The following is a 144179-nucleotide window of genomic DNA, read 5'->3' on the forward strand; positions in this document are numbered from 1 at the left end:
GTATGTACAAAAGCTACCTACATCCATATGTTTGTTGCAGCACTATTCACAATAGCAAAGATATTGTGAATATCTTTATGAATATCAACCTACATGCCCATGATCAGAAGACAAGATAAAGATGATGTGGTTTATATACACAATGGAATACTGTTCAGCCATAAAAAGAATAAAATCATGTATTTTCCAACAACATGGATTGAACTGAAGGCCATTACCTTAAGTGAAACAAATCAGACACAGACAAATACTACATGTTCTCACTTATACGTGAGAGCTAAATAATGTGCATGCATGGACATAGAGTGCGGAATAATAGACACTGGAGACTCAAAAGTGGGGGTGGTGGGGGTGGATGATGAGAGATTACTTAATGGGGGTACGTTATGGGTGGATGATGGATACCCTAAAAGCCCTGAAATCTGTGCATGTCACAAAATGATACTTGTACCTCATAAATTTATATAAATAAAAAATAAATAGTGAAACCCCGTCTCTACTAAAAATACAAAAATAGCTGGACATGGTGGCATGTGTCTGTAATCCCAGTTACTCAGGAGGCTGAGGCAGGAAAATTGCTTGAACCAGTGAGTCGGAGATTGCAGAGAGTGAGATGGTGCCACTGTACTCCAGCCTGGCAACACAGTGAGACTCCATCTCAAATACATACATACATACATACATACACACACACATATATACACACAATTTTTTTAAGTTAGTTTACTATCTTAACATGAAAACAAAAAGATTTTGTCCCATTCTGAAGCCTTGCTAAGCCTTACCAGTGAGTCACTGGCTCTGGCTGACCCCACGGGGATGTGAATCCTCAGACACCTCTGGTCTCTACAAGGCCATGCAGCAGGCAGCCCCTAGTCAAAGAACCATCCACATAAGGAGGCCACAGCTGTGGGCTGCTTGCAGTGAGAATGCCAGATAGAATGCAGAATGCCTAGTTAAATTTAAATTTCAGATAAACAATGAATAATGTTTTCATATGTGTGTGTGTGTGTGTGTGTGTGTATTCCAAATATTGGATGGAAAATACTTATACTAAAATGTCTTTATTATCTCTCTGAAATTTAAATTTAAATGGGCCTCCTATGTTTTTATTTGCTAACCCTTTTAGCCCTATTTGCTGCAAACCAAACGCATACAGGGGATGTGCACACAGTCCTGGTGAAGAGAACGGGGCGTCTGGATGGAGCAGCGAGAGCGCCCCACCATCGTGCTGCACTTTAGGACTCCACACTGCCTTGCAACATCAAATTATTTCATCTCTCAATGCTCTCCAGCCTCTATAAACTCTCCAGACTGATCAGCATGGCCTGAATATAAAAAACTAGAGCATGCTCTATTTTTGCTTCTTCCATGGACAAAACTTCCCAACACTCAATTCCTTTCTTCACACATGACCATCTTCCCCATTCTTCCAGCAGAGCTCACTCAGCCCCCATGTTTTCCACACAGCTCCTTCTGTCCATTTCAGCTGACAATGACGTCTGTCTCCACTGAAGCACCCATTCAACTTCTTATCCAACAACCATTTAGTGACTGCCTACTAGACACAGGGGTGTCCCTGGAGAGAAGGAGTCCATGTGGCCAGGCACAGTGGCTCACGCCTGTAATCCCAGCACTTTGGGAGGCCAAGGTGGTTGGATCATCTAAGCTCAGAAGTTTGAGACCAGCCTGGTCAGCATGGTGAAACCCCACCTCTACTAAAAAACACAAAAATTAGCTGGGCATGGTGGTGCACACCTGTAGTCCCAGCTACTAGGGAGGCTGAGGCAGGACAATCGCTTGAACCTGGGAGGTGGAGGTTACAGTTAGCCAAGATCATACCACTGCCCTCTAGCCTGGGTGACAGAGCAAGACTCCATCTCCAAAAAAAAAAAAAAAAAAGAAGTCCATGTGGTGCATCCCAGTCCTCTAGAAAGGTTTTGCAAGATGCAATGGGAAGGTAGACGAGAGATGTCTACATCAGAGCAGGGCGTCAGTTCAGTCTGCAGATCTGCAGAGGATATGACATGCCCTTGAGTTGAGGTTTGAAGGAAGAAAGGAAGTTAGACACAAAAGGAAGCAGGAGGAGATCATTGGGGTAGGAGTGTGAAGATAAACTAATGAAGAAATTAAGGAGCAGCAGATGGAGTCTGTCATATCAAGGCCCTGGGAATGGCTCTGCTTTAAGTACTTTTAGGTGGCAGACTCAGCAGGGTGGACTTTTTTTGGGTTTGAGACACAGAAGGGCAGTAAATAAAAAGGACTCACCTACAACAGTGGTTCTCACACTTGTCTGAGCACTAAAATCCCCCAAGAATACTTTAAAAAGCACACATTTCTGGGATCTTGTGGTCAGCCAGGTTTAGGACTGCTGACATAGGATGACAGACATATTTTTTTGCACGTTGGTAGAAGAGAAAGAGTGTGGGGGAAATGACTATTCTCAGACATGGGTAATTCCATAAGCACCAATCAGCTCTGAGTGTCTTGGGGAGGCCCCTTGCCCTTTGGGCCACCCCTCCACTGCCCCCAGCCCTGCCCCATAATCTTACAGGGCCTGAGTCTGCTCTTTCCCCTCACACCATGCAAGGCACTGCTCACATATCCTACTTCAAGTGATATGCTCCCAGAAAGCTGTATACCAGTTGTATAAACTTTTAAATTTAGGTTAGCTTTTCTTAAAAAACAAACAAAAAAAAAACTGAATTCTGTGAAAAATACTTCTACTAGATCAGAATCATCACTTCATTTTCTTTACATATATAGTGAAGACATACAATGAGTCTTCTATTTGGCAAATAGTTCAATTCTGAAAAACTCTGTTGTTCTGAAGGTAAAATGATCGTCCCAAGTGACCAAGGCATAAAAGTCTACATGAGGATGAGCCGCTGAGTAGTCAGGCCTTGGTCTGGTTTTGGTTTTCAATTCTCCATTAAGTTTTCACCTTGTTTCGGAGGCAGGTGCAATGCCATCGCGCGCCCTTTCAGTCTGGCTTGTCCCAACGTGGCGCTTGGTCCCAGCTGCCCCCTCTCCTGGCTTCCTCTGCCAGCCTAGGCTTTATCAAAACATGCACCAGACTTTGATCTAAAGGAAGAATATTGCACTTGATAACATGCCATTTAATCCTAATTAAATGCCAATCATAAGCTCAGATGCCTTCTTATAAATGCAGTTTATTAATTTTTTATGTGACTACAGAATTCACTGTTTTCAGTTGAAATTGTATCAAAGCTATTAAACCTTCAAAAACTTAAAATCTTCTACATTTCCATTTAAGATAGTATAACAATGTTTTCTGCTACCCTTTCTGTTCTAAAACCCATAACATTCAAGGAGAATATACATGAGAAATGCAAAGTCCATCCTTGGTGAAATTAAGAGTCTCTGCTCCCACTGTCCCACGCGAAGGAGGCCGCCACGCTCAGGGAAAACTAGGCCGGGGTATGAGATGACCCAGGCACCAGTACCTATATTTTCAGACTTCAACGTGGCAGATGATTTTCCAAAATAGGGGGTATACACCTTGAGAGGCAGAAAGAATAACCACTGGTTCAGAGACAAAACACTGTGGTGTTGGACTGGCTCCAAGAGCCTTCCTGGATCCATTTTAACACCAGAGAATCAGAATAATTAAAGATGAATAAGGAAATGCATCAACACCCACTTGCTCCTGCGGTGCAGTGCAGGGGGGGCTGCATGGGCCTGGCAGCTCCTGCGGTGCAGTGCAGGGGACAGTGGTCCACACACATCCACACACTCTCACCCAGTCAGGCAGGAGGGAAACAAGGGCATGGCCGCTGAAGTCACCACTCCTACAGATCGGTCCACAGGACGGGCACCCAACTCAGGTCCAGCGTCCCTTATCACCACCAGTCACCAAATACTTCCACAACCTATAAAATCCTCTCCCCCTCCGCCGCACCCTAAACCCACTGCAGAAAAGACTTCCTGGATACCATAGGTCACCTCCTTTACCCTGTCCACACGCTTTCTCTGGAATCATCAGTCCTCACCAGTTCTCACCATCATACATTATCTGATGGACACCAAGTCTCAGCATCTTTTCTAAGCCTCTCAGCTTCCTTCAGTAACAACCATCACTGCCATGACCTATTACAGAAAGAAGACATTTTGTATAATGGACTCAACCAAAGAAACTCACCTGCATGAAGCCAAATTAATAAATTCAAAGGTATAATAACAGAAGCTCCTGGAGAAGCTCATGCTTAACTGCCAATTATTAACCACAGACCAATAGTTTTCGAAACGTTTCATGGAGCCCTAGATTTGAAGAAAGATGCTTCCGTGGATGGTGGAGATCAGGTCAAAGGGCTCTGGATCAGCCATTCCCAGTACACACATGCATACTTAGGCACACAGGCCTGTGTTCTTGCACATGTGCACATACACACACATATAGAAATGGAAATATGACCTAATATGTGTGAACTTAAAATTTGAAGGCACTGAGCAGATTTGAAGAATCTGATGGCAAAAATAATACTACAAGCAGAACAAAATTTTACAAAATAAGCATTTTGAATGAAAACATTAAAAAAAAGAAAACCAGGGAGACAGCTAGAAAGCACCTCAGTAGCAGCAAAACACAAGGAAAGAAAACATGAATTAAAACTAACTCATTGAAGTTGTAGCAATAGAAGTTGATAAAATCAAAAGCCCAAATAAATCCTCTTTGGTCTGCACCCATCATCCTGCAAGTCTCAGTTAAGCGCTGTCTCCTGGAAGGGGCCGTCAGACCCCAGTCTCCCAATTTTTCCCCCAGGGCGTCTTTCTCTTCTTTAAATCATAGTCACAGTTTATTTTTTCTTTAACTTGCCACAGTGTTCATTGTAAACATCTCCACAGCGTGAGCTCCCCGAGGAAAGGGGCCATGGCTGTTTTGTTCAGCCCTGCATTCCCAGGGAGTATGCAGGCCATGGCAGCCACTACAGAAACGGATGAATGGAGTCGGACCTGAGGCCTTGGGTGGACAGGAAGTGGACACATTGGGTGCAGGTGGACAGCGGTCCACGCACATCCACAACACCTGTCCAGTGAGGCGGGGGGGAAACCAGGGCACAGCCACTGAGGTCACCACTCCCACAGACCATCGGTCCACAGGACTGGCACCCAACTCAGGTCCAGCATCCCTTATCACCACCAGTCACCAAATACCTCCACGATGTATAAAATAGGTTGAAAGCCGGGCGCGGTGGCTCAAGCCTGTAATCCCAGCACTTTGGGAGGCCGAGACGGGAGGATCATGAGGTCAGGAGATCGAGACCATCCTGGCTAACACGGTGAAACCCTGTCTCTACTAAAAAATACAAAAAAAAAAAACTAGCCGGGCGAGGTGGCGGGCGCCTGTAGTCCCAGCTACTCGGGAGGCTGAGGCAGGAGAATGGCGTAAACCTGGTAGGCGGAGCTTGCAATGAGCTGAGATTCGGCCACTGCACTCCAGCCCGGGCGACAGAGCAAGACTCCCTCTCAAAAAAAAAAAAAAATAGGTTGAAAAAATGAATTTAAAACAACTCATTGAATTAATGAATTAAGAACAACACATTGGGCTGGGCATGGTGCCTCCCACCTATAATCCAGCACTTTGGGAGGCCGAGGCAGGTGGATCACCTGAGGTCAGGAGTTCGAGACCAGCCTGACCAACATGGCAAAACCCCATCTCTACTAAAAATACAAAAATTAGCTGGGCGTGATGGCCCATGCCTGTAATCCCAGCTACTCAGGAGGCTGAGGCAGGAGAATCACTTGAACCTGGGAAGCAGAGGTTGCAGTGTGCCAAGATCGTGCCACTGCACTCCAGCCTGGGTGACAGAGTGAGACCCCATCTCAAAACACACACACACACCCATTGGGTAGACAAGAAGTGGAGGTCTGTGCTCTGAGAGGCAAGACCAGCCCCAGAGCTGACTCCACAGAAGTCAATGGGCCTCACAGGGTATTCTGTTTCATCCCCTTTTCTAATGGTCATTCATTCCCTTACCTCGGTTGTTTTCTGTTTGTTTGTTTGTTTGTTTGTTTGTTTTTAACAAAGTAAAAATTTCTATCTCTGTTCCTGAGAAAGCTCCTCACTGTGTCATGGCTGCCCAGCAAATCTTGGAATTTGCCTTCCAAGGCTAACTCTTCAGGAAACAACTCCTTCTTTTTCTACCTCCCCCTGGCTTCTGGCATCGGAGTTTCTTCATCATTCTTCCAAACATCAGAACTTCACTTTCTCTAATTCCACGTAATGGGAAATGTCAATAAGTTTCTTATACTAGGTAATCATAGAGTTGCTCTTGGGCATGAGGCAATGTTGTTTGATTTATCTCCAATATGTATTGATACAACCCCATGTAGGCAGTCAGCAGGCAGATGCCCGAACGCTGTAGCCATTTATAACAGACAGGGCAGCAAATGATTGTGTAAGCACTGTAGGCCCAGCCACAGACTAACCCAGCACCCTCCACTCCCTCCTGCATGCCCTGCATTCTTTTCAATAGTCATTACCCCTGACATTTTATAACTATTTATCTGTTCATTATCTCTACCTCAACTAGAAAATGTAAAATCTATTAGAGTGCGAACATTCTTTTCACTGTTATATGAAGAGCACTATGCATAAACGTGTTAAAGTAGGAATAGAAATTAACCATTGGGAAAAACAAACACCAGAGTCTTCTCTTACGAAGTGATCATCTAGCAGGCAAGGGAGACAAGTAATTAAATAATTATTTGTGTGCTCATAATTGGGATAATTATCTTGATTTCTCCTTTGGAAGCAATGTGTTCAAATGAACAGCTATTTAAATGTCTAGCAGTATGTTTCATTTTATTTAAGAGATAATTGTGTAATGACTGTCAGAAATTGCACTTTGCAGAGAGAGAGCAGAATACCCTGCAGGCCCTGACAGACTATTACCTTGAAATAGTGCATAAAATAGAATTAATATTATAATATTTGTCATCTAAAAGCAAATGATGGAGGGAGAACGCAGAAGAAACATGCAGCAACGGTAGAGACATGTTTTAAAATGTGTAACTCTTAGAAAAGAGACAGAAATACCAAAAGTAGACAGACTTGAAAAAGGTCAGTGATCTGGGGTCATCGAGAACAAGAATAACTAATCTACACGTCTCCATAGCTTCGGAGAGCACCAGGTGTTCAATAAGTCTTAATGCCCTAAGGAACATTCTGAATCTTCAAGACTGGCTGAAGTTCAATATATTTTGTATAATACTCCTTCACTTGTGAGAACTTTTCCGTTCCAAATTACAGGTAGACGTTTAGATGTGTAAAGACTTTGGTCATTGTTTTTACATACCAGGTGCCAATGTATTTATTTCTAATAATCTGCTATAAATGAGGAGGTCAGGAAAACCTAAACAAGACAACGATAGGAGGACATCTAGTCTACAAAGCAGAGCTCTGAACCCATCCAGTCTAAAGAGCAGAACTCTCCTTTAGTAACTGGTAGGAGAGCTGGACGTCGGGAGGGAGGTCAGGGCATCAGCCAAGTCACGCTTCCTTGCCTTCAGATGCCTACAGGAAAAGTGATTCAGGAATAGACAAATTACCACATTTATTTTTCTTCCAGACATATATATTCTGGTTTGTTTCTTTCCAAAGAATCCTCAGGCACAGATTATTAGCTACTATTGATCCTACAATCCCAATTATTAATGTGAAGTCACATCCACTCCCTGGCCAAGCAATCTCAGTGCTTGGACTTTTTTGTCTTTTCCTAATAGTATGTCCTCACCGATCATTCTTTTCTCCCATCATCAATCATTCATCACTATCTCCCACTTTTCTTTCTCTAACTATTCTTATTTCTCCCTGCTTTATTATCTACTGCTTTATTTTCTTGCATAATGATAGTTCTATTCAATTTGCCAAACCACCACATGCTTAGACATTTATGGATTCTCACGCACATACATTGTATAACCTGACTTCCAAAGGAAATTACAGGAGGCCCCCTGCAAGTCTCCTCATTGGTCTTTCTTTCTCCAGTAGAGAGGTTAAGAACAGAAGTTTCCAATCAAAAGGTGGGTTAAATCCCTAACTCCTGCTCACCAGTTGTATCATCTTGGTAAAATATTAAACCTCTCTAGGTCTCAGTTTTCTCATGTATAAGGATAATAATACCTACTTATTAAATTATAGTGAAGATTTTCAAAGATGATGCACTTAGGAACTTAGCACAAGGCTTGGCACAGCTTCCATTCAAGTGCTTACCACTTACAACAACCCCATCGCCTCTGGCTTCATGTTCCCTTCCCAAGGCTTGGGTTAAGCTCGCACTGACGACGCTCAGTGCAGACACTTGACTCTTCACATCCAGGCTCCTTCCTTCTCTGGGTTAAGAAAGGAGTAACCCATCCATGGGTCTCAAACATAGATGAACATAAGAATCACCTGTAGAGTTAAAGATATGCCGATACTGAAACTTCACTCCAGACTTACAGAGTCACAGTCTTTCAGGATGGTGATGTGCAACCAGGACACAGAAAGACAGGTTCACGTTAGCTCCAACTTCCCATGAGTCTGTGATTCTAGATTCCCTCTGTCTCCTTCTGATTATCTGAAATCCAATCATTTCATGCTCAACAAGGTGAAAGCCAAGGCCATGTACAAAAAAAAATGATTAAATTCTGCCTAGCGAGCTTGCATATGATTCTCAAGAATATTTCCTGGACTGGAAATAAAACACTTGGACAGAAAAGTAGGTTTTTAACTCCGTTAAAAGAGGGGAAAAGAAACTTTGTGAAGACTATTACAAATTCCCAAACTCTGCTTCCAAGATCCCACAGAGGAAACTTGGAAAAGCAAGTTCTTCCTTATTAAACAGCTTTCTGTAATAATTGTACACATTTGTCTCATGCAAAAAGACACTGAAAAGATAGCCAAGTTATTTGTGGTTTCTTCTGTGTGGGATGAATATAGATACCTATAAATCTTCTAGACATGACCAGACGGCATCAATAAACTTGAATGATGGCCCAGCACTCACATAATTAAGAAGAATTAATCCTACAGACTCTGCAATGATAGGTGAGTTGTCCATAAGAGCCTTGTCAGCACTTCAAATATTTCTCAACTGACAAAGATTGGACATTTGGGAAAAGCAAATATATGTAGTCAGACACAATCTGACAAGATCTACTAAGATGAATCAACCTCCCAACTGTGGGGGAAAAAAAAAAGAAAAGGTGTGTTAGGAAAGCAGACAGTAAGCAAAGTTTTATCTCTCAGACTCTAGAAGTCAGAGAAAAGTTAACTTCACAAATGTAGCTGATAAGGAAATGACCCAGAGTGATTTTACTACAGAACAGGAACATAGTCTATAGCACAGCCACTCAAAGTGTGACTTGCTGACTGGTGCCAGTCTGCAAACCATCCCAGTCCACAAGCCGTTAGTGCTGGAGCTTAAGTCAATGCCATTAAGCACACATTCAGTTTCGTCTTCTTTTTGTTCATAACAAGACTCAACGAAAATATTGTGTTGCTTTACATTTTGATGCAAGCTCTTAACCTTATCAAAGACTTGTAACAATCTGCAGTCATCTAGAGTAGCACCCATCTAGAGTAGCCTCTTGGCTCTGATCATTTCACTCCTGCAGTGGGTGCCATCCAGATCCCTCTTTGGGAATGAGGTGCTCATTCCTCCAGCTGGACGTGTCACAACTCCAGGAGTTATTCTGGACCAGATGGCCCACCTAAGGTCACTCCTTCTTCTTGGAGAGAGCTTGCACCCAGTGATGGGTTGATGCAGGGGTACAAAGACCTGTCCTCCATGCCTCAATGTGGACAGCTCTTAAGAGTCAACCTGAGGCCTCTGCTGCGATTGCTTCTTCCACCCAATCCTGTTCCCTTCACAACTCACGGGTATTGTTCACAAAAGACCATCACCTCCCCTCAATGAACTTTCTTAATGCAAATCTCAGCATCTATGTTCCAGGGGACTTAACCTGTGACATTCTGCTACTCACAGAAAACATTATGAAGGACTTCCTAGGATGTGAAGATAAAGCAGGAATAGCATGAAGGCCTTTGAGGTACTCTGTGATGTGGCTAAGCGCACCTTTCTAAATTCATCTCCCAGCATGGGCCCCGTCCTGCCCACTGCTCTTCTCATCTCCTGGCATGGGCCCTGCCCCACCCTTTGCTCTTCTCATCTTCCAGCATGAGCTGCCCCCCAACCCAACAGTATTTCAGTTCACCAAAGTATTAACCTAATTTTGTTTTTTTTTTTTTTTTTGTATACAGGAATACACACTCTTTTGTATTCTGCCACTTAAATTATTATACAGATCAACTTGAATAATATTCATTTTTTTCTAAAAATATATGAGATACCCCTGTACATCAGAGGCAAACCCTGTGCTTTGCACAATTTCTCTTTCCCTCACCCCTCCTGTGTGTCTCTCTGTATCTCTCTCAGTCTCTTTCTCTGTTCCCGTCTCTGTGTGTGTCTCTCTGTCTCTCTCTTCACTCTTGAGACAGAGACAGGGAGATTGTGTACCTTTGCTCTATCAGCCTGCTCTTATGTCCTTTGGAGATAAGCACCTTGCCTTCAGATTGTGCCCCACTGAAAGGTAAACACTTCAGAAGGATTACCATGAAGGCATTTCTGTTTGCTTAGAGAATAGATGTATGGATCAAAATCTGTAGGGGAAGAATAAGGCATAGTCATAAACCCAAAACAGAGGATTGAAGGCATAGTCATAGATCCAAAATATAGGCACTCTCTAGCCAGAAGAAACCTGCATAGTGAGCTCTAGGCAGCCAAAAACAGAGAGTGAAGGAGAGAAAAACAGTATACACTGACAAGATTCCAGAAGTGCCTGCTAGATGGATATTTAGCTCCTCCTGGATAGAGGTGAGCACAGTGGGGGAACCAATCAGGAAACTGGTCAGGAAAGACAATGGGGAGACTATAGTCAGGGAGATTAAATTCAAGTTTATCCTACTTGGGCTAGGATATCTGTTGGCTTTTAACTACTTATATGTGTGTGTGTAAAAAAGAGAGTGTGTGTGTGTGCACGTGCATGCGCGTGCATATATGTGTACATATATGAGGTGTATGAATGTATTTAGGCAGGCACATCTGCACGTTAATGTCATCAAACTTGTGACCTTCCAGCTTCCTCTTCTGCAGTAGGGTATGCTTTCCTTGAGGTCTAGGAACTGTTTTGGAGAGAAGAATGTCAGCCAGGGTAACAGTCTTCTGTTACCCATCTTTAAGCCAATAAATAAAGATGAATGCCTAACTAGAGAACTCACCAATTAACCACCCTGCAAATTTTCTCGGTTCCCTGGATATATTTTCCTGGGTCTGCAGATACGCTCATCTAAAGCAGGTTGGACATTTCTTACTGACACTCACTCATCTTATTCTTCAGTTGCTTCTCTCCAGTGTTTGCTTTACTCTTCCCAGCTTGAAGGAGACAGCAGCAAAGACCTCAAAGTCCATTTTGTCCTGTGCCATGTGTCACCATCTGCCCCTTTCTTGTTCCTCATCTTGCTCCAAGCATAGATTTTCTTTAAAAGCCTTTTTGATATCCTAAGCATTTTTCATGGTCACTTTTGCCCTTACTGACACTTTTTTTAAAAAAATTCAAAGCACTCTTTCAGACTCATTCTGCATTTGTGGCCCTTCCTTGACTCTTGAACATGTGCTATTAAAATTAGAATTAAATTCTTATTGCATCAAAAAGGACCCATGTAATTTCATTAAATATGTTCTCCCTTTTCTTTTTTTTTTTTTTTTTTTTTTTTTTTTGGAGACAGAATCTTGCTCTGTTGCCTGGGCTGGAGTGCAGTGGTACAATCTCGGCTCACTCCAACCTCCACCTCCCGGGTTTAAGTACTTCTCCTGCCTCAGCCCCCCGAGTGGATGGGACTACAGGCACATGCCACCACAACTGGTTAATTTTTATATTTTTAGTAAAGACGGGGTTTCACCATGTTGGCCAGGCTGGTCTCGAACTCCTGACTTCAGATGATCCGCCTGCCTCGGCCTCCCAAAGTGCTGGAATTACAGGTGTGAGCCAGTGCACCCAACGCCCTTTTCTTACTTTTTAAGATCAATGATATTACTTTCAATGGCAAAAACTGCAATTACTTTTGTACCAGCCTAATAAGGACTACCATTTCTTCATCATCGACATGTTGTCTGAACATTACATGCACTCTCACTAATTCTTACAAGAAGTGGTATTCCTACATTATTCCTACTACAGAAGAGAAAGCTGGAAGGCCACAGAGCTTGGGTTTAAGATGAAAAGAGACGCCAAAGCCCATGGTCAGCATTATACCATTTTCCCTCTCGCAATTACATTGCCAGGGTTTCAAGTTTCTATCATTTTTCTTTCCTCTTAAGACACACGTTATTGTTCAGTCTCTGACTTATCTCACGTGGATCCCTTCCTTGGGCCTGAAGTCGGCTTTCCTAAGCTTTTCCTAAGGTGGATATCTGGCAATGCCCTGTCTTGGCCTTTATGAATTTCACAAGACACGGGCACCTTCCCCTAGGTTCTCTCTGCTCTCAGTGAGCTCTTATTTGTCCTCAAAATAACATATCTTCTCATCATCCTCTCTGCTTCGTGGGAAATGGAAATTATAGCAAACTAAACCAGGAATCAAGCAATTTAACATCACAACCACGGTGACCAATTTTGTGTTAGGACCATAGACCGAAATTTGCCTGGCAGGGAAAGTCCTGACAGCCCTAGGCAAGGTTTTCAGAGGTCATTTACTCTTTCTCCCTGGAGGACACTTGAAGCAGAGGCTGAGGATTGTCTACCCAAGGGCTTCCTGCCCTCCTTCCCTATGTCTCCACCTTCACACACTCCATGCAGCAGCCCTGACTCCAGTCCCCAGTGACTGTTCCTGGGCTAGAGGTGGAGGCATGACCCAAGGTGCCCGACCAGGTTGAAGTGGAGGCTTTCTATACTGTGATTGCTGGGACGTCTCTCAGACTCACACTCTAACTATCCTCCCTCCTTGCTGCATAGAAATAGGGAGGCAGGTAGCCACACATATCGCCAGCTCCCATCTTGTCATCTGGTGACCATAGGCTATAGAGTGGAACATCTGAAAAGAAACCCAGGCCTTTTCGGCATAATTTGTCTTCAACCCTGGGGACTACCCTCACTCTGACCTCCAGTGTTGAAGAAGTAAATTCCCTATTGTTGAAGCCAATGTGAGTTGGGGATTTTTTGTGACTTACACTTCCGAAGTTCCTAGGCCTCAAGGAAAGCATACCCTACTCTTAGGATGAAATACTTGCACCTCTTCTTGGAGAGTATAACCTACAATTCAGGGAGAAAACATGCTAATTGTGGTGACTAATGCTGGTGCTTCTTAAACTTTTCCACCAGGATACCACCAGTCAGAAGAGAGTGGTTAGAGATGGCGGTATCCTGGAGCCAGAGCCAGAGGCAGCTCACTACAATCACAAATTTTCCTTGAAGTTTCATATTTTAATGTAAAAAAGTCATGAATAAATTATAGTCTACTCCATGGTCATTAATAGAAAAGGACAAATTTTTCCAAACCTTTGTGGAAACTTGGTCCTGCAAGAAGCGGTTTTGCAAACCCTTCTAGCATACTGTCACATACCCAGGGGTCCTGGCACCTCAGCTAGAGAATCACAAACCAGACAGAAGTCAAAACCAGGGTTGAGCCCACCGGGCCAAAACTGTTGGAGCTTTATCCTTCATGCCACAGCTGCAGGAACAGGAAGGCAGCACAACCATGTTTCCAACCATTAGAATTCATAGTGTGCTTTATATTTCGACACAGTGTTTTCAAATATACTACTTTACTTTATTTTCACTATCAAATCTGTGATACATGTAATTATTGTTCCCATTTTACAGGGAAAAAAACCTGAAGACCTGTCCAACTGTCTTATTTAAGATCACAGAACTTAGAGCCAAGTCTCAAATTTGGAATTCCTTACTTTAGAATCTAAGCTTTTTCTACTAGATGACGCTGCCTGTCAATATTTTTGAACTGTGAGTTGGCAATATTTCCAACTGAGGAAACTAGGACCCCAGAAAATGTATCATAATTTGCTCAAGAGTTCAAGGTTGGTAAATAGGGAGCTCAACTTTCAAACCCAGGTCTACTTCATTTAAAACCCTATGCTGAATCCACTGCACTTAGGGTCCAGTCTCATCAAAATAAGGCAAGTGGGCACTGCATGCCAGCCACCATTTTAACTCTTTGTTTATCACTAACTATGTGAATTATTATGATCATCATCCCCATTTTACAAAAGGGAAACAGAGATGCAATGCAACTGAATAATGTGTCCAAAGTGATGTGATTAGTAAGTAGCAGTGACAAGATTTAAACTCAGGTATTCTGGCTCCAACGTCAGTGTTCTCAGCCACTACATTTGTTGCCTCTATGGCAGAGAAGGCAGAACACGTATGTCCTGACAACCAGCTCAAGGCAGCCATTGGATAAAAATACCTGTTCTCCAGCACTTAGAACAGGTGGATGGGTGGATGGGTAGATGGATGGGTAAATAGGTAGATGGGTGGAGGTGGGGATGAGTGGGAGGATTGGTGGATAGGTAAATGGGCAGATGGACAGTTGGGTGGATGGATGAGTGGGTGGAAGGGTGGGTGGGTGGGTAGGTGAGTAGATGGATGGATGGGAAAATGGATGGGTGGATTTGTAGATGGATAGATATATAAATGAATGGATGGGTAGATGAGTAGATAGATGGGTAGATGGGTGGACAGATGTGAAGATGAATGAGTGGATGGATGAGTGAATGGAAAGCTAAAATAGATAATGCACATAGAAAGAGAGACAAGGGAACAAGCTGCATAGAGCCTTGGTGTTTTAAGTGAAATACCATATATAGAATCAACTGGGACTTGTATCTGGTACATAACACACATGTAGTCAGTCAATAAATACTGGCTAAACATATAAACCCACACAACAATAATCCTATAAAATAAGTATTAATAAGCCCACTTTCTAAGGTGCAGAAACTGAGGCTCATTCGAACTAAATAACATGCTCAAAATCACACAGCTAATAAGTTATGAGAACCTGGGTTCAAATATGAATCTGTCTGACAGCAAAGCCCCATGCTGTGCTATCTCCCACTGGTAGACAACATCAGATGATAACCCTGAAGCTGCCTCGGCTCCCTGATGGTCTCATTGTACACCAGCCTCTCAATAGCATTCCATGTGTAAATGTATGAGAGTGGAGGCAATGTGGGCAAGGTGGGAGAGAGTTTGTCTTTTACTGAGATTTCACCTGCCTTACGGTTTAAAAAAATCATCCATTTTAGGATTATTTCCCTTTTGCCCCATCAAATCATTGCAGAAACAAAGATTATTCTTGCAATCATAAATTTTCATTGTTGAAGGTTTTGAATTAATAAGATAAAATTGTCTGATCCATGCTTTTTAGAGAGCTCTTTACAGCTGCATTCTGAACCTCAGCATTAGTCACCAGGAGCATCACTGAAGCTCACCTGTCGTTCTTCTGTGACACGACAAGCTCCCACATGTTGAAAGCGCCATCCCCCAGTGGGAAACAATCTTCTTCCTTCCAGAGATACAGCAAAACTCTTCCCAGAATACTTCCTGCCAACACATGTCTTCTCCATAAGTTGAGAGTCCTGCAATCCTGTGGGGAAAATCAGAGAACCAGGTGTAGGCTGCAAAGGAATCACGGGACTTTAAGTGCCAGAAAAGACCTGAGAGATCATTGAATCCCCTTCACATTATGAGGGGAGACAGAAGCAGATCAGGAGAAAAACATCATCCTCAAGGCCTCAGCCTCAGGTGAGAACTTTGCATGGTCTCCAGGCAATGGCAGGCTGATACCCTTCGGGAGAGGGGGCTGCACTGCTTCTTCCTGCCTGGAGGCTTCAGGGGGACCTGGGAATTCCACATTCTCAGGAGCATCCTTTCAGCACTGCTATCCCAGATCTTAGCAGAGGAAACTTGTCAAAGTAAAGGAGTCAACATCCTTGGCAGTCCTGCCATGTTATGATTAAATTTGGGGACTGATTTTCTCCACAGTTTTCCCTCTAGCTGCAGATGAGGGTCTCCTGAAATGCTGCCATGAAAACCTTCAGGCCAGCACAGCACACCCTGAGTTGATGCTTGGATGACGTGCACCTCTCGTTCTGTTTCTTCAAGGTGTGGATCCCAATTTACCTCCCTGGTAGTTACCATCACCCCATTCCTTTGTGTGTGTGTGTGTGTGTGTGTGTGTGTGAGATACAGAGTCTCACTTTGTCACTGAGGCTGGAGTGCAGTGGCATGCAATCTTGGCTCACTGCAACCTCCACCTCTCAGGTTCAAGTGATACTCCTGCCTCAGCCTCCCAAGTAGCTGGGATTACAGGTGGGCACCACCATGCCCGGCTAATTTTTGTGTTTTTAGTAGAGATGGGGTTTCACCATGTTGGTCAGGCTGATCTCAAACTCCTGACCTCAAGTGATCTGCCTGGCTCGGCCTCCTAAAGTGCTGGGATTACAGGCTGAGCCACCGTGCTTATTCCTTTTAATTACTAGAGTTATTGCATAAATCAGTGCCCTCACTTTCACCTAGACCTCATCCAAATCTGCCCCAGTTGAGAGTCTTGGTTATCGTAGTGCTGCCACAGGTCAGGGCTGAAAACCAGCCCACTGATTTCCAGTGACAGGATTCTCATATTCATATAACCGTGAAGCAATCCAATTTCAGAATCCTATCTTGAAGGCCTGCTTCATAGGGTCACTTCCAAGATAAATTGTGTTAATCTGATTCCCCAGAAAGTAGACTCTGATTCAAAGAATTTTTCACAGAGCAGTTACTTTGGGTGGTGATGCCAAGAAACAAAAACTGATTCATGGAATAAAATTCAAGTTATTAATCTACCATAGACAACTGGAGCTCAAACCCAATGGGAATCATCTAGGAACCATGTAGAATTGCTCTATCACAGGATGGAGAGGTCAGTTATTTATCCACTAACTCCTACCCACCGTTGGCTGAGCATTCCCCGGAGACATTGACTTCATTATACTTTGGGTCATACATGTGCATGGTTGAGCAGCCTTGAGTAGCCTCTGAGAAAGGTGATGAGCAAAGAGTGGCTGTGTCGTTTGCAGTTTGTGTAATGCTGGCAGCGGGGGGGGCAGGGGGGGCGGGGGGGGAGGGGGGGATGTGGAGCTGTCCACGTAGCAGTGCTGAAATCAGGTCCAGGGGCCATGGTACAGAGCATCACAAGCATCAGTTACCACACCTAGGAAGACACGTGAGTACCACAGAGTGTGAGACAAACCCCAGAAAGTTCAGAGGCCTGCCATGTGGTTGCACTTTCTAGCAGCACTGCCCGATAGAACTTTCTGCACTGATAGAAATGTCCTGTGGATGGGCTATCCCACACAGTAGCCTCTGGCCACACACGAGTCTTGAGCGTCTCTAAGATGTGGTTGGTGTGATTAGGGAACTAAATTTTTATTTTATTTGTATTTTAATATTCATATGTGGCGAATGATTACTATACCAAACAATACAGTTCTAGAGTACCAATAACCTGAAGCATGTCAGGATATCCCTCTTAGGATAAGAGAAAAGTAACTACACCTTGCACTGCTCATGTAAAGAGAGAGGCATGGTGCTTGGTGAACTTCTTGGCATTTGGTAGCAACATATTCACCTTGAGAAATTATATTCCTATCTATGTAAGGAGTAACACGTAAGAAGGCTTCCAGTTTTAGGGCCTAGAGCAATAAAAGTCACTACAGTAGATTCCAGCTGCAGTCCAAGCTGCCTCACTGTTGACACTTATGACCTTGCAGAACCAATTATAATGGATGTGTCTGCAGCAGAAAGAGATAATAGAGGGCCCTCTGGCCACCCCTAGTAGCAGAATCCTGAGGTCCTGGAGAAAGGTTGTGTGTCCTTTGGCAACAACTATTCTCCATTGGAAAAGGCACTCATGATCTGTTTTATCTGAGCAACTGATAATGGGAGGCCAGATGACTGAGCATCTCAAACTGCTACTTCTACATGCACCATGGAGAGTCAACGGCAGAACTGCATGAACTAGATATTTTCCCGTCCACCAAACCATAAAGTTGTACATGCACAGCAGCACTTGGATAAGAGAATGCTTCACCCAACACCATAATACCCAACACAGTATGGCCACAGTCCATACTACACGTGATGTGGCAATGAGAGGGCTGCTGAGTCTTGTACTCATGAAATGTACTGATCTTCTGACACCTAGCACCCAGCAGCAGCTAGTGATGTAAGAAGGCCTAAGGAGGGCCTGTTGTGGGTCAGCTAGAAGCTACACCCTGCAAGCCTGGTGCTTCCTGCTGGATTCAGTCTGTGCTTTGCCTGTGACCAATAAGAGATGCCTTCTCCCCCATAATCAGAAGTTTGTGAACAAATGAGTAGAACTGGGAGGACCCTCCCACCATAATACCAAATAACCCATGGGGATCATTTGTGCTTTCAGACACCACTCTCGCCTCTAAGCTTAGGCTGAGAGTACAAGGTGCTCAAGAGAGGAATGCTGCCAGCAGAGAACATCCTCATGGAAGGGATGAGCTGAAATCTGAGATAGTCCCCTGGTCATTTGGGGAGCTTAATGCTATTGAGCCAACAAGAAGAGAAAGAGATCACAGAACTGGTCAGGATGGTTGATCCCAATTATCTAAAGGAACCTGGATTGCTGCTACACAACTGAGCAAGGAAGACCAGATGTGGATCCTTCAGAGCTCACTGGGGTGCTCTCAGTTCTCCCTTTTCCAGCAGCTCTTGTAAATGGCAACATGCATCACCTGATAGAGACAAGACTGCCAATGATTAAATTCTATAGGAATCAAACTTCGGGTCACCCCATTATGTGAAAAACCGTGTCCATCTGAAGTGTTAGAGGAGATTAAGGAGAATGTGAACCAGGTGGTAGGAGAAGTCAGCCACAATTATTAACATCAGTCTTTTTTTTTTTTTTTTTTTTTTTTTTAACAATAGCTCTATCCCCCAGGCTGGAGTGCAGTGGCGCCATCTCAGCTCATTGAAACCTCTGCCTCCCGGGTTCAAGTGATGCTCCTGCCTCAGCCTCCCAAATAGCTGGGATTACAGGTGCCCACCACCACGCCTGGCTAATTTTTGTATTTTTAGTAGGGATGGGGTTTTGCCATGTTAGCCAGGCTGGTCTTAAACTCCTGACCTCAGGTGATCCATCAGCCTCAGCCTCCCAAAGTGCTGGGATTACAGGTTTAAGCCACTGCGCTCGGCCAACATCAACCTTTTAACCAGCTACAGAAAGGAAGCTTTGGAAGCTATATTTTAGATAAATTAATCTTTCTTTCCCCTGGCCTTTTCTAATGCAACATTCCATGAAAACTCTGGTGGCAGCACATGTGGACATTAGGTGGGAATGATGGAATGTGACACTCCGTGAGGGCATGGCAGTTGTTCACATTTGTGTGTCCCCATGTCCATATTAGGGACATGAGGTTTTCACCTGGATAAAAATGAGAGTGAGGCCTGGCGCACACCTGTAATCCCAGCACTTTGGGAGGCTGAAGCGGGTGGATCTTGAGGTCAGGAGAACGAGACCATCCTGGCTGATACAGTGAAACTTCATCTCTACTAAAAACACACACACAAAAAAAATTAGCCAGGCATGATGGCAGGTGCCTGTAGTCCCAGGTACTTGGGAGGCTGAGGCAGGAGAATCACTTGAACCCAAGAGGCAGAGGCTGCAGTCAGCTGAGATCATGACACTGCACTCCAGCCTGGGCGACAGGGCAAGACTCCATCTAAAAAAAAAAAGAGTGGATGCTATACGGCAAAATGGGTGAACAGCTTCTCTTTGCCCCTCCACATTCACTCCCCATTGACTTCCATATGCCTATGCCCCAGGATGCTGACCTTTGTAGAAAGTCCCCTGATTGCAGTTTTGATGTGGCCAGTGGGCATCACTGTCAGATTGGAGGGAACAGGGAGAGTGATTGGGGGTACTTATTTTCTCAGCTTCCCCTCTCCTGGGTCACCATGGACTTGCCATCTCGCTCTATCAAAGACCACAGCCTTTGTCAGCATCCCTCTACACATAGCTATGTTCTCTGGATTCAGCTGCCCAATCTCCTTGAAGGTCCAAGAGTAGTAATGGGCCCATGGCTGCTAACCCCAGGGTCCTACTGCCCCTTCCAGGCTTCCTAAAACCTGCCTGGGCCTCCTACACAGTCTCTTTGCTAAATTCCCCTCCATTTCCCAGTATGAATTTGCCGTCTGTTTCCTGCCAGGATCTGACCAATATGTCTCTATAATTTATGTTTCTATCTAATTCATTTACAAACTTCACAATCTCATAACAAAATATTTGTTCTGTATCTTACAATTGAGAGACTGACTTAGTGGTTGAAAAACATCTCACTGTCTAATGAAGTTGACCACTGTGTCAGGCACTGAGCCAGCCCCTCGGGACATAAAAATGCATGGAGAAATCACTTCTCTAGAGGAGCCCACAGTCTGGTGGCAGAGAGTCACACTGATGTCAGTTACAGCAGCGCACAGGATGTGTTATGGTAGAAATGGCCCAGTGGTCCCCGGCAGCACAGTGAAAGGGGCACCTACCCAGAGGAACACAGGAGGGTTGTAGAGAACAGGTAAAAACTGAATAGCTTTAGAGAACGAGGGTCACAGGGAATAAGCAAGAAATCAGAGAATTGTAGATCACTGAAGGGCCAAAGGAAGGCAGAAGAGGAAGTGGGGGTGACATGGGAGCAGCGTGTCCTTCACAAAACACCCACGTCATCCAGAGCTGGATGGACACTGTTTTGGAGCACAAAATCCATCCAGTTTATCTGCTAAGTGAAACAACTAAAGGGTAGATGCGTTAACTAAGTCACCCACCATAACTCTTTCCTCAAACATCAGGCATGAGTAGGGAATATCCCCAAATGCACCTCTTGAGTTAATACTCAACTTCTTGTGTCTTTCAAGCCTTTGCTGGAAACTTTAATTCTTGTGCATTTCAGTTGAACCCAGAATATGAGAAATCGGTCACTAACAGCAATTAATTACATGGCTGCTCTTACGTGGTAAGAAATTGTCTTAAGAGTATTCCACGACTTTTCCCTGTGGAGTGTAATCTGTTGCTAGGCTGGAAAACGGGCTGGGAACAGATGGATCAGTAAGGCAATAATTCTCAGTGCAGCCCCCCAAAGCCACCTCAGTGGCCAAGGAGAAAGAACGTGCAAGGAATGTGTGATCATCCTCCAGGTGTCACAGGCTCAGGAGTAAAGATCGGGTGATGTATTCCCGGCTGGTGGGAATGCGGGTGCTGATTATGTGCAGCTGTGCCACGCGAGGGTGCCGGCATTTCAGGGACAGTCACTTGTCAGGGGACCTGTTTAATCTCCTGTCAGCCCACTATCATCGCTAAACAGTTTTAATCTGGCTTCACCACTCTGATTAAAACTGTCCACAAAGGAAGTATTGCTTTACAAGATCAAGCATGGTAAACAGTGTGTGTATCAATGGGTTTATTATAGGGCAGACGGAAGTGTCCAGAATCGGAGAGACAAACCACATTTCCTCTCCAGGCGAGGACTCACAGGGCCAGGTCTGTGTCACACCGAGAGTCAAGCACTTTTGCATGCACCATGGAGAGTCAGTGCCAGATCCGGGTCACACTGAGAGTCAATGCCTCCTAAGCACCTCGATGTGCGCCGCTCCTGTGCCGCACATGCCCTTCTTTAAAAATGCTACATGATTTATAGATATATAACATTTTAATTTAATAATCATGCCTCTGGGTGTAGAGCACCTCATGGTTTTTGAGATCCTTCATCATACACCATTTCACTCTATCTTCACAAAAAAAGAGAGGCAATTGCCATAGACACATTTGACCAATCAGGGAACAGAGGCTTAAAAAAGTAGTGACTTTCCCAAGTTCAAATACCACCTTCCTTTCTCATTCCTCGTCCTCCTCATTGTCTTCCTCTTTCATCTTTTTTATGATCATTATCTTCATTATTATTTCCTTCTCTCTTTAATTAAATGGCTACCACATACAGATTGAGCATCCCAAATCTGAAAATCTGAAATCTGCAGTGGTCCAAAATCTGTTTTTTTGTTGTTGTTTGTTTTGTTTTGTTTTGTTTGAGATGGAGTCTCACTCTGTCACCCAGGCACAATCTTGGCTTATAGTAACCTCTGCCTCCCGGGTTCAAGTGATTCTCCTGCCTCAGCCTCCCCAGTAGCTGGGATTACAGGCACCTGCCACTATGCCTGGCTAATTTTTGTATTTTTAGTAGAGACGGGGTTTCACCATATTGACCAGGCTGGTCTCAAATTCCCAACCTCAGGTGATCCACCTGCCTCGGCTTCCCAAAGTGCTGGGATTACAGGCATGAGCCACTACACCCGGTCCAAAATCTGAAACTTTTTGAGTGCTGACTCAAAGGAAATGCTCATGGGAGCATCTCAGATTTTGGACTTTCAGATTGAGGATGTTCAACTTGTAAGCATAATGCAAATATTCCAAAATCTGAAAAAGTCTGAAACACTTCCAATCCCATGCATTTCAAATAAGGGATCCTCAACCTGTACAATGTGTTGTATTGGACACATTATGGACATGGCTATTTCATTTTTCAATATACTCAGGGGTGAATATTTTTATCACTTTTCATATAAATGATGGATGAGGCATAAAAAATTAAGTGTCTGTGGTGGTTAATTTTCTGTGTCAACTTGACTGGGCTAAGGGATGCCCAGATAGCTGGTGAAACATGATTTCTGGCACATCTGTGAGGGTGTTTGGGGAAGAAATTAGCATTTGAATTGATAAACTGAGTAAAGAACATCTGCCCTCCCCAGTGTGGCTGGGGATCATCCAGTCCTCTGAGGCCCTGAATAGGACAAAAAGGCAAGGAAGGGCGAATTCTCTCTCCCTCCCTTCTTGAGCTGGCACGTCCACCTTCTCCTGCCTCAGACCTTGGTGCTCCTGGTTCTGGAGCCTTGGACCCTGGACTTATACCAGCAGCCGCCTCCTCACCTCTAACCCCTGTCTCTCGGAACTTCAGACTCAAACTGAATTACATCATCAGTTCTCCTGGTTCTGCAGCTCGCAGAAGTCCGATCAGCAGGTTGTGTGGTTTCTTGGCCTGTGTAATCACATGAGCTGCTTCTCATAATAAACCTCCTCTTACACATCTGTGTATATCCTGTTAGCTCTGTTTCTCCAGAGAACCTCAACTAATGCCATGTTGGACCTAGCTAGTCACACACATATCTAGAAAAAGGCAGAACCATAGTTAGAATCTAGCTTTTGCTGATACCGAACAGCAAACTAATAGTTTCCCTCACAAGACTGACTAAAAGCTGTTATTTCTGTTTTTTTAAAAAAAGTTTTATCTAAATGCACCACCTTTTCTCTCATACACTCTTATTTTTATAGTCATTATCATCATAAATCTCTCCCTAAAGAGGTGGATTGAGGAGCTGTGTTTTTATCTCCTTGTGAGGGCTGGGGAGACCAGGCACAGGCTTGACCAGCAGCAGCCACATGGGAGTCAGGAGTGGATCTTGGTGTGTTCCCATGGAAAGCCCAGCGCTGGCCTCAACAGCTCCTACTATCTCAACTCTACCACCTCTCCTCAAAGTGCAGATAAACGGAGAAGGGGAAGCAGAAGGAGGAGCTAGGAGAAATACTGCTGGGGATACAACCAGGAACAAAACAGATGTGGTCGCTGCTCTTGGGGACTAAAGCGTTCAGTAGAAGGGACAGAGGATCATAAAAAGTACTTCTAAACAATTATTAAATTAAGAGAATCCAAAATTAACTTCAGAGGCAATGAGATATTTCCAAAGTGAAATATGCACAAAGAGTAGGAGATTTGCAAAGTGAAATGTGTGCAAAGAGTGCTTCATGGTTATATCACTTAAGAGATAAGAAGGTACAAGTGGAGTAGGTGGAACAGATCAGCAGACACATCTCCTCACAGTCTAGCCCAATACTAGTCAATATCCACTGACTGCTATTTGTCCTCCAGAAAAAAGCTAGGGGAGTAAATCAACAACGGCCAAATGAGCTACAGCTGGCCCTAGAAACCCTGGGAAGAAGCAGATGTATCTTCAGCCATCACTCCCCCTGCCAGCTTCTCCTCCCCATGCCTGCAGTGGAGCCCTGTGCTCTCTCACTCCCTTCCTCCTTCACCATATCCAAACTCGTCCTCAGAAAAACACGACCACACAATGAGAAGATCACAGGACAAGAGCCAAAACTCTCAATGTCGCTCCCAGCTCTTCCAGTTACCAGTTGGGTTCAGTCATTCAACCTCTCAGATCCTTAGTGGTTGTTGCTATTTTAATGTACTAATACTTTACATATCTTCCTCACAGTTTATAGTGAGAATCAAACATGACTTTTTTCAAAAGTACATTCATAAAGTGCTGAGATAGTTTGCATGCAAATATTTGTAACAGTATCTGGCACACAGTAGGCATGTCATACATGGTAGAATGCTCTAATCAAGTGGGCCTTAAGTTCCTTTATGTCTCTCAAACACTAGAGTTGTATGACTTTAGGCATTTCCTTCCCTTTGTAACAATTAGATGAGAGAGATGAGCCCTTTGGGTGAGCTCAGCCTTCCTTGGTGGTAACAAGAGAAAGGGAAAGCACTCGAAGGAATGAACTGCCACTGTTTCTGAAAACTTGTCAATTCATACAGGCCAACATCCCAGGAGGATGAATTCTACCATCCTTGAATCCTTAGAATCCTTCTATGCAGGAATGGCCACCACGTAGAACTGGTGATATGATGTTGATTTACAAACATTGAAAGTACTTACACTGACTATAATAATAGCAGAAAAAATGGGATCTGCATGCCCCCAAGAAGCTCCAAAGCTTACAGCAATTGCATCATCATTTTTATTTGCAACACAACACTCTACTTGAGCTGCGTTATTCATTTTCCAGTGTGCATACCCCTCCCAACCTGCTCTGAGTTTCCTCCAAGAAGAAACAAGGAGAGGTTTGTTCATTCCTTGATATATCTCCTAAATGCTCATGTAGGACCCATGAGATCAGCATTCACCCCCTCAATGAGCTTTAGGAGGGTCTCACTCTCTGTTGCTCATCATAAATTAATTTGTGGAGGATGCCTGATGACTGGAGTTGCCAGGTGAAGGCCTGCTCAGTTGAATTACAAATGGAAATTCGGCTCCATATGGTCACATTCTTAGAAAGAACTAGCAGAGCAGGGATTTGAGCCAAGGAAATATGGCCTTAGAATCCTTTCTTGGGTGGGGAGGGTGAGGAACGGGGAGTTGGTCAAAAGGCACAAAGTTCCAGTTAGGACAGGTAAGTTCTGGAGATCCATTGTACAGCTGATGACTATAGTTAATAATATTATATTGCATACACAAGGTTATGTGGGGACTAACCATCATAAGATGAAAATATTCTAGTGAAAAATGCATTTAATACACCTAAACTACCAACATCATAGTTTAGCCTAGCCTACCTTCAATGTACTCAGAACACTTACATTAGCCTACAACTAGGCAAAGTCATCTAACACAAAGCCTTTTTTTTTTTTTTTTTTTTTTTTTTTGAGATGGAGTCTCACTCTGTCTCCCAGGCTGGAGTGCAGTGGCGCGATCTTGGCTCACTGCAAGCTCCACCTCCCGGGTTCACGCCATTCTCCTGCCTCAGCATCCCAAGTAGCTGGGACTACAGGCACCCGCCACCACCACATCTGGCTAATTTTTTGTATTTTTAGTAGAGATGGGGTTTCACCGTGTTAGCCAGGATGGTCTCAATCTCCTGACCTCGTGATCCACCCACCTTGGCCTCCCAAAGTGCTGGGATTACAGGTGTGAGTCACAGCACTGGCCCACAAAGCCTATTTTGTAATAAAGTATTCAATATCTCATGTAATTTATTGACATTCTGGAATGCGTATAGCTTTCACACCATTGCAAAGCCAAAATATTATAACTTCAAGACCATTGAGAGTGCTTCTTAACTCTCCTGACCACACACACAATTAGCATGTGAAGTGATTAATATGTTAATTAGCTTGATTTAATCATTTTATTATATATGTCAAAACATCATATTGTATATGTAAATATATACAATTTTAATGTATTCATTATACCTTATTAAAGCTGAGAGAGGTAAGAGAAATATAAAACAAAATAAAAAGAAAATGTAATAACGGCTTGGATGAATTGCTCTCAGACTTTCCAAACCAGCCATTTCTTCTAACTTGTCATTAGTCAAGAAATGCCCTGTACTACGATTGTTTCTGTCAATATTATGCTAGCTTAAGGTAACAACATAAGAAACAAACAAATAAATCTTTTGGGGACTTAAAATTATTAGACAAATTAGGTACAGGACAAAACTATTTCTAAGGATAAAGCTGTTAATTCATAATGTAATTGTAACTTGAAAATAAAATTCTTTTCATCAGTCATCCTTCCCCTCTCAGTCCCCCAGGAAAAAAGACTCTATCCTATTAACTGCAACACTATAGCCACAGGAGCAGTCTAGTTCCTGGCGGAAGGGAAGAGAAGATTTTTCACAAAGCATGACAGAGGTAAGAAGTGGAGAGAACACCTTCACCATCCATGACACTTGGCTGGGAAACGGCCCTGGATATTTTCGGAGATGACAATGTCTGTTTCATTTTGCTGTATCTTTGAGGATAGAATGAAACATCCAGGAAAGCTGAGCCCTTGTCTGCTTTTGTTACTCCTCTTCTTGGGGGAAGTTTTTTTCCTTTTGAGGAAAGTCACTATAAAGACATCAGATGAAGACAATGGTTTTTCTCTGCAGAGTTTCCACACACACTATAACTCTATCCTTTTATGAGAGGCGGTAGATGAAAAGGAGAAGGCGGGGAAAGCAGGGGCTTTGTGTAGACAGATCTAGCATAGCATCATGGCTCTTGCTTTCTGAGTTATTTGACCTTGAGCCTCCTTTTCTTTGCTTGTAAAGGAAGGCAAATTCCACCCACCTTGCAGTGTTGTCATGAGAATCAGATGAGAAAACGTATGCAAAGCACAATGCCTAGCAAATGGTGGGCGTTCAGGTAATACAATTTTCCCTTTCCATTTTGTCATGTTTTCCTTCTTGTCTGCCTTTCTTCCATGTAACCCTGGTCTCTCTTTCACCTTTGCTCAGCCTTGCCTCTCAGATCCTTCATGCATCAAATGTATTCATGTCTCCTGATAACAGTCCTTCACTCCAGCCAGGTAACCTTCTTATTCTGCTCTGCATACACCTAATAGGGCATCCCCACACTTACTTGATCACTAAACCTCTGGGGCTTCACAAGCCCATCTCTCTTCTTCCTGCAGAATAATCAACATCACTTCATCACTCACTCTTGCTTCAGTGCATTAGCTCATGCCATTTCCCATGCAGACTTCTCGGACTTCTAAGCTTGGTTCCTCAACTTCCTCCAAGGAGCTTTCTATGACAAAGCATCATTAGCTGAATTATCAGGCATATGTCTTTGCTGACGTTGGCAGACCTTGGATAGGAGATAGTTAAGGATGATGGGGTGGGTTGCAGGCCCAGCAGCTGGCAAATCAGGAGGAGGTTTGCTTGGAGCAACTAAGCTAAGAGACTGGACATCTGTCTTTGAGGTTGGGAACATAGCAGAGAAGGATCCTGGCTCTCAAAGGATACAGCCATTGGGCAGGGAAATAAGTTGGGGACTAGACAAGCACCCCATAATATTAATAGAACGACGAGAAGGACAGAGAAGAAAGACCAGCTGGAAACTGGACACTGATGCCGAGCCTTTGACCTGCCACTGGCGTGTGTAGGTTCTGAGCTGTCCTGCAGGCCATGGGGACTGTGATTCATTATCTGTTGCGGCTGTAACTAATTACTACAGGCTCAGCAGTTTAAGACGACACAAATTTATTATCTTGCCATTTCTGTGGGTCAGAAGTTCAACACGAGTCTTGCCAGGTTGAAATCAAGGTGTCTGCAGGCTGCATTTCTTTCTGGAGGCTCTGGGGAAGAACCCATTTCCAAGCTCACTCAGGTTACTGGCTGAATTCAATTTCTTGTGGTTGTAGGACTGAGGTCCCCATTTCCTCGCTGGCCACCAGCTAAGGGCCACCCTCAGCTCCTGGGAACTCCCTTTTAGTCCTTACACATGGGTCCCTGCACCTCAGAGCCAGCAATCCAGGCGGTGATTCCGCTTCAAGCTTGCAGTCTCTCGTGCCCATCCGCTACATCTCTCTGACTCCAGCTGGGCAAAGCTCTCTATTTTCAAGGGCTCATGTGATTACAGTGGCCCGTAGAGACAATCCAGGATAAGTTTCCTCTATTAAGGTCCATAATTTTAATCATATCCACAAAGTTTCTTTTTCATGTATGGTAACACATTCGTAAGTTCCAGGGATTAGAGTGATGACATCTTTGTGGGAGGTACTATTCGGCCACCATAGGTTGATTTCATAGAAATAGAAATAGTGTTTACCAGAAGCTGGGAAGTTGAAGGGCGGAGGATTGGGGAGATGTTGGTTAAAGCATACAACATTTCAGTTAGACAGGAGGAATAAGTTCAATAGACTGATGCAACATGGTGACTATGGTTAATAACATACTATATTCTCGAAAAAATGCTAACAGAGTGCATATTAAGTGTTCTCATCATAAAAGTTGTAACTATGTGAGGTAATGTGTATTTTAGTTAGATTTATGCATTCACAATGTATGTATGTATGTATATGTATGTATATATATATCTCTCATAAAAGACACATGAAGGATGCATAGTGTACCTGTGAGGAATTTATTTTCTTTTGTTTTTCTCCAATTTATATCTGTTTCTTCAGACTTTTTTTTTTTTTTTTGAGATGGAGTTTTGCTCTTGTCGCCTAGGCTGGAGTGCAGTGGCGTGATCTCAGCTCACTGCAAGCTCTGCCTCCCTGGTTCAAGCGATTCTCCTGCCTCAGCCTCCCAAGTAGCTGGGATTACAGGCATGCACCACCACGCCCAGATAATTTTGGCATTTTTAGTAAAGACAGGGTTTCACCATGTGGGCCAGTCTGGTCTCGAACTCCTGACCTCAGGTGATCTGCCCACCTCAGCCTCCCAAAGTGCTGGGATTATAGGTGTGAGCCACCATGCCTAGCCTGTTTCTTCAGACATTAACTCTCTATCAGTCTTCTTGTTAACATGGACTGTTTGATTGAAGTTACATCTTGCTGATGTATTTACATACCACTTTTGAAGAGATGAAGGGCAAATTATTATTAATAATATTAATGATGCATTACAGTGGTGCAGTTTTGTATCTCAGACAGCACTTTTATATGCCCTATTTCAGTTCATGGTTGGTTGTTTTGGTTTTTTGTTTTTTGTTTTTTGTTTTGAGACAGAGTCTCACTCTGTCACCCAGGCTGGAGTGCAATGGCACAATCTTGGCTCACTGCAACCTCCACCTGCTGGGTTCAAGCAATTCTCCTGCCTCAGTCTCCCAAGTAACTGGGATTACAGGTGCACACCACCACGCCCAGCTAATTTTTATATTTGTAATAGAGACACGGTTTCATCATGTTGACCAGGCTGCTCTCAAACTCCTGACCTCAGACGATCCACCCACCTCGGCCTCCCATGAGTCACCACACCTGGCCGCTCAGTTCATGCTGTAAACATTTCTGTACCATAGGGAAGGCTTTCTACAACACACTCTCGACATTTACAAGTGATTTCCAGAAGCCTTCTCAGATCTTCAAAATCAGTGATTTCCCCCATAAAATGGAATAAAATGCACCTGAAAGGCTTAAAGAATAACTTCAGACATGATAAAGAGAGAACAGTGTTTTATGGTAAAGAAGAAGCTAGAGTCCCAGGCACTGAGTTCAGAGCTGCAGTTCCAGGCCCAAGGCCCCAGAGATCTCCCCGCCTGTGACCAGTGGCCCCCACTCAGCCTCTCAGCACTGAGCTCAGAGCTGTGGTTCCAGGCCCAAGGCCCCGGAGATCTTCCCGCCTATGACCAGCGGCCCTCACTCACCCTCTCAGCCCACTTCAGCCACTGCCTCTTCCTGGCCATGTCATGGCCCATCAATCACCTGTGATGGTCGAAGCTGAGGAAGCTGAAGTTCCAAGAGTCTACTGCAGGATGACGAACTGTCATGGTTCATTGTCAGCATTTCCCCACACCACCCCTGTTGGCAGATGCCCCTCACTATTTGTGGAAATACCTCGCAGTCATCTCTGAACTTGGCCTCCAATCCTTCTTTGGCACAGTGTTCTAAGCAGCCAAAACCAATCACTTAGAATTGGTGTGAAGCTTGCTCTCTCATCGCTCTGGTGCTATATTATTATTCTGCCATTCTAATGTAATCAGAAAGATTCTATACGATTTAACCAGGCTCAGAGAACTGTGGGGTATCAGAATGGGAAGTGCCCTTGGGGACTGAGATCAATCCATTTATTTAATAGATGGAAACTAGAGAAGTGATGTGGATTACCAAGGGGAATCTATGGAAAGGACCAGGCCTAGATTTTCCTGCCCAGTCATCTACTAACATTATTAATAGGCTTTCCAAAGAAGAGGGTGGGCACAGTGGCTCACGCCTGTAATCCCAGCACTTTGGGAGGCCAAGGTGGATGGATCACTTGAGGCCAGGAGTTTGAGACCAGCCTGGCCAACATGGAGAAACCTCATCTCTACTAAAAATATAAAAATTAGCCGGGCGTGGTGGCACACACCTATAATCCCAGCTACTTAGGTGGCTGAGGCAGGAGAATCACTTGAACCTGAGAGGCAGAGGTTGCAGTGAGTAGAGATCGAGCCTCTGCACTCCCGCCTGGGTGACACAGTGAGACTCCAGCTCAAAAACATAAACAAACAAAAAAAAAGAGAATCCCCTTGTGCTCCCCATTCTGAATTATAACATTACAGACCACCTGAGTCCAGAGGCACCCTAGTGCCCACCTGACCCCACTTCCCATCTGCTATGGCCACTGTCAGAATGTGCCCAGCATCAGGGAGTTCTTTGTCAAGAACCCTTTCCATTTTGGGTCCTAACTGAATTAAAATCTTCCTCCCTAGAGCTCTCAAAAACTGGCCCTAGTTTTACCCTTTACAAGAGCCCCACAAACTGGTGAATGTATCTTCTTTTCCTGGGAGGATAGAAGTTTAATTTAGTTAAATGTATCCATCTCCAGATGGTTCCTACAACGTAAATCAAACGGTGACCATCCTGAGCACGATTCTGGGTGGGTGGGAAATATTTTTAGGTAAACTGATGTTCTGTGGGGAACTTTAAAACAGCTCCTTCTAGACTGCTGCTTTCTCCTACACGCAGGGCCAGGCCTGGCCTCCTAGGAGCAACAACCCTGAGTGGAGCACCTGCAGCCAGAAAGCCACAGCCAGGCTGCTGTCACTCAGGCTGCCACGGAGGGCCCTGTCCGTCATCCAGATGTCACCTTAAAATAACTTTCTGAGGGTGAAAATGGCTTCCTCTAGGCGTGCGAGCTTCTCGCAATCTGCATTTTGACAGATGGTAATTTTTTTCCACAATGTAAGCCGTTTGACATGAAGAGTGTGCTTTTCCAAGGCACGTTTGAACTGATCGTTCGCCATCAGCTTTTGACAAAGCTACATATTATCGGAAATACCAAAGGCACAGCTCTCCTCTCCACTATAACTCATGAAGCATATTAGGCACTGAAATTCTAATACCTCATTTTCATGACAAACGATGCAACAAGAGCCCAAAATGGCTGCCATGAATCTCCGTTGCTGACTGCGATCGCCCTAGGAGAAGGAAAGTGTGGAACACTTAACCTCTCTGCTTCAGCACGTGGTCGCATGAGGCACAGGGGACAGCTGGCCACGCGTTAAGCCTGTCATTCACATGGCTTTGGCACCCTCGTAACCTGGAGTGGACTGAACTGTGACGCACAGGAACACGTCAGGAAACTGGAAGGATAGCAGGAACACCGACATTGCCCCAAACACGGGGGCCTTGGTGCAGAGTTGATTGACAGCTGCAGGAGTGAAGCCTTCCCACGGAAGCGGCACATTCATCGTGGTCGAAGATGGCTCTCCAGGGGCCCTGTGAGAGCATCGGAGGGTTTCCAAACCATTGGTAAGTCTTCATTTTACTTAATTGGTATGCAAACAGAAACATGAGCCAATGCTTCTATCAACCCTGGAGTCCCCAAGTATACACTCAGCCTTAGTTATGACACTTTTCCCTACAGAGCAGAACTCAGAAGTAGAAAATGGGCTAACTTGACCCTCCTGTAGGAGACCCAAGCAACTAAAATACAAGGAGCTTGCATTAGTCAGGGTTCTCTGGAGAAACAGAACCTATGTACATATACATATACATATACATATACATATACATATACATATACATATACATATACATATACACACACGTATAGATGTATATATATGTGTATATATACATGCATGTATACATACACACACACATATACACATACCCATATATAGAAATAGAACATATATCTATATATATATGAGCCAATTCCCAACAAATATATGAGTCACTCTCTCTGTCACTCTCTCTCCATATACATGTGAAAAAACAGCATATATATATATGCCAATTCCCTATAGCAGTAAATCTCTCTCTCTCTCTCCCTGTCCATATGGAAAGGGAGAGAGAGAGATTTACTGCTATAGGGAATTGGCTCATATGATTATGGAGGACGGAAAGTCCCAGGATCTGCAGGCTGAGTCTGCAGGCTGGAGACCCAGGAGTGCTGATGGTGTAGCTGCAGGGTCGAGACCCAAAAATAGTTGATGTTTTGGCTTGAGTTTGAAGGTAGGATGGAATGGATGTCCCAGCTCAAAGGCAGGCAGGAGGAACTTATGCTTTTTTAGCTTTCTTTGTCCTATTTAGGCCTGTGCCTAAATGAAGCCCACCCACTCTGCCTTACTCGGCCTACCCGTTCAAATGTTAATCTCATCCAGAATCACCCTCGCAGACACACACAAAACAATTTTTGACCAAAGGTCTGGGCCCTCTGTAGCCCCCAGTCAAATAATACATACAATTAACCATCACAGCACTTTCTTGTCAGCACACTGGTGTAAGGCAAGTCAGTGGCCCCAAGATCTCTGTGGTGTAAAACCTTGGAGGAGATGGATAAAATTGTTTCTAGAAAGAAAATACACTACTGAGAGGCAGAGATGAATTTTTAGAGAGAGAAAGAGAGACAGACTACATTTGTATCTATGTTTAAAGACTGTAATTTAGAGCGGATGCGGGATTTTGGGGGTCTTTCTTTCATTTTGTTTTTTGACTGGGGAATTTCTCTGACAAAGCAGTCAACATGTGCTCCCAAATCACTTAGTAAGTAGACTAAAACAAAAAAAGTCTACAAATTTGAGATTTTCTAACACTTTGTCTAAGCAATGTAGAAGTTGGCATCACAGAGGCAGAAAGATTTGTCTTTCTTCATTAAAAATTTCTAAATCGGCTGGGTAGGGTGATTCAATGGGTAGGGTGATTCATATGTGTAATCCCAGCACTTTGGGAGGCTGAGGCAGGTGGATCACGAGGTCAGGAGATTGAGACCATCCTGGCTAACATGGTGAAACCCCATCTTTCCTAATATACAAAAAAAAAAAAAAAAAAATTAGCCGGGCGTGGTGGTGGGCACCTGTAGTCCCGGCTACTCAGGAGGCTGAGGCAGGAGAATGGCGTGAACCTGGTGGGCGGAGCTTGCAGTGAGCCAAGATTGCGCCACTGCACTCCAGCTTGGGTGACAGAGCAAGACTCTGTCCCAAAAATAAAAATAAAAAATAAAAAATAAAATAAAATAAAATAAAAAGTTCTAAATCTGTGACAGCCAGGAAGTGATGCTATCAACCCTGTACATGCACAATACAGTGTGGTTCCGGCTCTGGACAGCCTGAGCTGCTGTTTTAGAAGACAGGCATCATCGTGGAAGAGCCACCGGGGTTACCAACTGGACCAAGATGAGGGGCGCATGCTCCTCTGCTTCCCAAACCTTTTGGGAATCAGTCCAGAGTTCTGGTTGGGGTTTCCCAGAACAGAGGTCCCTCTGAGCTGCATCTGACCATGCTTTGTCTTACAAAAAACACGATGAAATTTTCTTAGCACTTATGATATGCCATGCACCATCTTAAGCTCCATTAAGTGCATTACCTAATTTATTCCTCCTGACAACCTGATGAGGTAGACACTATTGTAAGATCCATTTTAACCCCAGCACTTTGGGAGGCCGAGACGGGCGGATCACAAGGTCAGATCGAGACCATCCTGGCTAACACAGTGAAACCCCGTCTCTACTAAAAAAATACAAAAAAACTAGCCGGGCGAGGTGGCAGGCACCTGTAGTCCCAGCTACTCGGGAGGCTGAGGCAGGAGAATAGTGTGAACCCAGGAGGCGGAGCTTGCAGTGAGCTGAGATCCGGCCACTGCGCTCCAGCCTGGGTGACAGAGCGAGACTCTGTCTCAAAAAAAAAAAAAAAAAAAGATCCATTTTACAGGTGATAAACACAAGTTCCAGAAATAAACAATGACTCCCCTTCAAAAAAAAGTTAATAGTATCACACATCTGATTTGCATTTACCACTGGGTGTTATATTATATGACCGGGGATGCAGGCAGGTGGTGTGAACCAGGGTTGCTGGTATAAAGGCTCGTACAGTTTGCTCAAATAGCTCACTTTTTAGAGAAATATAGCATTAAGAGTACTCCTCCCTTAGTTTTCTCACTATGAATTCCCTTTAAATGGCAAATACCTTGGAAAGGTAACACATTCAGACTGTCACACTTTTACGGTTCATAAGCATTTATCAGATCGGCAAGGCGTTCCCAAGCAGCTGTGTCAGGCTGGACCTCTATTGGAGCTGGAGACTGGGAATCTAAGAAGGGCAGAAATGGTGTCAAAAGGGAGACCGGGGCCACCCTCATGACACCAAAAAGATCCGTGGCCCCAGCATAGTGCAGACTGTTTGGATCATGGCACCCACAAACATTTATTGAACTCTTAATGTGGTTCAGTTACATCTAGATTCTGGGGGATATAATTATGAATCAGGCATAGCTCTTATTCTGAAGGTAGACCAAGTAAATAAGTAATTATAGTACAGTGTAATAACCATCATAAGAAAATAATGCAAAGGTGTCCTATAAGGAAGGCTTCTAAACCAGCTTAGGAGGTCAAGAATGCTTTCCCAGGAGAGGTGACAGCTAATTTAAGTCCTAAAGATGATGAGAGGTCTCATATCTCTCTACTGTGTACTCCATTTGCCAAAGCAATAAGGAATGTGCTGGTGAGAAGGGTACCATCCTCCAATCCAGTCCCATTAATTTATTTGAAGATTCCTGAATACCTACAGTTGGTCACTCTGGGCCACTGAAAGTTTACTTTCTTTGCAATCTGTATTCTACCCGATGTCAGCCCACTCTCCTTAAAACCCTGCCTCCCATGTACACATACATACTCATGCACTCACACACACAGCTCTCTCCAGAACACACACACACACACACACACTCACGTGCATGCTTTAACCTTGGGAGATCTTACTCATCCTTCCTCAGTGGTGGCTGTCCTCTGTAGGCCAGGGCTCATGGTAGGAGAGCTCTCAGATAGCAATGAGATGCCAGAAGCATGAAGTACTAGGGATAATGGTGATGCTACATAGTCAGGGATAAGGTGAGCACAATTATAACAAGCAGTAGGATTGGAGGGATAGCCAGGAAAGCCTCACCGACAAAGAACCACAGAGATTATTAACAAGGCAGGGGGTCTCTGGGGGAAAGAAAGATGAGCAGCCAACAAAGACACTCCACATCCCTACAGCCAAAAGAAGCCAAGGAAGGATGATTTGGAGGATGAACCAATTTGGGGACCTGAAACCACTGACTGAAGGAGAGGCCAAAGCCAGGAAGAAGGGTCCTGCACCACCACAGCAGATGGATGCGGTGTGATTTCCCCATGCTTCTCTAAAGAGAAGGCCATTTACTCAGTGTATCCGTCCATTCTCGCATTGCTATAAAGAACTATCTGAGAGCGGGTAATATATAAAGAAAAGAGGTTTAATTGGCTCATGGTTCTGCAGGCTGTACAAGAAGCATGGCTGGGGGGCGCCTCAGGGAACCTACAAACATGGCAGAAGGTAAAGAGGAAGGAGGCACGTCTTACATTGCCAGAGCAGGAGGAAGAGAGCAGGGGGAGATGCTACACACTTTTAAACAACCAGATCTCATGAGAACTCATTCACTATGACAAGAATAGCGAGGAGGACTATCCTCCCCCATGATCCAGTCACCTCCCACCAGGCCCCTCCACCGACACTGAGAATTACAATTCAACATGAGATTTTTGGCAGGGACACAAATCCCAACCATATTACTCAAGTAACCACAAACTTGGAAGAGGGAAACATCTAAGTGTTTTGAGGATGCTTAGACATCAATGAAGTTGACATTGATCCTGTGAATCCCAAACCTCATCATACCTTCATGTTTCTCCCCCTATCCCCAACCCCTTTAGAGTAGGGCACATGGGGACCAGGTAAGAAATGGAGTCATGACCCAGATTAACTAACAGTGGATCCACTGAGGTTTTTTTTTAATTCATCTGGTGATTATTTTCCCAGTCCTTGAATTTGCAATTGGACTAGTCATATATAGTAATTGGCAGAAGATCCACATTGGTATCTTGTCCTGTAGATAAAAACTATCATGGCCAGGAAAGCCAAGTGAAAGCTCTGATGCTAACTTCCCATGACTACAATAAAAATATAAAAAACAATGCCACACCCCAAGGGGACGTGCAGGACCTTAAAGATCTAAAAGTATGTATGGGTTGTGGTATTCATCATACATATTTTCATTTAATTCATCAGTCTTTCTCTTACAAAAGACAGAAAGAAAGTATGAAAGGAATGACTGCAAAGTTACCCAAGTAGTAGCCCCACATACAACTGCTATTCTAGATATCACATTATTGCTAGAGCAATAATACACTCAGGTATATTTTGGTATGCAGTCATTGATCTGCATTGAGCCTCATCAGAAAGGCATATCAGACACTCCTTGTATTTACTTGGAAGGGACAGCAGTACACATTTACAGTCCTATCACAGGGTTACACTAACTTTCCATCTTTCCAAAGAATCTGAAGGGTCCTGAGCCACCTGGACAACCTCCAGAACATCATACTGGTTCACTCTGTAGGTGACATCATCTTTACTAGACTAGATGAAGATGGCAACATTTATTGGAGGCTTTGTTAGAAACACATGCTCCAGAGAGTGACAGATAAACCATACAAGATTGAGGGGCCTGCTTCACAGCGTGTATTTTGTGGTTCAGTGTTCTGAGCATGTGGGAATTCCCTTAACATACAGGATAATTATTTCATCTTCTATCTCCCATCCTCTATGAAAAATGAATGCTTAATGCCATGTAGGCCTCTTTAGGCTTGGAACACAGCATACTTCATGCTTGGACATATTATTCTGACCCATATACCAGATGATCAAAAGACTACCCCTTTGTTGTGGTCCCAGCACAGAAACATCATGGCAGCAGACACAAGCCATAATGTAGACAGTGCTGCTGCTTGGGGCATGAGACACAGCAGACCCCATGGTATTAGAAGTATTTGTGGTGGGAAAAATGTCATATAGAATGTATGGCAAGCCTCACTAGGAGAATCATGATATAGATTCCTTAGGGTGCTAAAGTGAGACCAGATCACCTGCAGTGGAGAATTACATACCTTCTGAAAAAAATAGCTCCTGAAATGTGAATGGGCCCTGGTAGAGAAGGAGCATCTGATTCTGGGACATCAATGACCACACAGCATTGATGGCCAGAACTGCCCCATCTTGAGTTGATTTAGACCCACCCACCCAAGTCATGAGGTGGGGTGGGCCCAGCAGTGATCCACCATGAGACAGAAGTGGGCTCTGTGATTAGGTGTGAGCAGGGCCACAAGGTGCAGGCCAGCTGCACAACCAGAGGGTGCAAACCCCAACCCCATCCAAGGCTGCTGTACTAGCGCTTCTTCCTCAGATCACAGGGCAGAGGCGGTGGGGGATAGGGAGTCCTCCTAGGACTAGGCTTGGAGAGGAAAAAGACTAAGCTTTGTTCACCATACATGGAAATTATAACCATACTTGAGGTAGCCCTCAAAGATACTGTTGGGGGGATATCCTCCCAACAGACAGAGCTTTGGGTAGGACCCTCGTTGTCTACTTTGTGTGAAAGAAGAGGTAGCCTGAGCGTAGAAATAGGGCTTAGATAGGACCCTAGAAAGGTCCAAATTGGGGAATCGGTAGCAAGAAGCTCTGGGAGGGGCCTACAGATGGGCCTATGGCAGTGGGCATGAAGGTCTTTATCACATGACAATGCTCTCCAGACAGAAGTTACTTCAGAAGACTCACCAAGCAACCGAGTGTACAGAGGGACTTGCCTGGTTGAAGCTGGCCAGCCTTTGTCATTGGCCACCCCAGGGCTGGCACATGGGCACCGAGATAAAGTGGCCACAGTGGCTGAGATAGAGGCCGAGTTGGGGCCCAAGAGCATGGACTCCCACTTTCCAAGGCTCAGCTGGCTGACACCCGGCTGATGGCCATCCTGTCAGCAACAGAGACAGGTGCTAAGCCCTAGTAGGAGCCCACTCCTCGTGGAGACCAAACAGATGATTGGCTGCAAGTCGGCTACACTGGACTACTCTTCAGTGGAGAGCAACTAATCTCACTACAACTGACAGATTCCGGATGCATTTTCTTTCCTTGCCTGCATGAAAATTGCCACCCATCTTATGGCATTTTGTTAGAGCAGCCTGAACGGACTCAGGCAGAATTCACCGTGGCTGAGCTGGATTCCTCTCTTTGAAGATGATCTTTCTGAAGATGATCTGGGACCCCAGACCAGCAGAGCCTCAGCTGAATGCACTTTGGGGGATGCACGAGAGCGGGGGACAGTTTTCCTGTGTGATGATTTGTGGTCTGAGTGTAAAGTTGGACTCTCTCCATTCTGGCTTAGCTATCGCCACCTGCAGAAGAACCCTCACTGGTGGCTTCATGTCCCAGAGGGAACCCAGGGCCAAGGACAGCCTTGAGAAAGGCTTGCATTCAGTTCTGCTCAGCTCTGCACCTTGGCTTGGTAGACTTGGAGTTTCTAGCTGGCGTGTCTTTGTGGTTTCTCGCTGCCGGTACTTACTGCTGAACCACTAGAAGGTGGCCTCAGGGCTGGCATGGAGCTGAGGCAGTGGGCAGGGAGCAAAGTGGACACATGAGAGTGGTGTCACGGAGGCAGAATCCAGGCATTCTGTGATTAACTGGAAGCTGAGGGATGGAGCAAAGTGGTCAAGGAAGACTCCTGGGCTTTTAGCTCCAATACTTGGATGGATGGGAGAGAGTTTTATGTTTGTAGATGTTAAAAGGGGTGAAAGAGGGGGCAAGGGAGGAAGTGAATGATGGTATGAAATTAAGATCCAGTTTGGAGTAATCCTGCCTGGGGCCTCTGCCTCTGGCTGGGCCACGGGTCTGAGTGAACCTCCTGCTGGCATCTGGGTTCCTATTTGTGTCACCACCTCCTGTGTGGTCCCCTCAACCGATCCCCACCTCAGCTGCTTGACCTCTCACCTGGGCCCTGGCAGCCAGCCCTGAGGTCCCACCTGCACACACCTCAACCCCTCCCTCTGAATGCTCAGTAAGATGAGCCCCAGTTCCAGGAGAGATGAGGACATCCCCTTGCCAGTATTGCTCAAGTGGCTGCCACACTCTGTCGTCACAGCCTCAACTCTCTCCTGATTTGCCTTTGCTTCTCTCTGTCGCTGTCATTCCTGGCATCACCTGGGAACACACTTATAACAAAGACCAAGTGAATAACGCTGGATGGACAGAAAACACATTAGTCATTTCCCAGCTCCATTCCAAAGCCTAGCTGAGCTGATTAGATTTGATTAAAGGATTTTGAGGTTAGCTTGTTGGAGAGATAAGGATTAAGCAATAAGGAGCTTTCCCTTCCTATGATCTCCAAAGCCATCACCACAGAATAGCAGTGCCCTAGCTTCTTGGAAGCTTTTCCTAAACTGCCAGCGTCTCTTCCTTCATTTGTATTAATGAAATCAGTCAAAAATGATTAAGCTTTCTGTAGCTTTGAAACTTTTGCAACTCATAAATTATTGAATATAAAAGTTGGAAATGAGTTTAGAAGGCATCCCAGTCTAAAACCTCATTTTACAGATATGAGAACCAGAGAAGTTAACTGACTTGCTCGAGGTCACACAGCAAGTTCCAGGCAGAGCACTGAGGAGAACCCGTGTCTCTTGTCTCCTGAATTAGCCCTGCTTTCTGTCTTCTCTCACCCCTAGAAGCGGAGACTGAACCACACGGAGACTAGAAGACGATGGAGGAGTGCCCACTCGAGCTGATCATTTCTGTTGTGATGTTTCTGCTCTGTGTCTGTCAAACAAGATGCATGGATTTTGAGCAGCAAGCAGCTCTGATATCTCACTAGAGACTGCCGAGGGAGTGGTGTCCTGGGAAAGCTACGGGGCTACAAAACTGGAAGGAAGGGAAAGGGTGACATCCTGGGAAAGCTACAGGGCTATAAAACTGGAAGGAAGGGAAAGGGTGACATGGAAACACCACAGAGAAAGTGCACCTTGGCCATCAGTGCTGCAGACAACGTGGCTCCTGTGTGTTTCCTTTATGGCCACTATAAAACTACAGCCTGGACAGTGAGACTCCCCTAGACAGGAGAGGCCTCCACTGAGCTGGCCGGGCACCATTCCTCCAAGGAGCAGCGAAATGTGGAATGCAGGAGCTTCAGGGCTGGAAAAGATGGAAGGCCCTCTCACATCAGGGTCACAGAGGTCAGGGTCAAAGCCAGGACTAGAATGTAGATCCTATCGCACTCTCATCTGCGACCCCAAAGGCACCCACGCTACGATGACAAGCAGGTCTAGGGTGAGGGAATGGTGGGACTATCATGGAAGGATGATAGTGGCTCCATCCTGGAGGGCCACACCCCAGAGAGGTCAATAGCACCCACATGTAGATGGTGGCTGGAGCCGGGGTGTCTGCCATGAGGACTTGTGATTACCTGGATTCATCCAGCCCAGAGAGGTGATTTCTTGGTTATCTGGCACATGCTGACCGCCTACCTGTGAGCAACTCAGTGCCAGCTATTTTGGGGATTCAGAAGGCACTGAGAACAGACATCATTCCTCTCTGTCTGGAGGCCCTTTCTGCCTGTGGCTGAAAGGATGTTCTGGCTCTAAATCCTTGTTCTCAGCTTGCCACATCCTTTTAGTCTTACCATGCCAGGTTACTGTTGCTGCCTTGAGTTCTTGTTTCAGAATATGTCAACTGAGCTGTGGGGCCTACATTTCCCTGACATCCCTTCCCTTTCGGTCTTGGGTCAGGACTGGCCAGAAGAGAGCTCGAAGAGACGTGGAGGGGCACACAAGTGCAGTCACTGCCATGCTCTGCAAGGAGCTCAGGGCAGGTACTGCTGGGCACATGCCTGTCGTCTGTGACCCTCTGGCTCACCTGCCACTGGGGCAGCTCATGCCGGGGCCCCACCTTCAGCCTGTGGCATCTGGGGCTGGGGGCACATGCAGCCTCTCCTGCAGGCGGCCGCGTCATCACTAGGAGAGGGCAGACGCGGTTCCAGGCTGCTCAGCCTCCCTGTCCATCTTTCCTTCCTGCTGGACAGCCTCAGGCCCAGCAGCAGATGCAGAGGCCACGGCCTCCCCCAGACGACCTAACGAGCTACACGGCGGCACCGGATCCACCTCCTGTCCTCCCCCAGGCGGCCTAACGAGCTCCACAGCAGCATTAGATCCACCTCCTATACTAAGTTCCTTCCTCCAGGACAGTCACATCTCTGATTGAACACTATCCAATACCTGTTATTATTAAGACCTTTTATAGCTTGAGCCACTCATGAAAATTTTATATTGCTACTTATGGTATTATTTTTCCCTACCTTAGAGGTCACTTTTCCAGGCTTATGGCCTGAAGCATGACCCCCCAGTCCCCACCCCATTGCTGACTTTTATTTATATATTTATTTTTTGTGTGTTGAAGGAAGGAGCTGTGATCTGTCTCCTTCTTGGATTTTTTTTTCTCACTCAGAAGCCCCATCATGACTTTCTCAAGGGTATGCCTTTCTATACTCACTACACAGCATAGGTGCCCAAGAAGCACTTGTTGCATTGAATTGGACTCTCCAAGGGGAGCCCCGCCATCTCCCATACTGACCAGCTGTGGGCACAAAGGCAGCCACCCCAAAGGCTCAGCCAACTATAGTTGCTGAGCAAATGCTGTCCACGGCAGGCGGGAGCATAGGACCCCCTTCTCTGCAGCAAGTAGGTGTCTGAATTTTTTTTTTTTTTTTTTTTTGAGACAGAGTCTTACTCTTGTTGCCCAGGCTGGAGTGCAATGGTGCGATCTCGGCTGACTGCAACCTTCACCTCCCAGGCTCAAGCGATTCTCCTGCCTCAGCCTCCTGAGTAGCCCACCACTCCCAGCTAGTTTTTTGTATTTTTAGTAGAGATGGGGAGGGTTCACCATGTTGGCCAGGCTGGTCTCGAACTCCTAACCTCAGGTGATCCACCCACCTCAGCCTCCCAAAGTGCTGGGATTACAGGCGTGAGCCACCATGTCTGGCCAAATTTTCCTTTCTCTCTTGGGTCCAAAATTCAATCTGCCTAGGGTGATTGATTTGTTGGCTGGAATCCAGGCAGACAGTCTGGAATTGCACTATAAGATCATCTATTTAACCTTAAAATATTGCCACGAATCTAAAAATTACCCTGATTCTGTGTCCTTTTTATCAGCTTGGGCCTCCTGGAATAATGCCTGTCTCAACTGGGCCTGAGTCATCCAGGCTCTAAAGAACACTGGACAGTGGTCTTCTCTGAGCAGTGTTTGGGGAGATGATCCATCCTGTGACCACATAATCACCCCATCCCTTCCACAGCTTTCCTTGTATTCAGTTATCCACATGCCCAGCACGGAAAAGGCACTGGGGCAGGACCTTCCAAGGACTCTGGAACACACATAAGAGAACACACAACTCCAACTCACTTAAATGATTTAATTGATTTATTGAGCTGTGTAAAGCCAGAAGCAGATAGGATTTTAGGTATGGTTCAACGAGATTTCTGTCTCTCCTGCTCTGTGATCATCTTGGCTTTGCCCCCTCTGAGTGCCATTCTATCCATGGATGGGCTTGCCTCATGGACACAAAATGGCTGCTAGCAGCAATAAGGGCAGCAGGCTTCTCTGTGCATATTCAGAAGGAGAGAGTGTAGCCTCCTGACTTGTGGAACAAAATTCCTGACCTACGCTCTGACTGGATCACACCTGAACCAGTGCCTGTGGTGAGAAATACCATGTGGTGATTGTCTAGGTCCACGTTAGGTGCCCAGTACTCCAGCAGGGAAGATGCTGTTAACACACGGGGAGACCAGTCCAGGCTCCCATGGGCAGGAGCTGGGTGTGAAGTCAGTGATTTCCAAACGGCAAGACAGAAAAATAAGAGGGGAAGGTGGAATGAAAGTTGGGGAGGAAATCATGACTTCTACTCAATAAGGCTAGGGCCTTGAGTTGCATCTTCAAGAACGGATAGGAGGCTGGGCACGGTGATTCACGCCTGTAATCCCAGCACTTTGGGAGGCCAAGGTGGGCAGGTCACCTGAGGTCGGAAGTTCGAGACCAGCCTGACCATCTCTACTAAAAAATACAAAATTAGCCAGGCATTGTGGATCATGCCTGTAATCCCAACTACTTGGGAGGCTGAGGCAGGAGAATCGCTTGAACCTGGGAGGTGGAGGTTGCTGTGAGCCGAGATCGCATCATTGCATTCCAGCCTGGGCAACAAGAGTGAAACTCCTTCTCAAAAAAAAAAAAAAAAAAGTGATAGGATCGGGATACGGCACAGTACACAATAATCCTAGATCCACCTGTCTTGTCCAGCAAGAACCCAAGGGCCAACAAATGTTCATCAAATTTATTTCGCCGTAATATTGTGTGGGCAATGCATAATTGTGAGCAAGTCAAAACTAAGAAAAGCCAAGGTGAAGGTGAACAGCTGGCGAAGGCATGGGATGGAAAAAAAAATGACAAAATCAGAGGGCTCTTCAGCTGAAACAATTGCACAGTTTTTTTTTTCCTCCAGAACATTATTTTGATTGGCCAATTACATGCTATAAGATCAGATTGAATTCCACGAAGAAACACTTGGATAGAAATAATTGTAGGTAGAGTCATTTTATTAGTATTCCTAAAGACCTCTGATGAGGAATAATGATGGTAAATCATTAATAGATATTTTCAGCTGCTTTAAAAATTAAATCTGTTCCACAATGTGTTTCACAATTTTATAGCCATTATACGGAGCCCTTTGGGATAGTCTCATAAAAGGCATTCCATAAATTTGATCTGTCCTTGTATTGCATTACATTTTACAGCAATAATCTGGCATTTTGAAAAGCTGCAAGGCATCATCTCCTTCAGAAGGAGCAATGAAGGAAAGTGCAGGAGAACGGAAAATGACAGGTGCTGCAGAAGGAATCACCATCCTTTTCTCAGAACACTACCAGGAAAGGGGTCAGGTGTGATCAATGCTTTCTGGAGGATTTATTCCACTATTCCCTGAGGCCTCTTGTGAAATCTGACTGAATATGTCTCTTCCTCAATTGTTCTTTTGAAAAGAACCCCACAAAGGGATGCGCTCTCCAGGACAGTCTCCGGCGCGCATCACCCCTGCCTCCTCACAGTGCAGCTGAACGCATTCCGCACAGATGAGCCCAGCCTAGGAGGTGGAGAAGCAGCTCATCCTGTTTTCTCAGCCTGCTGCATGGTTGCCAGGTCACAACCAAAACTCTACTTCTGTAGTGACTGTGAGGCTCTGCAAACCTCCCTAGGCATTTGAAATTTCAGATACAAAACTCACAAAAGACTCAAGAAGGGAAGGCAAAGGATCTCCCTAATTTGCAGCAGTATTGCGTTCTTTCAATCAACTAAGCACTGCTTTAATTTTAGGTTGGAAAATCTAAGGGGTGTTCATTAATGATCTTAAAGTCAACGGCATCATACAGCTCTAACCAGAGGGCCCTGACAATAGTGCACAGAAGACTTGGGATAGAAGCAATTTAAGTTCAGACTCTGATTTGTACACCAGTTCATGGGGCTATAATTGCTGCACAAGGAACCCAGACTCTACCCAGCGACCTGAGCAACATTCCTCCGGCTGAAACAAATAGAATCATGAATTAAAGAAAATGGGAGAGGCAAACATTTTGTGGGAAGAAGGGACTCATTTCAGGAGTCATAGTCACTTCATGGAACAAGGCCTGGGCTATACAATGGGCATGTTCAATGTTATGGTGGCAGCAAACCGCCCAGAACTAGTGGGTTTTACATGAGATGGTGTGCATCACCTGGGCCATGTCAATGTCTGGAGCTTGATGGACAACATGGCTGTCATACCCAATACTGCTGGCCATCAGTATCCAATTCTCTCCACCTTAGGTTCCAGGAAGATTGTACTTGCCAGACCCCTTGCAGCTAAGCAGGGCCATGGGACCACTTCTAGCCAGTGAACCGTGAGCCGCAGTGACATGTGTGGCTTCCAACTGCCACTGTGCCCCTTGAGCCTTCTTGTGATCCCCTCACCCAGGAACATGGGGCCCCATGCTGCATTGGTGGAGCAAGACTGCAGCCCCAGAGGACAGCTGTCCTGGGCTGTCTCCCACTCTCATGGAGAATTTTTTAGGAAAGGCAAATACATTGGTGTTAAGCAATGGGGATTTTGGATTTTTGTTATTGTTACTCCAGCACAGCCTCACTTATGTAGACTAATATAATAACTGAACATAATTTAAGGTGAACATAAAAAGGGTAACTATTCTCAACCTACTGTATGAAGTAGCTTTGTGAAAACTTAAGGAATAGCCAGTTCTCAGCCACTGCAAAAGCTTCTGAGGGTGAAAACAAAGGGACCTCAGGATCCCTGGGTGAAATGCCCACCTCATGGGAGCCTGTTGGCCTGAGCAGATGTTCCCAGGATGCTCCTGATTTCCACACCAAGGATGAACCATGCCCACTGGAGCACAGCCCTGGCTTCCGGTGCCATTGGTTGATGGGGTGAAGGACGACAGTGCTGGCTTCTGTGATCAGCTCAAGCCATATACAGGTAAGGGGCTTGGCAGATGCTCTGGAGCCCAGAGCAAAGGCACTCAGCCCCTGTCAAGAGCCTCTTGGCAGCAGGTGGGGCCCCTCTGAGGGTCTCACTGGCTGTGTGGGTAAGTGCCCAGCATAGCTGCCCACAAACAAATGATGAAGACACAAAACCAAACCAAAGGACTCAGAGGATGTTTCTGCAAGACAGACTTTACAGGTGAAGAGAGCACCCCTAGTGGGCCGTTTTGGCCAGGCTGTGAGTGGGACTTCAAGAAGTTCAGGCACAGACACAAAGAGCAACTCAAGGTGAGTCCCTGCAGATCCCGCTGGCCCCTCCCACCTTGGGCTGGGATCTGCCCTCCCGGCGAGGAACAGCATGTGGTCGTCTGTGCCCCTGGCAACTTTTGTTCCTGGGAACACATCCTATTCTCCTCCATTCCCCTCCCCATGTCCTCAGCTTAGGATGGATTTCATTAGGAGCAGCAAGGACTTCTTGGGGAAAAAAATTCCCTTTATTTAGATAATATTGATCAACTCCAGGACCCTAATAGAGGTCACAGTCAATGGAGTATCTTTTCTGGCCAGGGGGTGGCTCATGACTGTAATCCCAGCAATTTGGGAGACCGAGGCAGGAGGATTGCTTGATCCCAGAAGTTCAAGACCAGCCTGGGCAACATAGCAAGACTCTATCTCTACAAAAAAAAACTTTAAAAATTAGCCAAATGTGGTAGTGCATAGCTGCAGTCCCAGCTACTGGGGAGGCTGAGATGGGAGGATCACTTGAGCCCAGGAGTCAGATGTTGCAGTGAGCTGAAATCACACCACAGCATTCCAGCCTGGGTGATAGAGCAAGACCTTCTCTCAAAAAAAAAAAAAAAAAAAAAAAAAAAAAGAGCTCAGCAGCCAGTGGACAAGATCAGTGCTTACTGGGCTTAATTAAATTGTAGTCTTGAAGCATCTGTGAGCTTAGTTTTTATCTTTATGGAATGAGTTGCTCTATTATTCAGTCTTTTTCTTTTTATTAAGTGATCAGATGCAAAGTATAAAGTAAATGTTTTTCTTTCCATTTTCTTCTAGATTGGAATATTCTTATTAATATAGAAAAATTCTAGCTTCCTGGAGTACATTTAGGACTGAATAGAAGGTACTTCTCTTAGAGTATTGCACAGCAAGAAACCTCCCACACATCTGATTGGCAACAAAGACACCACTGCCGTTGAGTGAGGGCAAGATCAATAAATGGGCAAGATCAATAGGATATTTGTATGGAAAAAAAATGAATCCTGACCCCTCTCTCATACCATACTCAAAAATTTATTAGACATGGATCATAGACCTGTGAAAGGTGAAATAAATAAAACTTTTAGATAAATGCATAGACTAGATTCATGACATAGGGGAAAACAAATTCTTAAACATAGCAGAAAACGCACCAGCCAGAAATTCGGAGCTGATAAATTGACTTCATGACCATTCAAAACACTGTCCATAAAGAGGCAGGATTAAGATTGTGAAAGGAGGCCAGACGCGGTGGCTCAAGCCTGTAATCCCAGCACTTTGGGAGGCTGAGGCAGGTGGATCACGAGGTCAGGAGTTCGAGACCAGCCTGGCCAACATGGTGAAATCCCATCTCTACTGAAAATACAAAAATTAGCCAGGTGTGGTGGTGTGTGCCTGTAGTCCCAGCTACTCGGGAGGCTGAGGCAAGAGAATTGCTTGCACCCCAGAGGCAGAGGTTGCAGTGAGCTGAGATTGCACCACTGCACTGCAACCTGGGTGACAGAGTGAGACTCCATCTCAAAAAAAAAAAAAAAGAAAAAAAAAATAGATTGTGAAAGGACAAATCACAGTAGCAAGTCAGGTAGCCTCTCACACAGTCCTGCAAGTTCCCAAGATGGGTAGAATTTTCCATCTTAATAAGGGCATTTCAATCCAGCAGCAAAAGGAGACGACAAATAGGAAAATATTTACTTTGCAAAAGAGGGGAACACATAGACCTGACAGAGAACTCATATCTCAAATATGTCAAGAACTCCCTCAAATTGATAAGACAAAGACAAGCCAATTAGAAATAGGCAATAGACTCGAGTAGACAGTTCATGAAAAAGGACATGCAAATGACAAATAAACATATGGGCAAAGCAAAACGTCATTATTTATCATGAAAATGCAACCAAAAGCCTCAAAGAGATAATGCTACACACCCATCATAATGGCTAAAATTAGGCAGGCTGTGGTGGCTCACATGTCATCCATGAGAGGTCAAAGCAGGAGGATTGCTTGAGGCCAAGAATTTGAGATCAACCTGGGCAACAAAGCAATACCTCATCTCTACAAATAATACTAATAATAATTATTATTATAGCTAAAATTAGAAAACTAATAATACCAAGTGTTGGTGAGCTTGGGGAGAAAGTAGAAGCTGCATTCCTGGTGGAAATGTAGAACTGACAGTATTTACAAAAGCCTCAGAGGCAATTCCCCTATGACCCAGCAATTCTACTGCTAGGTATGTACCCCAATCATTACTGCATGTGTCCACCAAAAGACACACGCCAATGCTAGCAGCTATATTTATAAAGACCAAAAGTAGAAACTCCTTAAATGCCCATCAATAACAGAAAGGATAACGCAGGCAATAGATGGTTACAATGGTGGTGGTGTAAAAATGAACTACCACTGTACACAACCACGTGCATGAATCTCAAACACAATCATGGGACAAAGAAGCCAGACACAAGACTACACACTCTAAGATTCCGCTTATTTGAAGTTCAAGAACAGATAAGACTACTCTATGGGAGTAGAATTCAGAATGATGGTTAATTTTGTGGGAAGATATTACCCAGGGAAAAAGCACGAAGGGGCCTTTTGAAGCTTTGGAAGTATTTTTGAATGTTGACCTGGGTGGTGAACACACATACCTGTACACACACACACACACACACACACACACACGCACGCAAAATGTATCAAGCTGTCTCTTGTAGATAGGTTATATTTTATACATAGTAATCCTACTAATAGAAAAAGAGACTAATAAAATCTGCTGTTCTTCCCATTAGCTTCATGTTTGCATTCTTCCTTGTTAGATTGTACTGAAATAAAGGACAATCTATTTTGTTAGATGAAGAACATATACTTAATTAGTAGGTCTGTTAAGTCATGAATTCGGGGGTGGGGGGGAAACAGTGAGAAAAACAAGACATAAGGAGATGGCATCAGTTTGCACCCCCTTAGAATTGTGGCAGCATGTCTGTGATGCACCTGCTATTCATAGGCAGGGAGGTGGCAGATGGGGAGATTCAGGACTGAGAAAGTACAGGAAGTGACATCCCACAGTGTCCTCCAAACACAGCCACTGTTTGTCATGATCCTTTCTCCTCACTTCCCACCCATTTGTTTAATGAGGCTGATAGATATCAGCCAAGTTGTGGCACAAAGACTCCAGATCTAAAGCCAAGACATTGCATCAAATTTTAGATCATTGTACGGGTGAAGAAAGTGAGGCCCAGCAAGGTGGAAATGACACATCCAAGGTCACACAGCTAGTGACTACACGGGGAGGTCAGTGGCTTAGAATCCACATCTGCCACCTTCCAATCTACTCTTCAGTGCCTTCCAGGGCTGTGCTGAGCTCACCCACTGGGTCACAGCTGGACAATGAGGGAAAATGTGGGATGGGTGTGATTTAAAATATTGAAGAACAGGATGGAACAGGCAAGCTGTTTCCCATCACTTTTGTGGAGAGAATATCGCAGCAAGAGGATTTTGATTAAATCTGAACAGAAGAAACTGCTTTTTACTGGGCACCTACCAGGTGTTGGTATTTTGACTCCAGTCCAGCTCCACGAGAGACAGATGTGGACTCACGTGAGTTCCAGAACTGCAGTTCTGGGCTGTTAGAGAACAGACACGTGTTTATCCAGGTGGCTCTTTCGACCCCACTGCTGTGAGTGGCATGAGAGTGCAATATTGTCACATCATCATTCGCACCCTTAGCAAACCCTCTCCCTCAGAACTGGCCAAAAGGACTCCCAGGAAGCCAGGTACCCAGGTGTTCATGCCTAGGGGAAGCCAGCCCCGTCATTTCCCAGCAGCAGCTTTGTGAGAGGAAGCACAGGTGTCAATGCCATGTAGATAATTACGTGGCTGCCTCCCCACCTGCTCCTGGTTGCGGACGGGGACCTTTGCTCTGGTGCTAGATGTCCCAAGGGTCCTTCTGCATGACGCCGTTCACTTCCCCACCATGCCGCTAAAAGGTTTCCTGCCAAAAACTACCTGTCTCTCTGAGCTGCCCTAAGCCCTGAGCTCCCATCATTAAACTTAACTAGTTAATGGGTCTTCGGAGATGTGTATTGTAGCTGAATAAAAATTTAGTATATCTTGGCCAGGCACAGTCAGTCATGCCTGTAATCCTAGCACTTTGAGAGGCCGAGGAGGGTGGATCACTTGAGGTCAGGAGTTCAAGACCAGCCCAGCCAACATGGCAAAACCTCGTCTTTACTAAAAATACAAAAAAAAAAAAAAAAATAGCTGGTCATGGTGGCGTGCACCTGTAATCCCAGCTACTCGGGAAGCTGAGGCAGGGGACTCGCTTGAACCCAGGAGGTGGAGATTGCAGTGAGCTGAGATTGTCCCACTGTACTCCAGCCTGAGCGACAGTGAGACTCCATCTCCAAAACAAAAAACAAACAAAAACCTCAGCTCTATAAATAAACCTTTATTGTTACTGTTGTAGTTGTTGTTGCTGTTTGATTTATCTACCATGCGTATGTGTTGGAAAAGGAGGACGGCCTTTCCTGTGTCAGCTCAGCCTGCAGCACTGACCTGAAATCACTGAGTAACTCTTAGCACCTGCTGTTATCAACAGCGAGTAAAATCCTTGCAGATGAAACACACAGAATGATTCATCCTTTATTAGAATAAGGGGAATAAGAAAGTTGGGACAAGAATATCTAATTAATATAATGGGTGAAACCAATAGGATTTAAAATTTTAGGTGATGAAATTTCAAGTCCATTGGCTACCTCTCTAGCCTTTTGCTGACATTTCCATGCAACATGATTCAAAAACAGACATTGAGTGCCTAATTTGTGTGCAATATCTGTTGTGGCTCTAAAAATAAACCAAATGAACTGAGGAGGTACCTAATCCCTATGAGTGAGAAGGTAGTACACAAGTAATTAAAACCTGAGATTAAATGTATTAAGTACTCAAAGCAAGAAACTGCATCGTATGAGTACAAGGAGGGAGACGGTGTTTCTGGCTGAGGAGTTAGAAAAAGATGGCAAGCAACCTTTATGACTGTTTGGATTGCAACTCCTGGAAAGGCATAGAAGGTCACATTTATAAAATGTAATGTAAAATGATAAAATATAAGATAAGATTTTATAAATGAAATAAAATAAAATATGAGCAAAGGGGTGGAGGTGAAAGTGGATGGGATGTCCAGGGAGCAGAGGGCAGTTTGCTTTCACAAGAATGAAGCGCCTTCAAGAAGAAGAAAATAGAATATGAAGCCGGCCACGGTGGCTCACACCTGTAATCCCAACACTTTGGGAGGCCAAGGTGGGTGGATCGTGAGGTCAGGAGTTTGAGACCAGCCCGGCCAACATGGTTAAACCCCGTCTCTACTAAAAATACAAAAAAATTAGCCGAGCGTAGTGGCAGGCACCTGTAATCCCAGCTACTCAGGAGGCTGAGGCAGGAGAATCACTTGAACCCGGGAGGTGGAGCTTGCAGTGAGCCAAGATTGCACCACTGCACTCTAGCCCAGGCCACAGAGTGAGACTCCATCTCAAAAAAAAAAAAAAAAAAAAAAGATAAAAAAGAAAAGAAAAGAAAAAATAGGCTAAGAGCTTTAAAAGGCAGATCACTTTTTAACTGTGAAACCACTTCAGAGGACAGTAATTGTGCTTTTGGTTTCCATTGATTAAATATATACAATGATAAAGAACTGGGCTCAGTAAATACATTAAATGTAGAGTTGACTAATCCTCGTGCATCCTTGCACATTTTTTAAAAATTGGGTAAATATGGGCAGACAATGATTCAACATAAGACAAGCACAGACCCCACGGCAGTAACTCCTCAGCCCACAAGTTGGGAATACCGTTTTGGAACGTCCCATGATCTACCCTGAGGTTCCAATATCCTTGTGTACCACGTCAGAGGACTTGGCCAGGTAAATCAGTGGCTAGAATTTCAGGCAACTGCACAGAGAAATTTTTAAGCGAAGAGTCTTCCTCTTATCCTAAAATTTGGCATGTCCTGCCAGGAGTTACGGCCGCCAGCCTGTTCTCTTTAGGTCAGGGACAGAAGAAAGAAACACAAAAGAAAGAAAATGAGAAACTGTTGCAGGGACACAAAGAAGAGAGGGGGCAGGCGGAAGGTGGGAGAGAGAAAGCAATTGCAGAAGGAACACTTCCTGGCCAATCCCACTATTAGAGGTCAAGGCCACAGACATAAATCTCCTTCCCATCTGCCCTGTGACTTACTACCTCTCCAAATGACCCTTTCCCATCCTCTCTTCTCCCTCCAGCACACACATGCACGTGCATGCAAACACACACAGCACTCCTCACTGATTCCGGAGAGGCCTGGAGAGGATGCATCAAAGTGAAACTAACCACAGTCCCTTCAGAGCTACTTATCAGTCATGCCTAATTCCCAAGTTACATCATAACCATGGTGCATGCAATTGATTACATGTTCGATTAGCTTTATTGCAAGTTTCCTTTAATATCAATACTGAACTCTGTTCTGTGAACTCAGCCTTCGCTGTCCGGGTGCTGTGGTTCCTGGAATGGGAAGGAAGGACCAAGGCTCGGGTAGTTACATCCAAAGGAACTGCCTGGAAACAAACCAGCCACGCTGGATTTAACTGATGGAACCAGGGGTTGGGCAGTTCTAGAGACAGGGAGCAAAGCCAGGGTTTCAGAAAGTATATAAATACTGAGACCAGGGAGGGGTGGGAAGAGGGCAGAGCAGGATGGAGACCCTTTCATAGCTGGGGCAGAGCGGGAGCAAAGGTGAGGTGGAGGCAAGGCCTAAGCTGATTCCAGGTAGGGCACCTGAGTAGGGGTGTGTGCTTACGGACCTGAAATAATACTGGATCCAGGGGACAAATGTAGTATATTTGAAAAGATTTGGATATGGCAAGTGTGCTCTTCAATGATTAGAACTGGAGGAAATGCACCCATGTCCACAGCAGCCTTATCACAGCAGCCGAAAGGTGGACCCAACCCGAATGCCCATTAATGGATGATGGATAAACAAAATATGGTCCATCCGTGTCATGGAACAGGATTCAGACTTAACAAGGAAGGAAATTCTGACACATGCTTCAACACGCTTCACATGCCTCCACATGCTTCACATGCCTTGAGGACATCATACTAAGTGGAAGAAGCCAGTCACAAAAAGACAAATACTGCATGATTCCACTCATATAAGGTTCCTGGAGTCATCAAATCCATAGAGACAGAAAGCAGACTAGTGCGCACCCAGGGCTGGTGGGAGGGGAGAGGATGACATGCTTAACAGGGACAGGGTTTCCGTTTTGCAGGTGACAAAGTTCGGGAGCTGGATGCTGGTAGTGGTTGCACAATCATGTGAATGTACTTAACACTCTACTAAAGTGTACATTTAAAAGTGGCTAAGATGGTTACATTTATGTTATCTGTATTTACCATAATAAAAAAAAAATCTAGAGACAGGTTGGGATGTTGGGAAGGAGACAGCTAACGATCCTTTAAAGGGGTTCACAGAGGTTCAAGTTGAGAGTACGGGTGGGGGACATCTCAACCCAAGTGACTGTATGTCCTCTCCCCATTCCTGCAGTGATTTTGGCTTTGTCCCTCCACCAGCCCTCCCCTCCGCATCCCCTCTTCCAGTTCCAATCACAGCAGCCTGATATTCCAAGAAGGCGCGAGGCAGGCCAGGAAGCTGGAGTTCAGAATCATTTGGTAAAGGGTAAATTAAAATGTAGCAAAAAGGGCACCACGTAGAACCTGAAAAATAACTGTCTTTGGATATTTATGTAAAGAACCATTTTCTTAAATGTCTACCACGTGCTATTCTGAACTGCTTTGATGTATTTTTAAAAAAAAAAAAACTGTACTGTTGTAAAAAGGGGAACTTTAAGAAATACTTTGCATTATAGCCTGGCACCTTGGTGTATATGATCTAACTTGACATTCGCAGAAGCTCATCGGAGAGGTCAAAGCCTGTCAGTCAGGGCTGGTCTAGGCCGAGCTGGCACCAGAGAGCCTGCACTGCCCACAGCATCCTCGAGTGACAGGAGCCCCCCACCACGCCGAGGCCCTGGCGTCCAGGCCTGCTTAGCGCTGATCCATGTGTCTCTCCCCGACACTTGGCAGCTGCTGAGTGGGTTTAGATGGCAGTGGTGAGAGCGATTAATCATCCCAGTGCACCTTTGATCACATTTTAATAAAATTATAAATCAATACCTGACAGTGAGCGAAGTCCTCAGAAGCCATGGGCAGTGGCACCAGAGCAAGTGCCAAGCCAGACACACGTCAGAGCGGTCAGGGACGCCCGGGCATGGAGCAGGCTCCAGCAGACGAGGCCCCACCAGAGTGCCTGGAATTCATAATGACGTAGCCCATCCCTCACCCCGCTTTCTCTGGAGAGCTCGGGGCCATATTTGATGTTACCCTCTGGGCTTGGGGTTCGATTCAGCCTGTAAGCACCTGTACAGCCACCCTGTCAATAAGACGTTGAAACCTTTCCATGCCGGATGATAAACGTCCACAGCCCCAAGCCCCGAAATGACCTTCCCACCCCAGCCACTCAAACCCTTGCCCTCGCAGACCTCACCACCATCCAGCAACTAAAAGCTTAAGCTCGGGCCCAGCAGGGGCTCCAGGAGCCTTCTTTCCTGCACTGGCGGAATCCTTTTTACAGCAGTTGATCCGCTGTCCTGAGAGCTGGATATTTTTATTATCATCCCACCTGGGCTGCTGTAATTTAAATCATGCAAATGAAAGCAGACTAGCCTAAAAAGATGCAGACAGGAACAAAAAAAGTTAATTCTGACATATGAGTATTCCTGTACAAGAATTTTATTTGCAGTGCTTAGACAACTCCATTTATCAGGTCTAGAAATATACTCTTTTGAACAAACGTGCAGTTTTTTGGGTTTTTTTTAATGTTTCTAGCATCAGACTGGCTTCGCTTTGGAGTTGCAGTATTTGTAGAAGAGACGAATGATGATTTCCTACCTGTCCCCCGGCATTTGACCTTCCAAAGTCCTATCTTCTGTCCTCTCAAAAAATTCCAAAAAAAATCCAAAGATAATATAAGTACATAATTCCAAAAAAATAAATGTAATGCCTTACTTTACTAAAGGAGATATAAACAATTTATAATAAAATGGCATCTGTTTCATGTTTGGACACAGCTATCCCCAAAATAATAAACTATATTGTCTGGCGTATATGTGTGGATATATAGTGAGTACATTTGGATTCTGGAAAAAGAAGACTAGAAGCTAATTCACTCAAGTACAGAAAAGCAAAAGAGAAAGGTAAGGGTGGACATCAGAATAAAAGCCATTTGAGTTGGCATATAATAAAACCATGCAAAAATACTCTGTGCTTCAAGGACAGAAAACCAAACACCACATGTTCTCACTCATAGGTGGGAATTGAACAATGAGATCACTTGGACACAAGAAGGGGAGCATCACACACCGGGTCCTATTGTGGGGAGGGGGTAGAGGGGAGGGATGGCATTAGGAGATATACCTAATGTAAATGACGAGTTAATGGATGCAGCACACCAACATGGCACATGTATACATAGGTAACAAACCTGCACGTTGTGCACATGTACCCTAGAACTTAAAGTATAATAAAAAAATAAATTATAAAACAAAACACTCTGTGCTTATATGTAAAATGGAATTCAGCTCTAGGCTCAGATGTTATAAACAAATTTTGCACCCTTGCATAATATTTTAATGTCATGCTGAACAAGAACAACTCTTTCTTGGACAGTGCCGTTCTGCGCCTTGAGGGACATCCTTGGATTTTATCCTCTTAATGCCCATGATGATCCCTTGGTGTGACAATAAGGAATGCTCCCACCAATTTCCCAAATTCCCTTAGAGGGTGTTATTAGCCCCAGTGGACTAATAAGTGAATCCCTAATCCAAATGGACACCATGGAGACTGAGACCTCACCTCCTAGTGACATGTTTGCATGAGTGTGTCATGACTGTCCGCAGGGCTTGGGCGGGAGAGAAAGCCCCGTCTTTTCTCCTGATGTTGGAAGAAAAGGGAAAGGCAGAGAATCACGTTGAAGGTTAGGTTTTAAGCTTGAGTGACCTGGATAGTGGTGCAGCCAGCGGTTGGTTTAAGTCAGCTCACGCCAGCCTACCAGAGCCAATGGTGTGCCACTCCTCCCAATGTCACTGTCACTGACAACATGTGACACCCTCAGAATCAGCCTTGGTGGGAGTATTTACACCGAGGAAATCAGGGTATGTTTTTCATGAGCCTGTTAACATGAGGAGGAAATCTGCTTCATCTACAATCCCTTTTCCCTCTCTCTCACCCCAACCAGCTGCCTCCCAGACACCTCTTCCACTACAAGGGCAGAGCTAGACCTCCAGCAGCAATGTTCTAAGCTAAACATTTACCAGCACACCATGGGATCTTCCACAATATAAATGAGCAAGAGAAGAAGAAGGGAATGTTTTAGGAGAAGATGATGAATTCAGCTTTACACTTTTTTTTTTTTTTAAGACAGGCTGTAACTCTTCACCCATGCTGGAGTGCAGTGGCACAATTATAGCTCAGTGTAACTTCAAACTGTTGGGCTCAGCCTCCCAAATACCTGGGAATACTGGCACTCACCACCATGCCCAGCTTAATATTTTGTAGAGAAAAGGTCTTGCTGTGTTGCTCAGGCTGGTCTCAAACTCCTGGCCTCAAACGATCCTCCCGCCTTGACCTCCCAAAGTGCTAGGATTACAGGCATGAGTCACTGCACCTGGCTGGCTTTAGACATCTTGAGTTTGGGGACGACAGTGTTTAATGACTAGTCTATAATTCACTTAGGAAAACAGAAATTCTTGATAGATAATTCTCATTTTATTTTCTGTCCTAGAGAATGGGATGACTGCCATGGTCCAAAGCTTAGAACATTGCTTGCTGGAAGTCTACCCCCAGCTCTGCCCTTGTAGCTGGAAGAAGTGTCTGGGAGGCGGCTGGGTGGGGAGAGAGAGGGAAAAGGGATTGCAGATGATGGAAATCCCTTCCTCATGCTAATGGGAATTGACAAAGACCATCCTCTTGACCAAACTCTAGTCCAGCTCCTCTGAGCCCTCTCTTTAACCAGGCCTCAACTTTGGCTATAAAAACAGCAGACTCTCAGCACAAAATATTTCATCCATATCCCCACTCCATGCTAAGTCTTAAACAACACTCACATCCTTGCTAACAGCCCAAGGTCAAATCCCTAACATGACCCTAGCGCTGCTAAAGTGCCTGCCTGAGAAAGCTCAAAGCTGCTGGGAGGGTTACTGTCTGTTCCAGCTGATATCTGGTGACAGACAGGCCCCGGGAAGCCCTTACAGCAGCTACTGCATAAAGCTTGCAGTTGCATGTCCTTTCTCTCCCGCTTCGTGATGGTCTTCCACCACCCAGTAGGTCTTCTCAGGGACCTGGGTTTCTCTCTCAGGAATGCAAACATTCAGAAGAAGAACTCGCACTCTCCACCATCAGCCCGGTGGGCTCCTTGCTCTAATCAGCACAACCACCTCCTGTCACAGATGTGAGAAGTTTGCTTCTCCTTTCAGATAAGCACCAGGGAACAAACCAGTCTCCCCTGGAGCCCAGCTCACCCACCCCTTTCCCTTTAGGGTGCTCCGTTGCCTATGCACAAATGCCAGATGCATTCCGACCTCACTGGGGCACCTGCCCCATTGCAACGGCCATTACTGAGTAAAGCCCATGCACCCCCCTTTAACCAGCGCCCGGCTTTATCTCGCACAGCATGACTGTCCTTTCCCAAAATGCCACACTCCAGGGTTCTTGTTTTGTGGTTCCTTTCTTCTTCCACTACTGCCCTTAAATAGTGCCTGGCACAGAGCAGGCTCTTGAAGAAGTCCTTTTAAAGGGCTGAATGCACCAGGTTTTACGTCATCCAGAGTCTGCAGATAGAGAAAGGCAAGAGGGGATACAGAGACACACCCTGTGCCCCACCCACTCAACTGTCCCTGCCAGACCAGGCAGTGCCCTGGAGCAGGAAGACTCACTCCAGAGGGATCTGGAAGCCTGCAGGACACAGAACCCAGGGTGGCCCCACACAGGAGCTGCTCCATCATGAAGCTCCCCACTGTGTTTCCATTCATCATTGTCTGGGACCGGCCCGCACTCACCACTGGGAGATTAAGTTAACAGGAACACATTAAGTGCTGGTGTAAATTAAAAGCCAAATCATTCTATAATCAAATAGTCATTATTCCAAAAGGAATGACTCACTGGGAACACTTTTATCAGTATTTATTGCCCCATTATATTATAATGGGCTATTTAATAATAAAAAATACATTATATTGATTAGAACCCAGCGTTGCATTCAGACAAAATCGCAGAGGTCCTGTGTATATTTTCATTTATCCTATAATTTATTGCTCACTGCTCTTTTATTTTTCCCTGATCTGCAGGAACAGTTAAGGACACACAGATCTCTTACCCTCCCCCCCCGGGAGCAATACATGGGGACTCAATGAACCAGTTTTGAATTGGGCATTATTCTTCACTATACTTAGGGAAATCAAATATTGCTACGGAAATACACCTCCTGTTTTCTGGGATTGGGAACACACAGCCTCTGCTTGCCACACAGTGGGGAGGAAACAGAGTATTCAGGTCACTGTGATTGTAGAAGGAGTTGCAGGCAGTAGAGACAGGGAAGGCTGTGAGGAGCCAAGGGAAGGAGGCGAAGAGAAAGGGGGACAGGAGAGAAGGCGAGAATGAAAGAGAAATCAACAGGGGGGAAGAGAACAGGCAGAGGGAGAAGGAAGTACGTTTGCTGAATTCTATATTAAGAAACTGGTAAATGTCCTATAAGTCAATAAAACCATAAACTTTGAGGTTATCTTTGCTATTAGTCAGAAAAAAATGAGAACCCTTTGTCAGATTTCTGCAAGTTAACGTCTAATTTTACAGGGTTGTAAAACACCTGGGTCTCAATCAATTGCTAGTGAGACACAATTCCCCTTCCCATGCGTCAGACGACCTTCAGCTGGGCTTACTGGAAGATGCTTGGCATGATATTCAAAGGTTGTGAAACCATGTTTTGCCCTTTTTCAAATGTTAGGCTACTTTTTCCTGAAAATCCTCTGCATGAAAAATTCTACCGACCTTAGTGGGTCTCACACGAGGACAACTTCAACCCGAGCTGTGTTCAGCCTGGCCTCCAGGCCCCTGTCCTTAGGGCGGGACCCATCCTCTGCTTCCTAAATAACCAATACTCCTTTCCATTGCCCAGAAACCATCCCTGCTGCCTCTTGAAGAATTCACTTTACCCAAAGAAAGGCCTGGTCTCTGTCCCAGGTCCTGGGAGAAAGTCCCTGAACTCCTAGAAGGTCCCAAGCGACAGGAGTGTCTGTTCACGGTGGGCCCTTCCAACCGTCTGGCAGTTTATACATGAGGTGACTCAGGGTGGGGCCAGCCAGAAAGAACAGCCATATCATTCGAGGTTTGGAACTTTGAGCTGCGTGACATCAGCTGATATGGTTTGGATATTTGTGGCCACCCGAATCTCATGTTGAATTGTAATCCCCAGTGTTGGAGGTAGGGCCTGATGGGAGAGGACTGGATCATGGGGGCAGATTTCTCACGAACGGTTTAGCACCATCCCTTTGGTGCTGTCCTCACAATAGTGAGTTCTTGCAAGATCTGGTTGTTTTATAAGAGTGTGGCACCTTCCTCTCTCTCTCTTGCTCCTGATCCAGCCATGTAAAGTGCCTACTCCTGCTTCACTCTTCACCATGAGCAAAATCTTCCTGAGGCCTCCCCAGAAGCAGATGCTGCTATGTTTCCTGTACAGTCTGCAGAAACTGGAGCCAATTAATGACACACGCACACATATGTTTATTGCAGCACTGTTTACAATAGCAAAGGTTGGAACCAACCCAAATGCCCATCAATGATAGACTGGATAAAGAAAATGTGGCACATATACACCATGGAATACTATGCAGCCATAAAAAAGAATGAGTTCATGTCCTTTGCAGGGGTATGGATGAAGTTGGAAGCTATCCTTCCCAGAAAACTAACACAGGAACAGAAAACCAAACACCACATGTTCTCACTCATAGACGGGAGTTAAACAATGAGAACACACGGACACAGGGAGGGGAACATCACACACCGGGACCTATTGGGGGGTGGGGGGCAAGGGGAGGGAGAGCATTAGGACAAATACCCAATGCACGCAGGGCTTGAAACCTAGATGATGGGTTGATAGATCCGGCAAACCACCAGGGCACATGTATACCTATGTAACAAACCTGCACATTTATCCCAGAACTTAAAGTAAAATAAAAAATAAAATAAAATAAGTAAATTACCCAGTCTCAGGTATTTCTTTATAGCAATTCAAGAACAGCCTATATATCAGTTCAAACAGGGAAGAGAAGGAGAACGGAGGGGGAGTTTACTGCAAAAGCAATGATTCAACCAATAATGCCTAGGCAACGAAGCCTCCGTAAAATCCCCAGACTCGAAGCACAGGTGAGCTCCCAGGTGCAGAGAGGCCATACCATCACACATCCACGCTGAGAGGGTGATGGGAGCCCCCAGACTTCATCCTCTGCATCTCTTCCTTTGGCCAGGTCTAATTTGTATCCTTTTGCGATAATGAAACTGTGATTGTAAGTATGGCACTTTCCTGAGTTCTGTGAGTTGTTCTAGTGAATTACTGAACCTGAAGGTGGTCATAGGAACCCCATATTCTTAGCCAGGTGGTCTGAACTGAGGGTGGTCCCTGATATCCCCAATCTTGTGACTGGTTTCAGAGACTTACACCAACATGGCAGTCTTAAAGGTTGTGCCCTGAACCTTGAGAGTAGCTAACGCTGGGTACTTTCTTTACTAGTTATTCTTAGCTACAGAACAAATCAGCACACACTTGGTAGCTTAAAACGATGCACATATATTATGACCCAATTTCTGTCAATCAGGAATCCAGGCACGACTCAGCAGGCTCCCCTGTGGCACCAACGTCTCTCATTGGGTTGCACTCACGGCATCGGCCAGGGCTGGAGTCTCCTCTGAGGCTTCACCTCTGAGCTCACAAGGCTGAGAGCAAGATTCAGTGCCTTATGAGGTGGGGCGAGATCTCAGCTCCCTGCTGGCTGCTGGCTGATGGCTGCTGCTGCTGAGGCCACCTGCAGTTCCCTGTCCTGCAGGTCTCTGCATATGGCAGTGTGCACCATGAAAGCCAGCAAAGAGGCCAGGTATGGCAGTCTGCATATGGCAGTGTGCACCATTAAAACCAGCATGGAGGCAGGGCGCGGCGGCGCCTATGGCAGTGTGCATCACAAAAGCCAGCAAGGAGGCCGGGTGCTGCGGCTCACGCCTGTAATCCCAGCACTTTGGGAGGCTGAGGTGGCAGACTGCTTGAGCTCAGGAGTTTGAGACCAGCCTGAGCAACATGGCAAAACCTCATCTCTATAAAAAAAATACAAAAATTAGCTGGGCAGGACATGCACCTGTGGTCCCAGTGACTCAGGAGGCTGAGGCTGGAGGATTGCTTGAGCACAGGTCAAGGTTGCAGTGAGTGGGATCATGCCATTGCACTCCAGCCTAGGTGACAGAGTGAGACCCTGTTTCAAAAAAAAAAAAAAAAAAAAAAAAAATCCAGCAAGGGAGAGAGGCAAGAGAGTCAGCCAGCCGGACAAAATGCGTAACATCTTCTAATCTTACATAACATATTCATGGAAGCAACACTCGTGGAAGCAACATTTGGTTGTTCTGTGGCGGGCAGAGGCGTCCACAAGATGAGATGCTGGAAAGTGGGGATAAGGAGCCCCTTAGCATCTGGCTGCCACACGTTCTATCAGGGAACTCCCAGGTTGAAACCATTTGACTTATTTTAATTTAAACCACGGATGACCCCGAAGAAAGCTTAAGTCTGCGGAGAGAAAGTCTGCTCGCTCAGTAGCAGCCACCCTCTCTCTCCCTTCCTCCGTTCAGCCCTCGGTTTGAGGCACAGGGCTCTGTAAGGAGGATGGACCTGGACATGAGTCTCAAGACAGCAGGGCCTCAGCCATCAGGGTTCATGTGAGGTCCCACTCTAAGTTCTGAGGACGGGAAGACGAGTAAAACAAAGTGTCTGTCCTTAAAGGCCCAAAATGCAAACTTCAGGCCAAGGGACGTTGTCAGTCAGTAGACACACGGGGAATAGTAAGATTTGTTTTAGAAAGAGAATGCTGCGGGCTGGGTGTGGTGGCTCACACCTGTAATCCCAGTACTTTGGGAGGCCGAGGCAGGAGGATTGCCTGAGCTCAGGAGTTCGAGACCAGCCTGGGAAACATGGCAATACCGCGTCTCTACTAAAAGGCAAAACATTAGCCGAGGGTTATGGCCGGTGCCTGTAGTCCCAGCTACTCAGGAGGCTGAGGCATAAGAACCGCTGAACCCAGGAGGCGGAGGTTGCATGAGCCAAGGTTGCGGTGAGCCGAGGTTGCAGTGAGCCGAGGTTACCGCGAGCCGAGGTTGCGGCGAGCCGAGGTTGCGCCAGTGCACTCCAGCCTGGGAGCCAGAGTGAGACTCTTTCTCAAAAAAAAAAAAAAAAAAAAAAAAAAAAGAGAAAAGAAAGAGAATGTGGGTGGCAATGTGTAGGAGGGGACTACAGCATTTTTCCTCTTTTTGAAATTATTGAGAATTTCATTTCTGTCTTCAAGCCAAAGTCCCTGAAGTCCCTGAAGCCAGGAGATCCTCCAGAGGGAGCAGATGTGGAAAGACTGAGTCTTCACTCCCCACGCTGCCCCAGTCCTGTCTCCTCCCCTGGTGCCACTGTCCCACCCAGCATGACTGCTGGGCAAAGCTGGCGTCCACGCAGGACAGCGGCTCTCTGCAAAGACACATTCCAGCCATAACGGCTCAACATCAGACTGGGTGCCCGGAGATACGCCATCCGTCCCTGTCCGAAGACAACTTTAATAATGAAATTGTTGGAACCGAGGGGACAAGAGGAGGCCATGGGGTCGCTTCCTTGTCGTACAGATGAGAGATAGAGGCCCAGACAAGAGAAGTAATTTGCCCAAGGTCACCCGGCTTTTACTGCCAAGATTTGTCTACAGGCCGGTTTTTCTGCAGGCTCCCAGGCAGGGCACTTCCTGCATTTTGGTGATTGCGGAGGAGCACTCGCCCTTGGCTTGGCCCTGACTTCAGTTATCCAGATTAATGGCACCAGGAGGCGGAGGTTGCAGTGAGCCAAGATTGAGCCAGTGCACTCCAGCCTGGGAGACAGAGTGAGCACCGTTCTGCTGGACTCAGACGCTCGGTTCCGCGTGTGGCACCATGGAGAAATAAACGCTGCGGCTGCCTGGCAGCCTGCCCGCTGAGGACATTCCTACCACACAGGGCGAACCCTCCAGTCTCTCCCGGCCCCCCAGGCATCCCTCGTGAGGCCTCCCGGGCATCTGGGCCTCTTGCTTCTCTGAGAAGCAAAGTTGTTTTTCTCTCCTCATGTCCCTTCCTCCTCCTTTCCCTCTAGTTCTTCCCTCCCTCCTGTTTCTATTAGCTCCCACACTACAGTACGGAGAGCTGATTTTTAATTATTTTTACACTCAATTTTATAATTTCAGTTTTTAATGCCGAAAACAGAGAAGGGAAACATTTTAGATTTATCTCTCTTTAAAACACTTTTAAGTTGTTTTTACATATATAATAACTTCATTTGTATTACAAAGGATATTCTTAATTTATTATCTATTCCCTGAGGTTTAATCAGCCTCAACAAGAAGTCGCCCATTCAGCTCCTGAAAATCAGTGCAAAGCCGCTTACTACTGAGTATGAATGCATTAATCACACACTTTCCTAGAATTTATTCAACCCACAACTATATACTGATTGCCTACTATTGAGGTCAAAGCTTATTACATGGATGAGTCTTATTTTCAGGAAACAATTTCCATCTGTAGCAGCAGAAAAGAGTCTAGAAGACCCCTCATGCCTCCAGGAAAGTCTAACTTATTTATTAATAACTAATACAAATAAGTTAAAGATGCTGTTAGAAAAAGGCAGGAAATGAGCAATCAAATGTACTAACAGAAAAATCACACCCACCAAAAAAATGTTGCCATAAAACAATTTAAAATGGTGACCTGATATTTCATGTGCATTTTCTTAAATCTTAAGAATTGCCTCTATTGAGGAAGAACATCAAGCAGACACTTAGTTACTCAGGAAAGAGAGCATGAGATGGTAAGAACAAGAGGAAGCAGCAGTGGGCAAACTGGGGAAATAAATTGGAGAAGGAAATAAAATCATTGCAGAAATTAAGACGAAATTGGAATGAGACGAGGGCAAACCACAGGCGTAGATCCTGGCTCAGCCGCTAAGTGATTCCGGGGACAAAAACTACACAAGTGATAGAGTGAAAACAAAAACTGAATCATTATTAGTATTATTATTATTTTGAGACGGAGTTTTGCTCTTGTTGCCCAGGCTGGAGTACAATGGCGCGATCTCAGCTCAATGTAATCTCCACCTCCTGGGTTCAAACATTGCTCCTGCCTCAGCCTCCCAAGTAGCTGGGATTACAGGCATGCGCCACCATACCCAGCTAATTTTGTATGTTTAGTAGAGACAAGGTTTCTCCATTTGGTTAGGCTGGTCTTGAACTCCTGACCTCAGGTGATCTGCCCACCTCAGCCTCCCAAAGTGCTGGGATTACGGGCGTGAGCCACCGCGCCCAACCCCAAAGACTGAATTTAAAATGACTAGAGAGAATAGAATATATGGAGAAAACGATTAAAAGCAAGTCAATGCATACATAATTAAATTTTTTTACCAAAAAAAAATCAGAATAATGGAACAAATTAAATTTATAATTGAAGAACTCTTTTATAAAATAAAGATTTGTATGTACACATTTAAAAGAAATACAATGTACCAGGGAAAATTAACCCAGAATTGTTGACCTTACAACATGGGCTATTAAAGTCACTGAACTTCAAAGATTAAAAAGGAATCCTTCGTGCAGCCAGACAAAGAAAGTCACCTCTAAGGGAAGAAATCGGGCTTGCCTCAGCAAAATTCAGAGCCAGCAGACAATGTAACGATACATACTAGGCCTTCAAGTACAGAGAGTGTAAGCCAAGTATTTTGCATCCAGCCAAATGGTCCTTCATGTATAGATGACAGACAAAAGTTTTTAACAGGAAAGAATTCAAATGATATTGCTCTTACGAGTCTCCTTCAGGAAAGTGCTAGAGTATGAAACTCAGCTAACCTGAGGATTGGTTTGTTACACAGGTATACATGTGCCATGGTGGTTTGCTGCACCTGTCAACTTCTCATCTAGGTTTTAAGCCCCGCATGCATTAGGTATTTGTCCTAATGCTCTCTCCCCCTTGCCCCCCACCCCCCAACAGACCCTGGTGTGTGATGTTCCCCTCCCTGTGTCCATGTGTTCTCATTGTTCAACTCCCATTTGTGAGTGAGAACATGTGGTGGTTGGTTTTCTGTTCTTGTGTTAATTTGCTGAGAATGATGGTTTCCAGCTTCATCCATGTCCCTGCAATTGACATGAACTCATTCTTTTTTCCGGCTGCATAGTGTTCCATGGTGTATATGTGCCACGTTTCCTTTATCCAGTCTATCATTGATGAGCATTTGGGTTGGTTCCAATCTTTGCTGTTGTGAATAGTGCTGCAATAAACATACGCGTCCAACACAGTTTAGTCAACCAGTCTCTAGTGGTGAAGCTCACAGCTGAAAGGATGACCACAGTGACTCACGTAAAAGGAAAGCCAAAGGCTATGGAGAGAAGATGCTGTGGAGTCAGAACACCTGGGAGACACCTGGATTCCTGCCCAAGCTCTGCACCTTAATCACCATCTGACCATGGACAAGTCACTTAGCATCCTGAGCTTCAATCCTCTTGCCTCTGAGCCTGGACTATGCACCTCACAGGGTTGTGTGTAAATTAAACTGGATAGTGTGAAAACACTCAGACCAGTCTCTAGGACAAGGGAGGAACTCGATGACTGCTGGCTGAGTCTGAACAGCATCCTTCCACCCCAATGGAATAGGTCACTCTTCCTATGCCACTGTCCTTTCCTCCATGCCGCTTCCTTTCATCAGCTGTCACTGTCTCTGTGGAGGCTCCTTACAATTAGTGGCTGTGTTTGCATTTTGAGGACTCACACCTGGGACAAGTGACATCCTGACACTCGATGCCGGCCTCATTCTGGTCTGACTTCCTTTGAAAATACAGTCTTTATCCTGATGAGGAGCTGGAGTCTTCTTGTTCCTCGAGATGTTTGCTCCTTCCCATCTCTGCTGAGTAAAATGCCACTGAGCATCTGAAGGTGTGTGATTCTGCGTTCAGCACTGAGGGACAGAAAGGAAGTGTCAGAATGAGTCCATGCCTCCAGGGAGCAGAAACACGCCGGAAACTCTGGGTGATGGATAGAATGTCACAGTGCGGGGCCTAACTAATCCCATAGCACCGGAAAGAGAGCGCCAAAGAAGGGGACAAAGAAGTCTTCACGGAGGAGGAGGCTGAGCTGCACCATGACGTTGAGGTGAGATTGGGGAGGAGGAAAGAGACAGATGTGAAGCCAGTTTCGATGCAGCAAAGGCAGAGGGTTGTGCACGAGCTTCCGTCACTGTTCAGGATGTGCCTTCAGAGGCGCTGGGAACCAGGTCTCGGTGGGAATGAGGACACGCTGAGGGGGTCTCGCAGGCCAATCAGAAGCGTGTGCTGCCTTCCTCTCCACCACCCCAGGAATAAAAGGGAAGACATAGAAAGTGACACTCACAAACTCGAACTGGACACATTTCCGAGGAACTGAGTAACTCCCAAATTTGAGGGAAGGGCTGAACAGCCAAACCACGGAAGACGGAAACTAGACAGTCCTGGCCAAGCTCCCAGTGCTCTGCACAATCACCAGGGCCCCAGCTCCAGTCTGCGTGGCCACCGCTCACCATTCCCATTCCCGGGAGGACGAATGTGATTGGCCTGAGATGAAAATGATGCTGTTCCCAAATCAGTCAGTGACCACAAGTAAGTGCATGGGGAGGACAAGAAGGCTCAGAAACCATGAGCGTCTCCCATGTCCTGGGGCAGTTTCCAGAGAATAAGTCATCACTGGCTGAGGAGACCCCCCCACGGGGGATCTGCTACACTAAGGCCAAGGCTTAGCTGAAGCCCTGCCTTCTAGTAAGGGGCATTTTTGGCTGTTAGGACACATAGCACCATCTCCCCATAATGACTAAAGAGGGAACAGTGCAGCCTTGGGTGATGAGTGTGAAGAGGCTGATTTTATGGACACGCTAAGTCTGGACCTTCAGAAATAAACCCCCTTCTTCCTGCATACTCACAAGTGGTCTTCTGGGAACCACTGGATACCTGCCAGTCACAGAAGATATCAAGGCTTTGTGCAAGCCGGGCACAGGGGCTTACGCCTATAGTCTGAGCACTTTGGGAGGCTGAGGTGGGAGGATTGCTTGAATCCAGGAGTTCAAGACCAGCCTGAGCAACATAGCAGGACTCTGTCTCTAAAAAAAAGCACTATTCTGAAAAAGAAAAATATTTTAAAATCATACCTGTGGCAGCATTTGGTTAGGAAAGCTCAGCTTATTTAAGTAATATTTAACTTGATTGTGAAAAAGCTCATTTATATGTTGTCTCTTTTCCTATATACTCAGCATGGGTTTTTAAAAAAAAGATAAACTTAGGCATATTAAAATCTTAATGAGGCTAGGTGCAGTGCCTCACACCTATAATCCCAACACTTTGGGAGGCCGAGGTGGGCAGATAGCTTGAGCCCAGGAGTTTGAGACAAGCCTGGGCAACACTGTGAACTTTTTTGTTGTTGTTGTTAAAACCCCATCTACCAAAAACAAAGCAAAACAAAAACAAAACAAAAATTAGCCAGGTATGGTGGCATGTCCCAGCTACTCAGGAGGCTGAAACAGGAGGATCACCTGAGCCCGGAGATTGAGGCTACAGTGAGCCATGATTGTGCCACTGCACTCCAGCCTGGGCAACAAAGTGAGATCCTGTCTCAAATTTTAAAAAAAACCTTCATGCAGTCAACCAGGACACAGCCTCTTCCCTGCTGCATTTCTCTCCGGGCTGGCGAAGTTGTCTCCCAATGCCGGCAAATCACTTGGCTGGGGACAGAGTTCAGAGCCCTGCTGGCTTCTGGAGTTGAATAACTGTCACCACCAGAGTGCCCAGTCCACGCATCTGCACGGAGCCAGCCAGCGGTATTTCTAGTACTTTCTCATTCTCTAATAGCATTATTTCCAATAAGTCATAAAAAAAAAAACTTTTGAAATATGTCTTTGGGAATATTGAGAAAAAGCTACTACTTTCTAAGTAAGGCAGTAATAAAGAGGAGAGAGAGAGGAATATGAAAATAAAAATAACTGGCCTTCATGTAGAATCATGTATCATGCAGAGTGCTAGGATGGAGTAAATTTCCCACGGTCACAGAGTAAATTATTAGAAGAAATGGAACCGGAGCTCTCCTTTTCTGACCAGGGGCACCCATGGAACTGCTAAACTTGGCTTATTGAGAATCAGCGAAACAAGGTCTTTTTCTTTTTTTTTTTTATTATTATTATTATACTTTAAGTTCTAGGGTACATGTGCATAACGTGCAGGTTTGTTACATATGTATACTTGTGCCATGTTGCTGTGCTGCACCCATCAACTCGTCAGCACCCATCAACTCGTCATTTACATCAGGTATAACTCCCAATGCAATCCCTCCCCCCTCCCCCCTCCCCATGATAGGCCCCGGTGTGTGATGTTCCCCTTCCTGAGTCCAAGTGATCTCATTGTTCAGTTCCCACCTATGAGTGACAACATGCGGTGTTTGATTTTCTGTTCTTGTGATAGTTTGCTAAGAATGATGGTTTCCAGCTGCATCCATGTCCCTACAAAGGACACGAACTCATCCTTTTTTATGGCTGCATAGTATTCCATGGTGTATATGTGCCACATTTTTTTAATCCAGTCTGTCACTGATGGACATTTGGGTTGATTCCAAGTCTTTGCTATTGTGAATAGTGCCGCAATAAACATACGTGTACATGTGTCTTTATAGCAGCATGATTTATAATCCTTTGGGTATATACCCAGTAATGGGATGGCTGGGTCATATGGTACATCTAGTTCTAGATCCTTGAGGAATCGCCATACTGTTTTCCATAATGGTTGAACTAGTTTACAATCCCACCAACAGTGTAAAAGTATTCCTATTTCTCCACATCCTCTCCAGCACCTGTGGTTTCCTGACTTTTTAATGATCGCCATTCTAACTGGTGTGAGATGGTATCTCATTGTGGTTTTGATTTGCATTTCTCTGATGGCCAGTGATGATGAGCATTTTTTCATGTGTCTGTTGGCTGTATGAATGTCTTCTTTTGAGAAATGTCTGTTCATATCCTTTGCCCACTTTTTGATGGGGTTGTTTGCTTTTTTCTTGTAAATTTGTTTGAGTTCTTTGTAGGTTCTGGATATTAGCCCTTTGTCAGATGAGTAGATTGCAAAAATTTTCTCCCATTCTGTAGGTTGCCTGTTCACTCTGATGGTAGTTTCTTTTGCTGTGCAGAAGCTCTTTAGTTTAATGAGATCCCATTTGTCAATTTTGGCTTTTGCTGCCATTGCTTTTGGTGTATTAGACATGAAGTCTTTGCCCATGCCTATGTCCTGAATGATACTACCTAGGTTTTCCTCTAGGGTTTTTATGGTATTAGGTCTAACATTTAAGTCTCTAATCCATCTTGAATTAATTTTCGTATAAGGAGTAAGGAAAGGATCCAGTTTCAGCTTTCTACTTATGGCTAGCCAATTTTCCCAGCACCATTTATTAAATAGGGAATCCTTTCCCCATTTCTTATTTCTCAGGTTTGTCAAAGATCAGATGGCTGTAGATGTGTGGTATTATTTCTGAGGACTCTGTTCTGTTCCATTGGTCTATATCTCTGTTTTGGTACCAGTACCATGCTGTTTTGGTTACTGTAGCCTTGTAGTATAGTTTGAAGTCAGGTAGCGTGATGCCTCCAGCTTTGTTCTTTTGACTTAGGATTGTCTTGGAGATGCGGGCTCTTTTTTGGTTCCATATGAACTTTAAAGCAGTTTTTTCCAATTCTGTGAAGAAACTCATTGGTAGCTTGATGGGGATGGCATTGAATCTATAAATAACCTTGGGCAGTATGGCCATTCAGCAGCACATCAAAAAGCTTATCCACCATGATCAAGTGGGCTTCATCCCTGGGATGCAAGGCTGGTTCAACATTCGCAAATCAATAAACATAATCCAGCATATAAACAGAACCAAAGACAAGAACCACATGATTATCTCAATAGATGCAGAAAAGGCTTTTGACAAAATTCAACAGCCCTTCATGCTAAAAACGCTCAATAAATTCGGTATTGATGGAATGTATCTCAAAATAATAAGAGCTATTTATGACAAACCCACAGCCAATATCATACTGAATGGGCAAAAACTGGAAAAATTCCCTTTGAAAACTGGCACAAGTCAGGGATGCCCTCTCTCACCACTCCTATTCAACATAGTGTTGGAGGTTCTGGCTAGGGCAATCAGGCAAGAGAAAGAAATCAAGGGTATTCAGTTAGGAAAAGAAGAAGTCAAATTGTCCCTCTTTGCAGATGACATGATTGTATATTTAGAAAATCCCATTGTCTCAGCCCAAAATCTCCTTAAGCTGATAAGCAACTTCAGCAAAGTCTCAGGATACAAAATTAATGTGCAAAAATCACAAGCATTCGTATACACCAGTAACAGACAAACAGAGAGCCAAATCATGAATGAACTTCCATTCACAATTGCTTCAAAGAGAATAAAATACCTAGGAATCCAACTTACAAGGGATGTGAAGGACCTCTTCAAGGAGAACTACAAACCACTGCTCAGTGAAATAAAAGAGGACACAAACAAATGGAAGAACATACCATGCTCATGGATAGGAAGAATCAATATCGTGAAAATGGCCACAAGGTCTTTTTCTATTCCTCCCTTGCTTTCCATCCTGTTTCCCAGATTCCGCATTGAGAATCTCAGGCTTAGGAAGCCCTGGGACACAGCGCCCCAGCTGAAGTCACCCTTCTCATGGGATCAGCTGGGGTCTCACCTTCTATTTAAAGCCATTTTCTCTCCATGAGAAAAATGATCTGTGCATTCATCCAAGATGTGAGCACACAGTCCCAGGGGCTCTCAGGATAGTTCTCCAAGTAGCCTTGAACCGACCCATTTCTCTCCTTTTTCCCAGCATGTAGCTCTCAGAATAACCATAAGATATGCTGGAGACGTAACATCCTGAGAGACAGAGGAACTGCCTGAAGCAGTCAGGCCTTGTCCTGTTCCTCCTAAAGAGTTTCAGATCTTGAGGTAGGAAGGGGCTGCCCAGGACAGCCCGGTTCCAGCTGGCAGGCAGGATGTCCTTCAAAGCTTTGCCCAGCCCTGCGCTGTATTACCCAGGTGGGCTGTCCTTCAGGGTCCCTCGGCCGTGGTGCAAGTGGAGCACACGCAGTTGAGACTCCATCTGCCCCAGGATAGCGTTCTTGAGCCTTGGGGGACAGGCTCAAAATGGATCTGAGACATCTTGTGTCCCTGGCTGCCAGTTCCTAAGGAACACCTTCCTCATATAGCTGGTTTCATGTGAGTGTGTTTTGTTTCACAGATTTGGGCAGCTGGTAAATCTGTCGCCCAAGATACCACGGGCAGAAGCGACTAGACTCCTACTCCTGGAAGCAGGCAGGGTGACGATCTTTGCCTTCTACGCTGTGTGGGAGTCCTCCCTTGGGATTAGTAATTAGCAAACCTGCTCTGCACAATCCCGGGGTCCCGTTTTGAGATTCTACTTGCTGCAGGGACTTTGAGTACCAATTATTGCACCAGTCAGGATGCTAACAGAAACAGCATGCTTGAATAAAAGCAAATGAAGCAAGTTTATGGGAGGGGTACCCCCGAAGCTACTGGCCAGGTTAAGGGAAATCAACAAAGGAAGATGAGTGAACCTGGAGCCCACATCTTTAGGAAGCCATTGGCATTCCTTAGCCTGAGATGGAAGGGGAGGGCTTGGTTATCTGAACCTCCTGAGAGCTGTAACTGTTAGAAAAGGTGGAGCCCAGGAGCATTAGGTGGAGAAGGGCAAACATTGCCATATTGCAACCCAGCAAAGACATCCCAGGGCAGTACATAGCCTGGCCTCTCCTCCCTGCTTTCCACCTCCTGTCAGTGCCTCTCACTGGTGGAATACAACGCGAAGCCACTGGACAAAGGAGCCAGAATGTGTCCGGAGGCCAGCCTTACGCGGTGCAGAGCAGTGTGTAAGAATGCATGCAGGGAGAATGGGTCTGGAGAGACAAGCAGAGCGCACCAAGCTCAACAGTGAAGTCGCCAAGCCCAGCTCAGTGACTTTATCCAAGTCACAATTTCTCTGGGCCTGTATTTTCTCTACACAATGCCTAGCACACAGCAGGTCCTCAAACAGCAAGCGTTCCTTGAGTGAGTGAATGAATGAATACACGGATGAATGGGCAGGGAAGCGGCCCCTGTGATCCTGACGTGAGCGGCGCCTCCGCCTCCACCTGACGGCACCAGCGCCCCACTCTTGTCTTGGGTTGTTTTGCACCTTCCTCTCCCTCTGTCAGTATCCAGGGCCTGATATTCAATGGCCACATCTGAGTCATGGATGCTGCAAGTGAAGAGCCCTCGGTGTTAGGACACGTGGTAGAGACAGGGTCCCTCAAGGCTCACAAGCATGTGCTGGGATCACACCAGCCAACACTCACCAGAGGATAGGAGGACAAACCACCATGGGTGGGATATTGAGGGCGGCTCCTGCTGGCTCCCCCACCACTCCTGGTGATGTTCTCCCCACGCCTGTCTTATAATAGGACCTGTGGCCGTCCTGGGGGGACACCAAAATGGCCGTGGGGAGTATTGTGGAACATTGTAGGTCAAGATGCCTACAACTAGATAGGGCCAGATCCACCCATGATCCCTGAGCCTTAGAAGAATTGGTGAAGACCCTGAGTTCCCAGATAATGTTTGCTCATTGTAAATACGTCCCTGGGAAGGATGAAATGTCCTCTGCAACCATCATGCAATAAAAGTTGGCTGAACAGAAATGCATTTGTTGAAATGGGTGGAAACCCACGGTGCAAGGTTAAGGACTGTCCTGGGCAATCCCTGCCGCCTCTAGCTGGGCCCACGGGACAGTGAGAGGTGAGGGAGTGAGTTCTGCCTCTAAAACAGGAGGCATTTACACCCTGGCACCTGAGCTTTGGGTAGTCTTCCTGTGGAGTGGAAGCCCTAAGTGCCCAGACTGGCCCCAGCTGTCTCTGTGAGGGCACCTGCACAGTCTGGGGGTCTCTGGCGCCCTGGTCCCCTCTGACATGAAAGTTTTCCTCTGGGATATGCTCCCCCAAACCTCCAGACTTTGTAGAAAGATATTCGATGGCCAAGCTTCAGACACCGAGGGAAAGGGAAGTATTTGTGCAGTAGCTACCTCAGCAACGTTGGTTCTAACCAGCCCAGCCCAGCTTGTAGGACATGAATCCGAGGTAGCCAGTCAAATGAAAGGCACGTTGTGATGACTATTTTGTTCCTCTGCCACAGCCTGCCCTTCTGAAGCTGTGACTCTCGCCTTGGGGTGATGTTAGAGGCAATGGGGTGATTTTGAGGAAAGGTACTCAGGTCCCCAAATTCCTACTGCAAATGCCTGAAATTCCTTCTTTCCAGTTTCAGCCCTTTGGCCCAGGGCTAGAATAGTAAATATCTTTGAATAATGTTTGTCTTCCATTAGAGCCTTAAAACATCTTTCAATAAATTCTTATTGCTTGTATTTCTTTCCTTGGGGTCCTGTGAATTGTAACTGCAGCAGGGTCCGAGGGACTGGTAAGAACTGCTAGGGAGATGGCCACATGGTCCACAATCATCCACCCCCTCTTCCTTGGGAGTAAAGCCGCTCCTTCAACTGAAAACAACACTCCCTTAGAAGCCACATGGCAGAGACGCACGTAAGCGATGAAAAAGCACACTGCTATGTTTTAGAGACACAAAGTGTTGTATTTTGTGAGGACACCCAAAGTACCACTTGTGTAGACCCACAGCAGGAAGGAGTGAACCCAAAAGTAGCTGAGACAGGTTTCAATCAGCTCAAGAAGTTTATTTTGCCAAAGTTAAGGATGTGCCCGTCACACAGCCTCAGGAGGTCCTGACTACACGTGCCCAAGGTGGTCAGGGCACAGCTTGATTTTAAACATTTGAGGAGGAAAACAGACATCAATCAGTATGTATAAGATGTATACTAGTTAGGTCCAGAAAGGCGGGACAACACGAAGCCTGGAACTTTCACGTCACAGATAAGAGACAAACGGTGGCACTCTTTTGAGTCTCTGATCAGCCTTTCAGTGACGATGCAATTTACAAGTGAGAGAGGGGTAGAGGAAGAGTCACTTGTGCCTTAGTCTGGCTCAGTGAAACTGCATTTGTCCATGAATACAGGGCAGAGGAAGTCATCAGATGCACATTGGCCTCAGTGAGTTCTGTCCCCGTCCAGCACCTGGGAAGATAAGCTGTCAACTCACATTGCCAGGGTGAAATTCCACACAACTGTTTTAGGGTAAAGATATTGAGGCACGGCTGGGCACAGTGGCTCACATCTGTAATCCCAGCACTTTGGGAGTCCAAGGTGGCCGGATCACTTAAGGTCAGGAGTTCAAAACCAGCCTGGCCAACATGGTGAAACCCTGTCTCTAATAAAAATACAAAAATTATCCGGGTGCAGTGGCACATGCCTGTAATCCCAGCCACTTGGGAGGCTGACACAGGAGAATCACTTGAACCCGGGAGGCAGAGGTTGCAGTGAGCTGACATAGTGCCATTGCACTCCAGCCTGGGTGACAGAGCAAGACACTTAAAAAAAAGAAGAAGAAGAAGATCTTGAGGCCCACGAGGATTCCCTACAAGCAAGTGGTAAGGGAGCTGTGTAACTTTTTATGTTTGTAGCCATCTTACTTAGGAATAAAATGAGAGGCAGGTTTGCCTGAAGCAGTTCCCAGCTTGACTTTTCCCCTTGGCTTAGTGATTCTGGGGTCCCAGAATTTATTCTCCTTTCACAGAAGTGATGACTACCACAGGGTGAAGGCGGTTCTCTTTCTCTCTGAATCATTTCTGTTTTTACTGAACGTCTTACTGCAGCACTTACTGATTTCAGCATTGTCTGTCCTTTTGTGTAAAGCGTGGTGGTGAACTGAACAGAGGCCGAAGCTGTTCTGAGACACACAGGGAGTCACCGTCATCCTTGCAAAGGGCTGCTGGCATTTTCAGCGAGGCCGAGGGCCTTGAGTTGTGAGATGGAGGGTAGGCTGCGGTGAGGCCACAGGCAGCAGGAAGCAACCCCAGGAGCTTCTGACCTCAATGACAGCAGAGCTGCCCCAGGCTCGGAGCAAAGGGCACAAGTCAGGGGCATCTATGCAGAGACTCTCAGAGCCACGGGACTGTCTGACCTCCAGTATTGAACCCAGGCCCCTAAAACCCCATGGAATCATTCATTGCATTTTTGCTGAAGCAGCAATTTGAACCTTTTTTACCAATAAGCTGCAGCCAGGGAAGGAGCCCGTCAGCGGGCGGACACAGCAGCCAGGGAAGGAGCCCATCAGCGGGCGGACACAGCAGCCAGGGAAGGAGCCCGTCAGCGGGCGGACACAGCAGCCAGGGAAGGAGCCCGTCAGCGGGCGGACACAGCTCGGCCGGCTTTCAGCTTCCACACCGCATCGCTGGGTGGCTGCAGGTCTCCAATTATTGTCACAAGTCCATTTTATGAGAAAAGTTGTGTGATAAAATTATGTGAGGATTGAAGGGGTTGTCAGGACACTTCTAAATGTGCCTGCAATTAGTATATTTTGCTCAAATTCAACCCACATATTCTAAAATTTATTAGGAATTCTCTTACCAGCTTAAAAGAAGCCCCAACCTAGAAATGGCCACCACCATTCAGGCTGGATTCCCGGATGAGAGCAGAGCTCTGGGTGACCGACTATCTGGCTGTTAGGAAGACCCCAAGAAGAAAGCAAAGGAGATGCAGGTGGTGACTTCGAAAACGGAAACAGAACCCCAGAGAGTGGAGAACTAAGTTCTTTGAAGTCTGGAAAGAAACAAATCTTTTTTTTTTTTTTTTTTTTTTTTTTTAACTTTAAGTTCTGGGTACACGTGCAGAACATTCAGGTTTGTTACACAGGTATACATGTGCTATGGTGGTTTGCTGCATCTATCAGCCTGTCATCTAGGTCTTATGCCCCACATGCATTAGGTATTGAGAAACAAACCTTTTTATTTTTTTTTTTTTGTTTCGTTTTTTTGAGATGGAGTCTCACTCTGTCACCAGGCTGGAGTACAGTAGCACCATCTCAGCTCACTGCAACCTCCGCCTCCCAGGTTCAAGCGATTCTCCTGCCTCAGGCTCCCGAATAGCTGGGACTACAGGCATGCACCATCATGCCAGCTAATTTTTGTATTTTTAGTAGAGATGGGGTTTCACCATGTTGGCCAGGATGGTCTCAAACTCTTGACCTTGTGATCTGCCCACCTTGGCTTCCCAAAGTGCTGGGATTACAGGCATGAGCCACTGTGCCCAACAGAAAACAAATATTTTAAGAACCAAAACCTAAAAGCCGATGAATCATGGGCCCCTGGCACCAGCTAGACAGTGTTTCACAGGGTCAGCAGTGCCACAGAGGGTGGGACCAGGTCCTATTCTGTGGCACCAGATAAAAGCTCAGGAAGTGTTTCCTGGGGGATGAGGAAGTGTGGGGATGAGGAAGTGTGGGGGATGAGGAAGTGTTTCCTGGGGGATGAGGAAGTGTGGGGATGAGGAAGTGTGGGGGATGAGGAAGTGTTTCCTGGGGGATGAGGAAGTGTGGGGGATGAGGAAGTGTTTCCTGGGGGATGAGGAAGTGTGGGGGATGAGGAAGTGTTTCCTGGGGGATGAGGAAGTGTGGGGGATGAGGAAGTGTTTCCTGGGGGATGAGGAAGTGTGGGGGATGAGGAAGTGTGGGGGATGAGCGAGAGAGGGAGGGAGGGAGGGAGTCTTTACAAACATGTAATATTTAAGAGAGCCTGGAGAGATGGATAACCCGATAATAACAGACTAGATAATTCCCATCCTGAGCCCCCCTGCAATGTCTAGTATTCAATAAATGTCTTCGATGATACATAGTTTTTAAATGTCAACACTTTAACAAAACACTTTTCAAAGTTAGCAATGTGGCCGCCCTGCGTCGCCATCAATTTTATTGCCATGCCCTAGTATTGTGACTTCCTGTGCAGCCTGAGCCTCTCCCAACTTTGATTTTGTCACCTCAATATTAAGAAGTAATGCCTCCCTGTCTCATTGGGCAAGGCTGTTTCAGGGCTGTAATGATGTATGTGAACGTGTTTTGTAAAGGATCAAGCCACAGGCAAATACAATTTGCATTGCTAAAGTCCATAGCATGTGTGTTGAGCCCCCAAAACCTTACAACAGCTAGCATGGTAATAAGCACATTTTAAACATTCAGTTAATAGTCCTGGATAGGATTTTTACTTAATTAAATTAAAGGTCATGTGGCGGCCTCACTAATAGACCTGCTGAATCCATGAGCAACATGCAAAGCCTTTTCAAATCTGCAATTCACAGTGGGGAAATCTTTAGTCATATTTTATAAAGTAACATTTCTTATCTATGATGTATATTCAATTAGTCATCTCTTGGGAATGCATGTGTACACAAGGGTACATATTTTAAAAATAAAATTCAAGCCTCCTAATTGTAACCTCAGCATCAACTTAAAAAAAGGAAAGGCCAGGTGGGGCATGGCCACTATTTGCATGTAAATGCCTGCCCTCCCTCAGGGGAGGGACCTAGTGGGGGGTGATGGGATCATGGGAGCTGATTTTTTTCATGCTTTTCTGTTGATAGTGAGAGTGTACTCACAAGATCTGATGCTTTAAAAGTGGTGGTTTCCCCTGATCTCTGTTTCTCTCCTGCTGCCATGTGAGATGTACCATGTTTCCCCTTTGACTTTCACCATGATAAGTTTCCTGAGGCCCCTCCAGCCATGCAGAACTGTGAGTCAATTAAACCTTTTTTCTTCGTAAATTAACAAGACTCAGGTAGTTCTTTGTAGAAGTATGAAAATAGACTAATACAGAAAATTGATACCAGCAGTGGAACACTGCTATAAAGATACCTGAAAATGTGGAAGCAACTTTGGAACTGGGTAACAGGCAGAGGTTGGAACAGTTTAGAGGGTTCAGAAGAAGACAGGAAAATGTAGGAAATTTGGAACTTTCTAGAGACTTGTTGAATGGTTTTGGCCAAAATATGATAGCTATATGGACAATGAAGTCCAGGCTGAGGTGGTCTCAGATGGAGATGAAGAACTTTTTGGGAATTGGAATAAAGGTGACTCTTGCTATGCTTTAGCAAAGAGACTGGATGCATTTTACCCCTACCCTAGAGATCTGTGGACCTTTAAACTTGGGAGAGATGATTTAAGGTATCTGGCAAAAGAAATTTCTAAGAAGCAAAGCATTCGAGATTTGACCTGGAAAATTTCTAAAAGCATATAATCATATATATTTGCAAAGAGAAGATCTAAAATTGGAACTTATGTTTAAAGCAGAAGCAGAGGATAAAAGTTTGGAAATTTTGCAGCCAGACCATGTGGTACAAAAGGAAAACCCATTTTTTTTCTGGGGAAAAAAAAAAACTCAAGCTGGCTGCAGAAATTTCCATAAGTAATGAAAAGCTAAATGTTAATAGCCAAGATAATGGGGATAGTGTCTCCAGGGCATTTCAGAGATTTTCACAGCAACCCCTCCTATCACAAGCCCAAAAGTCTAGGAAAGAAAAATGGTTTAGTGAGCTGGGCCTAGGGCCCTGCTGCTCTGTGCAGCCTCAGGACATGGTGCCCTGCATCCCAGTCACTCTAGCTCCAGCCATGGCTAAAAGGGAGCAAAGTAGAGCTGGGGCCATTGCTTCAGAGGATGCAAGCCCCAAGTATTGTTGGCTTCCACATAGTGTTGGGCCTGCGGGTGTGCAAAAGACAAGAGTTGAGGTTTGGGAACCTCTGCATAGAATTTAAAGGATGTATGGAAATGCCTGGATGTCCAGGCAGAAGTCTGCTGCAGGGGCGGAGCCCTCATGGAGACCCTCTACTAGGGAAATGCAGAAGGGAAATTTAGGGTTGGAGCCCCACACATAGTCCCCACTGGGGCACTGCCTAGTGGAGCTGTGAGAAAAGGGCCACCATCCTTCAGACCCCAGAGTGGTAGATCCACCAACAGCTTGCACCGTGCACCTGGAAAACCCTAAGGCATTTGACACCAGCCCTGAAAGCAGCCATAGGGACTGAACCCTGCAGAGCCACAGGGGCAGAGCTGCCCAAGCCACAGGAGCCCACCCCTTGCATCAGCATGCCCTGGGTGTGAGATATGGAGTCAAAAGAGATTATTTCAGATCTTTAAATTTAATGGCTACCCTGCTGGTTTCTGGACTTGCATGGGGCCTGTAGCCCCTTTGTTTGGACAATTTCTCCCATTTAGAATAGGAATGCATCTACCCCCACTGTCTCTTGGAAGTAACAAACTTATTTTTTATTTCACAGGCTAATAGGTGGAAGGGATTTGCCTTGTTTCAGATAAGACTTTGGCCTTGGACTTTTGAGTTAATGCTGGAATGAGTTAAGACTTTGGGGGACTGCTGGGAAGGCATGATTGGTTTTGAAATGTGAGAAGGACATGAGATTTGGGAGGAGCCAAGGACAAAATGAAATGGTTTCATTCTGTGTCCCCACCCAAATCTCATTTTGAATTGTAATCCCTACATGTCAGGGGAGGGGCCTGATAGGAGATGATTGGACCATAAGGGCAGTTTCCCCCATGATGTTCTCACGATAGTGAGGGAGTTCTCATGAGATCTGATGGTTTAAAAGTGTGGCACTTCCCCCTTTGTGCTCTCTCTCTCTTTCTCTCTCTCTCTCTCTCTCTTTCTTTCCTACCAGCATGTAAGATGTGCCTTGCTTCCCCTTCATCTTCTGCCAGGATTGTAAAGTTTCGGAGGCCTCCCCAACCTTGCAGAACCGTGAGTCAATTAAACGTCTTTTTTATATAAATTTCACAGCCTCAGGCAGCAGCCCCAGTCAGTGACTTATAGATAAAACCCCCACCTCCCTGGGACAGAGCACCTAGGGGAAGGAGCAGCTGTGGGTGCAGCTTCAGCAGACTTAAACCTCCCTGCCTGATGGCTCTGAAGAGAGGAGTGGACCTCCCAGCATAGCATTCAAGCTCTACTAAGGGTCAGACTGCTTCCTCAAGTGTGTCCCTGACCCCGATGTATCCTGACTGGGAGACACCTCACAGTAGGGGCCAACAGACACCTCATGCAGGAAAGCTCTGGCTGGCATTTGGCAGGTGTCCCTCTGGGATGAAGCTTCCAGAGGAAAGAACAGGCAGCAATCTTTGCTGTTCTGCAGCCTCCCCGGTGATACCCAGGCAAACAGGGTCTGGAACAGACCTCCAGCAAACTCCAGCAAACCTGCAGCAGAGGGCCCTGACTGTTAGAAGGAAAATTAACAAACATAAAGGAATAGCACATCCACTCAGAGACCCCATCCGAAAGTCACCAACATCAAAGACCAAAGGTAAATAAATCCATGAAGATGGGGAGAAACCAGTGCTAAAAGGCTGAAAATTCCAAAAACCAGAACATCTCTTCTCCTCCAAAGGATCACAACTCCTCATCAGCAAGGGAACAAAACTGGACGGAGAATTAGTTTGATGAACTGACAGAAGTAGGCTTCAGAAAATGGGTAATAACAAACTCCTCCGAGCTAAAGGAGCATGTTCTAACCCAATGCAAGGAAGCTAAGCACCTTGAAAAAAGGTTAGACAAATTGCTAACTAGAATAACCAATTTAGAGAAGAACATAAATGACCTGATGGAGCTGAAAAACATAGCACGAGAACTTCGTGAGGCACACACAAATATAAACTATACAGTCTCAGATTCTTTATAGCAGTGCAAAAGCAGACTAATACAATGCCTTTCCAAGTCCTTCCAAGCCTCGGTCCTGCATCAGATTTAAGCCCAGCCTCATCGGGGGACATTGAAATCTTCCATTACTTTAGTTATTCCCACACTGTCCCCAGAAGCCCTGACACCACCCTTTGGGGCTTTGGGTAATAGACTGATTGACTGATGGGTTGATCGATTCAGTTAGAACCAGAGACCCCATGAGGAAAGCACCAATCCCCAAGCACGCTCATGTGTCACCGTTTAAAGGTTGACAGAAAAATGGACCCAAATGTAATTTTCAAGAGCTTTCACCTTTGAAAGCAAACAGCCTATAAAAGCAGGTTTATTTTGCCAACCCCAGTAACTGACACTGCATCAGCAGTTCATCAGGGGAAAAGGCTATTTTCTTGTGACCTTGTTCAAGACCCTGTTAAATTGGTGGCAAGTACACGGATATTAAAGCATAAGGGTTTACAACTGTCCTGACTGCTCCTGCCGGGACGATGCTGTTTCCTTCAAGTCATCGCCCTCTCAGTGACTGTGATGGGAAACAATCCAAACCCAGGATCCAGATCCAGGAGAAGGGAATTGAGTCAGTGCAACCAACTGAGCCTTGTTCCCATTTCCAGCCCTTCAGTTTTCCCAACACCTTTTCCTAACCACATGGCTTCCTCATGTAATGTCTCCACCAGACCCTTCCTGTGGTACTCAAAGGCCCCACAACCTTGTCACCATCTGGCTTCCAGCCCCTCCTGTGACAGAAGCACCCTCAGCTTCTGTGGGCCTGGCCTCAGGCCTGTGCCCTATGCTGTCCTTCGGTCATGACACTTGCTTGCCTAGAATCTCTCCCTCCCTTTCCTTCGCCTCCTGAAATCACGTATAAACCAGGGATGTGTTGGACGTTGCTTTTGATCCTCAGCACCCTTCACCCTGCGCTGGAAATAACATTTCCCAGACCCCTTGCCAGCCAAATCCCAATTTGATACCTCCAACGAGAAACTTGTGCAGGACTTGGCAGGCAGGATAAAAAGAGGATGCTATTATTCTCAGTGGCTTGGAATTTGCAAGATCAACAATCACGGGGTCTCAGTTCACCTCTGTTGGTGCTGTATTGAGAGCATTCATTGGCACCTTCAACATCTCTGGGTGTCCTCCCAAGACTCTCCTACTTTGATGCTATTAAAGGTATGATTTCCAGCAATCTCTACGCTTCCAGATTTCCCGAAAATAACCTCCTTGATCTTCACTTCCTCAGCTTTCCAGTGGTAGTTTAATCTCACAGTTCTCAATATCGAGTCTCTTCCTACTTTATAAATCAAAGTTGCTTCTCTCTTCTGGCTGATCCTAAATGAGAAAGTGGAGGACTGTGAACATTTTTAACAGCTGGCTTCAGAAATGCTTTTAGGAAGAAGCTTTATTTGCTGGGAGGACCTCTTGAAAAGTACTTAGAGTAGAAGATGAGATATCCAGGGTCAGATGTGTAGATGGAACCTTTTCTCTAGAGAGTCAGGAGGTGATGGAAGAGGAGACAGGCTGGAGCCAAAAGTGACACTACCTCTCCAGAACCTTCAAATCTTCAATGAACTAGAGCTTAAGAACAGCATGCCACGAATATATTTCTTATAGACAGTAATTTTAGAAGTACCTCTGTACACAGGAAGCCCAATGGAGCTGGGAGAGCCTGAGTCTGGGAAATCAGCAAGAATCCCAGAGGAGGATGTTCTGCCCAACTCCCCACCTTAAGTGCCAGGGTCCTGCTACTGTGCCAAATTCCTGAGGGCTCACGGCCCACCTGCCCACAAGTTCCCATTCTCTTCCCTCAAGGAGCTCTGAATGATCTTGGACCCTGCCTGTTGTCCAGCCTACTCTGATCAATTATTCCTAAGTAAATGCTGCCAACAGTGTGTGCCTCCTCCCACAAGCATTCTGGAAATGATAACTTAACCCAAGAAGAGTCAGCTTGATGGAGACATTTCAGGTACAGCTTCAGGTAATGAGAGATAGTTGGGACTTTTGGGTATCCATAAGACCAAGTTACGGACAACTCTTAAGCATGGAGAAATTATTATAAACTGTAGAAAGAGAAAGCATTAACAATAAAAGCAACTGATTGAAATGCTAGAGGACGTCAATGAACAATGCAGTATATGTTCATTCCGACATTATGCACCCCACGTGCCCCTACAGGCATATTTACCCAGATCCAGAGGCTCTGTTTGGAGAGTGTGCACATGGATGAAAACTCCTTTCCCCAGGAGGACATTTCTTGCTGTGATTTGCCATGCGGGTTATTTTCTCTGGAGAAGTCTGTTCTGAATGTGGTGGTAACTGACTTCACCTTGCTCAAACCGGAGCACTTCTGGCTTCACAGAATCCCTACCGACACTACTAAATGCAGGTAGGTAGATGTAGGTAACCTACATGTCTCTGGGGCACCTTTTTCCCAGACTATGTGTTATGGAAGATTTGTTACAAGAAAGAGACAACAAACTCAAATAAGTTTGGAAAATGCTCCCTGTCTAACCTTCATTTCACAGATTTACAAGGTACATCAGCAAAATACAGGCTAGAATCAAGCAATAAAGAAACCCTTTTAATCGCCAATTGTCTCATGATCTCCAATATTTTCTAAGCAGCAAAACCTTTCTCAAAGTGTCCTGTGAAACAGGCATTCCAAGGATCCCTCTTTTGGAAACTACTCCAGAGCAAGTATGGTCTAGGTTTTATGAACCCCCGTGCCTGTTTACCTGCCCCCAACATTGGGCACATATTCCTCTAGAAGAGGAGAGGCTACTCTGCAGGTTGTAAAATATATGTCTCACCTCCACAAGCTGCAGGCAGCTTCTCCCATCCCTCCAGATCAGGAGTTTGCTAGAGTAGACATTTGGGAGGCAGAACATCCATTCACCCTCTTGTCTCCAGAGAGGTTGACCTCTTCCTTTAGACTGTCAAGAAACTGACCAACAGCCCACAAGATTCAGGAACAAAGGTGAGGCTTTATTTAGCATGGAGGAGCTGAGTATCCTTCTATGTGTTTTTACAAATATTAATTCTTGGTTGGGCACAGTGGCTCATGCTCGTAATCCCAGCACTTTGAGAGGCAGAGGTGGTCAGATCATTTGAGGTCAGGAGTGCAAGACCAGCCTGACCAACATGGTGAAACCCAGTCTCAACCAAAATACAAAAATTAGCCAGGCATGGTGTTGGGCACCTGTAATCTCAGCTCTCCAGGAGGCAGAGGCAGGAGAATCACTTGAACTCAGGAGGCAGAGGTTGCAGTGAGCCAATATCGCGTCACTGCACTCCAGCCTGAGTGACAGAGAGAGAGTCCCTCTCAAAAAATAAAACCAAAAATAAAAAACAAATATTAATTTATTTGCTTTAATTTTTATTCTAATACAGTAGAGGTAGGGTCTTGCTATGTTGCCCAGGCTGGTCTTAAACTCCTGGCCTTAAGCAATCATCCAGCCTTGTCTTCCCAAAGTGCTAGGATTACAGGCATGAGCCACCAAGCCCAGCCTAGTAATCCTTTTAATCCTCATGGAAGCCCTATATGATTGTTAGTCAGTTCCGGTTGCTATAACAAATTAGCATAGATGTGGACTGGGTGGCTTATGAAGAACAGAAATTTATTTTGGCCAGATTCAGTGGCTCATGCCTATAAACCCAGCACTCTGGGAGGCCAAGGCAGAAGGACTGATTCAGCCCAGGAGTTCAGGACCAGCCTGGGCAACATAACGAGACCTCATTTCTACAAAAATTTTTAAAATTAGCCAGGTGTGGTGGTGCATGTCTATAGTTCCAGCTACTTAGGTGGTTGAGGTAGAAGAATTGCTTAAGTCCAGGAGGTTGAGGCTGCAGTGAGCCATGATCACACCACTGCACTGCAGCCTGGGTGACAGAGCAAGACCCTGTCTCAAAAAAAAAAAAGTAGAAATTTATTCCTCACAGGTCTAAAAGATGGAATTCCAAGCTTAGGCTGCCAGCTTGGTCAGTTCTGGTGATGACCAGAACCTCTTCTGGATTACAGGTGGCCAACTTCTCCTTGTAACCTCAGATGATGGAAGGGATATGGGAACTCTCTGAGGCCTCTTTTAATTTTATGTATCTATTTATTTTGTAGAAACAAGGGTCTCGCTATGTTGCCTCAAGCGATCCTCTGGTTTTATCCTCCCAAAGTGCTGGGATTGCAGGCATGACCCACTGTGCCCAGCCTGAAGTCCCATATGTAAAGGCACTAATGCCATTCATGGGAGTGCCTCCCTCATGACCCAAGGGGCTCCCAAAGGCCCTGCCACCTAACACCACCACTCTGGAGGTTAGGATTCTTACATATAAATTTTGGGGAGACACCAACATGCAGGCCATAACAAAGGTCTATTCCATTATCTTCATTTTGCAAATTAAGAACCTAAGGCCCAGAGAGGAAAGTGACTTGCCCAAAGTCACACACCAAGGGGCAGGGCTGGGATTCGCCCTCAGGAGACCTAGCTTCTAAGCCTGTTCTTCTAACCAGGAAGCTTCTTCTAACAGCTGCTCCTTGGACAGCCTTGGTTGGCTTCAGTTAATCACCTTTTTGCCCCAGGTTAATTGAGGTGTAATTTACATACAATATCATTCAGCCGTCCTATGTGTTCAGTTGTGTTAGTTTTGGCATATATGTAGTCATGTAACCACCATGACAATCAAGATTAAAAACATTTCCAACTCCCCAAAAGCTCCTCCATGCTTCTTCACTGTCAGCTCCCTCTCTCCTGACCCCCCAGACGAAGGAAACCACTAATTGTCTGTGGCTATCGTTTTCTCTGTCCTATGAATGGAATCGTGGTACTTTTTGTATCAGGTTTCTTTCACTTGCACTAACACTCTTGAGATTCATCCCCGTTGCCATGTGGCCAACGGTGCACTTTTTCATTGCTGCATAGTAGTCCATTGCATGGCTACACTAAGATCTGTTTACATGTTCTATTGCTGGTAAACATTTGGGTTATTCCCAATTTGAGCCATTATAAATACAGCTACTGTGAACATTCACTATGCTTTCATATAGGATGGCAGGATCATGTGTTTTTTTGTTTTTTTTTTTGTTTTTTTTTTTTTTGGAGACATAGTCTCACACTGTCACCCAGGCTGGAGTGCAATGGCATGATCTCAGCTCAGCTCACTGCAACCTCCATCTCCCAGATTCAAATGATTTTCCTGCCTCAGCCTCCCAAATAGCTGGGATTACAGGCACCTGCCACCACACCTAGCTAATTTTTATATTTTTAGTAGAGATAGGGTTTCACCATGTTGGCCAGGCTTGTCTCAAACTCCTGACCTTGTGATCTGCCTGCCTCGGCCTTCCAAAGTGCCCAGTCCATGATAAGTATTTTTTAACTTTAAAAGAAACTGCCAGATTGTTTTCCAAAGTGGTTGCAGCATTTTCCATTCCCACCATCAATATATGAGAGTTCTGCTGTTCCATGCCTTCACCAATGACTAAGTATTGTCAGCCTTAAATTTTGCCATTCTAGGTAGTGAACAGCATAGGTCAATGTGTTTTTAATTTGCATTATCTGATGACCAGTAATGCTGAACAGCTTTTCATGTGCTTGTTGACCATTCTTATATCTTCTTTAGTGTAGAGTCCATAAAAAAAAAAAAAAAAAACTCTTGTTCATTTTATTTGGTTGACTTTTATTATTGGGTTGTAGAGTTTTTTATATATTCTGTACTAAAGCCAAAAAAAAGAGTTTTTTAAAAAGTATCTTCTATACACATTTTCTCCCAGCCCTTGATTTACCTTTTCATTTTCTTAACTGCACCTTTCTATGCAGCAGGCTTATGAATTTTTTTCACCTTTTAGTTAATATTTTTTGTCTTTGTTCTCTTTGGCACAATGTCCAATCCAGTGTAACAAATATTTTTTCCTGTTTTCTTCTAGATGTTGTATAGTTTTTACTCCTATAACTAGTACTCACTCAACCACTCTTGGCTATTTTCAGCCACTCACATATGAACACAAACATGTACATCCTGAGATCTAACTGTTATGGAGAAAAATATTTAGGAATAACTTATTCACATATCACACTTGGCCTGATCACAAAGGCCCACTGACCACCGCTACTGATGCACAAATTTGCAGTATATTCTGCCGAGGACATAACTTTCTTCCCCTTTTGAGTATCTCTTCCATCTGGATGGATAGATGGATGGATGGATGGATGGATAGATAGATAGAAAGATAGACAGACAGATAGATAGAGAAAATCACAAAGCATCTGGCATCTGAGTCAGGTCTCAATCAGTCTAGAGGTTTATTTTGCAAGGTTGAGAACACACCCAGGAAAAACAGACACAAGTCACGTAGAATCTGTGGCCTGTGCTTTTTCCAAAGGGGATTTTGAGCACCTAATTATTTAAAGGGGAAAAAATGGGCAGGAGGGGCAAGAGGAACAGTCAATTATGCATTCATTTCACACTCAGTAAATCTGCATCTTACAGAAAACTGAAGCTGGACCCCTTCCTCACACCTTATACAAAAAAATTAACTCAAAATGAATTAAAGACTTAAATGTAAAACCCAAAACTATAAAAACCCTAGAAGAAAATCAAGACAATAACATTCAGGACATAAGCATAGGCAAAAATTTTATGATGAAATTGCCAAAAGCAATTGCAACAAAAGCAAAAACTAATAAATGGAATCTAAGTAAACTAAAGAGCTTCTGCACAGCAAAAGAAACCATCATCAGGACAAACAGGCAGCCTACAGAATGGGAGAAAATTTTTGCAATCTACCCAGCTGACAAAGGTCTAATATCCAGAATTTACAAGGAACTTAAACAGATTTACCAAAAAAAAAAAAAAAAAAACATCAGAAAGTGGGCAAAGTACATGAACAGAACACATCTCAAAAGAAGACATTTATGTGGCCAACAAACGTATGAAATAAAGCTCAACATTACTGATCATTAGAGAAATGCAAATCAAAACTACAATGAAATACCATCTCAGTCCATTCTGACCATGCCAGTCAGAATGGTGATTATTAAAAAGTCAAGAAACAACAGATGCTGGTGAGGTTGTGGAGAAATAGGAACACTTTTACACTGTTGGTGGGACTGTAAATTAGTTCAGCCACTGTGGAATACAGTGTGGCAATTCCTCAAGGATCTAGAACCAGAAATACCATTTGACCCAGCAATCCCACTACTGGACATCTACCCAAAGAGAAAGAAATCACTATATTAAAAAGATACAAGCACTTGTACGTTCATTGCAGCACTATTCACAATAGCAAAGACATGAGATCATCCCAAATGCCCATCAATGATAGACTGGATAAAGAAAATGTGGTACATATATACCATGGAATACTATGCAGCCATAAAAAGAATGAGATCATGTCCTTTGCAGGGACATGGATGATGCTGGAATCCATCATCCTCAGCAAACTAACACAGGAACAGAAACCGAACACTGCATGTTCTCACTCATAAGTGGGAGCTGAACAATGAGAACACATGGACAGGGAGGGGAAAAACACACACTGGGACCCATCAGGGGTCGGAGTGAGGGAGAGCATCAGGATAAACAGCTAATGCATGCTGGGCTTAATACCTAGGTGATGGGTTGATAGGTGCAGCAAACCACCATGGCACACATCTACCTACGTAACAAACCTGCACATTCTGCACACACATCCCAGAACTTAAAAAAAATTTTTTTATTCTGCAGTTTACAGACAACAAAGTTAACATCAAGTAGAGGAAGAAACTAAATATACATTTGTGTCAGGGTGAGTGGAGGGATAATTTCTAGTCTTGTCTTTGTCCCATGCCTATGAAGATGAGCTGTTAATTTACATTGTTGGGGCAAGGAGGCCACCTGGGCAGAAATGTGGCCTTCTATCTTTGCAGCTATCTGTTCAGGAACAAAAGGAAGGCAGTTTTTTGCATGACTCAGTTCCCAAGCTCAACTTTTCCCTTTGGCATAGTGAGTTTGGGGTCCTGAGATTTTATTTTCCTTTCCCAAATAGATGATGGATGAATAGATGATGGATGGATAGATGAGATAGATGATAGAAATGATAAATAAATAGGACACATTTATATATCTCTTTTTTCACAAAACCCCTCCTGACTTCCATTCCTTGTTCCTCTTATCCGAGGACAATGGCACAAGTTAATGGGTTCTTAGTGTTCTTTGAAGGAAAGACCTTAAGAAATAGGATAGCACCAATTGCACCACCGTTGATGGATAGTGAGAGGGTGCTGGGTTTATTATTTACCTTCTACAAGTATTTTATAAAATTGCTATTTGTGATTTGAGAAAAATTCTAAATTTAGAAGATTGATTTATACAAAAATTACTATTGCTATTTTGGTCGTGTCTTTTAACCTCTTAGTGGTTTCAAACACTAGTAGAAAACTAAAAAATGTATATTATTATATCAAGCACAATTCCTTTTTATTAATTTGCCTAAACTTTTTTTTTAACACAAAATGTGGAAGATCTTCTCTTTGCTCTCCATTTCAGTCTAGCATGAACACCAAAGCATGGACCAGCCCTGAAGATGGGCTCTTTAGGGGATCCATAAGCACCTTGAAGGCTGCAGTGAAAGTTTACATTAAGATCAACTCATTAGCAAGTGAATTGTTGGGAATAAATGTTCAAAATCTTAAGGAGACTGAACACTCAAACAAAGGATTCTTAGCAAAGCAATTTTCTGCGCAGAGGGATGCTTCTCCTTGGCCAGTCGCCCTGAGAGCACCCCGAACAAAGGGGCACGAGAGCCTTTATTCCTGACGCAAGTCCTGCCCCGTACCCTCCCCCATTGGCTGGGGTCGTGTCTCACAATCTGAACTAATCCCGGTTGGCTAGACATTTGAACTTTCTTTAGATAAGGTGGGCACGTAAAGGAGAGAGGGGAAAAAAAAGAGGAAGGGGTGTCTGCAATGAGCTAGAGAGCTAGTCTCCTTTCTAACTAAGGCAAGGCATGTGAGCTGGTACTGATGAGCGTGTACTGTGGCATGTCCGGGCATGTAACAAAGGCAGAAAAGAGAAAAAGAAAAAGAGTGGGGGGTACTATGAATTAAAGAAGAAAGGATTGATCAGGCTATTTGAAGAGAAACCTCATCATATTCCACAGCTTGATCCCACTCACACCAGAAGATACTATTATAGTTGTGCTGAAAGCCTTGAGATTTAAGAAATCTGCAGAAGGGAGGCCTGAAAATACTGGTCTCCTTTACAGTTGTAAAATTATAACCCAGGTAACAAACCTGCACACGTACCCCCTGAATCTAACATCAAAGTTGAAATAATTTAAATAAATTTAAAAAATTGTAAAAATAAAGAATTTATAGTTGCTAGGGTATAACTACAGTTTTATCCTCCCCAACAACAGGAAGAATTCCAGGACCCAAGGAGTTAGATAGTACAAAAGGCAACCAGTCAACAAGACACCTTAGCAGTACCAGCTGGCCTGTCAGGATGGTCCGTATTGTCTCTAGGAGGCACCAGTAATGAAAGTATGGCCCTCCCCAACCCCAAGTGAGATGCTTTCTTGCTTTGATCTCAGGACAGAGAGCAGGACAAGTACTCTAAGGTCTTCCAAGGTACATACACTGCATTTCTTCCATTTGTGCTGCCCCCTACTATTTAAAGTCTCTATTTAAGATGTTGCCCATAGGCCAGCAACATCAGCATCACCTGGGAGCTTATTATAAATGCAGAAACTCAAGCTAGACTGAATTTAGCCAAACTCATTGCCAAAGAAGAATTGCACTGGACAGCAGTTAAACCGGGTAGGGTGACTATATTCAAGAGTGCTGCTATCAGGGCCAAGACAACTGCAATAAGGGAGACAGAATAAACACTCTGCTGAAACAGAAGGCAGGGGACTTTGAGTGCTGGGTGAACTAGTGGATAAAACTTGGAGGACGTTATGGGAGAGACTAGTCAATGTGATTAGGCATCTGTGTTTGCTAATTGGAGCTTATAAAAGTTAGGCTCCCACCCTCCCACAAAGACTGGACAGCAATTGGAGATCTGTCTTCCTTGATGATTGTATCTCAAAGAGATGGCTCCTAGGTCCTTGAGAAAGTCACTCCTGGGTTATAAAACTGGCAAGAGGCTGGAAGACGATTGATATCTCAAAGAATTTACAATTCCAAGTTTCCTAAAGTACATGTTCTAAGGAAAGGGAGGTCGGGGACCTATAGTAGGAAAAAATCTGTCTAAAGTTCCATCCAGCTGAGGGAACATGAAGGTTGCTGTGGTTATGGCTACAGACATACTGAATCAAACTCTGTGGAGACAGGGCCCAGGAATCTGTGTTTTGGCAAGCTATCTGATTGTTTCAAAGGGTGCCAGCTTCCAATTCTTAAATACAATAGGAACCTGGTGTATTAATTTGCTAAGCTTAACAAATGTCATTCTTTGTCTCCAGCCTTATCGAGGTGTGATTGACAAAAATAATTGACTATATTCATAGTGCACTTCAGAGTGATTTAAGGATACCTTGTGTAATGATTCCTGCAATCAAGCTAACACATCCATCGCTCACACAGTTACCATTTCTGTGTGTATAATCATATCACTGGAGATCTATTCTCTCGGTACATTTCAAATATAAGATACATTGTTACTAACTATAGTCTCCTAGCAAATTTCAAATATAAGGTACATTATTACTAACACCATGCTGTACATTAGATCCCCAGAATTTATTCATCTTATAACTGAAAGTCTGTACCCTTTAATCAACAACTCGCCATCTCCCCCATCCCCGGGACCTTGACAACTGCCAGTCACACTACTTCTGTTACTCAAAGTTCAACAATTTTGATTCCACATATAGGTGATGTCATACAATATTTGTCTCTCTTTGTCTGGCTTATTTCCCTTAGAATAATGTCCTTCAAGTTCATTCACACTGTCACAAATGGACAGGATTTCCCTTTTTTTAAGGCTAAATAGTGCTCTCTTGTGTGTATATACTACAGTTTCTTTATCCATTCATCCATCAATGAACACTTAGCTTGTTTCCATAACTTGGCTATTGTGAATAGTGTTGCAATGAAAACAGGAGTACAGATATCTCCTGGACATGCTGATTTCATTTCTTTTGGATATATACCTAGCAGTGGAATTGCTGGGTTATATGGTGGTTCTATTTTTAATTTTTGATGGATCTCCATAATGTTTTCCATGATGACTGTACCAATCTGCATTCTCACCAACAGTGTACAAAGGCTCCCTTCTCTCCCATCCTCACCAACATTTGTCTTTTTGGTAATAGCCATCCTAACAGGAATAAGGTGCTATCTCATTGTAGTTTTGATTTGCATTTCCCTGATAACCAGTAATGCTGAGCATCTTTCATATACCTGTTGGCCATTTCTACATCTTATTTGCAAAAATGTCTATTAAAATTGATATGATTTGGCTATGTCCCCACCCAAATCTCAACTTGAATTTTATCTCCAAGAATTCCCATGTGTTGTAGGAGGGACCCAGGAGGAGATAACTGAGTCATGGGGGCCAGTCTTTCCAATACTATTCTCATGATAGTGTATAAGTCTCACCAGATGTGATGGGTTTATCAGGGATTTCCACTTTTGCTTCTTCCTCATTTTTCTCTTGCCGCTACCGTGTAAGAAGTGCCTTTCGCCTACTGCCATGATTCTGAGGCCTCCCCGGCCATGTGAAACTGTAAGTTCAATTAAACTTCTTTTTCTTCCCACTTTCAGGTATGTCTTTATCAGCAGCATGAAAACAAGCTAATACAAAGATCCTTTGCCCATTTCTTAATCGGGTTGTTCAGTTTTTTTGGAGGTGACACAAAAGCACAGGCAATAAAAGCAGAAGTAAACAAGCGGAACTACATCAAATTAAAAAGCTTCTGCAGAGCAAAGGAAACAATCAACAAAATAAAAAGGCAACCTATGGAATGGGGAGAAATATTTGCAAACTATATCTCTGATAAGGAGTTAATATCCAAAATATATAAGAAATTCACACAACTCAATAACAAATGTCATTTTGATGAACTAGCTTCGCCCACAAAATAAAGCAGGCCAAGGGGAAAACTTCAGTGACGATATTTCCATGTTAAGGAGATAATTCTGAAGCTGGAATTTGGAGGGGCTTGTTTTTTGTGTGTTTCATTTCATTTCAATGAGAACTCACCCAAGAAAATTTACTATCATTCAAACAGGAATTTTCCTTGGGACTCTGGACACCCACACCTTGGTAAAGGCAATTCTTTTTCTTTAATGTGCTGTATTGCTTTCAGTACATTAAGAGTATTACTTTCCAATTGCTACAGGGAGATGTTCTTTATAGGTTCAGTATATCACAGGATAAGAACTAATTGAAACTTGCTTGCTATACCTTTGTGGGCTAAGTCTTGCAACAGGAAAGCAATCAGCCAGCAATTAAAATGCTAATACAGGGCTCACCCCAGTTGGGTGCTCTTGCCAAAATGCAATGGGCAGTCCCAGCAGAATTCATAAGAGCCAGCTTGGGCTGGACTTAATTTAAAAGCCATCGATTTATCAGAGTTGCAAATAACACTGCAGGAGCATTTGCCAATGAAAAATAACTATGACAACAATTATAATAATAAAAGAACCGTTTGTTATGATGCAAAGCAAATTATTGTCAATGATCTGAGCCTAGTCAGCTCAGCTGTTCAGGATTTAATACAAATAAAACCAGCATCTTGGGTTCATCCCCCAAGGCTTGCTCTCCTAGGGACCCAGCCCCTAAGCAAAGCTGCAGGTACCACATTCAAACATTCCAGATCGGAAAAGTGACAGAGGTGTGTTGAAGTGCATCCATCTTATGGACTCTGGGGTTGAACTGATCTCGATTCAAATCCTGAATCTGCCACTTGCTAGCTCTTGGTCTCTATCAAGTTATTTCCATACTATCTGCCTCAGTTTCCCTATCTGTATAATGAGGATATTAACAATATCTGCCTCATAAAGTTACGGTGAGAGTTAAATGTGAGACTGTACAGCAGTTAACACAGTGCTGGTACAGAATGAGTGCTTATAAAATGAGTTCTCGTTGCCACTGTCATTATTTATCTCTCTGGACCCTGCCCCTTCTCAGGTTGTCACCCTCACATGCTCTGTGCACCTGCCTTACCTGCTGCCCTTTGCATTGTACCTGTTACTGGGTTTTCTTCCCAAAGCCCTCCATGGCTGCTTCATTGGGAATCAATATTCCCACCTCGCCCCTGTTTAGGAGAACCCGTTGGTACTGTGTTCCACAGCCCAGGGCAGGATCCAGATGGCCCCACACCCAGCCTGGCCTTACAGTCTCTGCCAAGGCCTCTGGGTTTCCAAGCAGGGAGCTTAATAGGTTCCTATCAAATTTCCCTCTTACTGAGGGGAACTTTAAGAGCAACACATTTACATAAACTCTAGTTCAATTCAACAAAAAAATAAACAGAGTCCATCGTGATGGATGAGGCACCATGCTGGGCAGGCTGTTGCTGCCCTTTGTAGCTTTCCACTCTGAAATCAGATGGTGCAGTAAACGGGATAATGCCCTCCACACACATACACAAAGGTTGCCACGTCCTAACTCCCAGGACCTGTCACTATCTTACCTTTTGTGACAAAGAGAGCTTTACAGATGGGATTACATTAAGGACCTTGAGGTGGGGGGATTATCTTGCATTATTCAGATGGAAATAAAAGGGAATTTGGACCCAATTCCTTGGTACAGCTGCTTTAACCTGTGCAGTCACATTTTAAATGAGTGTTAATAAAAAATTGGTTTGTGGTTCAGGAGTTTTCTTGGAGAAATTCTCAACAGCAAAAAACTGAAGAATAGAATACATCAACTGCCACAGATACATGGAAACTTCCCCCCTTTTTTTCTGTTGCTTACCATTGTGAGTTAAATTGTGTCCTCCAGAAAGATATGTTGACATCCTAAACTTCTCCCCATCACCTATGAATGTGACCTTATTTGGAACTAGGGTTTTGCAGATGTCAACAAGCTAAAATGAGAGCGTACTGGATTAGGTGGGCCCTACGCCAGCCTGACTAGTGTCCTCATAAGGAGAGAGACAATTGGAGGCAGAGACAAATGCACAGGAAAGAAAACTGTGACACCAGAGGCTGAGACTGGAGCGATGCATCTATGAGCCAAGAGACAGCAAGGATTGCCAGCAACACCAGAAGCTAAAAGGGGCCAGAGCATGACCCCGCTGAAACCTTGAGCTCACACTGCTGGCCCCCAGAACTATGAGAGAATCAATGTCTGTTGTTTTAAGCCACGAATCTTGCAGTATTTTGTTATAGCAAGACCCTTCCCAGCTGGAGGCTTTAGAGAATACAAGTCCCTTAAGTTGTCTTGGCTACAGCTAATTCAAGCTGAAAGCTTCAATGTCAACTTCGCCCCGGTAGGAAGAACAGCAGCAGTAACAGCTGTCAAGCATCACACCCATCCTACAAGCTGAGAGGAGCCCTCTAGGTTGCATCGTCCCACTAAGTACAGTCAGAAAATACTGCCTGCTCAGCAAGTTGACCCTCTTAGTTTAAGACAAGTAACTCATAGGAAAGGAGCTTCGTGATGCTGAGACCCAGGGGATGGCTTTTCCTCAATACTTTCCAGCTCCATCCCACTCCACTGCTTCTGAAGAAACCAAAATTGTCTACACTCTTGGAGCTGAGGGTTAAGTGACACAAATTTGTCACCAACTTGTAACCTCAGGCACAAATTCTGAACCTCTTTCTCCTGGGTTTCTTCATCCATAAAGGGAAACCATAACAATGGCTCTTTCTAGATACAGGCTTATTATAAAAATCAAAGGGTCGTGCTATTTTTACACAGCCATTAATTATTTGAGTTACATCCCATCTACCCCGGAAGGTCCTGAGGGGCGGGGAATAAGCACATTCAGAGACAGTGCTGGATCTAGCGTGGATCTGTGCCCTAACAAAGAAAACTCTATGTGATTTTCAGACCAGACTTGTGATTTGATTCACCAAGAGTCTCCCTTTTCTTCTGCCTAAGCCACGCACCTTAATGTTTCCTTTCTTTGGGGATCTATAAAGCTAATACTGTTTTAATCAGTATGATGGTGAGAGGTGACAGTGGGGGATATGTCAGAGCTGGCAGCAGCCAATGGAACAGGCGTTCTGCAAAACAAAGACAGGAACTATGCACCAGCACCTTCTCATCTTCCCTTCCTCCTGGGGCTCCCACGTTTACCCCACGCTATTCCCAGACACATATCCTAACACTCTGTCTACTTAAAGTAGTATATAAGTGATTACTCTTGACTAACACCTTCCTTGATAACAAGGTATTACTCCTCCCACACTTCTTAGCTAAGAAAGTTTCTCTGAGAAGCTAAATACCCTCTGTTCTTTTTTAAATTGACATATAATAATATAATATATTTATGGGGTAGTGTTTTTTAATACATATATGTATAGTGATCAGATCAGGGTAATGTAGCATATCCATCATTGCAAATATTTATTGTGTTGGGAGCATTCAATATCCTCCTTCTAGCCGTTTGAAACTGTATCGTATATTATTGTTAACTGTAATCATCCTACAGTGCTATAGAACACTAGAAACTCCCCTTATTTAGCTGTAATTTTGTATCCTTCAACAAATCTCTCCCTATCCCCCTCTTCCCCCTACCCTCCCCAGCCTGTAGTGCTCTCTGTTCCACTTCTTCTTTCTTCTATGAGATCAACTTTTTGGCTTCCACATACGAGTGAGAACATGTGGTATTTAACTTTCTGTCCCTGGCTTATTTTACTTAACATAATGTCCTCCAGTTTCTTGCTTAGTGCCACAGTGATAGAATTTTGTTCTTTTTTATGGCTGCGTAGTATTTCATTGTGTATATATACCACATTTTCTTTACCCATTCATCTGTTGTTGGACACCTAAGTTCATTCCATATCTTGACTTTTGTGAATAGCACTGCAATAAACAGAGAGGTGCAGGTGTCTCTTCGATGGACTGATTTCCCTTCCTTTAGATAAATGCCTAGTAGTGGGATTGCTGGATCATATGGTAGTTCTATTTTTAGTTTTTTGAGCAATCTCCATACCATTTTCCATAGTGGCTGTACTAGTTTACATTCCCACCAACAGTGTATAAGAGTCCCCTTTTTCTCCATATCCTTGTTAGTGTTTGTTATTTTTTGTCTTTTGCTTAATAGTCATCCTAACTTGCATAAAATGATACCTCATGGTGGTTTTGATTTGCATTTCCCTTAGGATTAGTGAGGTTGAGCACTTTTTCATATATTTGTTGGCCATTTGTTGTGTTCTTTTGAAAAATGCCTATTCAGAAAATTTGCCCATTTTTGTTTGTTTTCTTGCTGTTGAGACATTTGAGTTATTTCTGTATTCTGGATATTGACCCCCACCCCCCAACTTTTGGATGAATAGTTTGCAAATATTTTCTCCCATTCCATAGGTTGTCTTTCATGTGCCAAATCTTTTTAGTTTAATGTAATCCCATTGTTTATTTTTGTTTTTGTTGCCTGTGCTTTTAAGGTCTTATTCATAAAATCTTTCTCCAGAGCAACATCCTGAAGCATTTTCCCTATGTTTTCTTCTAGTAGTTTTGTAGTTACATTTACATCTTTAATTCATGTTTTTTTCCCAAGAGAGAGTTCTTGGATCTCACTCAAGAAAGAATTCAAGGTGAATCCATAGAGTAAAATGAAAGCAAGTTTATTAAGAAAGTAAAGGAATAAAAAATGCCTACTCCATAGGCAGAGCAGCCTAATTCATTGTGAGTTGATTTTTGTATAGGGTGAAAGGTAGTTTTATTCTTCTGCATATAGACTTCTGTTCTTTCACCTGGGCCTTATGACAAACATTGTCAAACCCCTTCTTCTTGATAATCTGTTGGGTCAATTTTCCTCGTACAGTGATGGATGGGATGCAACCCCTGAGCAGGCAGACAACATCACTCTGCTGACTCATTGAACTTCTAGTCAACAAAACACAAAATCTACATGTTTTTCACATCTGATGTTGGTTCCGCTGTATCTCTCCTATTCTCTAATTGTACAGTTAGATTTTTTCAACACAAAAGCAAAACTTAACCAATCATTAAAGCCAACTGAGATCTCTTAGGATCTTGATTCTGTCATCTACCATATGAGCTACCCCTAAGAAAATTTATATCATTCAAAATATTTCATCAGCCAGCCATTAACGTCTATACCCAAATTGCCATAAAAGACAAGATGCAGGCAAAATCCTATCATTTGGTTCTAGGGACAGCCCTGCATACTATTACAGCTCCATTAAACAGTACTCCTTCAGTATGTTCGTAACTTTCTATGTTTGTAACTTTGAACACCCCTAATTCTGCCATAATTAAGCCTACATTTTGCAGGGGAAGTTCTGGATACGTTAAGTTTCTGAAACATTCAGGAGAGGTTGTACACGCAGGTTTAGAGATCAGGAAATAGACAAAGCTAGGAATATCTCTCTCTCTCTCTCTCTCTCTCTCTCTCTCTCTCTCTCGTGTGTCTGTGTGCGTGTGGGTATGTGTATGTCATCAACATAAAGACGTTAGTATTAGGTGAAACCATGATAAAGAAGACAATCATACAAAGAGAGGACTGGTAAGTAGAGAAAAGGACCAGAGGTATAAGCATTAAGGAAAAGGTAGAGAAAGAAGCCTGAGAGAAACAGGCAGCAGAGAGGTCAGAGTGAGATCCAGCTAAGAGTGGTAAAACAGAATCCACAGTAGAGTTTAAATCATAAATGAATAAAGTTATAAGAGATCGTATTTTTAACCATCAGTGCTGCAGAGAGTTAAGTAAATAAGAGAAAGACTTTAGTCTCAATTTTCTAATTAAAATCTTCCAGATGCCAGGCACGGTGGCTCATGCCTGTAATCCCAGCACTTTGGAAGGCCGAAGCAGATGGATCACCTGAGGCCAGGATTTCGCCACCAGCCTGACCAACATGCTGAAACCCCATCTCTATTAAAAATACAAAAATTAGCCGGGTGTGGTGGCAGGCACCTATAATCCCAACTATCTGGGAGGGGTGAGGCAGGAGAATCGCTTGAACCTAGGAGGCAGAGGTTGCAGTGAGCCGAGATCATGCCATTGCACTCCAGCCTGGTGGACACAGTGAGACTCTGTCTCAAAAAAAAAAAAATTCTTCCAGAAACTAAAGTCTTGATTTTAAATAAGTGCTTAATAAACGTTTGAATAAATGAACAAAACCAATCACATGTTACATACATATGACCACGGATTAGCTCATCAAAGTATAAGAATTTCTACAATATTAATGGAGGCTCAACTCTCTGGGATCCTGTATCATTAACAGAGCTAGAAATTGTTTTCCTATCCACCCAATCAAAAAAGCATAAATAGAAGGGCCCTGGGATGAGATGGTAAAAAGTATCTTTAGTCCTGAAAGAGTAGGGACATTCCTCATGTAATCATCCACCTCCTCAGATACTACAGACCCCTCCTCCAATACTCTGCAGTGACATGATCTCAGCTCACTGCAAACTCCACCTCCTAGGTTCAAGTGATTCTCATGCCTCAGCCTCCCAAGCAGCTGGGATTACAGGTACGCCACCACACCTGGCTAATTTTTGTATTTTTAGTAGAGACAGGGTTTCACCATGTTGGCCAGGCTGGTCTCGAACTCCTGGCCTCAAGTGACCCACCTGCCTCAGCCTCGCAAAGTTCTGGGATTACAGGCATGAGCCACCGTGCCCGACATAAGTAGAAAATATTTCTGTATCAGTATAATTAACAATTTCAAGTGGAAACTATAAAAATGAGGGGAAAGGAAATGTCTGGCAACAGAGAAAACACATGTGAACCAAATTTTAATATTAATAATTTAGAAAAGGGGAAGGATCCTGGAGACCAGCATGTCAATGATGAATTCATGAGAGAGGGGAATCTGGAGTCTTGGTCAGGCCTCAAGGAAAGCCCCATCCCCAGTCTCCCAAAGTCCTGCCTTATAGACACTCTTCCCGGGCACCTGCTATGAAGAGAACTCCTCAGTTTGCTGCATAAGGTTATCTATCCAGGCTGGGATACACTCTCCTCCGGGAGCCCGCTCCACCCTCTACACCCTGCTCTTTGGACTGACTCCATTTGTTGTTAATCTGCCTCTGCTACTAATGGGCAAGCCCGCCAGGAACAGGAATCCTGTGTTTTTCGTGCTTGTCTCTCCAGTCCCCACTGTCATGTCCGATACAGTCTCTGTAGATGCTTGAGTAGAAATAAGAGAACAAATACCAGCAGCTCCTCCCACCCCCCATGAAAATCGTATCTTTGTGATTTCATTTTAGCTTTAGAAGCCAAAATGATCAACTCACTGGCTAAACAGTATCCTATCCCGTGATGCCATCTTTTCTAAAGTTCATAGATTTCTGTGCTTACTAAGAATGTATGTGGCTTCTGTAGCAGTCAGGCAAATTGTGGACCATACTGGTGGAATCCAGACAGAAACACAGAGTAGCCATCACCAGGAGACCTTGACTGAACTGTTCACAGAGCCAAACTAATAAACTCTCCTTCCACCACAATTCCCACTTCTCTACTTCCAGAAGAGAACATGGAGACACTAGTAATCCAACAAATGACCTCAGGCTAATTAAGTCAATAGTCCCTGCAAATGAGGTTTTTAAATGAAAGCGTTTCAAAGACCTTTAAAAAACTGGGATTCATTCCCATTGGGGCTCACATTTGAGGATAAATGCGCAAGTAGGAGAGAGGAAGGGAAAGAAACAATCATCTTCAGTCCTCTAAAAAGTCAATTACCGTTTGAAAATGTGAAACGGAATATGTAGAGGTTCCCTTCTATTCCACTGAGCACACATAAACGCTTTCTTGATACTTATCAACCATGCAGGCATCAACATTGAAAGCAAACGAGTATTTGTCTTCCTGTAGTAAATATGTATGCACATGGTTTTGTTTCTCAAAAACTATTATGTCAGGTCTATCTGGTTCTAAAGGAAATAAAAACTACTATTAAGAGCCTGCTGTATTACATCCAATTGCCACAAAAAGAAAATAAAAAATAGGTTGATTGCCTTATTGACTCTGGGCCAAGGGTCAATGTCCTTGAATGTGTTTGACCTTGAGAAAATCCCTTACCCTGTCTAGGCCGCGATTTATTCATAACATGGAAATAGCGACAGTGCAGTAGACAGCTCACAGAAATAGTATACATGGATTTAAAATTACAACCTTAAACAAAGGTGATGCGTTTTAGGGATTCCAAAAGGCGTATTTTTTTTTTCACATCTTAACATCTCTAAAATCAGGGTGTCTTATAGTCCTGCAATCACTGTCAGCCGAGGAATGGTGCAATGGTATGAATGCACATGTTCCTCCAAAATTCATATGTTGGAACTTAATCCCAGAAGTGATGATATTAAGAGGTGAGCCTTTGAAAGGTTATTAGGTCATGAGGACTCCACTCTCAGGAATGAGATGAATGCTCTTTAAAAAGAGGCTTCAGGGAGCTACCTGGCCCGTCCACCTCTTCTCCATGTGAGCACACACCGTCTGCCCCTCTCTTGCCCTTTCTGCAGGTAAGCAGACAGCAAGAGGCTCCATCTGTGAAAACAGTAAGCTCCGTGAAGCAACAGATGCCAAGTCTGCTGGTGCCTTGATCATGGACCTCCCAGGCTGCAGAACTGTGAGGAATAAATTTCTCTTCTCTATAAATTATCCAGACTAAGGTGTTCTGTTATAGCAGCACAAAGGGGCTGAGACAGATGGTCATGCCATGGTTGTCGTTGGGGTTTGTGGGTGTGTAAACCCTCACTTCACCCTGTATTCACTTCTGTTGATAGCGCGCAATGTCTGCACCACATGTGTTGAGTTTAATTTCTAATAAAATGAAACTGCCTTTGCAAAATTATGACAGTAAGAGAAATCTGACATAGTTGACACTATCTTGCTTCTGACCTTCAACCCGTTCTTGGTCATTCGTGCACACAGGCCATATTAGCTTTGGGAGAAATTTAGTTTCTAGTTTAACATTAAGGCAAGGATGATAATAGCCCTCCCCAAAACAAAATCACCTTTCTAAAACTAATGAAAGTCCACAAGGTTCGGATCATAAGAGGGGCTGGAATTCTGCTAAGAGGTAGGTGTAGTTAAGAGATAACCAGCCATTGTTCCGAGGTCACAAGATTTGTAATGCAATTGGTCACACAATTTGTAACTTCCCCAATTACTCCTGCAGATAACATCACTATTGTAGAATCTAAGATTGGCCTTTGAGATTTTTTTCAGACTTGTGCATTCCTGAAGACTGGTTGACTCCACTTGGACCTGAGACTCATGACAATCTGCCCCACCCAGAGGCAGACTCAGCACCTGAGGACTGTTTTCCACACCCCTATGATTTCCTCCCCAACCAATCAACACTCCCCATTTCCTAGACCCCAGCTCACCAAATTATCCTTGAGAAACCACATCCCAGCCTTCAGGGAGACTAATTTGAGTGGTAACTCCAGTTTTCCCACATGGGCCAGCCTCACACCAATTAAACTCTTTCTTTACTGCAATGCCAGGGTCTCAGGGAATTGATTTTGTCTGTGCAGCATGCAAGAGGAACCCACTGAGTGATTACAAAATGTCTTCAAAAAGATGACAGGTGGTTGGAATGGGGGAACACAGGAACTCTGTGTATGTCCTGCTCAATTTTTCTGTAAACCTAAAAATCCTCTGAAAAATAGTCTATTGACTAAAAAATTACAATCTTGAGAAAAAGTGACATAGTTCCACATTAAACAGAATGCTATTAGGTACTCAGAAAGGCATGGAAGCAGAGCAGCCAGAAACAAACGTGATACTAGCAAAGCACGTATTCATCATTGGAGAAGGAGCAACCAACCTCAAAACATGCACCAGCGGTGAGAGGGACTTGAAGAAAATCTAGGAGAATCAAGGGGAGCAATCCTTCTAGAATACATTTTTGTTTTTTGTTTTTTTGTTTTTTTTTTGAGACAGAGTCTTACTTTGTCCCCCAGGCTGGAGTGCAATGGCACGGCAACCTCTACCTCCTGGATTCAAGCAATTCTCCCATCTTAGCCTCTTGATTAGCTGGGATTACAGGTGCCCACCACCATGCCCAGCTAATTTTTGTATTTTTAGTAGAGACGCGGTTTCACCATGTTGGCCAGGCTGGTCTCGAACTCCTGACCTCAGGTGATCTTCCCACCTCAGCCTCCCCAAGTGCTGGGATTACAGGCATTAGCCACCACGCCCGGCCTAGAATGCATCTTTACTGATGCTCTTCAGGGCACAGAGGACATTACTGTGTTTGCAGCCCTGGATATTAGTGATATTAAGTCAAAAACTGATTCTGAAGCATCGGATACTGGATGAGAAGACATCTCAGGACAATCCCAACCAATGTGACTTTTTTTATTTTTCAGACCTGCACAGAGTGGTACTTTGTCTAAATAATGCTAAAATATGTCTTTCAATAAATATAAAATAAAATTCTAGTAAAGAATCATGTTATTGTTTAATTGGCATGTTACTTTTTTAGTGAGACAAAAAATAAAAAGCTCCTTATAGCATAAACTAACCTGATTTCAATGAAATATCACACACGCAAACAGAGACACACGGAAATGTAACTCAGTCTTTATACAAGTCAAAAAATTGGGGGTAGGGATTTGTTTGTATGTGTGAAGTAGTTTGTCTTTAGTCAAAATAGTAATAGTCAGTATCATACTCCACATAATCACTGGATTTTGGAGAAAATTCGTGTTTATATAGGAAATCAGATTCTCCATTGGATGATGGAGTTGACACCGTAGAGAATATTCAAAGGCTCTAAGAGGAAAAATATCTAACTTATTTTTAAGCAATGGCAATACCATTAAAGTTATTACACAACATCCCACATGGACATTTGACAGGAATAAAATTTGTTTGGATGGATGTCTACATTTTAATCTATCTACTTTTTAAAAAACAGTCTTATGACCTCATACCTATCTCAAAATGAAGAGGTATCTTAAATGAGTCTCTTCAAACTCTCCTCTCCTTCTCCATACTGTTATTAAAATCTAGCAAGAGCATTGACAAAGAGGCCAGAATTCTATACCCATGGGTATTTGATTGTTGACTACTGAACAAATCCTAAAGCCAAAGAAATAAACAGTAAAAATGTTTTTATTTATCATAAGTTCAGTGATAAAAATTTTCAGAAAGGCAGTTGGACATTGCTTAAAATTACATCTTAGCAGATACAGATATCTACTAAGTCTAACTCCCTGGATTAGCTTCCTCTGGCTGCTATAACAAATTATCACAAACTTGGTGGCTTAAAATAACACAAATTTATTATCTTATAGATCTGGAGGTCAGAAATCTAAACTGCGTTTCACTAGGCTAAAAACCAAGGTGCCAGCAGGGCCAGGCTCTCATTTCCGACTTCTAGAGCTGTGCTCCTTGCACCTTTTGACTCGTGGCCTCTTCCTTCATCTTCAAAGCCCAGCAGTGCAGCATCTTGCTTCAAGCATCACATGGCCTGCTTCTTCTGTAGCTAAGTCTCTCTCTGCCTCCCCAACTTTTTTTTTTTTTTTTTTTTTTTTTTTTTTTTTTTTTTTTTTTTGAGACGGAGTCTCACTCTGTCACCCAGGCTAGAGTGTAGTGGTGCGATCTTGGCTCACTGCAACCTCTGCCCTCTGAGTTCAAACAATTCTTCTGCATCTTCTGACTCAGCCTCCTGAGTAGCTGGAATTACAGGCACCTGCCACCTCACCTGGCTAATTTTTTGTATTTTTAGTAGAGACGGGGTTTCACCATGTTGGCCAGGCTGGTCTTGAACTCCTGACCTTGTGATCCACCCACCCCGGCTTCCCAAAGTGCTGGGATTACAGGCATGAGTCACCGTGCCCGGCCTTCTGCCTCCCTCTTAAAAGGACACTTGTGATTGCAGTTAGGGCCCACCCAGATGATCCAGGCTAATCTCTCCAACTCAAGACTCATCACTTAATTATATCTGCAAATGCTCTTCTGCTATGTAAGGTAACATTGACAAGTCCAGGGATTAGGACATGAATATCTTTGGGGAGCATTCTTCAGCCAACTACATGCCCCTACAAGATGATGAATGTATAAGGGGCAAGAACTGCCTTTCTAACTTCATCCGTAGGACCTTGTACAGTGCCTGGTAAGGTTACTAGTGCTCAACCAAGTTTGCCAGATGAATGCGTTCACTTACCTACCCATCCTTCTACAATCACCACCTTACCTTTTGAGTTTCCATAGCTAGTCTTTGACCTTTTTTATACAAACATATACTTGCTTTATAACATGTTTTGCATATGCACTTTAAAAAGCTTTGGTGAGGCTGTGCGTGGTGACTCAAACCTGTAATCCCAACATTTGGGGAGCCTAAGGCAGGAGGATCACTTGAGCCCAGGAGTTTGGGACCAGCCTGGGCAACATAGCAAAACCCCATCTTTATTTATAAAAAAAGAAAGAAGGAAAAAAAGTACTGGTGAGCCATTTATTTTTATCTCAAAGTTTCCTTCAAACTCTCTGGCTTTTGCTGATTTCAGAACGGGGATTTATTTTTCCCATTTCCATCTATCTTCTTTGTTTTTCCATTCATCCTATAAATTTTTCTCAAAACATCTGGCCCAGGGTCACCAAGCCCTCCTGGAGAAATCCAGTCATGTGGCTTCCCCTAATCACGACTAGCCTGTATCATATTTCAATTGCCAGCCAGTTTAATCATTCCTTCTGTCTGGAAAGTTAGGCTTATGGATAAATCAAAGCAGCTTTGCACAAAAGTCAGGGACAGGCTAACTTCCCAGGAAGAACTTTGCCTTGCAAATATATTGCTTTCTCCATCATAAACAAGGTCACCAATGCTACCTTTCACCTTGATGAGAAATTCAAATTTTCAAAAGAAAAAGATTGTCCTACAGGTAGAGGAATTTTAGCCAATCTTAGAGTCTTTTAAAAACAAAAAACATAATTTCTCCATCATAAATTTGTTCTGGTTAACCCAAGAAGACCTGTAGTGTTTTGTGTGGCCAAACATCTTAAATCTCACTGCTAACTGCAAGTCCCTAAATCTGACTGTTTCTGCTGACAAGAAAGGAAAGCGTGGAAGGTCCCGGTTTTGCAGACATTTTTCTTGGCTTTTGCATTCCTCACCAGCGGTTGCCAAGTTGATGCTGTCACCTTTGATAACTTTGTTTGTTTGGACACGAGACTGTGAAAAAGGACAACTTGTGCCCCATTCATCCTGTGAGTCTGAGCCATGGTCAGCAATGCACAAAGGAAGGAAGGCAGCAAGGGCTGGGAGAGGTGGGGTGCAGGGCTGCACGCAGGCTCAGGGAATCACTGCACCATAAATACATGTATGGCAGAATGCGTTTCTCAAAACTATCCCCAGAATAAAAATATCCCCCAGGCTCTTCTAGGATCTTACCCCTCCCCACTGAGAGAGGAAGTCTATTTACCTTGAAGATACAAGCGACTGTTAACTGCCTCAATGAATAGAATCCAGGAGAAATGATGCTGGGTGACTTCCAGAGCAGGGTCATAAAAGGCAATGTGCTCTCTCAAGCACAAGTTGTCTGTGCTCTTGGAGCCCAGTCACCATGTTGTTTTAAATCCAAGTCCACATGAAGTGTGTTCCATCTGAGAGTCCCAGCTGAGGTGTCAGACAACATCCGGCAGCAACTACCAGAGTGAGTGAGTGAGTGAGTGAGTGAGTGAGACTTCTGAAGATTCCAGCTCTGGTCTTCAACCTGCCCTCTCGGATGGTGAATGGAGTAAACACAAGCTATGCCCACCGAGACCTGCACAAACTGCACATGCATGAATGACATGGTTTGGATCTGTGTCTCCACCCATATCTCATGTTGAATTATAACCCCCAGTGCTGGAGGTGGGGTCTGGTGGTGGGTGATACAATCAGGAAGGCTGTGAACACCTGAGACTCCTAACCCCACCAGACCCACTGAACCACAACCTCACAGAGCGGACGTGAGTGTTTTGAAAAAGCTCCACAGATAACCCTGAGGCTCAGCCAGACTCGAGAAGCCCTGGACCAGCTAGCGCAGCAGGGTGTCTCAGATATGATCGCTTGCAGACCCCAGAGAAAAGGCTTGATCAACTCTGCATTGAAAGTTAAACAAATAAAGAGACCAGTGGAACGGGACAGAGTCTAGAGAAAGACCCCTAGGGACTTCCTGAAAACACTGGTATATTTAGAATGATTGCTAGCTGAGAACTTCTATCTCACTGCAGTAAGGGAGGGCAGTGTGTGGACAGCCACTTCTGTGGGCTGAATGTTTAGTGAGAGAAACCTGGCCAGAAGAAGCAACATAAAATGGCTCCAGTAGGAATTACAACTGAGAAAAAGGGTTTTTTAGAGCTCTATAATAAAAAGGTGACTTAGTTAAAACTGATGTTTTGTCTGTATAGGTATACACATATACACATACAGCCTTAAGGCCTCTGTTCTCTCTCTGTAAAATTTCCCATTGACTGGATCCTGTTTCTTCATTTGCTTCTGCCTCTCCCTCCTTCCTCTTGCCACCCTCAACATCACAGGTAGTAACTCTCTGGGCCGGTGGCACAGACAGTAAAGGAATTTACCAAGATAGTCATAGGTAAAGAAAGGCAGATTATTAGAGAAAGTACAAAGTTGCAAGAAAGTAATGGGCAGATCAGCAAGACAGGAGCTGATTTCCAGGAAACAGAGGCTTGCTGGGGATTTTATAGGACTGTGCTTGTGCTGGAGATGGCTACACACAGTACTGATAACACTAAGGTTGCAGCGAGCTAGCTTGCATTCTTCTATCAGCAAGGTGTCTGTTTGATGATAAGTCGAAGTGTTTGATGATAAGTTGGGTGGGAAGATCATGGGTCATGTGAGTTATCTGTGCAGGAGGGCTGTGTGTCCTGGACCATTAAGAAAGGCAGACTTACAGCTTATCTACTTTTTCTTTTTGCTTTCCCCTGCTCCCACCAGCCTGACACTTCCTCTCTAATTAGGACTGCACACTCAATGCCACATGAAGGACCTAAAAAGGGAAATTTCTGATAGCCTGGGATCCCTTGGGGAAAAGGGAACAGGTACCAGACTCTTTCTAGGAGGATCACTGGCTTTTCCTCAGGCAACTCCGAGAGTCATAAATGGACAGATAAGACTCTACTGCATTTTGTATTGCTTTTCCTGATCTCTTTGACTTTGGGGATACCAAAGATTGCATGGTACCATGAGTGGATTTGACCTCAATGCGCGTGTGGTGTCTGGCAATGTGAGGGCTGCGAGAGCTTTGGTGTTGGGAGTTTCTGAGGACAGCTGTTTGCAGGAGATGGTCATTGCTACAGGAGGCTGCTTGGTTCTTTGGACATTTAGATAAGAAAAGCAGGGTGTAGGCCCTAAAAACTGCATGCCTTCTTGGCCCTGTCCCTTAAAGGGCTTCACTATAAAGCTATAATCTAATTAAGAGACAAGCCAAGTTGAAAAGACAACATCCATTTTAATCATTCAATCACATATGGTTGACTGGTAAACAGCTTATTCTGATACAAGAATGCTTGGGTGCATAAGGAAAGACTGTGAAAGAGTGTGTCTTGCATCAACAGCTATCTTGTTTATGATACATAAGTAGAAATAGGGCAAATGTTGTTGGAATCTGTTATGTTAGTGCCATTTCTCTAATAAAACTAAGTATTTTAGAGGAAAAAAAGACCGCTTATCAAAGTAAATCGGTCTTTGAAACTCTCTGTAGAAGAAATTTACATCTTTAAAGGAAATCTCCATTTGTAAGGGCATCTCCATCACTGCACTTAAGCCACTAGGAGTTCACTATGAGAAGACAATGGCTTAGAGTTTACACAAGAAACCTTGCTTTTGTTTAGATCTGAGTCCTGTGTCTTTGAGATGTAAACTTTCTATCTTGTTTCTCCTGAGTCCTGTCTTTGGAGATGCATGGAACAGATATGCAAGAGATTAATACTCTAAGATGCGGAAGAAAGTTTTTGAAAACTGGTAAATGAAAAGTCTTATAAATTCATAAGATCTGCTTCTGTGCATGTGTTATGTCTATATGCTTATATGTGTCATGAGTATGTGACATTTCATTACCAAAATATATGAAAGAGCTTTAATCAATTGGCTTAAAGAAAAATCAAGTGCTTAAATCAAATTTTTATTTTAAAAAATAGAAGCTAGCTCAAATGTCTTTTAGTTAATGTGACTTTGGTAATCTTTGGTAAATAAACTAGTTTCAAAATTCTCTTGAGCAATTTGATGTCTTAAAGTCATGTTAAACTAAGTAATCCTGAGTGGTTTTTCACTAGAAATTAGGGTTACCGGAAGTTAAAATCATAGTTAATATATGTAATTAAAACTACTACATAGAAAAGAAATAATTCTATATACTAAGTATATAAGGAAAGATGTGTTTTTGATAAACATGTTTACAAAAAAACATGAAGATGTGATTTTTGCTAAAGAAAAAGTAATTTTGCTTATTTAAAATGCTATTTAAGGTTTGCTTCAAAATGAAAGAAAAAATGATATAGATAAAACTAAAGGGATAGAAAGAGAAAGGATAAAAGTGTGGGAAATGAGAAACTTTGGCTTCCTGGGTGGCCACATGGTCACCCCATGGTATGCCTTCACTGAACTCATGCAAATAACTATATTGCCACAAAGGAAGAATACTCAAGAATAGCTTCTAAATTTTGGAGAACTCAGGTGGAGAGAAAGGTAAATTTTGCTCACAAAGTATACTTTACCCAACTTCTCTAAGCTATAAATAGCTCAAAAGGAAAAAGGTTATCTTGACTCATCTCCAATCACAGTAGCAGCCTTCCTAACAAGATGTTGTCCATTTATCTTGGACCTGCCATCCACCAACCACGCTGCTCTTTGTCAGTCACGTGAGAGGCATTTATCAGGCACTGTAATTTCCAGCAGCTCCTCACACAGTTCCTAGGGGAAAAAGGCCTCCTGCTTGTGACTATCTCCTCTGTGCCCTCCCCAGGTAGCAAGATCCTATGTAAACCGTGTCCATCTTATGGAACCCTTTTGGTCATTGCTGTTCCCCTTAGGATAAGGGTAGCTTCAGTTAACATCTCATGGCAAGGCAGTAAGTGCCCCTCACGTGGAAATTCTCTTGTTCAATGGTCCCCAACCTTTTTGGCATCAAGGACCATTGTGGAAGACAATTCTCTTTTGGTTGTAATCCTTGGATGCATTCTACATCTACTGTTCAAATTACTCATGGTCTGTATCTCTTATTGTTTGACTTCTTCTGAGAAAACCAAAGTCATGGTATTCTAAACTGAAGGGATGGTGTTCTGAAGACTGGAGATGATTCCACAGCCTGTGAATCTCACTGGGCCCCGTCTGTTTCCCATGGCCAACACACCGCTGCTAAAGCTATACCGTATCAAGCACTCTCCCCACAGGCTCAGAGATCATCACTGAAGAAGAAGAGGAGGGAGTATGAGATTGTAAGAGCTGGAAGAGGGGGGTGGAGTACAGAGGTGGAAACAGCTCCACCTTGGAAACTGGTATGCAGCTGCAGCTATGCTGCACTCGGTTACTAAAGTAAAAGTTGCCAGTGGAATTTAGAGATGGATCAAACTCCTGGTGAGCTGGTGTTATAAGTAAAATTTCAGTGCCGCAAAAGAAATAGCACTCAAATATAAATTTTTCTTCTCAGCAAGGCAATTTACTTCTATAGAAGGGTGTGCCCTCACGGATGGAGCAATAGTGAGCACACACCTGGACAAGGGAGGGGAAGGGGTTCTTATTGCTGACACACGTGGCCCCTGCTGCTGTGTCATTCCCCTATTGGCCAGGGTTAGACCACACAGGCTAAACTAATTCCGATTGGCTAATTTAAAGAGAGTGATGGGGTGAGTGGTTTGGCAGCCACTCCCCATTGCTCATATCACCACCTGAGCTCCACCTCCTGTCAGATCAGCAGCAGCATTAGATTCTCACAGGAGCAAGAACCCTATGGTGAATCACACATGCAAGGGATCTAGGTTTCATGTGCCTTATGAGACTCTAATGTCTGATGATCTGTCACTGTCTCCTATCACCCCAAGATGGGACCATCCAGCTGCAGAAGCAGCAGCTCCAGGCTCCCACAGATGCTACATTATGGTGAGATGTATAGTTATTTCATTATACATTACAAGGTAATAATAATAGAAATAAAGTGCGCAATAAATGTAAGGTGCTTGAATCATCCCGAAAACATCCCCCAACCCCAGTCCATGGAGAAATTGTCTTCCACATGAGTTCAGTGAGAATCTGTGTTCTTTTGTAACAGGACACAATTAGAGATACTGCTTATTTTATCAGTGCTTTGACTGGAATGATATATTTTCAGATATGACCAGACTGAGGAATTAAGATTGACTTTCTAGAACCAATAAAAAAGCTCCTTGGAAACACTGGCCTACTACCTTGCCTAATTGGTTCCTTTACAAAGTTTCCAACCTGTGGTAAATAACGAATGCCACTTTCTAACAGGCCCAGGAGCCTCAAAATATTTTGGGACCCCAAGAACAGAATTTATACAAGTATTACAAGCACAGTCTAAAAGTGAAATCCCTGCCCTGGCTTCTGCCCTCAAGGCTTTTAAAAAGTCAAATCCAAAATTCCTTATAAAAGCTCCAGCAAAGCCAACTTAAAAAGAACCTATATTCAAGAGAATCACTTGAACCCAGGAGGCAGAGGTTGCAGTGAGCTGAAATGATGCCACTGCACTCCAACCTGGGTGACAGAGTGAGACTCCGTCTCAAAAAAAAAAAAAAAGAACCTAGATAGTCAATCAATATTCTTGCTACACTTTGATACTTTGTACAAGTAACCAGCCCAAGTATAATGAGACCAAAATTTATTTTGCAGATAAATTTGTCCTACAATGATTTATTCTTGGTAAAAATGAGGGAAATGGAGAGAGAAAAATTTAGATTCTAGCCCTGACCATTGTTTTGATATTTTATTATTTGCTTACAATTTGAGATAAATCCTGAATTATTTCCTAACTACAAGACATCTCTAAAGGAAACCAGGTTTTAATTTTCTTCATGATGCTTTTAGTTGGCTCCTTAATGGAATGGGTTATTTTTGTTGCTGTTGTTATGGCACACACCTTCTCTTTTGGTTATAATCTTTGGATGCATTCTACGTCTACTGTTCAAATTACTCACAGTCTGTATCTCTTATTGTTTGACTTCTTCTGAGAAAACCAAAGTCATGGTATTCTAAACTGAAGGGATGGTGTTCTGAAGACTGGAGATGATTCCACAGCCTGCGAATCTCACTGGGCCCCGTCTGTTTCCCATGGCCAACACACCGCTGCTAAAGCTATACCGTATCAAGCACTCTCCCCACAGGCTCAGAGATCATCACTGAAGAAGAGGAGGAGGGAGTATGAGATTGTAAGAGCCGGAAGAGGGGGGTGGAGTGCAGAGGTGGAAACAGCTCCGTCTTGGAAACTCACCCACCATGTTGGCTTCTGATTAACCCCAGTTTCAGGAAGGCCTCTGAGATTTCCAGTTTCCCTATGTCCCTTGTGTCAGAGCACATGGCTACTGTAATTTCTACCCATTCCCCCTGAAGCACGCCTGCCCCTCCCCTGGGGATGTCGGCTGGTGGATGGCAGCTCCAAGGTAAAGGGACAACATCTTGTTTAGAAGGCCGCTCCTGTGATTGAAGATGAGTCAAGAAAACCTTTCTCCTTTTGAGTTACTTACAGCTCAAAAGGTATATACATATATACATTTCATTTATATATAGAATATATATGTTTCATTTATATATATATATACACCTTTTAAGATTTGTGCCCTTCGCTGTATGTATGTTATACTTCAATATAAATATTTTAAAGTTAAATCTTGTCAATTTAGCATATCACTTGGGCTCAATATTAGCTACTTATAGCTCAAAAGGAAATACGGTACGAGTATCCACCATCTTGTCTCACCACTGCCTGGGAGACAGATGTGGCTTCTGTTAGTAAGTCCCTATTAAACGTCTCTTCCTATGGTGGGGGGAAAAAAGACCCAGCTCTACATGTATACTAATTTATTACAAGCAAATTTACAGCACAAGTGCCCCTGGAAGACCAGCGCAGTTAACTGGACACCTGAGTAGGACATGATAAACCTCATCTTCCAGTTTGTACAGCATATAAAACTTGATTCAAAATGGATCATAGACGTGACTGTGAAAAGGAAAACATTAAACCTTCTAGGAGACACACAGCAGAATACTCCCATGGGGGAGGGAAAATTTCTTACACAGAACACAAAAACCTCTAAACATAAAAGACAATGTTGACAAATTGGACTGCATCACAATTAAGAACTTCTTTCTTCTGCCCCATTCTCAGCCACTAAAAAGAAACTTTTATTCACCAAGAGACACCACTAAGAAACTGAAAAGGCAAGACACAGACTAAGAGATACGTATATCTGACAGAGGACCTATGTACGCAATATGTAAAACTTCTACAAATCCTTTAGAAAAAATCAAATGACCCACTTTTTAAAAGTAGGTAATAGACTTAAACAGGCAATTTACCAAAAAGGATGTCCAAAAGGCCAAAAGCATATGACAAGTTGTCAGTATCATTACTCATCAGATACATGGAAATTAAAGCCACACTGAGTTATCACACACGCACCAGAATGACTAAAATTAAAGACTGACAGTACCAAGTGTTGGTGAGGATCTGGAGCAACTGCAGTATCTACTGATGCTAAACGTGCCGTTATTCTATCACCCGTCAATATCACTTTCAGGTATATGCCCAACAGAAATGAGTGCATTTGACTGCCAAAAGTTACAGCCAAGAATATATTACAGCTTTATTTATAATTTGCATAAACCTGGAAACACATCAATTGCCTATGAAGAGTAAAATGGATTTGAATTATTGTGACGTAAGTATACACTGGAACAGTGCATAGCGATGAAAAACTGGTCTACTCCATGCACAGCCTGGTTGAATCTCATAGACATAATCATGAGCAAAAGACGAAAACACAAAACAACTGTACATATGACGATACATAGAGGTAAAACTTATCAAAGGTAAGGAAAGTCACAAAGCTCTTTATCTATGGTTGGGGAACTGTGCAAGAAGAAAAGAAGAAATAGTGCTGACTTAGGAAAGAGCCACAAAGGAGCCTTCTGGGTGCTGTAAGCATTCTCTATCTTGATCTCAAAGTGGTGGCTATGCCGAGATATATATATATATAGTGTATATATATACACACACACACACACACACACACACACATACATATACACACACACACCTTTTCATTTAAGATTTGTGCCCTTTGCTGTATGTATGTTATACTTCAATATAAATATTTCAAAGTTAAATCTTGTCAATTTAGTACATCACTTGGGCTCAATATTAGCATAAATGCAAATTTAGGCAAATTGAGGTACCAAAGTTGCACAGCAGTACATAGTTACAAGGTGTAATCCAGGGACCCAGAACACGATCATGTCTTTTAAGATTGCAATTAAAATGAAACCACAAACATATATGCTTTATAAAATTCACAGGCCCCTGAGAATACAGCACATACTGCCAGGATGCTGTCCATTCTGGTTTTGGAAATATTTAGAAATATGGCCTAGCATTCAAACTACTGTGGTCAGCTGCTTATGAGATCATTAGTGCCCCCTCCCAGCCTTGGCACATCTTGGCACAGCCCCATGTTTTGTCTTTGAGGGTGCTGTCAGGGGTCATTTTGAAGATAAAAACCACGTTAAGTTTAGTTCCAAACTTCATTCTCTATTGTTAAAATTTAACCCTGGAAATACCTAACTTTTTCTCAGCAGTCCTTGTGGTTCATTAATTTACCTAAATTAATGGAGCAAAAGAGAAGAGATACAACAAAAAGAGCAAGTCTAGGCTCTGACTCCTGGCCTTCTGACTGCATGGGGTGCTCCAGACTCCAGCAGAATCAAGAATTCCCAGACCTTGTCAGCTTAGTCAGAAAACTTTCTCAACAGGATAGCAGGAAACATGGATTCAAACCCAGTCTTTCTGCTCAGCCTCACTGAGTTTTTGCTTCTGGACCTGGAAGACAGGGATGACAGCACTGGCCCCTACTGACCTCAGTTTGAAGCAATGATGAAAAATGAGACATCTTTTCAGAAGGAAGGTTGCTTAGGGTGATAATACCATCTTCACTGTCATCTCCACAAGGGTGGAATTGGTGAGATTAATGGATGCAGATTGGGCATCAGTAGTACATCTCTGTAAGAAACCAGGTTTAGATACTATAAATAAGTAATTTGCCCCCAAAATTATGATTTTCTTTTACTTAATCCCCAATGTGATAGTAAAAGTAATGATTATTTCACTGGTAAAAAAGAAATTTTACTTTCAATAGGAAAATTTTTAATACTGATGCTCCCCCATGTTTTTTAAATGATCCCATTGACAAAAACTACGTCTTCCTGCTTCTTATTGTCCAATACTCCCCAGTGCAATGGATGTAGTCGGTGCCAGATCAATAGCACTTAAATGACACAGTGCTGATGCCTTTACTGACTGTGTCTGCCACTGCCATAAAGTCACCTAAGTCAAGTTTGCTTAAAAATTAGACTCTAAATCACTTGTCTCAAAGCAAGTCTTGGGGAACTTTAGCACCTTAAAGCGTTTTATGAGAAAGAAAACAAAAAGGATTCCAGCAACTATAATTTAGGACCATCTTATACACAAATACCCCCAGAAGGGCGCAAAGCTTGGCATAGAAGAAGGTACATGGCAACGTGGCCCCTCCTACTGTTAGTGTGCATCTGTTCACATTTCCTTTTATCCTTAAAGTTTTGGCAACACACATGTTGTCAGTTACACGTACATTTAGGGTTGTTATGTCTTCCAAAGAATCGATCCCTCTATCATATGCCATCCCCACTACTCTTGGTGATAGCTCTTGTTGGGAAGTCCACTGTATCTGAATTAATATAGCTATGCCAGCTTTCTTTGAGTCATGCTTTTTTATTATTACACTTTAAGTTCTGGGGTACATGTTCAGAATGTGCAGGTTTTTTACATAGGTATACACGTGCCATGGTGGTTTGCTGCACCCATCAACCTGTGATCTATGTTAGGTATTTCTCCTAATGCTATCCCTCCCTTAGCCCCCCACCCGCCGACAGGCCCCTGTGTGTGATGTTCCCCTCCCTGTGTCCATGTGTTCTCATCATTCAACTCCCACTTATGAGTGAGAACATGCGGTGTTTGGTTTTCTGTTCCTGTGTTAGTTTGCTGAGAATGGTGGTTTCAAGCTTTATCCATGTCCCTAAAAAGGACATGGACTCATCCTTTTTTATGACTGCATAGTATTCCATGGTGTATATGTAAGTCATGTTTTCTTGGACTATTTCCTCTATCCTTTACTTTTGTCTACATCTTTATGTTTGGAGTGGGTTTCTTGTAGACATCATACAGCTGGGTTTTGCTGGGGAACTAAACCACATAGAAAAAATTAAGACAGAGCTACATATCCTGGAAGAGAAAAATGTCATGCTATAAGTAAACAAATAAATATAAGTTACAGAAGTGTGGAATAACCCTATTTAAGGAAAAGAAGAAGGCCGTGTGTGTGGATGTGTTCAGCACAAGAAACACTCTGAAATATGAACACTATAGTCAGTTCTGCTTGTCTTAAATCCTTGTCTTAAAAATGCGTATTTGTTCCAATGTGTTTGACATATTAGGGAAAAATTTGAGCATAATGAGAATTTTGCATTTGCTTATTTTGTGATTTTGTCCACCAGAAACACAAAATGTCTGCAGAAATCTGCTCCCAGCTTAACCAAGCACAAGAGGAAAACACAGGACACGCACGTGTGCACACACACGTACCCCTCAAGAATCTCCTGGCTGCCTCAGCTCATCCCATTGTTACAGGCTCCATGCATCCACATTTGGTGTCACAAATGTCCTTCCACGTCAGATGACCCTCCTTCCACCACTTCATAATCACTCACAAGCTGAAATCTTTCTGACACACGTGTCCACAAACAAAATTCAAACTTTACTTTTTTGAGACAGCGTCTCATTCTGTCACTCAGGCTGCAGTGCAGCACTGCAATCTCAGCTCACTGCAGCCTCAACCTCCCAGGCTCAAGCAATCCTCCCACCTCAGCCTCCTGAGTCGCTGGGATTACAGAAGTCCACCACCATGCCCACCTAATTTTTATATTTTTTGTAGAGATGGGGTTTTGCCATGTTGGCCAGGCTGGTCTCCAGCTCCTGGGCTCAAGTAATCTGCCCGCCTTGGCCTCGCAAAGTTCTGGGATTACAGGCGTGAGCCACCGTGCCCAGCCCAACATTCAAGCTTTTTAAAAGTGCCATATTGATCATAGTATACATATATGTATTTCTAAACCATTTAACATGTAAACAATTGAGCTACTGTTTTTATTAAGTGCCACTTTTTTTTTTTTTTTTTTGAGATGGAGCCTCACTGTGTCACCCAGGCTGGAGTGCAGTGGTGCAATCTTGGCTCATTTCAACCTCCAGCCTCCCAGGTTCACGCCATTCTCCTGCCTCAGCCTCCCGAGTAGCTGGGACTACAGGCACCCGCCACCACGCCCAGCTAATTTTTTATATTTTCAGTAGAGACGGGGTTTCACCGTGTTAGCCAGGATAGTCTCCATCTCCTGACCTTGTGATCTGCCCGCCTCGGCCTCCCAAAGTGCTGGGATTATAGGCGTGAGCCACCACACTCGACCTAAGTGCCATATTTTTTAACATGTCACTGATAGTTTTCAGTGTTATTCCTCTAACTCATTTTTCACAGAAGCCCTGTAGCTTTTACTGCCCCATTTTGCATAACATGGTAACTTTTAGGAATGCTTATAGCAGAATTGACTGTATGAATTCTGGGAATGAATTGGGAGAGTGAATGGAATGAATGTCTCGCTTTTTTATTATACACATCCATGTTACACAATAAAATAAAATCAAGCACAAAACAGTTGAGCAATCAAGGGCTAAGGAGCAGAGCCTCGGGTATATCCACGCAGGCCGTCTGCTGCACAACTCTGGGGAAGACAGACTGCCGTGTGCCCGGTGTCCCCAGAGCAGTGGCAAGGGAAACTTCCTTGAGTTTGCAAAATGGCATGTAGTAGCCTCCTCTTAGAGACTGACAACACTTGTCAGCGTATCAAAGGCTCCGAGGGAGAGAGAGTATCAAAGGCTCCGTATCAAAGGCGTATCAAAGGCAGAGAGAGAGAGAGAAGAAGGAAAGAAGGAAAGAAAGAAAGTCTGCAACACAGAAAGAATAAATGTGGGTGGGATTAGGCAGAAAGTTGGGAAAGGAGGAAAGGAAACCAAATGAGAATGTTTTCAAGCTGCAGGCTTGGAATTTTTGCCTGTTGCTAACTTTCCAGAATCCACCATTGGGCTCTGCTGGACAGAGTATCAGAGGAAGGAGGTTTCTCCTGCATCTGACTCAAGTTAGTGCCCATTCACTAGGAGCAACTTAGCAAATACATGAGTTAGGGTCACCTTTAGGCTTACTTTCAGATCCAAATATCTGCTTCTTTGACTTGAGAACTCCTGAGTCTCTTCTTGTGTCCACTGAATTTGCAGACATTTTAAAAATTTTTTTCTACCTTTGTCGAGCTATGATAGACAAATAAAAATTAAATATATTTACAGTGTACAACTTGATGCTTTGATAGAGGTATACATTGTTAAATAATCACCATGAGCAAGCTAATTAACTTATCCATCACCTCACATTTTTTGTGAGTGTAGTGAGAATATTTAAAATCTATTCTCATAGCAAATCTCAAGTATACAATACAGTATGATTAAGTGAAGTCACTGTGCTGGATGTTAGACCCCAGAACCTGTTCATCATACAACTGAACCTTTGTACCAGGTGACCAATATCTCTCCGTTTCCTGCAAGAATTAGATAAATTTCCTCCAGGAGCTCAGCCTCACACACTTTTACAAATCAATGGGCTACATTTTTGCTAACACTTTAAGAAATAATTAGCCTTGCTAAGAAAGCTCTCAACAGAATATTCTGAAACGAAGCATCTAGACTGAGGGGCACTGGACCTAGTTTCTTGTGAAATATACGGCAGCGTGGCAGCCTGTACTCAAGAGCAAAGCAGGTGGCATTTCTCAAGGCCATCAAACAAACCAGCCAACGTGGCTGCCGCTCCTGGGGGCTTCCCAGCCCCGCTAAGCTGGCCAGAACACTCGTGTTCAAGAAGCTGAAGATCTGTTTTAAACCCCACAATTAAAGCTTCTCCTTGGTATTAGCTTAAGACTCAAGTGTCTGGAGTGAAACCACCTCTGAGATGGAAATGGAATATTTAAGCAGAAGTAACTTCTCAGGCAGCCTTAAATGGTTCTGCCTTAGGGAACACATCCAACCATGCAAGAATGCTGTCCATTCCGAAACCTAAAATGTCAAAGGAAAAGAACCACTGTACTTGGGCTGGGCACGGTGGCTCATGCCTGCAATCCCAGCACTTTGGGAGGCTGAGGTAAGTGGATCACTTGAGGTCAGGAGTTCAAGACCAGTGTGGCCAACATGGTGAACCCCGTCTCTACTAAAACTACAAAAATTAGACGGGTGTGGTGGTTTGCGCCTGCAATTCCAGCCACTCAGGAGGCTGAGGCAGGAGAATCGCTTGAACCCAGGAGGTGGAGATTGTGGTGAGCCAAGATGGCACCACTGCACTCCAGCCTGGGTGACAGAGCAAGGCATTGTCTCAAAAAAATAAAAAAAAAGAAAAGAAAAAGAAATGCTGTGTTCGGAGGCCCAAGTGAAATAGGTTCGCTAGTTTATGTTCAGTACAATTTAGAGGAAACTTGACTTAGGTTGCAGTGCTGAGGCAGGAAAATAGGGTCTGGAGGCAGGGAACCTAAGGCCCATTCACACTTCAGTTATGACAGGAAACATCCTCTCCACAGGGCGCACCCCGAGGAAATGACTTTGTAAATTTTCCAGTTCATCCTCTCCCAGGGATGTACTTGGTGTACATAGGGCATACACCGAGTAACCAGTGGAAACCCCTAGAAGGTATTTAAACTCCATAAAATTCTGCAACAGGGCCCTTGAGCCCCTATGCTCAGGTCCACTCCCACACTGTGGAGCATACTTTCAATTTCAATAAATCCCTTCATTCCTTCCTTTTTGTGTGTGTTTTGTCCAGTTCTTTGTTCAAGACGCCAAGAACCTGGACACCCTTCACCAGTAACAGTGCTTCAGAAAGAAATGACCAAAATTCTTATTTCTCAAGTTCGTCAGAATCTGGCCTTTGTTGAAGATACCACTGCAGATGAGGCAGGTCCCACTAAACTGAAGGTACCACAGAGCAGACATCAGTTGTCATCCCTCTCTGCCTACCCTAAGCCAGAGCTTACAGCACGCAGAAGATGCATAAATGTTTATTGGATAAATAAGTGAATGCTGCCTACGTGCTGTATGCCACCATGTTCTCACACTAGACGTCATTATTCCAATGAGAGTAATCTGGTCCCCTTTTTGTAATTTCCTTAATGAAACTCAACCAGACAGAAAATAGGGCATCACTTGGAGGGCAAGTCAGGCTAGAGGATGGGTTCGGAATGATTTTTTAGTGTTATTCTTAAATTTCCCAATAGGTCATTTGTTGTTGACTGCACAAAAGAGGCCATTGGGGATCATCGTTATCGGCAAATATTCTGATGTCATTTAAATCCAGATTTGATCCCTGCTCTGCCGTTCATTGTGTTTGTAACCTTGGGAGATGCACAGAAGCCCAGTAAATGTCAGCGCCCTCCTCTGTGTGAACAAGAGCAGTACCCACCTCATGGGGCTAGTGGGCGAACGACATGGTTGGCACAGGGGAAGCATTTTGAAAAGTGTTTGGCATCCACAAAATTCTCAATGCACATCAGTTATTATCAAAAAGTGTCACGTTATGGAGCCAGCTAGCTGCTCTTCTACGTGCCTTCACTGCTCAGAGCTCTCACAAAAAGGTGGTTAGACTCTTCCACTAATTATACTACTTCCCAGAAAGGAAATAACATGCTAAGATTATTATTATTACTATTATTATTATTATTATGCTTACAATGTACTAGGACATTGTTCTGAGTTACAAATATTATTTTTAATCTTCACATCAACCCAAGAGTTGTCTCATGACCATCCTCATTTTACAGATAAGAAAATGTGAACACAGAGAGATTAAGTAATTTGCCCAAGGTCACACAGCTTGTGAGCAGCAGAGACTCACACCCAGGCAGTCTGGCTCCAGAGCCTGGACACTCCCCCAATAACTTTTAGTATTTATGCCAACAGACCCATTATCCCACACAAAGAAGACATGTTGGTTTTGTTTATATTACTCGGGAGAAAAAGAAAAGGCATATTATTTCCAGGCATCAGCCAGACCATTAGAAAAAACTCCATCTGTCTGTGCCTCAATCAGCCAGAAAATAACAAAAAATAAATTCAAAAAAGAAAAAAAAAAAAAACACTTAAAATGTTTGATTGCCAAGATTTCAACATGCCTTAAGAAGGCCTCCAGCTAAAAATCATCTTTGGATCTAATCTTCAATTACAAAGGGACAAATTAATTCCCTCCAGATGGCAGCAAAACTTAAAAGTATCCCCACTTGCCTCATTATTTTTCAATCTGTCTAACTGAAAACAAACCAAAACCCTACAGGAAAATAATTTCAAATGTCTTACTGTTGTGAAATCTAGCTGCATCAAAAGAGCCATGTCTCTTCCATCTAATTATAAACGGCATTTCTCCTTCCCCACACTGCTGGGTCAGAGTAGGAGAGTGGGTCTCCTGACACCCGATGTCCAGATCAGGCAGCGTGCAGAGCTGGACGGAACAAAGCTTCTGGGTCACGTAGGCAAGGCCAGGCATTGGTTGTCTTGGGACTCACACAGAAATTCTAAGGATGGCTGTAGCCAGGACACTGTGGGAGCCACAGGGCTAGAGTGGTGGGGAACACGCAACACAAGAGTGGGTGGAGGTGGGGAAGGGCCGAGGTGGGGAAGGGCCAACGGGAATCAGTGTCATTAGCACAACCCAAGAGCAATGTCCAGAGATTCTGTAAAAGTCAACTTAGAACACGGAGTCAGGAGAATTTCATTCATTCATTACAAACTATATTTGTTAAAATAAATGACCTTAACTTTGAACTTATTTCAGTGTGGGGATGGATTTTTCATCCTAACTGCTTGCAAGGTTACCACCTCAGGTAACCTTTGTAATCTACCTGGTCATGATTTTATTTCTATCTGATTTGCCCTAAGAACTGCCTCCAGTGTTTACATACCCATACAGAAACACATGGAGTGTGCAGCACCACAAGAGTTGGTCAGATTTTGCAGAGTCTTTATTCTAGGTGTGTTGTGACCTTCCTAGGTAATGACAGGGAATGCATTTACAGAGTCTGCTGTCATGCCCTGGAAACAGGCTACTTTCCAGCACCATGGGTCGGAAAGCTCGCATCATTTGCCTTGAAAAAAGCTTTCCGATGATGCATAGGCTTTCTTTTAAAACATGCTAAAGCATACTATTTTCTTTCAGAGACTTAGGTTGTATTTTGTGTTTCTGAAATCTAGCACCTCTGCATATTTGAAAATAATGGGACATTTTTCATTGGATTTTGGAAAATTGTTCCCCATGTGTATTAGTCCATTCTCACACTGCTATAAAGACATACCAGAGATGAAGTAATTTATAAAGAAAAAGAGGTTTAATGAACTCACAGTTCCACATGGCTGGGGAGGCCTCACAATCATGGTGGAAGGCAAAGGAGGAGCAAAGCATGTCTTACATGGTGGCAGGCAAGAGAGCGTGTGCAGGGGAACTGCCCTTTATAAAACAACATAGGATCTCATGAGACTTATCCACTATCACAGGAAAACACAGGAAAGCCCTGCTCTTATGATTCAATTAGCTCCCATGAGGTCCCTCCCATGACATGTGGGGATTATGGGAGCTGTAACTAAATATGAGATTTGGGAGGGGACACAGCAAAGCATATCACCATGGGATTCCAACCTCACTACAAAATGAGCAAAAACTTGGCTAAGAATTCTTCCACACACCACTCTCCTTTAGAAGTGAATGGTGATGGGAAGGACAGAAATAACTATTTTAAAATTAGACTGAAGGAGAAAAGCAAAATTTCTGTTAGTTTCACCACAATACTAGTTGTTAGAACAAAGTTAAACCCCCACAATCTTAAAAAGAAAATCCTTGGAGGTTTTAATTAAACATTTTACACATTTGAAGTCTTGCAATGGTGCTTTAAGTGTCCATGTTGCCTGTGAATGGCTTTGTACAGACAGATAAAATTTTCATTTTTGAATGATGAAATGTGGTAACACTTCCTCATCTTTCACTTGAAATCAAAATGATCACTTTTTTTTATATAATTTAAGGGTGGTGAACTTAGGGGACTAGAAGTCTTCTAAATTGGCTTCTATACATCCAATGATTTAAATGTAATTATTTTGCTGGGATTTTGTAGTCAAAATTATATTTGTGTATATAACTAACTCATCTGTAAATTATAATAAACATGTTTGCAATTATTTAAATGTTAAATAATATTTTGGCTCAACTTTTTAAAAAATAAAAATGATACTTGTTAATATGCTTTATGTTCCAAGCACATAAAGTTAATATGGTTTATTTTCATCTTCTATCTCCAGAGCTCCAAAGCGAGGAGACGGTTCCATCAGCAAGTCAACGGGAGAGATAAGGACAGGAAGTCAACAGGAAAACTGGATCCCAGAAGGTGATTAAAAATTCAGTTATTGAGAGAAATCAGTTTCTTCAAAAGACCAGAGTGCAAGGCAGGACAGGCAGTACCAGTGAGCAGAGGTGTGGAGCCTGCTGCATGTGTCGCCCTCACTTGTACCCTCACTGTGGTCATTGTGGTCATTGTCCTGTTGGGTTCTTCCCCAGGAGACTTTCTCCAGACTAAGGCTCATTGCGAACTGACAGAGCCTAGCACCTGAGAGATGCTCTGTCAGTCCTAGAGGATGGATGGGGGGTAAAGGGAGGAAGAGATGAGTTTAAAGCTAAGCATTGAAGGAAACTGGCCAAGGGAATAAGACGGCAAGTCAGCTACTGGGTACCAAAGTCAACAGGGATGATTGTCAGAGAGATGCAAAGCAAAACCACACTGAAATACCACCTAACATCCATCAGAATGGTTTTTATTAAAGCCAGAAAACAGTAGACGTTGGCATGGATGCAGAGAAAAGGGAACACTCATACACTGTTGGCAAGAATGTAAGTCAGTACAACCCCTAGGAAAACAGTATAGAGATTTCTCAAAGAACTAAAAATAGAACTTCCATTTGACCCAGCAATCCCACTACTGGGCATTAACCCAAAGGGTAAGAAGTCATTATATAAAAAAGACACCTGCACCTGTGTGTTTATTGCAGCACTATTCACAAAAGCAAAGTCATGGAACCAATCTAAGTGTCCATCAGTGGTTGACTGGATAAAGAAAACGTAATATATATACACCATAAAACACTACACAGCCATAAAAAAAGAATACAATCATGTCCTTTGCAGCAACACAGATGGAGCTGGAGGCCATTATTGTAAGAAGTGAACTATCAGAGAAACAGAAAATCAAATATCACAAGTTTCTCACCTCTAAGTGGGAGTTCAACAAAAGGTACACATGGACATAAAGACAGAGAAAATAGACTCTGAGCTGGGAGAGCGTGAGGGGGAGTGAGTGTTGAAGTTACCTACTCAGTACAATATCCAAAATTTGGGTGAGGAGTACACTAGAGGCCCAACCCCCACCATTATGCATGCAGAACCCATGTAACAAACAAGCACATGTGCCCCTGAATCTAAAATAAAAATTATTTTAAAATTCAGAGTGGAGCCAACAGTGGTGCTGATTTGATGCTGAACTCAAGAGAAATCCTTGAAACCTCAGATTCCTCATCTTTAACCTGGAAATGATCATTTACTGTAGAGTTGCCACGAGGAGTAAGTGTGATCGGATACTGTAAATGTTCAGCAGAGTCTCTGACTCACGGCAAACACTCATGGTGGTTGTGCTGGTGTGAGGAGTGATCACGGTGACAATGGTAGTAGTAGTAGTGGCAAAGGTAATGGTAGTAGTAGTGGGAGTAGTGGCAGCCATAGTGGCAGCAGTGGTAGTGGTAGTAGCAATGATGATGGAAACAGTGGTAACAGTGGTAGTGGTGGTAATAACAGTTGTAGTACTAGTGATAGTAATGGTAGGAGTAATGATAATAGTAATGGTGGTGGTAAGAGTTGTTATGGGGTGGTAGTAATGGTATTAGTGATTACAGTATGTGGCAGCAATGGTAGTGGTAGTGGCAGTAATGGTAATAGTGGCAGTAGCAGTAGTGGTGGAGGGAGAGGTAGCCATAACTTCCCTGACACTCTCCTACCACCCTAGCAAGATTAAGGTAAGCCCCTAAGCAGGGGAAGCCCACAGATGGGAGTAAAGTGTGCAGAGAAGGTAAAAAGTAGTACTCAAAAGTCTTGTACCTAACCGCTACGATAACTAAATAAACAACAAAGAAGTCTATGTACAAAAACATTTATTTCAGTATTATTTGAGGTTTTTTTAACTGTGTGATTGCAGGTCCACTTTCTATCCGTTTCTCTCTAGTCTCCATCTCTAGACATTTGGAATAGGGGAGGAAAGTCCTTTTCTATCCTGTGGGAGCAGAGAACCCATTCCACTCCAAATGCTGATGAGGATGCAGAGAAACTGGGAACATCCTCATTGCTGGTGGGCACACAAACCATACAGCCACTCTGGAAAATGGTTGGGCCATTTCTTATAAAACTAAACATGCACATATCACATAACCCAAAAAACATATTCTTGGGCATTTATCCCAGAGAAGTGAAAACATGTTCACACAAAGAAACTTGTACAGAAGTGTTCATGCCAGTGTTACTTATAATAGCAAAAACCTAAAATGGAGGGAGCATGGCAGACGGGAGGCAGGAGTAAATCAGGAAACCCAAGAGGACCCACAGACCGTCTGAAGGAAGTGAATGGCTCCTGCAGGACCCGGGAGACACCCCCAAATACAGTGAGTGCCCAACTGTGGAAGTGGGAAAGGGAGGGCATCTGCCGCCAAACACACACCCCCAGTGGAGAAACTGAAGGTCTAGATTACAGGAGAAGATTCTGACCTTACCTGGAACCAAGTCAATTTAGAGAGCTGAGCAAAATACAGGGGTAGAGGAAGCATCAGCAAGAGCCCTGTGAGCTCGCTGGGTCCCCCAGCAAACCATTTCTGCCTGGCCTCACTGGGGTCCTTCAGCAGGCTGGCCAGAGGCACTAGGGAAAGGCCACAGGGAGAAGGGAATCTCCAGTTGAAGTTTGTAACAGTTTGAACTGATCAAGAAGTGTCCTGGACAGAACTTGAGGGAGGGTGTGAATCCGGTATGCAGACTCCACAAGCAGGAGAAGAAGCCAAGCCATACTTGCTTTCACAGCTGGGAGGTGGGTAGCCTGGGGCAAGTTCTCCACCCCGCTCGCCCACTGTCTGGAAACAGACTCAGTGCTGTTGGTGGGGGGCACAGTGGGAGTGAGACCAGCCCTTTGGATTCTGTGGGAGCCAGGTGAGGCCTGTGACTGCTGGCTCTCCCTCACTTCCCTGACAATATGCAGTAGAGGCAGCCATAATCCTCCTAGGAACATAACTCCGTTGACCTGGGAATGTCACCCCCATCTCCCACAGCAGCCACAGCAAGATCTACCCAAAGGAGAGTCTGAGCTCAGACATGCCTAGCCCTGCCCCCACCCAATGGTCCTTCCCTACCCACCCTGGTAACTGAAGACAAGGGCATATACTCTCGGGAGTTCTAGGGCCCTGCCCACCTCCTGTTCCTTCCCATAATACCATAGCTGATGCTCTCTGTAAAGTGCCACCTCCTGGCAGGAGGCTAACCAGCACAAAAATAATGCTTAAACCACCAAAGCTAAGAAACCTCACAGAGTCCATTTCACCTCCATGCTACCTCCACCAGAACAGGTGCTGGTATCCACAGCTGAGAGAACCACAAGATGGTTCACATCACAGGACTCTGTGCAGACAACCCCAGTACCAGCTCAGAGCCTGGTAGACTTGCTGGGTGACTAGATCCAGAAGAGAGATGACAATCACCACAGCTTGGCTTTCAGGAAGCCATATCCCAAGGAAAAGGGGAAGAGTACTACCTCAAGGGAATACCCCATGGGACAAAAAATCTGAACAATAGCCTTCAGCCCCAGACCTTCCCTCTGACAGGGCCTACCCAAATGAGAAGAAACTAGAAAGCCAACCCTGGTAATATGACAAAAGGAGGTTCTTTACCAGCCCCCAAAAATCACAGTAGCTCACCAGCAATGAATGCAAACCAAGAAGAAATCCCTAATTTACCTGAAAAAGAATTCAGGAGGTTAGTTATTAAGCTGATCAGGGAGGCACCAGAGAATGGTGAAGCCCAATGTAAGGAAATCCAAAATATGATACAAGAAGTGAAGGGAGAAATATTCAATGAAATACATACCATAAATAAAAAACAATCAAAACTTCAAGAAACAATGGACACCCTTATAGAAATGCAAAATGCTCTGCAAAGTCTCAGCAATAGAATCAAACAAGTAGAAGAAATTCAGAGCTCAAAGACAAGGTCTTTGAATTAACCCAGTCCAACAAAGACAAAGAAAAAATAATAAGAAAATATGAACAAAGCCTCCAAGAAGTTTGAGATTATGTTAAACAACCAAACCTAAGAATAATTGGCATTCCTGAGAAAGAAGAGAAATCTAAAAGTTTGGAAAACATATTTGAGGCAATAATCAAGGAAAACTTCCCCAGCCTTGCTAAAGACCTAGACATCCAAATACAAGAAGCACAAAAAACCTGGGAAGTTCATCACAAAAAGATCATTGCCTAGGCACATTGTCATCAAGTTATCTAAAAAGACAAAGGGAAGAATCTTAAAAGCTGTGAGACAGAAGCACCAGGTAACCTATAAAGGAAAACCTATCAGACTAACAGCAGATTTCTCAGTGGAAACCCTACAAGCTAGAAGGGAGTGGGGTCCTATCTTCAGCCTCCTCAAACAAAATAATTATCAGCCAAAAATTTCTTATCCAGTGAAACTAAGCTTCATAAATGAAGGAAAGATACAGTCTTTTTCAGAAGAACAAATGCTGAGAGAATTCACCACTACCAAGCAACTACTACAAGAACTGCTAAAAGGAGCTCTAAATATTGAAACAAATCCTGGAAACACATCAAAACACAACCTCTTTAAAGCATGAACCTCACAGGATCTATAAAACAAAAATGCAATTTGAAAAACAAAAACAAAAAACAAGTATACAGGCAACGAAGAGCATGATGAATGCAACGGTACCTCACATCTCAATACTAACATTGAATGCAAATGGCCTAAATACTCCACTTAAAAGACACAGAATTGTATAATGGATAAGAACTCACCAACCAACTATCTGCTGCCTTCAAGAGACTCACCTAACACATAAGGACTCATGTAAACTTAAGGTAAAGGGGTGGAAAAAGACATTTCATACAAATGGACACCAAAAGTGAGCAGAAGTAGATATTCTTATATCAGACAAAACAAACTTGAAAGCAACAGCAGTTTAAAAAGGCAAAGAGAGACTTTATATAATGATAAAAGGCCTTGTCCAACAGGAAAATATCACAATCCTAAACATATATGCACTTAACACCAGAGCTCCCAAATTTATGAAGCAATTACTAATAGACCTAAGAAATGAGATAGACAGCAACACAATAATAGTGGAGAACTTCAATACTCCACTGACAGCATTAGACAGGTCATCAAGACAGAAGGCCAACAAAGAAATGATGGATTTAAACTATACCCTGGAACAAATGGACTTAACAGATATATACAGAACATTCCATCCAACTGCAGAATATACATTCTATTCAATGGCGCAAGGAACTTTCTCCAAGATAGACCATATGATAGGCCACAAAACGAGCCTCAATAAATTTAAGAAAATTGAAATTATATCAAGCCGTCTGAGACCACAGTGAAATAAAACTGGAAATCAACTCCAGAAGGAACCTTCAAACCCATCCAAATACATAGAAATTAAATAACCTGCTCCTGAATGATCACTGGGTCAAAAATGAAATCAAGATGAAAATTAAACAACTCTTCAAACTGAATGACAATAGTGACACAACCTGTCAAAACCTCTGGGATACAGCAAAGGCAGTGCAAAAACGAGTGTTCATAGCCCTAAACACCTACATCAAAAAGTCTGAAAGAATAGAAACAGACAATCTAAGGTCACATCTCAAGGAACTAGAGAAACAAGAAAAAACAAAACCCAAACCCAGCAGAAGAAAGGAAATAACCAAGATCAGAGCAGAACTAAGTGAAATTGAAACAAACAACAAAAAACAAAAGATAAATGAAACAAAAAGCTGACTCTTTGAAAAGATAAATAAAATGGATAGACCTTTAGCAAGATTAACCAGGAAAAGAAGAGAGAAAATCCAAATAAGCTCAATAAGAAACGAAACGGGAGATACTACAACTGACATCACAGAAATACAACAGATCATTCAAGGCTACTATGAACACCTTTACAAGCATAAACTAGAAAAACTAGAAGAGATGGATAAATTCCTGGAAAGGTACAACCTTCATAGTTTAAATCAGGAAGAATTAGATACCCTGCAAACCACTAACAAGCAGCAAGATTGAAATGGTAATTTTAAAATTACCAACAAAAAAAAGTCCAGGACAAGACCAATTCACCGCAGAATTCTACCAGACATTCAAAGCAGAATTGGTACCAAACCTATTTACACTGTTCTACAAGATAGAGAAAGACAGAACCCTCCCTAAATCATTCTATGAAGCCAGTATCACCCTAATACCAAAACCAGGAAAGGACATAACCAAAAAAAGAAATCTATAGACCAACATAGATGATATACATAGATGCTGATAAACATAGATCTGATAAACATAGACGCTAAAATCCTTAACAAAATACTAGCTAACCAAATCCAACAATATATCAAAAACATAATTCACCATGATCAAGTGGGTTTCATATCAGCTATGCAGGGATGGTTTAACATACAGAAGTCAATAAATGTGATACACCACATAAACAGAATTAAAAACAAAAATCACATGATCTCAATAGATGCAGAAAAAGCTTTTGACAAAATCCAGCATCGCTTTATGATTAAAACTCTCAACAAAATCAGCATACAAAGGACATACCTTAATGTAATGAAAGCCATCTATGACAAACCCACAGCCAACATAATACTGAATGGGGAAAAGTTGAAAGCATTCCTTCTAAGAAGTAGAACAAGACAAGGATGCCCACTCTCACTACTCTTCTTCAACATAGTCCTGGAAGTCCTAGCCAGAGCAATCAGACAAGAGAAAGAAATAAGGGCATCCAAATCTTTGTATGACAACAGAAAGAGGAAATCAAACTGTCATTACTTGCTGACAATATGACTGTTTTCCTGGAAAACCCTAAAGACTCCTCCAGAAAACTCCCAGAACTGATAAAAGAATTCAGCAAAGTTTCCAGATACAAAATTAACGTACACAAATTAGTAGCTTTTCTATACACCAACAGCAACCAAGCTGAGAATCAACTCAAAAACTCAACCCCCTTTAGAATACCTGCAAAAAAAAAAAAAAAAACATTTAGAAATATACCTAACCAAGGACGTAAAAGACCTCTACAAGAAAAACTATAAAACACTGCTGAAAGACATCATAGACTATACAAGCAAATGGAAATACACCCCATGCTCATGGATGGGTAGAATCAATACCGTGAAAATGACCATACTGCCAAAAGCAACCTACAAATTCAATGCAATTCCCATCAAAATACCACCATTATTCTTCATAGAATTAGGAAAAACAATTCTAAAACTCATATGGAACCAAAAAAAAGCCCACATAGCTAAAGCAAGAGTAAGCAACAAGAACAAATCTGGAGGCATCGCATTACCTGATTTCAAACTATACTGTAAGACCACAGTCACCAAAAGAGCATGGTACTGGTAAAAATAAGCACATAGACGAATGGAACAAAATAGAAAACCCAGAAATAAACCCAAATGCTTATAGCCAAATGATCTTCGACAAAGCAAACAAAAACGTAAAGTGGGCAAAGGACACCCTTTTCAGCAAATGGTGATTGAATAATTGGCTAGCCACATGCAGGAGAATGAAACTAGATTCCTCATCTCTCACCTTATACAAAAATCAACTCAAGATGGATTAAGGACTTAAATCTAAGACCCAAAACTATAAAAATTCTAGAAGATAACATTGGAAAACCCCTTCTAGACATTGGCTTAGGTGAAGATTTCATGACCAAGAACCCAAAATCAAATGCAATGAAAATAAAGATAAATAGCTGGAACTTAATTAAACTAAAGAGTTTTGCACAGAAAAAGGAACAGTCAACAGAGTAAAGAGACAACCCACAGAGTGGGGGGAAATCTTCACAATCTATACATCTGACAAAGGACTAATATGCAGACTCTACAACAAACTCAAACAAAACAGTAAGAAAAAAATCCCATCAAAAAGTGGGCTAAAGACATGAACAGACAAGTCTCAAAAGAAGATACACAAATGGCCAACAAACATATGAAAAAATGCTCAGCATCACTAATGATCGGGGAAATGCAAGTCAAAACCACAATGCAATGCCACCTTACTCCTGCAAGAATGGCCATAATCAAAAAATAAAAAAATACTAGATTTTGGCATGGATGCAGTGAACAGAAAACACTTCTACACTGCTGGTGGGAATGTAAACTAGTACAATCACTATGGAAAACAGTGTAGGGATTCCTTTAAAGAACTAAAAGAAGGCATACCATTTGATGCAACAATACCACTACTGGGGATCTACCCAGAGGAAAAGAAGTCATTACACAAAAAAGATACTTAAACAAGCATGTTTATAGCAGCACAATTCACACCTGCAAAAATGTGGAACCAACTCAAATGCCCATCAATCAACAAGTGGATAAAGAAGCTGTCATATACATGTACATATGATGGAATACTACTCAGTCATAGAAAGGAATGAATTAATGGCATTCACAGTGACCTGGATGAGATTGGAGACCATAATTCTAAGTGAAGAACTCAGGAATGGAAAACGAAACATCGTGTGTTCTCACTCATAAGTGGGAGCTAAGCTATGAGAATGCAAAGGCATAAGAAGGATACAATGGACTTTGGAGACTTAGAGGGAAAGGGTGGGAAGCGGGTGAGGGATAAAAGATTACAAATAAGGTGCAGTGTATATTGGTTGGGTGATGGGTGCACCAAAATCTCACAAATCACCACTAAAGAATTTACCCATATAAACAAACACCACCTGTTTGTTCCCCAATAACCTATGGAAATTAAAAAAAAAAAAAAAAAAAAGAAAACTAAAATGTCTTTCAATAGGCGAATGGGTAAACAAACTCTGGTACGGCCACGCAGTAGAATATCCCTCAATGAGACAAAGGAGAAACTTCTGACACACCATACAACGGCCTAGATGGATCTCAAGGGCATTATGCTTAGCAAAAACAAAACAAAACAAAAAAAAAGTCCATGGCAGTATGCAATGGGTTACATACTATATAATTCCATTTATATAATATTCTAAAAATGATAAAAGCATAGAGATAGGGAGGGGACTACTGGTTGCCCGAGGGACAGGGACAGGTGTTGGGGGGAATATGAGGGTCACAGGAGGGAGCTTCTTTTTATTGATGGAACATTGATTTTGGTGAAGGGTCCACGAATCTATATGTGGGATAAAATCACATAGAACAATACACATGGACACACACAAATGAATGCACATAAATAATGAAATCTGAACATGACCTGTTGTCTAGTAGCAGTATTATATCCCTACATGGCCCTTCTAGTTTGGGTACTGATCTATAATTAGATAAGATGTCAGCACTGGGGACAGCTGGGTGAAGGGTCTCCTTGCGCTATTTTTGCAACTTTCAGTAGTCTACAATTATTTCAAAATATCAAGTTAAAAAAGGATGCCTTCTGCCCAACTAAACTCATATAATCCAACTCTCTGCTTGACATTTCCATTTGGATATGTCAAAGGCCCCTCAAATTCAACAAATCTGGAAACCAAATCATCCTGCTTCACTTGCTGTCCACCAGCCCCAAGCCTGGTCCTCCCAGCTCAGTGTCAATTCAATCCATTCCATCTAATCCTGAAGACCAGAAACTCCACAGCCGTTCTTGACACCCTCTTGTCACACCCTGTTCCTGATATCTAACACATCATCAAGTCCTGTTGATTTTAATCCCTAAATATCTCTAGACCCTAAGGACTTTTTCCACTTCCACTGCCTCCACCCTTGGCTGCCACCACCTCTCACGAGGATGACAGCAGCAGCCATTCAACGTGACCATCTCCATCCAGATGTCCTTACTCCAACTCATTCTGCAGAGAAGCAGTTTTCACAATGCAAATCCAAGCACGTCCACCTTCTGATTTCAGTACTTCAGTCACCTCTAATTGCTCTTAGGATAAGGACAAACTGCTCCACACAGCGTTAGAAGTCCCAGAGAGACGGCTGCGTGGAATATTGGTCCACACTCACTAGGGGCTTAGCCTGGAGCCTGAGTGTGGTCAGTGTTCTGTACATGTCGGCTTAGTTATTATTACCTTTTTAAACAAAACCACCCAATGAGATAATTACAATAAGCATTGCTTATAGATGAGGAATCCAATGCAGAATGATTAAATGATGTGCCCGAAACTACCCATAGATAAATGGCAGCATCAGCAGGAAACCATGCCGTCTGACTCTCTGTCCAGTGCTCTCTCTGCTTTCATCACCATCTGGTGTGGCCTCTAATTGTTGATGTGGGTCCTAAGACACCTCCCCAGAATGACAAACAGCCTCCACCCTCGGTCCGGCCAGGACTCGCCTCCTCCCCATTCCTGTAAAGCCTTGCCGCTTGCTCACGGCAGGTGTTCACTGGGAGGCAGGGAGGCAGGGAGAGAATGAACCAACGAGCATTTCAGGTGAAACTGAGATACAAAAACATCCACCGGGAGACTCCCCTTCATCTTCCCACCCTGATCCAGTGGCTGTTCCTATTTGGGAACATGGACTACTGTGATCAGATTGTCTGATTCCAAGCCAGAAACCCAAAATTTTATATGATAGCCCCTGAAATTTAAATGTTGGAACTAATTTTTTAAAGTTGTAGATACGTTAAAATGTTTGTACTCACCAGGCAGAGTGGCTCACGCCTATAATCCCAGCACTTTGGGAGGCCAAAGCAGGCAGACCATTTGAGGCCAGGAGTTCAAGACTAGCCTAGCCAAATGGTGAAACCCTGTCTCTACTAAAAATACAAAACTTAGCCAGGGTGGTGTCGCACTCCTGTAATCCCAGCTACTCAGGAAGTTGAACCAGAAGAATCACTTGAACCCAGGAGGCGGAGGCTGCAGTGAGCCAAGATAGCACCACTGCACTCCAGCCTGGGTGACAAGAGGGCTACTGTTTCCAATAAAAAATAATAAATAAAAATAATAAAATGTGTGTACAAAACAAACATCTTTGGATGGAACCCTATTTCAAGAATTGTCTACTTAACTAACCAGACTTCATTCCAACAGGTATCCCTTTTGATTTGATTTGTGAGATTCAAATAAAAACACCTAATCAATAATTAATAAATATGCTACAAGTCCCTTTTGTTGCTTTCTATAATGTCCTATCTTCGTATTCCCCTACTCATTTCACCATTTTGCTCTCCAAGTCTCTACCAGAAAAAAACATTCAGAAAGTGAGAAATATCCTGAAATATCGAAGCCCCAGGCCATCATGTGGAATCTGTCACCTAACTAGACATTGAAGGAAGGTCGTGTTTGCTGCAAGGAAACAGCATCTCCATCGTGTACTCTAATCAGCTACAAATGTCTGTATTTTCAAAGCATAATCATTCTCGCCCTGAGGAAATGGAAAAGTATCAAAATCTTGGAATCAGTGCCATCTTGCCTGGACTTTTTGCCTCTCAAATGAATGTCAGTAAGAGTGCCTGATGGTACCTGTAATGTCGACAGACTGGAAGGACAAACGAAAAAAATCCTAGGCTAATTTCAAGCACCAGTGGAAACTATTTTTTGAAGTGAAAGGGGAATGTATTTAATAGGATGCTAAGAGGCTATTACACACAGAGGGAAAAAGATTTACTTTAAATAAGCTATGTATGTGACACCATGAAGGACCATTGAAACTCAGGAAACAATGTAATGATTTCATTGGAGAGCCATTTAAGTGCCTCTGTTGAGTTGAATCTTTGACTTCAGTTTCAGAACAAAGCCAAAATTATCTGACACTTCTTGTTCTTGAGTGAACTTCCCACAGCACTGCCCTGTGATTGGCTGGTGAGTACCAGGAACCAGGTTCCCACCAGGCTCAGCTCCAAAAGCTTCCTCACTCAGTACATGAGGGAGAAATGTCGGGAGGGGCTAAAGTCAGAAAGGAGTTTAGAATATCCAACGACATAAAATGCTAACACGGTGAAATGCCTGGGGAAGTCTATGCAGCCAGCCCAGGTCTACCAGGAGATGGGGTACAAGTATAGCTGCAAGATCTAAATGGGTCTTGGTCCCAGCTGCAATTTGGTGTCATCTAAAGGCCATTGTCCTTTGGGGATTAAACATTAATAAGAACGGTTTTTGTTCCTGTGGCTGGCTGAGACTTCCAGGATCTCCCCATTTTAACTGCCCGATCTATAGAAAAAGAGTCACAAAAATGCTGGGGACATCGGGACTCACCACCATCTCTCCACTTCTTAGTGATACAGTGATCTGCTGCCTTCTCTTTGTTAATGCAAAAAATTGCACCTGACAAAGTTAGACAGACAAGGAAGATTTTATTCAAGGCTATTGCAGTATGGGAGAGGCCAGAGATGAGTCCAAACTGAACTCTGCTGAAACAAACGGCAGGAAAGTTTTTAAGAGTTGGGCAAGGAGGGACTGGCACAGTGGCTCATGCCTGTAATCCCAGCGTTTTGGGAGGCCAAGGCAGGCAGATAACTTGAGGACAGGAGATCAAAACCAGCCTGGCCAACATGGAAAAATTCCATCTCTACTAAAAATACAAAAATTAGCCAGGCATGGTAGCAGGTGCCTATAATCCCAGCTACTCAGGAGGCTGAGGCAGGAGAATCATTTGAGCCCAGGAGGCAGAGGTTGCAGTGAGCTGAGATCATGCCGTTGCACTCCAGCCTGGGCAACAGACCCAGACTCTGTCTCAAAAAAAAAAAAAATCTGCCAGGTACAGGTGTAGTGGTGCACGCCTGTAGTCCCAGCTACTCAGGAGGCTGAGGCAGGAGAATCACTTGAACCTGGGAGGCAGATGTTGCAGTGAGCCAAGATTGCACCACTGTACTCCAGCCTGGGTGACAGAGATTCTGTCTCAAAAAAAATAATAGTAATAAAGAGTTGGACAAGGGGAAGACCTGGGCCATCTGTGTTTGCTAATCACCTTTACTGTAAGGGAAAGGAAACTCTCATATCCTCATGACAGTTGGTAGTTTACAACTTGGAGCAAGGTACCTACAGAAGTTAGACTCTCACCCTCCCAGGGAAACCAAAGATAGGAATGCTATCTTCTCCAACGATCATATGTCAAAGGAATGGCACCTGGGTCCTGGAGAAAAGCATTCCTGGGTTTTAAAACTGACAAGAGGCTCAAAGGGGCAGACAGAGAATTTACAAGTTTTCTAAAGTAAATGCTGTAAGAAAGAGAAGTCAGGGACCAAGAGTCAAGGAAAAGCCTGCTTGAAGTTCAGTCCTGCCAAGGAGGCATTGGTCACCTTAGTCCCCTCCACTCTCCAAAACTCCAGTCCACCTCTTGGGAGAACGGCCTGAGCAACAGCTAGTCACATTACACCCAATGTGTGCCATCATGAGGGACACCACCACAGGGCACGGCTTTATTTGTTTCTCTAGTATTTGTCAGCAGAGCTGATTTAATGAGAAAGGATTTGGAAATGAGCGAATAATTCTTCCTGAGGTCTCTTTTCTCACGAACTTTTTCTCTGAGGTCTGGCACAGTTTTAGGCTGGGTAGAGTGAGACTGTCACCCTCTGTGATAACGCCTCAGACACATACCCAAGAAGATGTGAATCCTTCCTTCTAGGACACACTCCACTGCAATTTCTGCGGCTATAATATGCTTTATTCTTCTCTCAGTTTAAGCAACTGTGATGAGTTTTTAATCACTTTCTTGTGAATATTTATCTGTACCTTTGCTTATCATATGCCCCGTGGCCAATGCCTAAGATGTTCCTCCCCTGTTTGCTTTAACTCATCTTCCAAGACCTACCGCTGGTTCCACCATACTCCAGCAGACTCCCATGGCCGTGTCTACTCATAATTGGTTCCAGTCTCTCTTCCAAAATGGGCTCATTCTCCACTCTTCCACCTCCCATGACTGGTGATCTGCAGGTAAAAGGAAGGAGACAAGGGAGCATATGAAAACATCGAGCAGAAAGTAGAGATGAGGTCACATGAGTAGACAGTAGTCATGACAAAGCCAGCACTGAAGTCCTATGTTGGATTGCACAAGTCCCCCACACCCCAACTCAGGACACAGCAACCTGGGGATCAGGTGTGCCTCTCCACAGAGTCAAGCTCACCAGTGCTGGTCCAGCCCCAGATTTTGCTTTTCCTATTTTGTGGCTGGGCACTCAAGCTTTGCTCCTTGCAGCAGGAATGAAGGTGGGTCATCAGGGTACCAGGACAACTTGCCAGAGGCAGCTTCAGAGAGCCCCGAGACCAAGTCAGAGGGACCAAAATGCTCAGGGAACAGTCTCCACTTCCCATGGTCCCAGAGCATGAGCTCCCCTAAGCCAGTTGCACAGCATGCCTAGGGAGAGGGTCAAGGTGGGAGCAACCCAAGGGGTGTGTGTGCACATGTGTGTCCTCGGGTATGGGTGTGTGCATGTCATCATGCATGGGTGCATGCGTATGAGTGTGTCAATGTGCGGGGTTGTCCTGAGTATGTGTGTGCATGCCATATGTACGCAAAGGTGGGTGCATGTGTGCATATGGGAGGTATGTGCACACATGTAGAAGTGCTAGGGTGTGGGTGTTTGTGTGTACACACGTGGAGACAGGAATAGGCATGCATGTTTGTGGCCAGAAAGGAAAAAGAGGTAGACATTTAGGAGCACTTATTCTGGCCAGGAAACAATTGTCTGAAAGAAATTTGGCCAAAAGAAAATTGGCCAACATGATCATTTTTTTCAAAAATCAATATTCCCAGTCTCAGGTTTTCCAAGTTTCTTTGCCTTCATTCCTCCAAAAGTGAAGCTCAAGACAAAACCTACATACAGTTTATTTGGGATGTGACCTTGGGGGTGTAGGAGTGGAGATTCAAGAAGAAAGGCCAAAACTAGGACTGTTGAGAATTAACCCGAGCTGTGACTGCCTGACGCTCCATCCTGCTGGAGGCTTCCGAGGAGCAGCTCAGGACATGTCACAGAGTCGCCCACCTGAGAAGTGAAAGGGAGAAGTACTTATCCATAAACTCCACTTACCATGGCCCCGGGACATGAGCTCCCCTAGGCCAGTTGCACAGATATGAGTGCTTTTGGCACCACAATGTTGGGGGAAGGTCCCCAGGCAGGAAGCCAGGGCCATAGTTGACACCTCAGGTGAGGTATTGTCAGAACAAAGCAGGAAAAACTGTTTGCCACCACCAGGGATGGACTCAGAGGCCGGGCCTGGGGATGGGAGGTGATGCCCCAAGGTACCTGATATAGCAGATGGTAAATCTTGCAACCCTTTACATGGAAAGGCATAGATATGTCGATGAAGAGTCAAACTCTGTCAAATATTTGAAGAGATTTATTCTGAGCCAAATATGGGTGACCAATGGCTCATGACACAGCCCACAGGAGACTGTGAGAACATGTGCCCAAGACAGTTGGGGCATAGCTTGGTTTTCTATATTTCAGGGAGACATGACACATCAATCAATACATGTAAGATATACATCGGTTTGGTCTCAAAAGGCGGGACAACTGGAAGCCGGGCTTCCAGGTCACAGGCAGAATCAAAGATTTTCTGACAATTGGTTGAAAGAGTTATTATCTAAAGACCTGGAATCAGCAGAAAGGAAAGTGTGGGATATGACAAGGGGTTGTGGAGACCAGGGTTTGATCACGCAGATGAAGCCTCCAGGTAGCAGGCTTCAGAGAATAGATGGTAAATGTTTCTTATCAGACTTAAAGAGTCTGTGAGTCTTAAGGTCTGTGTTGATGTTAATGCTGGTCAGCTGGGCCTCAATTTCAAAAGGGAGGCGGGTATAATGAAGCAGGCCTGATTCTCCCTTTCCATCATGACCTGAATTAGTTTTATCAGGTTAACTTTGGAATCCCCTTGACCAAGAAGAGCCCATTCAGATGGTTGGGGGCGCTTAGGATTGTATTAGTTCCTGCCGGTAACATTTTATGCACATACAGCCCAAGTGACTCCCATACAAGCAGGACAGAGAAGACCATTATCTAAAAAAGTAACACACCCACCAAATGATTTTCCTACTGCCTTCTGCACAGCAGGGGCTAAGGTTGCCTCCCCTTCTCCCAGAGGTGCTTCTGTGGTTGAAATGAAATAGAAGCAATTAAACAATAAATACGAATTACTGGCTCTTCAGGAGCTCCAGGGGTATACAGCAAAGCAAATGGGACCCTGGCCAGATGAGGGGAACACCAGGAGATAGTGCAACGAAGCTGAATAGGGCATAGGATGGAGAAGAGGTGTACTTGCCCAGCGCCGAGTCTTGCTAGTGCACCATGGTGGTTTGGTACATTTTCCACCCTCCAGAGGGAGGACCTTGGTGGGGCAGGCTCCAAGAGCCTCACTGCCTCATCTGTGTAAACAGGTAGGCTGTAGGTAGGCGATGTGGTAGGGAAATAGAAATTAAATTTGCCTAGAAGATGGCATAGTGTGGGGTAGAAAGACACAACATACATACATACAAAGACACAACATACATACATACATACACACACACACACACAGACACAAATATTTTGCCTCAGAAACTGTATTAAGTGTGAGAACACTGTTAACACTGTCCATAAAAGAGATCAGGATGCTTTCCAAGTCACGCTAACAATGGCCTCTTAGTGCATGATTGGAGAAGAAGAAATTATTACAAGCATTTTTTTTCTGTTAATTCTTCTACATAATATAATTGATAACACATCAAGCTTTTCCTTTAAAACATTCATCTTATCCATGTGCTTAATAGTAAGATATTCTCAGCCTGCTCAACTTCAGCTCACAGCAAAGCAATTATTTATTTTAACATCTGCATTTAAACCAAATGGTATTAAAATTCATCAAAGCAAGATCACTAATACCACAAAACTGAGGGCAATGCTATCTCAGCCCAGCTCTTTGAAGCAATCTGTCCTCCAAATAATGAGACAGTCTATGATCAACACAAATTATAGCTGACTTTATTGTATGTTTCCATTTAGATATGATTGTAACACCATTAATGAAAAAAATATTCAGCAGTTGGCTTTCTATCAACAGTGAAGTCAACCTCAAGCAATTGTGAACCAAGAAAATTCCCTTTGCTATAAAGACACTGTGTCCATTTTATTAGATCAAATGGTTTTTGGAACTCTAAATAAGGCGGCAATGATTCAATTTTGACAACATTGCTCACAAAATGCAATGTCAGACCTGTAGCACCAGATAGCTTCGGTTGCAAAAGGTCCTCCTTTTCTTTCAGCAAAGCAACTGTTTCTCGAAGCAGCCAGAGTCCAACAGCTCTTTATATTCAAGGGAACACTCCCTGGGTGAACTTTAATTAGTGGTGAAATATAATCCCAGATAAGTCAAAGAGGATGACAATTTATTCTTGTAGGACTTGAATCAATACCCCTGGAGCTCCCGAAGAGCCAGTAATTCGTATTTATTGTTTAATTGCTTCTATTTCATTTCAACCACAGAAGTGCCTTTGGGAGGAGGGGAGGGAACGGCAGCCCCTGCTGTGCAGAAGGCAGTGGGAAAGTCATTTGGTGGGGGTGCCACTTTGTCAGATAATGGTTCTCTCTGTCCTGCTTCTGCGGGAGTCACTTGGGCTGTGTGTGCATAAAGTGTTACCAGCAGGAACTCATTATTGTCTTTAAACTACACACTGGCTTCAGCAGCTTTTTGTTTGTTTGTTTTTGTTTTTTTTGAGACAGAGTCTTGCTCTGTCGCCCAGGCTGGGGTGCAGTGGCCGGATCTCAGCTCACTGCAAGCTCCGCCTCCCGGGTTTAGACCATTCTCCTGCCTCAGCTTTTGTTTTTCCTCCAGCACACTAGAATAGACTAGGGAGAACAGGATAAAGGTACTTCATTAAGACCACTAATGTTGTTTTTACATGCTGGGTCACTGTTACAAAACTTGAAATGAAGATATGCACTTGGGCGTAACAAGCCCCGAGGTCAGCCTCACACTGAGCTCATGCAATCCAGGAGGCTCCAGGCTGTTTGAGTTCTTGCTTCCTGGAAGGGCCCTGATGACCTATTTTCACATAAACTCATAGACCTGCAAGACAGCTTGGCGATCATCAGACCTTCTCAGTGTGGAAATGGAGAAGCCACCCAGATCTATGATGGCAGGACACAACTACTAGAAGCCAGATGTTCTGAATTCCCATGCTGGGCTCTTTTTCCTAGGGCCAGAGTTGGAAAATTAAGCTCTCATTTCTCAGACTCGACTTATTTGGAATGGGCATCCACTGAGGTTAAGGTCTTGATATGATCTGGTTCTGTGTCCCCACTAAATCTCATGTCAAATTGTATCCCCATTGTTGGAGTTGGGGCCTGGTGAAAGGTGACTGGATCATGGGGGTGGCCCTTCATGAATTGTTTAGGACCATCCCCTTGGTGCTGTTCTCATGATAGTGAGTGGGTACTCGTTAACGAGATCTGGCTGTTTAAAAATGTATCACACCTCCTCCTACTCTCCTGGTAAGACATGCCTACTTCCCCTTCACTTTCTGCCATGACTGTAAGTTTCCTGTGGCCTCTCCAGAAGCAGAAGTCACCATACTTCCTGTACAACCTGCAGAACCGTGAGCCAATTAAAACTGTTTTATTTCTAAATTACCCAGTCTCAGGTATTTCTTTATAATAGTGCAAGAACAGACTAATACACATCTGGATGGAAAAAAAAAAAAAAAAAAAGCAAATAGATTTTTAAATTAAATTTAAAACTTAGCTCTGAATTTCCTGTGAGTTGTATTATATAAGTAAATATAAAAGAAACGTTTGCTAAAATTAGAACTATCATACAGTCCAACAATCCCACCACTGGGTATTAATCCAAAGGAAAAGAAATCAGTAGATGGAAGGGATACCCATACTCACATGTTTATCATAGCACTAGTCTCAATAGCAAAGATGTGGAAGCCACCGATGTGTCCATCCACAGATGAATGGATAAAGAAAATGTGGTACTTATACACAATGGACTCCTGCTTGGCCATAAGAATGAAATCATGTCATTTGCAGCAACATGGATGGAACTGAAGGATATTAAGTGAAATAAGCCAAACACAGAAAGACAAATATCACATGTTCTCACTCATGGGAGCTAAAAGAAACTTGACCTTATGGATATGTAACATAGAATGATAGATACCAGAGACTAGGAAGGTTGTGAGAGGTGATGGGGGAGGAAGAAAGGTTAGTAATGGGTATAAATGGACAGATAGAAGAAGTAAGTTTTAATGTTTGATAGCAGACTAGGGTGACTATACTCAGAAATAATATTATATGTATATTTCAAAGTAACTAGAAGAGAGGACTTAAAATATTGCCAACACATTAAAATGATGAGCACTCAAAGTGATTGATATGGTTTGGATCCATGTCCCCACACAAATCTCATGTTGAAATATAATCTCCAACGTTGGAGGTAAGGCCTGGTGGGAGGTGTATTGGTCCATTTTCATGCTGCTGATAAAGACATACCCAAGACTGGGAAGAAAAGAGGCTTAATGGACTTAGTTCCATGTGGCTGGGGATGCCTCACAATCATGGCAGAAGGCAAGGAGGAACAAGTCATGTCTTACACGGATGGTGGCAGGCAAAAAAAGAGAGAACTTGAGCAGGAAAACTCCCATTTTTAAAACCATCAGATCTCATGGGACTTATTCACTATCACGAGAACGGCATGGGAAAGACCTGCCCCCATGATTCCATTACCTCCCACCGGGTTCTTCTCATGACACATGGGAATTGTGGGAGTTACAATTCAAGACGAGATTTGGGTGGGGACACAACCAAACTATATCAGGAAGTGACTGAATCATGGGGGTGGATTTCTTATGGATGGCTTAGCACCATTCTCTTGCTGCTGTTCTTGTGATAGTGAGTAAATTATCATAAGACCTGGTTGTTTAAAAGTGTGTATCACCTCCCTCTTCTCTCTTTCTCTCTCTCTTCCCTTCTCT

The sequence above is a fragment of the Macaca thibetana genome, chromosome 3, assembly GCF_024542745.1.
Source record: "Macaca thibetana thibetana isolate TM-01 chromosome 3, ASM2454274v1, whole genome shotgun sequence".
Taxonomy (NCBI): Eukaryota; Metazoa; Chordata; class Mammalia; order Primates; family Cercopithecidae; genus Macaca; species Macaca thibetana.